This window comes from Pteronotus mesoamericanus, unplaced genomic scaffold (assembly GCF_021234165.1).
Source record: "Pteronotus mesoamericanus isolate MK-2021 breed Mesoamerican mustached bat unplaced genomic scaffold, CSHL_Meso_final contig_27, whole genome shotgun sequence".
Taxonomy (NCBI): domain Eukaryota; kingdom Metazoa; phylum Chordata; class Mammalia; order Chiroptera; family Mormoopidae; genus Pteronotus; species Pteronotus mesoamericanus.
In genome coordinates, this window is record NW_026555115.1 from 26,021,504 (window position 1) to 26,133,268 (window position 111,765).

Sequence of the window (111,765 nt, forward strand, 5' to 3'; positions counted from 1 at the left end):
GCTCCTTACCAATGCCATACATGTGCCAGTTTCCTAACAGATTTTCCTGCCTGATTTACACACCACTCTCCCCACCAAACCATCTTCTGCATGACTGCCCCTTAAAACAGAGCTCTTTCAAAATCTTGGCTAGGGGGCCCTGGCTTCCTTTTTATCCCAACTTGAATGCTTATTATTTTATGTTTTATTTAGTAAGAACAGAGCTCTCTGCTACCTTGATAGAGAAGTACATATTTTTGAATGTCTGGACAAAGGGGAGTAAGGAAGGTCTCAGAAAGCTGGTTTTGGCCTCAGACAGTAAAGATGGAAAAGTCCTGTGGGCATAAGGTGATTGCACAAATCTTCTCTGTCTCTTGGTTGAAATGCTGGGAGAGAGACTTCTTCAAGGGATGCTGACATGGGAGGAGTTGTAGGAGAATTTCCGGCTTTCAGCAGGGTATGGGAGGAGTTCTGTGCTGAATGGCATGAAAATCCACCCCCATCCTATTATTCCATGATGGTTTCCTATTCCCATTCTCCCACTACTAATGCTCCCTCATCACCCGCAACCCCACTCTACTACAAGCTTCACAACTGCATGTCTGCTGGGGTCCCTCTCCTCTCTTCTCCTCTCCTCTCCTGTCTTTTCCTGCCTCTCCTCTCCTCAGCTGTATAATCCTCAAATCCTCTGGATTGTCCTTCATCTCATGAGGTATATCTGTATTATTAATCTTCTTTATACAAAAGGAAATGTAGCATCAGAGAGATTAAGTAATTTGTCTTAAGGTCACGTGCTAACTATAGCAGTATCAGGTCTATCTGATCCAAGCTGCATGCTCTTGCTGAATTACACTCTGCTGATGCCCACTTCCCAGCTCTTCCAGCCAATGAAGAACAGAGGGGCATAGTCAGGTAGAAAGCACCTTGGTCTGAAGATTAGGAATCCAACTTCTGCTCATGGCTCTCTGACGTTTGGTGAATGCCTCTTCTCTTTGCTCTTGTTTGTCACTTAAAATGGATGTTTTCTACACTCTTTCCATTTCTAACAGACTGTTAGGACAACTTAGTGACTTTTTACTCTGTACTCTATATTTAGCAAATTTATGAGTTCATAATATTAATTTCAGAAATAATGATAAACACTCAGATTTTGGGAAGAGAAGCTACTTTGCCACATGCTATGAGTAGCATTGAGCTGGCACCACTGTCAGGATAGACAGCTACTTTCTGAAATAAGTTCATGTGTATTTTAAAAAGCTATTTTTTCATAGTAAAAACACTTAAAAGTACTTAGCACTCTAAGTTTTATGTTACACTTGTTTTATTAAATACTTTATTGTTCTTGTGTGTATATGAACAGGGAACAGTATAACTGGTGCTAAGATGAGGAAGGCTAGGGTACTTTATAAGCAGACTTGACCCAAGACACAGCATCTATGGTTTCCCCAACTCTGTCATTCTGATTTAGACTCTTCAGGTATAGGGTCCTTCAAATACCAAGATGTATTTCCCTTTCCTTGTCCACTAAAAAATGTATTAATCACTGCAGTCAAAAGTGTAGATTAATGGCAAATAATTTGAGAAGTGGGAAATCTTATTTGAAAACTACTGATTCTGATCTCTTTTCTGCTTCCTTCATTTGTCTTTAATACTTGTACACAGGGGAACAGTAAGAAATGTATAAAAAACAGACAGAGATAACTGCCTACATGACGACCAAAAGCATTTTGTTAGATGCAGGCAAACTTAAAGTGCAGCAAGGTTCAGAAAATTTCCCATAAATGGGCACTTTTCCTTTTCTGTTCTACTTAAAACATGCCACCACTCCACCACCTCTGAGTGAATCTTCACTTTCTGTTTCCCTTCTCTCCAGACCCTGCTTCCCAATTCCTGTGGTACCCAACCTCCATCAGTCCCCCATGGGGGACCAGAACTGTTTGGCTTCTTTTAAGCTCTAAAGTTATATTATTTCACAAAATGAGTGGTTTCACTTTAGTTAATAAGGATGTCTACTAAAACTGAGGGGTAGAAACAGGCATATCGCTACCTCCTGCGTAGAATTATGTATTCTGTTATGATCCTGCTTCCTATTGGCTGGGAAGAGCTGGTCTGGTACAAAAGCTCTCAAATAATGGGTTCTGGAGGCTGAGATGGGTTGGGGAATGATTATTCTGGGTGGCCAGAGACAGCTATTTAAGAGAATGAATCCAAATCATGCTTAGAGCGAGAAACTAACATTAAAACCTGAGAGAAGCAGCTGATTGTCAGGTTTAAATAGTGTAACAAGGATAAGAGTCAGTTCAGTGGTTGAAAGCCAGATGGTTGGGAAGAAAATGGCACGCAGAACATGAGGCTGTTCCAACCAAGGGGTTTAGAACCAAGACTATGTACAATAGGAGAACACTTGCTTATTCAGTAGCTTAAAGTTCTTCTTGGGAAACCTGGAGCTGCTCTATAAATTGGCCAATGGCCAGAGTCATGGTGCTTGGTGGGGAAGGAAAGTATTGGAACAAGAATGAATTATTACTGGAAAGGGTGTTCTTGAATCACAAGGATATGGTGCCAACTGTGTGCAGCCTAGATAATAATGAAGCGTGTGGAGCTACAAAGATAGTTGTTTTTGAGCCAGGCTTTAATGATGTAAAGGAGTCCAATAAGCAAAGGGAGATTGAGAAAAAATATTCCAGAATAGCTAAGTGAAAAAAAGATAATACAAGCTATATTTCAAAAATTATTAGTAGCTAAATCTTGCAGGATCGTGGTTTTCCAATATGAGAAGAGGGGAAAATGAGGTTGGTAAAGAGTTGAGTTAATTTTGAGTCACATTGTTGATGACTTTTGGTTTTAGGCTGAAGGCAGTCAATGGTAAAAGTTCTTGAAAATTTTGAGTAGTGGAGTTCCAGGTAAGATGGTTGATTAAATATACAAATCTAATTCCATTAACTCCTGAAATTCCATTAAAACTAAGGAAAAAATTATTTTAAAACTTAAATGGAAAAATTTAACAAGTACAAGAATAGGGAAGGAGACAACAGTTTGGAATTTGAGTAGTAGATGGATTAGTGGTAAATAACTAGTAAATCAGAATAGCCAAATCTTATTTGTTAGTTGGGAAATCCAAGAAACAACCCAATTTATACCCCACAATCATCAAAAACCTCAGGAACGGGCATGAATGATCACCAATTGAAGGTGAAGTTTGGGAAAAAAGAAGATTGGGTAAAAGTTGTTTGAGAAGCAGCTAGAGCTGAGCTTTTCTTTTTCACTCCACACCACTGAGCAACTTTCTTCTCCCACACCGGCAGAAGTCTGGAGTCTTGTTCTCTGGAGAGGGTAAAGAAAAAAGTGCTTGAATCCAAAGACATCTCACACATTTGAGGATGGAGTTACCATACTGATAACACATGGATTAGATGCACACTGAGTAAAGACAGCTAAGATCCATCACTCACACATCTCTCTCATGCGCGTGCGCGCGCGCGCACACACACACACACACACACCTCTCACTTGGCTCCCAAAGTGCTGACAGCCAGTCTTCTACCTTCCAAGCAAAATACTGCAAAACTACCAGTCTAAGAGAAAAGACCTAAAGAGAGTTTCCCAACAAAGGCACCCAGATTCCTTTACAGTAAAGCTAAAGTTAATAAGCCAATCCATTGACTCAGATCCTCCAAGCAGATTTTTAGTTTCTGACTCTTATCATGAACAGTCAAGGATGATCAGACATCTGAGGAAGCCTCCAACCTAGATGCTATAGAGCAAAGCAAAAAAACAGAAAAAAAAACCTTTGAGGATACAGAGACTATATAGGAAAAATAAAACATCAATATCTTCAGAGAGTTAAGAGATAATATTGCAACCATCAGGAACATACTCCTTGGAGAAAGACACGTTCAGAGAACAAAAAGGAGCTCTTAGAAATTAAAATATGATAGCAGAAATTTAAAAATACAACAGACAGTTTGGGAAATAAAGTTATGTAAATCTTTAAGAAAGAAAACAAAAATAAAAAAGAAGAGGACAGAAAGATAAGAAAAGAGGAAGATCAGCCTACAGAATCCAACATTGAAATCCAATATCCTATAATGAAAGATTAGAGAAATAAAGGGAAAAAATAATCAATGAAATAATTCAGAAAAATTTCCCTAGAATAAAAGATATGTTTTCAGATAGAAAAGGTCAATTTAGTGCAAATCACAGTGGTTAATAGGCATTTCATTACAAAATTGAAGAACAATAAAGATAGGAAGATCCTACAAGTGTCCATATAAAAAGGTAAAGAGTCCTATGTTCCTAGCCATGTTATTTACAAACCGAATGCTGGAAACAGCCTAAGTGCCCACCAGTAAATGAGTGGATCAAAAAACTGTGGTACATTTATACAATGGAATACTAAGCAACAGAAAGAAAGAACTACTACCCTTCACAACTGAATGGATGAAACTGGAGAGTATTATGCTAAGTGAAATAAGCCAGGCAGCGAAAGACAAATACCATATGATTTCATCTATAAGAGGAACCTAATGAACAAAACAAACAAACAAGCAAAATAGAATGAGAGGCATGGAAACAAGGAACAGACTGATAGTGACCAGAGGGGAGGGGGTAGGGAGCTAAGGGGGGAAAGGAGAGGAAAGGTCAAGTCAAGGAACATGTGTAAATAACCCATGGACATGTACAACAGGGTGGGGATTGACTGTGAGAATGGGGGGTGGGCAGGGGAGGAGAGAGCAATGGGGGAAAAATTGGGATAACTGTAATAGAACAACAGCAAAAAAGGTAAGGAGTCAGAATATCTATAGATATCTCAAGAGCAACACTGGAAGCTGGAGACAACAGAAACAGATTATAACTCCAAATTCTTTATCAAGACCAATGATTAACTTAGTAGGAGAGCAGGATAAAGACATTTTCAGATACACTAAATCTCATTCAATTTACTTCTCACATATCCTTTTTCAGAAAGCTACTGATGGATATGTACAACAAAAGTGAGGGAGTAAGTCAAAAAAGACAAATATATGAAATGCAGGAAAAAGGAGATCCAGTTCAGAGTGACTGTTTATCCACCAGACCTAGGATATAATTTGTTCAGATTGGTGCAGGTTCAAAACTGTGTGCCCAATGACAGTGCAGGACTTTGTACCTGTTTGTATTTTTCCTCCTCGAGTGTACAGGTAGAGATGAAACCTTTTATTATAAGATCAACAAGAATTCTGGTGTGTGGGTGAGATGAAAACTGATACAATAAAGAAGTATAGTTGTAATACGAAGGATTGCAACTAAAGACTGATGATGTGTCTCTTAATCATCTTAAAAAGAACCTTATGTTTAGGCTGTTTAGGTTGCTTAGCTATAGAATGAAACCAAATCTGACCAAACAAGGGGAATATATAAGGTCTGTTCAGAAAATATCCAGCCATGTACTATGAAAAATAGAAACATTTATTGAAGAAGATACAAGATACAAGAAATATTGTACATAGGATAACGATGCCTCAGTCCCCTTCAAAGTAGGCACCTTGGGACTTCACACAGTTCTCCCAATCACCATCAGCTGCCCTGTCGTATTTTCCTGAATCTCATTGATGGTCAACAGTTTGAAATCTCTTCTCATTCAAAGGTGATTTTAGTTTGGGGAAGAACCAGAAGTTACAGGGCGCCAAACCTGGGCTATAAGGGGGACTGAGTCACCTGGGTGATTTGATGTTCTGCCAAAAGACTCTGTATGAGATGTGATGTATGAGCAGGTGCATTGTCATAATGAAGCTGCCAATCACCAGTTGCCCACAGCTGTGGCCTTCTGAATCACCTCAATAGTTTCTGTGGAGGAATGCTCAAGTTCACCACAAAATTTGATGCAGATTCCTTGCTCTACTTGCTCAGTCATTTTGAATGCAACGGCCACACAGTACACATGTTCACTCAATGGTGTCTACCATCCCTACTGACTAGTACAGTGAAGTCATCAATGTTCACACAGGCTGATACCAGTCCACTCTCCTTGGCTGCCAGATTACATCGACATCACAAAAACTGTTCTCATTATATTAGCAATGGTTGGATTTTTTCCAGACAAACCTTGTACATATATGGAATATATATGAAATATATACATACATGTGTGTGCATGCATGTATATATGTGTATACATGTGTGTATATATGTATATACATCCTTACATATGCATGATATATATAGGCACAGTGTGTCTGTGGAAAGATATATAAGCTGGAGGTTGGAGTTGCCTCTGTATGGCCAGGAAAAAGGAATGTGAGAGAGACCTGTTTTTCACTATTTACCTCCTTGTTCCTTTTGATGTTTTGGACTGAATGCAGGGTAAGAAAGATAATGGGTAAGGGGGTCAGGTGCGTGGTGATTGTTCTGTTCTTGGGAATAAGGGCATGACTGAGAAAAGAAGGGGTGGATGCTAAAGCTGGAGGGATCTTTGCCTGGCCTGGTGATGATCCAATGTGGCAATATGGCAGAGGTGGGCAGTGGGTGTAGAGGGAAAGGTCGGAGGGCAGTAGTCAGAAATGACTCTGCGCTTTCTAGCTTGGGCCAGCACATGTGAGAGCACTGAATGGATGAAACTGGCTTCAGAATGGCAGAGGGAAGATAATGAATTGCAAAAGAATAATAAGTAGCAGAGATAGAGGGGGAGGATTTGGAGGCAGCAATTGTAGTTCACATTTCCTCTGACCAAAAACCCATTTTCACTGGTCACATTATGTGCCTTATCATCCATAGCTTCTGGCCTTATAAGATGATGGAATGGCTTCCAGAAGAGTCAGTTGCTCAGTCCTCTGGAGACACCCCCTTGGAGGGCTGAGCTACTGTAATGCAAAGTGTGGTGTAGGCACCCAACATGCAACCAACCAAAATGCGGTCTCTTCTGTGGCCAGAAGACATGGGGCTGGGAAATAAAGGGTTGGAGGGTTGGCGCTTTCTAAAATTTTCCCCAGCTCTGCCATTTACTAAGTTAGAGACCTTGGATAAGATGATTTGACCTCTCTGTGCCTTGGTTTACTAATCAGAAAAATGGGCATCATATTCCAATACTGACATCACAGGGCCATTATGAGGATTAAGTGGGATAATAAATTTAAAGATTTTAGGAGAATCCCTAGTACAAGGCCAACACCAGTGATGTTAGTACCGTCATTAAACCTAGTGCCTCTTTTAACCTTTCTTGGCTTTCCTTTCCCCAGACTTGGAATACAGAAGGTCTAGAGAATTTAATATACTGAGGAGGAATGTTTTTATAAGAGGACAGATTAATGTTTTATTCAACATTTAAAAAGTAGTTTTGAGGTACTAACTTAGGTGCCTGGGATCCACTGGTGAAGAAGTTAGACACATCCCTGCCCTTGCATCCTAGAGAGTTTTCCCCCAGAATTTCACTGCATTTATATATTTTAATTGAGACATAATTGACATATAACATATTAGTTTTAGGTTTACAACATAATGATTTGATATATGTATACACTGTGACATGATTACCAGAATAAATTTAGTTAACATTCATCACCACAGATAGTTACAAATTATTTTTTCTTGTGACGAGAACTTTTGAAATGTACTCTCTCAGCAACTTTCAAGCATACAGTACAGTTATATGAATTCGTTTTATAATAATGTATTTTCAAGGAGTACATTTACATTAGCCTTTGTTTAGTGTATATACAAGCATATAAGTTTTAAAATTATATAGTTTAAAAGGTTACAAACTGAATAGCAAGTATCCCTTCCTTAACTCCAAACTTCTCAGTTGTCTTCAGAAACAACCTGTCTTACCTAATATTTTATGTCTTATTACTGAGATTAACATTTAGAATTGTTTTAGCCCTTCTGTTTCATACAACAGTTAGGAAAAAGGAAAGAAGAGAGTTTTGGATGAGTCAGAGGCTTCTGGCTAGGGTGGCTGGAGAATGGGGCTACCATAGGGAGGTCAAGAGGAAAAAGTACCTTAGGAAACCAGAGGGAGTAACATCAGACTCCAAGGGTTGGGTGGTACTGCTGAGGTAGAAGCAAAACACATAGACTTTTAAATCAATTTAATAAAAATTTACTGAGAATTACTCTGTACAAAACATAGTAGGAACCAGCAAGATGCTTAGAGTCTAAAGAAGGCAGGGGCAGGGCAGTGCCTATGAATGATAATACTACAAAACTGAATGCACTAGCACAGCTGTCTACAAATCTCTAGAGTCTACAGAACTATTTTTGTAGCTTGGGCCTCCCAGAGTTCTCTTCAGGTTTGAACCCAAACTACTCCATACCTTAGTAATGTTGCCTTAGAGCCAGGGTCTCCTGACTTACTTCTGTTGGGCTAGTATATTCCTCTCCTGTACCCAGTTTTCTTGTTAAAAAATGATGCTTAGAAGCAGTCCTTAGATACAAGTTCACTAGCACTGCTTTGGACCAGCCAATATGTTCTTAGGGCATCTGTGGGCTACATTAACATCAGGATGAATTGCATCCTGGTCTGCCAAACTTTATTCCAGCCTTTTGTCTCTCCGCCATTAATTGGGAGAGTTCTAAGCCTCCTTCCATTTATCTCATGATAGCTCTCTCACCCAAGCTCTGCTACCAGCAGGTGAAATATCAAAACAGCCTGAGTATAATCAAAACACCTCACTGACCACCCAGGAAACTACTGCCTGTCTTAAGTCCACTTGGACAGGCTGTCCACCGGGGTCTCTGTCCATCTGCTGCTCATCCCAAGGCTTGTCCAAGGGCTAGACAGACTGAATATTTATGTGCATCTCTGTTGATCAAGATCTTTCTTTTTTTTTTCCTCCTTTGAGTACTGTGATCTCTCTATTGGCTCATACACAGATGCCTCACATCACCTCAGTTAGTTTTTCCAAGAAGAGAAGTAGGGTTCATGATGCACAGCATTCTTCTGCTTTATCCAGTGCTCTCTGCTAAGGCTTATCAAGAGCTTGTTGGGCACGTGGATCCTCCTCAATATTAGCAACGGCCTATACAGAAATGGCTCCAGGATCCAGAGCTGGTTCCTTCTTTGTCTCTCCTAGTCTCCCAAATTTTGAGTTTGTCTGCTTATTGTTGTCAGCACACCAGGCCACCACTTTCCTTTCTGATCCTCACAGAAGAACAAGATCTCCTCAGCAGAGGGTGGACATTTCTCAAGGCATCATAATTACATTATTATAATACATATTTCTTTATATTTCAAAATGTTAATATTAACACTATAAAGCCATAAATATATACCTCCCACTCCGGCTGAAGAGGTAGGTGTTCAGTCACAGGTATACAAGATAGATTGAGGCACTATCTTAGAATCCAGAGTGGGTAGAAGTCACTATTCCAGGAAATGGGAATTCGACAGAAAACATAATTTGTAAAATTAAGAAGAGAGGCCAAATCTGAAACAGGAGGCATTAGTCCTCAACATTAGCCAGAAGCCAATCAGTGTGCTCTAAAAAGAAAAGCAGCAGATAAAATCTGCTCCTGGCATAGGGAACAGAGCTGGCATTACAGGGAGGCTATTTCATTTAGAGGGAGTCCTAGAGCCCCCACTGTTATTAATGTACTATTTTATTGCCTTCTGGGAAGGCTCAGAGAGACAGTAAAAAGGTCAGCCAAAAACTTGAAAAGGAGAGCATATGATCTTATTGTCCAATGTCACCCCAAAAAGTTTAATTTAAAAAAGAAAAAAATAGACGAACCAATCCACATGTGATGAAAAAATGGACAAACGGACTTTACTCTTTAATTAAAAGTGTGTAGTACTTTTGTCACCTGAGGCCATCTTCAAAATGTTAACACACTGGGCTTCATCAGATCTTTCAGGTACATGATTTTCTACTCTGGAAAAATAGAAAAAAAGAATTGGGTAAGATTTCCTAGTAGAGCCATTTCCTTTTTCTAGATTTCGATGACAGGGCCAAATATAGGTGGCACTGCAATAGCAATGAGGAGAAACAAACTATTGAAGAGAGAGGTGGAAAAGTGTCACCCACAGTTCCTTCAGTAGCTACCTTTCATTTTTGTCTGGGCCTGTCCCTGCCCTATGCTGAGTCCCTGCTGCCTTCCCTCTGTAGGCTCTTCCAGACCATTTCTGAACTGAGTCTTACAGGGCAGGCAAGATCTCAGCACCCTGGCTCATCACCAGGATCCCTGGACTCACAGTGGCTGGTGTATCCAGATAAGTGCTGGGCACTCTGGGTCCCATGCACCCTAGCATCATAACTATGTCTTTGTGATCAGGTTTTTTGCTGAGGGTTGCTTTGACTCCACAAAGATGCATCCAGAGAGAGCCTCGTTATTCTTAAAAAGCTCCGTTCCTCAAGGGGGGATGGAAGCATGGACAATCTGGTTACATCACATTGTGAAAGGACTGATCACCAGGAATCTTCATTCATTCCTTCATGCATACATTCAATCTTTCGACACATATTTATTGAGCACCCACCTATGCCAGGCACTGTGTTGGATGCTGGCAGCACAATGATAAGCTTAACTGATGATTTCTGCCCTTTATATAGTTTAGTTTAGTTCAATTTATAGTTTAATAAGACAATTACACATATTTTTTGTTAGTATACTTGGTGTTATAAAGAAAAAGGACAAGAATCCACATGACATTATAATAGGCTGACATAATCTAGTTTGGGAAGGGTTTCTAAGAAAGTGTTGCTTGAACCAAGATCTAAAAAATGAAGTAAAGAAGTGGCAGAAGAATATTCCAAACAGAGGGCACAGCAGATCCAAAGGCACAGAAGCTAAATGGAACATATTATCATTCCTCACTTACTCATGTATTCACACAGGTAGGTAACCCACTAGTCCAGGTACCTTCCTAGGTACTGGGGTTACCACTGTGAATAAGTTGCAGCCCATGCTCACCACATCAAACCCCTTTGTACTGAGAGTTTACTTGGCCATGACTGAGCATTGTGTATTAGATAACTGCCATCCATTTACAACTAGGACATTTTCCCCCAGGTCCTACTCGTCTCAATCTCCTTTCCCTCTCCATTAGTTCATGTTTGCTGGTAGTCTTAGCATGCCTCAGATTTAAGCCTATTCAAGTTATAGACCCTCTGGGAACCAGACCTCTTTCAACAATGTTGTAGGGTGAGGACTCACCTCGTCTTGGTCTGTTTACTCTCTTCCCCTTCCATTTTGATGGCTTCTGAAAGAGAGTAAACAACCTCAGAAAATGCATTGCCCATTGATACTAAAAGATGGAAAGTTTGGACAGGCTCCAAAGTCCTAGGACTCAGAGAAAAATCATTGTAGCCTTACATGTGAAATTGATGGTTACTTTATGTAATTCCAGGGGGACGGAGAGGGAGCTCCTTGCATCCAAAAAATAAATGCCTTCATTTGCTCACTGTACCTTAAGATCTAATGCTGGAAATAGGATTTTCACTTATAACTTTACCCTTTGCTAAAGTAAAAATATTAGTGGTAAGGGTAACACATTTCATTTTAGCAATCATTTAGTGATCAGAAGAGTTTCCAATCTTTTTCTGAATGTGAGATTTGAGAGGAAAAGGAAATCTTGAAGATGATGATGCCGAAATGGGTTAGCCAGCTTGCACGGTGGTAGTGGCCCAGGTGGGAAAGCTCTATCTCCTGGACCTCCCAAAGCCTGAGTTGCTACTGGTATGGAGTTGCTACTGGTATGGCCTTACTACTGGTGCACTGTGGGGTGAATGTCCTGACAGTGCTGTTGTTCCACTCAGAACCTTACAGCAGGGGCTGTTAACCTGGGTGTCTATGGAGGAATTTAGGGATGACAGGAATCTTTTCAACAGCTCCCCTGATGGTTTTGAACACTTCCTATCATTGACAGATCTTGTGTGTGTGTGCGTGCGCACATGTGCATGCGTGCACACCGGGTTGAACAATAACCAGTGTTACTGAGGTATATACAGTAAAATCCAATCACTTTTCATACAGATTTTGGTGAGTTTACAATATGCATGCAGTCATGTAGCTACCACCATAACCAAGATATAGAATGTTTGTATAAGCCCCCAAAGTTCCCTCTTGCCCCTTTCCCCTACACCTCATCCCCTGGTAACTACTGTTCTGCTTAATGTCACAAGAGTTTTGTTTTTTCTAGAATTTCCTATAAGGAAGATCATATAATACGTAGTCTTTTTCTGTCTGGAGGCTTTCACTCAGCATACATAATACTTTTGACATTCCTCCATTTTGTGGTATGTTACCAGTAGTCCATTCCTTTCCATAGTTTGGCACTATTTCATTGTATGACTATACCACCATTTGGAGCCACAGTTGAATATGATCTTTGTGCCCTATGGAAGCTCTTCAGATATTTGTAGGCAGTACTTGTGTCATCGCTAAGGTTTTTTATTCTTTTTTTTTTTTTTCTGACTAAGCACCTTTGGTTACTTGAGCTATTGTTTGTTTGACTGAGTTGCAGACACAAAAAATCTGGTTAGGTTCCAATTTTGCCGAAGTTCCTCTGAAAAATAATGGTGCTTATACCTGAATACAGTATTTCAGATATCTTAGACCGATACAAAATAATTAAATTATCCTTTTATACCCATGATAAAATCATTACCATTGGAAAAAAAAAACACTTCTATTTTAAAGCAAAAGCAGACAATAAAAACAGACTTTTAACCTTTTGGATTTGATTATAAATTTAGCACTTTTAAGGGCAGATGTGATGATATCATCAACTTTCAGTTTTTAAGCCTTTTTAAGCTCTGTGAAGGTTTCTATTTAAATGGTGATTAAAATGATTTATTTTGGAAAATACACTTGCCCTTTAAAAAATCATTTCTGAAAAAGCTGAGACTTATTAAGGTTTGGTGGATGAAGGCAAACTGAAATAAAAACTGTTGATTGCTAGGCCACTATTACATACAGATTTCAGTTGCACAAAATCCAAATGAGGAAGCAAAACTTCAGAAGGAGCTATTTTAGTCTTTCTCCCCAGTGGGTAAGCTGGCAGGGTAGCTTTTGATTGGGAAAAGGCAGTAATTCAAAATGAGAATTTCTCATACCTTAGGTGCCTTATTTGACAAAATATCAGAGAGACAGAGGGGGAGGGGGAGAGGGAGGGGAGGAGGAGGGAGAGGGGGAGGAGAAGGAAAGAGATTAGAAACCAACTAGAATAACCATGGCATTTCCCTTTTATTAACTTACGCTAAACAGGGTAAATATATGTGGTTGAGGGAAAAAGCACTATAATTAGGAACAAACACTGGAAAGGACTTTTGATGCCACGTTAGTTTGAGGGCTGTCTCCTCTGAGGAAAGGATAATATTGAATTAGGAGGAAGCTCCACTCTTGGGGAAATTCCTACACGTTATCAGTAAGCTTGTGGATGAATCATGACTGCTTTGATGCCTGTCTGTTGGAAAACTTAGTTCCTTGTGGATGTAGGACAGAAGTCTCCATTCCTTTGCTGGCTCTCAGCTGAGGATCATTCCCAGCTTCTAGAGGTTGCCTACATTTCTTGGCTCATGGCTCCTTCCACCATCTTCAAAGCCAGCAATGATGAGTTGAGCCTGTTTTAAGCTTTGGATCTCTCCTCCTTCCATCTCATTTTTCTAACCATGCTGGGGAAGGTTCTCTGACTCATGTGATTAGATTGGGTCTACCTGAATAATCCAGGATAATTTAATCATCTTAAGGTCAGTATCTTAATCACATATGAAAAGTCCCCTTTGCCACATAAGAAAATATTCTAAATTCTGGGGTATAAGAGGTAGACACCTTGTTATTCTGTTTATCATATAGCCAATGTTAGAGATATCCAAAAAGCAAGTGCAGACATTGCTGAAGCCAAATTTACAAATACCTTATATCTACATGTCGTAGTTGTTTGGTACATCTCCCTTCCTCCAGAGATATCAAGCTCTTCTCTTTCATCAAACTTGCTGGCACAGGTGACTAACCAAACAACATTTCCCTACCAGTGCTTTTTATCACATTCTTGGAGGGGTCATATATGTGCTGTGCTCTTTTGTTGTCTTCTGCCTTTTACCATTCATAGCTCAATTTGACCATCTCACATGTACTCATATGTATACACACATGCTCTATATAGATAACTACCATATCTACTCTCCTAAGTTTTCCTGATTGTCTCTTGAGGGGAGAAACATTCTTATTCTCTTTTTTCCTATTCCTTCTTCTTTGTTTCACTTGTAAGCTAATTATTCCAATGTGAAAGCAAATTTAGGAGACAGCTTATTCCCAAACTGAAGGTTGCTTCTGTACAGTTAGCCAATGATAAAGCCAATGAAATTAAATGAAAGAGAAGCTCAAAACTCTCACCTTGAAAAGTCAAAGCCTGGGCAAGCACAATATATCCAAACATCTGATCCTGTGCACTGAATTTTACACCTCTATATCATAGTAATCTTTCAGTGCACCCCCTACTTTAGCAGTTTGAATTGTTTTGCCATATGCTTTGTGTTAATTTATTGAAATTGGATAATCACTTCCCAATTTCCTGTTTTTAAAATACAGTAAGATGCACTGACTGGTGTGGTTCAGTTGGTTGAGCATCATCCCATAAAGGGAAAGGTCACTGGTTCAATTCCTGGTTGGGGCACATGCCTGGGTTGCAAGCCAGGTCTGGTTGGAGCATGTGCCAGAGTTAACCAATCAATGTTTCCCTCATACATCGATGTTTCTCTCCCTCTCTTACTCCCTCCTTCCCCTCTCTCTAAAAATAATAAACACATAAATACATAAATAAAGTCTTTACAAAATAGCAAGATGAAATGAATGACTATTGATGTCATTTATCTATTTTCTAGATAGATCTTAAAATCAGTACACTGGAATCTTAAATAAGATACTGACCAGAAGCATTATTCTTTTTACCATAAGTGAGTAAAGTTATCTTAGTTATTAACACTAACCAAACTTCTACTAGAGGCAACTACTGAGATAAAGCCCAACTTTACCTTACAACTTTGCCCAAACCAGCCCACACCACATACAGGGATTATTCTAAAGTCCGGAATCACCTTTTCCCAATGAACATAGGCCACTTTCAAAACAGATATGGGGAGGCTGCTGAATGCAGTGCAGTTTACCATAGCAAAAAGTGTGGGAACAACCCAAGTGTCTAACAATATGGAGTTGGTTAAATAAAACAAGGTATATCCACATAATGGACTACCTTGCAGCCATTTAATAACATTGAATATTTTCTTTCTACTTTTAGTACAAAAAAGTTCAAAACCATGTGGGGTTATCCTAATTGTAAAAAAAACAGTCCTTATAATATTAACCCACTTCTGGAAAATAACATAGATTTACACTAAAATGTTGTAGAGATAATAATATTTTTCTTACTTATGGAACTACAGGTGATCTTTTCCAGTATAGTTAGTAATGCATAGGTAATGCTTGGTAATGAATAAAAGTTAATATTTTTAAAATTCAGTGGGGAACAACTCATCTGACCTCTCAGGAAACCTATTTTAGAGATGAGAAAACAAATCTGATGGTTATCTAATGCTCCTCTACTCCCACAAAACATCTCTGCTTGAACACCACCACCAGGTCTATAACCACTAACATTTAGAAGTGTTTTCACCATTTCACTTCATTGAATTCTGACAGTAACCCTATGAAGGGAGGTGAGTAAAGCAAGAAATAATCTGCTTTTTCTGGAAACCAGAAGTACATAGTAAACCTGAGGCTAGAAATGTTGCCTTTTCTAGAAATCCATAGCAACACTATCAGTTGTTGAGTCCCATCTACATGGGTTCCAAATCCTGAGGGGAAACCTTTTCCTCCAACCACCTGCTGGCATTTTGCCTTTCTGTGCTCAGCCGAGGAGCTCCAGGAGGCGGCAGAAAGAGAAGTAGCTGCTAAGTGCCACTCTGCAGAGAGGACACACACTGACTCACCACATTCGTGAGAGGGGCCAGGCTGCTTCTTCTTCCTTCTCTTTAGTATTAGATGGAGCACCGGCACACACAAACAGATGCATGATACAAGTACAGCTACAATCACGATGGCATAGTTTGTGACAGCCGGGGGTGGTGGCTTTGCATCTAAAAATGACCATAAGTTTTCGATGAGCCAGGAAAGTTGATTACAAAAGGTTTAGTCATGGACACGGGCAACAGTGTGGTGACCGTGAGAGGGCAGGGGAGGAGGGGTGGAAGTCGGAGAGGGTATAAGGGGGAGAAGTGGCGATGGAAAAAACACAATAAAAAGTAAACTATTGAAATGTATATACAATAAAAAATTTAAAAAGAAAAGATTTATAATTACTGCTCTTTTCTTATTTACATGCTAGCTTCTCCCCAGGGCTCTACTGCCAGAGGAGCTAGAAATATGCAATATGAGGCAATATATGCAATATGCAGTCTCCAGGCCTTCAACAGCTAACTAAGAACGAAGCCAGCAACTCTGGCCAAATGCCTGGACTGAGCTCCCTTACTTCCTGGTGGCTAGGATGACAGTGACTATGACTAGAAGAGGTCAACCTGGACCTTGGTTCTGGAATCTGGGTAAGTTACTTGTGCCAAGATTCTGAATGTACAGTCATCTATGTGATGCTCTGCTTCCTCAGCCCCATGTATAGTCGGGCCCCAGGCCTTGAAGTTTCCTTTGCAACAATACCTCCATCCACTATCATCTCTATATCAGGCTCTAGACACCTCTCATCTGGACAAATATTACAACCTCCTCACAGACCTCCCACATCCAGTTTTGTTTGTTTGTTTTTCACGTTGAGGTCACAATAGATTTCTCCAGACACAGCTGTCAGCATGCTTCACCCACTAGAAAAACTTTCTCTTCATGCCCTAAGGAATCGGGGCCAGAATCAGCTCCTGGGAGGTTAAGACTTACTTTCTTGCACAGAAACTCACAAGTTCTTAGGATGTTGAAACATAGGCTTTAGGGGAAAATTTTAGAACTGAGTAGCCCACTTTATAAACATTTATGGAAATAGTTCTGGTAGTTAATTCTAAATTACAGGAAAATACAGCGAGCTGACCTCCCATTAGCTTAGCTGCAATTTGTGGACCCATGGCCTTCTCCTGGACCCATAAAAAAGAGGAGTTATTGCAAGCCTTATTCAACACTTTTTGAGTCTGTCCCAGTTCATCCCACTTGATGCCTGTTTGGCATTTCCAGTAAAGGGGGGGTCATACTTGTTAATGTGGAGACTGCTACCTTTTAACACCCAAAATGTTCCTTGACTTAGAGTCTAACCTATCTCTGATCAACCATAGAAAGGGACACAGAGAGGCAAGCCCCATCTTCCTGACGCTGCTAGAACTGAAACACTTCTAAAGCAGTAGCTGAAAAGCAGCAGAAAGGTGAGTCATGTTGAGGTTATAGTTGTGGCAAGGCCCTATTCAACTGTTGACTGTGGAAACCATGGCAGAGGGCCCAAGGCATGCCATGTGTGGTGATGTTTGTGGCTCCAAGAAGGCACTGATCTTGGGATCGCTTGGGAGAGGTCTCTATCAGGCTACAGTAGAAGCAACCCGGATGGGCTGGGTAGCCTCCCCATTTACTGGATTCTCAGAGGCAACAGTGTTTGAGTGGAGGAAATCAGTACAGGGAGAAAGAATAGGCCCACTGGTAAAGTTGGCTGGTAGGAACTGGTCTCAGGGACTGCCCATAAGAACGTGTCCACAGGTCAAATATGTTTTAACAATGGGACATCAAGAGAGAAAAGGCAGCAAAGCCTGAGGATGAAGCAAGGAGTTGGAAGGATCACTTAGAAGGGGACAAAGCAAGGGGCCAGAACTGGAGAAGGGGCCAAGACAAGCAGAAGGCAGATAGATGGAGGGGGGCAGTGTGGTAAGGATCAGAACAAGCAGTGATGGAGAGAGTCTGGGAGAAGAGCTTCTTTACTACAGGAAAGAATCTTGCAGTTACTGCTCCTCAAAAGTGGGGTTTCAAATACAGATGCATTCCCTCAGGGGCAAAGATGTGACTTTAAAATAGCAGGTTCCTATTAGTGGACCCTTTGCTCCAGCTGGACTGGTCTCCACACAAAAGTGTCAATATGCCACAAAAATTACTGCTTCTGAATCTTTTCTTAACACATGTGCTGAGGTCCACCATTATCATTTGTGCCAACATTGGAAACTGCTAATCAATCACAGTCCTCTCACTTTCTAAGCCTGAATGCTGTCTCGGAACTTTTCCTGTTCAAGAAGCCACCATCATTACCTCACCACACTCACTAAGTCCAATTATTTATTTTATTATAAGATTCCACTTCCTTTAGAAAGACTTCCCTCGCCTTCAAGAACTTGCCTATGTCTGATTGCCTATAAACCTAATTAGAGTCACTCTTGTTTTTAAATTTATAGTTTATTTCCATGGAATATAATTTAGATTCCAATCCAATCTTTTCAAAATCCAGATTTTCATGTGTGGGCATCACATGACAATCTAATTCTATTTGAAGGTCCTTAAGGGCAGAGAGCATGTCTTATACCTTTGTTTTCATCCCTGCAACCAACAATGTCTAGAATGGTTCTATACTCATAACAAATGCTATATGGATGTAGCATGCAGGGGTATGTGTTTGTGTGTTTTAATGAATGGTAGAGTTCTAGCCTGGTGGAATCCTGCATTTTCTGACCTAAACTTCAGAATGGTCTATCCAAAATTGTCCAAAAGAGCGGGTCAGTTTTAAGGCTTAAGTGCATGCTTCCTCAAATGCAGCACAAGGTTATAGCCTCCTGACCCTGCAGCACTCAGATGAAGCAGGAGCCCGCTGAGTATAAAAGAGCTCAGACGGAGGTTTCCTGGCAAGCAAGGGACATTGGATGGTCTGCCATAACCATTTGTGTATCATACCCGATAAAAGAAATAGTCTTGGGAAGGCACTTTACCTATTTTGTATGGTAGGGAGAGAAGCTGTGTCTGTGTTGGCTCAGGTTGCAGGAGACAAAAGATGCTCACATTCATTCCAGGAGATATTGGAAAGGACAAGCTGATAGAAACACTGTATAATCCTGTGATATCATTTTGAAATATACTCATGGCAGCATCATACTCAGTAGTTGAATTCACGGTTGTTAGCTGAAAAAACATCTTCTTAGGTTCTGGGTAGCCTTGTGAAGATGAGCAGGTCAAATTTATGATGTCAGAATTTTCTGTTCTGTTAGAAGTTAGCATTATTTCAGGTTGACTGAAGTTAGCTGAAAGCAAGTAGAGATACAAAAAAGAGAGAACAGTCAGTCTAAATTGCATTTGGAAAAAAATAGCAAATGACTAGGAACTCTGATCTGGGAACTCTAGGGGCATACCTGATCTGGGAACTCTGAGGGCATACCTGGGAGACTCAGGGTGTCTAAATTGTGGTCCTTAGCCCATGGTGAGAGCCACATTATTGCCTTACATTTATTTTTTTAAGAATGGAATCCAGGGCCATGCTTAATTCCTGCTTACCGAAATCAAGGGGATGCTGTCTGAGTGATAGGAGGGCTGAATTTTAGTTATCAAAGATTTATAATGAGGCCACTTCTCTAAGAAATAAAGTCTGGAAGGAGAAGCGGTCTGACTTTAGGACTCAAGTGTCCCATGTGGTACATTCCAGGTGGCCAGACCAAGAGGACAGAAAGGGACTGAGGCTAAAGTTCCCCCAGGAACCAACAGATTTCATATTATGGGCATGCTCTAGGTCTTATCTTCTAGAAACCCTCACAGGATGCCAGTATGTGAGTAGATGGGGATTTTGGTTTTAGATATTCAGAATACTGGTTTGGGGCATGACAGAGCTCCTGTTGCCTTGTTTGCCATTCAGAATTTTATGGCTGTTGAGGAGCACTGGCATCTAGTTCCTTTGCTAGCCAAACACCTTAGTCTCCTCCCAGAGTTACTAGGTCATTTTCAGGTTCTACATACTAATGTATAATTTAGTATATTGCTTTGGAAACTTGAGTGGTTTGCATGCCACATGAATAAGTTTTGCTATATCAACACACTACTTAAACATTCTGCTTGTAATCTTCTGTGGTCTGTAGGTGGATTGCCATGGTAGTAACTACTGTAGCCTTATTAGCAATATCTGTGAAATCACAGGTTCTATAAGTTAATTATAGTTTTTCTAATACATATTAAAGTAAATATAGAATCAAGATGGTGGAGGCCTGAATGAAAGTCACTCTGACCTCTTCCTAGAACCAGTCTGGAATTACAACTAAATTGTGGAGAAATCACCTGGAACAAACAACTGCACAATAGCAAGAAATGAGCTGTATAACCTCGGACAGACAGAAGAATCAGCTGTAGCACAACCTAACTGGTAAGGAGGACAATAGAGACTCAAGAAGACGGGTGGGGTGCCCACAGGCAGCAACACCAGAAGGATATAGAAATGGCCATTTGGATATCCCTGAGAAGAGTGGGGTCTAAACCAAAAGTGGGGATCTCCAGCCCACAGCACCAGAGACCAAAAAGTATACAGATAACAACCAGCTGTGAAAAGCAGAAGGGTTGCTCTCTGCCAGAGACAGGCAGCTGGGGACACAAAGAGTCTTTTAAAGGGCCAAGACATAAATTTTTATTTGCAGCCACTTACCCTGGTCTCCAGCAAAGGTGGGGACAGAGTGGGCTAGATGCCTACGGAGAGACTGGGGAAGAAGGCTTTGGGGAGAGAACTGAGAGAGTAGCCAGCGAGATCCCGAGGCTGACTCATCTCCCATACAGCAGCAGCCATCTTGCTCAGGCAGACCACTCCCCTGAGTGGCAGCAGTGTGAGAGGACCCAGAAACCCCACCTCTAGGAGAAACTCTGCTCAGCCCTGTGCTGCCGAAGCCTGACTCCTGAGTGCACAGTGACTAGATTAACAGCTGAAAAAGACAGCCACAGACAGTAGATTGCTGGAAGTCTTGAACAGACTACCTAAGGCTAAACAGGGTCAACACCTGACCTCCTCAGAGGCAGATCCAGAAAGAAAAAACAGTTGTCTCCTACCAAGACATTCACACCACAAAGTCAGGAAATCAAGACAGATCAATTTAAGAAGCAGAAGCAAAAAAGAATTTTCACAAATAATGGGAAGAAAACAAAACAACTCTCAGTCAAAGGCAAAGGAGGAATCCCCAGAAGGAGAACTAAATGAAATAGAGGCAAGTCAAATATCAGTTACTGAGCTCAAAACAATGGTTCTAAGGAAGCTCAATGAGCTCAGTGAGCTCAGAGAGAATTACAAAAAACTACAGGGAAACTATGAGGAAATTACTGCAAACTATAGCAACATGAAAAAGGACATAGAAACTCTCAGTAAGAGGCAAGAAGAAATGAAGAATACAATTTCTGAATTGAAGAAGACAGTAGAAGGAATCAAGAGCCGGCTAGATAAAGCCAAGGATCGAATCAGAGAGCTGGAGGATAAGGTAGGAAAAAGCTCCCAGAAAGAGCAATAAAATGAAAAAAGACTCAAAAAGAATGAAGAGGCATTGAGGGAAATGCAGGACAACCTGAAACACAATAATGTTTGTATAATAGGGATACAAGAAGAAGAAGAGGAGGAAGGGATAGAGAACCTGTTTGAAAAAGTAATGATGGAAAACTTCCCTAATTGGAGGAGAGAAAAAGTCACACAAGTCCAGGAAGCACAGAGGGTCCCATTCAAGAGGAACCCAATGAGGCCCACTCCAAGACACATCATCATTAAAATGGCAAATATCAAAGACAAACAGAGAATCCTAAAGGCAGAAAGGGAGAAACAGGTCGTAACATACAAGCCAGCCCCGATACAGATACGGCTGACTTCTCAACAGAAACACTACAAGCCAGAAGGGAAAGGCAAGAAGTATTCCGAGTCAAGAAAAGCAAAGGCCTGCAACCAAGACTGTTCTACCCAGCTCTCAATTAAAATGGAAGGTGAAATAAGGAGTTTCCCGGACAAAAGAAGGCTAAAAGAATTCACCTCCACCAAACCAGCACTGCAAGATATGCTAAAGGGACTTGCTTTAAGAAGATGAAGAAAAAGTCTATGAATACCTAGTTCCTTTCACAGTCACCAATACTTGATATTACCAATATTTTTAATACTTTTTAATCTGATTGTGACAACGATGTGTTATTTTGTTTATTATTTGTTGAAACTAAGCCTGTTTTAGTATATTTCTTGTGTATTTCTATTATTTTTAAAATGCTTTAAGTGACTTTTTAGTATTCTTTATCAATTTTTTGATTAAATGTAGAATTTTTTCCCTGAAAAAAACTATTAATCCTCTTTTAGATGTGTGGCAAATTCTTTCCTATTCTATTACTTGTCCTTTAACTTCTTTTATATGTATATTACTATATAGTCTTAAATGTTTAATATAGTTGTATTGTCATTTTTTTTACTTTATAGCCTCTGGATTTGAGTAATTTACTTCAGGGTAAGAAAAATATTATTTTGTATTTTCTCCTAAAACTACTTAGATTTTACATATTGATTTTTAACTCACCTGAATATTTTTTTGTATAATGTGTGAAATACGGCTCTATATTTCTTTTTTTTCAAGTAATAGTGGTCCATGTACTTTATTTGTTGAATAAGTCTTATTTTTCCCATTGATTTGAAATATCAGTTTAATCATATATTACATTGTTAAACAGATACATACGTTTGTTTCTAGAAGCTCATTTTATTTCATTGATCTACTTGATTATTTCTGTGCTGGTGTCATGTTGTTTTAATTGCTAAGATTTTGTAATGGATTTAAGTTTTTTAATATTTGATCATGGATTTTGACATTTAAAAAATAAAATCAATCTGCATTTTAGAAAACGAAAAAGAAAGAAGGAACTCCTACCTTTTGTGACATCCTGGATAGAACTGGAGAATACTATTTTCAGTGAAATAAGCCAGTAGGTGAAAAGCAAATGCCACATGATTTCACCTATGAGTCAAATCTATTCAACAAAATAAACTAACGAACAAAATAAACCATAGGCATGGAAACATGGAGCAGACTGAAAGTGACCAGAGGGGATGGGGAAGGAGGACAATGATGGAAAGAAGGGGAAGAAAAAGAACATGTATGAATGACCCATGGACATGGATAGCAGTATGGGAATTGACTGTGTGAGCAGGGGTTGGGGGTAGTGGGATGGGTGGAGGAGGGCAAAGGGAGAAAAAATTGAGACAACTGTAACAGAATTAACATGATTTAAGAAAAAGTAAATATAAAACCACTAAAAATTTTTAAAACTGATTGTCTATGTCCTACCTGAAACACACCACATTTTTCTACAGTACCTTGCTGCACTTTGAAAACATTTATTTAGCACTTTGTTAAATGCTCCCAAAGCCCTGCGTCAGCTTTGAATCACACAGGGCTTAAAGGGAGCAACTTCCTATTCTATTTCTATTTTTACATCTGTTTCACTCTTTGGTTTCAGAATTGGTGTTTATCTGCCTTTTCTAAGTTCATCAAAAATTAACCTGTATCTAGTAATGCCATACCTGGGTAGCTCTCCTAGAGAAATGAAAACTTATATTCACACACAGACTTGTACATGAATGTTTAGAGTAGCTCTACTCATAACATCTCCAAATTGGAAACCACCCAATGTCTTTTCATGGCTTGAATGGGTATAAATAATAGAATGCTACTCAGTGATCAGAAGAAATAGACTTTTGGTGCATGTAATGACTTGAAAATCTGAGAGACATTATATTGAATAAAAGAAGCAAGTCTTAAAATACACACACACACACACACACACACACACACACACACACACACAATGGCTCCATTTACACAATGTTCTTAAAAGCACATGTCTATAGGATGCAAAACAGGAGTTACGGATATGGTAGGGGCATGATTATAAAGGGATAGGATGAGGAAATGTTTTTAGGGTGATGGAAATGTTTTATATCCTTTTTAGAGTAGTGGTTACAAAATTTATACATAAAGTTAATAGGACTGTATACCAAAGATAAAATAATTAATTTTACTGTATTATAATTATTAGAAATCCATTGTAACATTTAGGCTTTTCAAGGCCTGGAGAAACAAAGGAGTTGGTTTGCCAGTTTTTAGACTATGTGCATTAGGTTATTTCCCTTCTGTCTACCAGGCTCATGGTTGGGCAGCAAACAACTCATAAGCAACCTCCGGAAGGCTGAAGGGAAAACCCAAATTAGTTAGCCATGACCCTCATTAGGGACTCCAGGCAAAGATTCTGTGGGTGAGAAATCTTGGACCAAAGGAGAAAATGAACATATAAGAGATCTGAGGCCAATATGGTTATATAAACTTAGTAATGGCCAAATCACCCACGGTTTTTACTTAGCCACATTACCATTGTCAGTTAGCTCTGTTTTGTCCCCAAAGCAGATATTTATTGATCCTTCAGAAGCAAACTATAAAAAGTACAAAGGACTTCTGGTTTCCTGCTCTCAAACCCTGCATTACCTTCAAATAGACTTTCCAGAAATGGCTGTCCCGTGCCTTCTCTCTACAGGTCACCCCCCTGTTCCCCACCAATGTTTCTCTGCTCACTACAGTCTCATCTAGAAGTTCAGGTATCAGAATATGCTGTTGACAACATACCAATAACTGACAGGTCAGTACTCATTTGGTGGATGGGAACCATTCCTCCGGTCCCTTTGCGATGGACGAAACACTGATACAAGCCCTGGTCTTTGATCTGAACATTGTGGAGTCTCAGTGTCCAATTATCCTGGTCCAAGCTTGTACGGCCCTTGTAATTGGGATCAACATTCTCAGGGTTTTCTTTGCCTCTGAAGAGCTCATACAGAACCAACTTATCCTGGTTCTGCCAAAATACTACCAGCTCGCCCAGGCTTATGTTTTGAGGGTTTGTAAAGTGGCATGGGAGATCTCCAGTCTCGTTGAAATATGCTTGATTCTTCATGGAAGCAGCACCTAAAAAAGAAAAGGTGCAGATTGGGGAAGAAGAAGCAAGAGGGAGGGGAGAACAAGAACAACTACTCCATTTCTCTTTATACAATACTCAGATGCTATCTTGTTAGTAATAAGATCAAAGATCTAGATATTGAACTCTGGAGCTATGCATACACATTGGCATCTGGAAGTTAGGACTTCTTACTCTGCTGATAACTAAATGGGTGTGGCCTTGTGTAAACTGCAACTGCTATGAGGCTCAGTTTCCTTGCCTGTTTAATGAAAGGGTGAACCAAATGTTCTAAGGATCTTCCCAGTACTATGGGTCTGTAAATTTAAATCCCAGAACAAAGAAAACCAGTAGTTGGACAACTCATTCACCTATCTTGTTACCTTCTTATAACCTGAACATTGATTCTCTGCAGCTGCTACAGGCTCCATTACTTCTAGATCATCACCAAAAGCTCTCCCTTTCCTACCCCATCCCCTTATTCCTTAGCCTGCTATAGTGACAAGATTTCTGATAATGGTAACAATTTGATACCCCCACTTCATTATGCCTCAATAGCTGGAGGTCACATTGAGTAGCAGCCTTCAGATTCAAATAGTTCCCTCTACAGAGCTTCACTCATGACTGCAGTTTCCATAGCCAACTTTCTCAAGGATATGGCCCAGTGCCAAGACCCAGTGACCACTCTAAGCTCTTTCAGGGATCAGAAAGAGAACTGGGCTAATATCACGGTTATTAGGGCATTGTGGTGGTCAGAGACCATTTTAGGTACATGAATGAAATGCTGGAAATGAATCAGAGATTGGAAGGTGAACATGTGCTCTTGGAGTATTTGGGAAATCCCAATCACCATAAACTTGCTCTTGCCTGTATACATTGCCCTGGGAATTTTTACAACCCCTGGAGAACAGGCTGGGAGAGTTCAAAGGAAGGCTTTCATCTCCAAGGACATATTGAAGTTTGTGGAAGGGATTTTGGCTACTTAACTCCTTAAATGCAATTAATTATACAAGGGGGGACCCCAAAATACCCTGGAATTTATATAAATTTTATTTATAAAAAATGCATTTATTTGTATGTTTATACTTCAGTCACCTTCAAAGTACTCTCCATTTGATGCAATACACCTATTAAGACGTTTTTTCCACTGCTCAAAACAGTTTTTTGAACTCATTGATTTCGATGCCTTTTAGTGCTTCTGCTGTTTTTTGTTTCACTTCTTCCACAACGGCAAAACATTTCCCTTTGAGGACTTTTTTTCATCCAGGGGTACAAAAAAAGTTGCTGGTGGTGAAATGGGGTGACTGGAAAGGTGTGGCATGGGAGTAATGTTGTTTTTGGTCAAAAAGTGCTCAATGCTTAGCCCAGTGGGGGCAGGTGTGCTTGTAAATTACCCATCATGAAATGGACAAACACATTGAAAGAGTCTTCAAAAAAAATTCACTGAAGCTGAATCCAGACTCTCACAACAACAGCTGCTGGTACACTGATAGAGACTGATTCCTAGAACATTCACCTAGTCAGGGGAGCCTGTACTGCAAGGGGCCTACTCTCCAGAAGATAATTCAGGTTTTTTTGGGTCCCACCTCATATATTGTAATAACTACGTATGGTGCCAGGGGGATATCTGAAATATCAGGAAAACATTGTAAAGTATATTATCATCTGACCACAATGCTATAGACTTGAAACTAATACAAAATAACATTGAATATAAACAGTAATTAAAAAATAAAAATTTTAAAAAATGTCATCACTTATAGGGTTTTCGTAGGACTCATTCTGGGTCACAGAATTACTTGAGACTTGGCCAAAATATTAGTGGTCGGTGAGAAGTGTATGGTTGGGGGGAAATGCTGTTTCTTAGTTAATACCAAGTTAGATGCCACCTTGGGGAGAAAGTTAGGAAGGGTTCTAAATGAATCTTCATCATTCAAAACTTCATTAAGGAGGAAAGGGGGGTAGGTTGGTGAGAGATGAGAGGAGTTTCATTTGACATGTTCAGTGAGGGGTAGTAGGAGAAGTTAAATTGATCTTATCAATGGGTTTTTCTTCTAAGAGAAAGTAGAAGGACAAGTAACAATGACACGCACTTGGAAAAATTAAACTGTGCAGATTGCCCCAGTGGGAACAAATAATCAAGAGGGTTGGAGGTGGACTTGAATTTGAGGACTCTGGGCACCAGCAAGACCTGGCATAAATTTGAATCACTGCCTATTACATTCTGCTCACTAGAACCCTGTGAACCACTTGAAAGTATAAAAATGCAGCATCTCTACAGGATATAGCCCCACATTGGAGGGAAGTGGAAAAATCTACCTGGGTACCTGAAACAGTGATGGGGGACATAAGGAAGATGTCCTGAGGCTCCTGTTCTTCCTTTGCTAAACTCTGAACAATAAGATAAGAGTGCCACCTACTGTAAAAGCTTCTAGCAGCTATCTCTGGGGTAACTGATTATGGCTGTATTAGTAACTTGCCATACAATATGGGGCAAATGACGTTATGGAGAGAGCAAACACAGTTGGAAATTCTGCCAGTTAGCAGCCAACATTATGTTATTGCTCAGTAGTCAGCTGTGCCCTCTGGGCCTGGGAATGACTCAGCCTTAGGCTTCGGCTTTCTTGATTTATGGTGGTTTCTCTGCTGAGCCTCACCATACCTTCTCTCCTTCCCACTCACTCTTTCCACTTAGACTGGTCCAACTTCTCTGACCCAAAGATTAAAAGGGCTTTTTCTCCCACCCATCTAACTGCTCCCTCTTCACCTACCAACCAAACGTGTGGTCTGTGTCCTAAAGGCATCGGCATTGTGGAAGCCTGCTCAGAAATGCAGAAGCTCTGGCTCCACCCATGCCTACTGAGTCAGAATCTGCATTTTAACAAAAGTTCCAGTTTGAGAAGCTGCAATAGAAGTCCTCGACCTCTGTCTTAAGAGAGAAGCAGAGGAGATAATGACAGGAACACTTGGTTTCCCTCTAAACCCTCTCTTCTACTCTGGGGTGGAAATCACTCTGAAGCCCATTCTGGGTGGAACTGAAAGTCTTTCACAATTTGTACTCCATAGTTCCTCACCACTGCTGGCTTCCGTGACATCATTAGAGCTATGTGTGCTAATCCCCTGACAATATGGGAAAGATTTACTCAAGGTCTCTTTTCCCTAAGAGGCTTCAGGCCCCCACCCCCAACCCGTTATGACACCAGACCCTAGACCACCCAGCTACTAGACTAACTGGGGCTCCATTGGTGGGTAAGCACTGAGATGCTCTCCTTCCCCAGCACTTTGGTACTAGATATGTGGTCTGGGTCTAGTTATAACTGGCTGCTATGATGCAATCAGGAGCTAGGCACTCAAGAATCCATCCGGAAACCTTCCTAAACAGCTAAAGGAGTTTCTTTCAAAGGACACTTGAGAACTTCTTGAGCAATATACTATTTGACTGCCACACAAAAACAATGGTCTTCTAACCTTGTGGGGTATCTGACCCCATCTGGGACTCCATTCTTCCCTGGCTACTACCACAAATGCATGTCTTATATAGTCAAGGATCATCTCTCACTAGTGTTACTATACTTAACTGTACTCATGAATTTTCCTTTTTTTACTAACCTTCCTTCAGTGTTGTACAGGGTGTGGCAAAAGTAGGTTGACAGTTGTTTGTATAGAAAATAATACAATAATTAATAAATAATAATACAAGAATAATCTGTGTTTTATGGGCTCACAACTGTAAGCCTACTTTTGCCCCATGCTTTACCCTCTGGAAGCTTCATTCCATTGTAATAAACTACATCTTCCACCTCTTCATCAAATGTTTCCCCCAAAGTTATGCCTTCATTAAAATCTGGCCCCACCCAAAGGATGCCACTTGCCCCAGCCACTGCTTGTTTCATTTTACTTCACAGAGACCTTGAGCAACGCCCTTCCCTTCAAGGGGTTTCTGTCTCTCACTGCTGCTAGGCACTAACAGCAATGTTATTACTTCCTTGCTCACTGAGCATTTTGGCACTGGATTCAAAGTTTTTTCAGTCAATTATTACTATGATTTTGGGTGACATCAGCAAGGATGAGTTCACCAACAAACTTGCCTGAAAATACTTTGAACTTTTCCACTTTGAAGATCTTCATACACAAACTGTTAGCAGCTCCTCTCTTATGACATAACCCTGAACCTTATCTCCAAGAACGGCTCTGCTCCAGGAATCTTATAACTCAATGTACCTCTGTCCACAACATATCTTCCTCTAAGATTTGCTCAATTACTTCACCTGTATCTGTTTTTTACTTCATCTATCCAGTCTAGACCCTATAGTTCAGTACTTTTCAAAAGACCCCTGCAGCAATGGAAATGCTCTGTATCTCTGCTGACCAATATGGAAGTCAATAGCCACTACCATGAGCTATTGAGCACTTGATGTGTAGCTAGTGACTGAAAACTGAATATTTAATCTTATTTAATGTTAACTAATTTAAATAGCCACATAAAGCTAGTGGCTATCATATTGGACAGCATAGTGATAGTATATCTTTTCAATCATTCTCTTGCCAGCAACTTAAATAAGTTTACTTCTTTGTGTGAAATTCATTCCAAAAACACTCTACTTTTGATCTACATATCTGAAGGAAATTCTTCAATTATTCAAACTGGTGACATTACAAATCTTCAGTCCCTTGCCTGCTCAACTTGGCCTCTGAGCTGCTCACCATGCTTACCACCCACTCCCTCCTTCACAGCATTTCCCTCTGCTGCTGCTTTTAGTTTCTCTTTCTTTTCTAGTCAAACTCCCTGAAAGAGTAAGGCAGCCTCTGTCTCCCACCTCTCTGCTGAAACTTCCCTGGCAAAGATTGTCAGTGACTTCTCATCACTGCCAAATTCAGAGCTCTTTTCAGACCCCATTTTATTTGACCACTCTATTGAATGTTTACCACTCTGTTGGCTATTGCTCCTTGAAACTCATTCTTTCCCAATCTCTGACCTCCTGGTCAATTTTCTCCGATCACTCCTTAAATACTGATTATCTTGAGTGCCTGCTCTTGATCTTCTTACTGCCCACATACTCTCTGGATTTTCTACTTTAGTAAAAGAAGGAAAAATCACAAGGACTACTAAGCATGGATTTGACTGCCAAATATATAAATTAATAATTCACAGATGCTTTTCTCCAGTCAGTAATGATTACTATAATCCCAGATATCCATATCCAACTGCCTGCTGGACACTGCTGTTTAGATAGCAATAGATATTCTGTCCCTCCCCTTTAAACTTTCCTGTCCTCTATCTCAGTGAGTTATTTCCCCACTTGCTGCTGTCAGTAACCATTTGAATCATCTATAGAAAACATTCAAAGAGGGTCTGCACAAGTGTGGCTGAGGAGATCCAGAGCCACTATAGCCAGAGCTGAACTCATGGCCAGGCTGGTGAGTCAGGAGCAGCGTGCATCCTGTTGTGGCCAAACAGCAGGCTCAGTTCACCCTCCCTGTCTTCTCCACCCCAGGATGTGTGTGTAAGATGGCTTCCCTCTCAATGTTGAGTGGGGTAAATGAGCAGCAGGAAGAAGCAGGACAGGAGAAACTAAAGGCACCCAGTCACAGGATGTGTGGCAGGAGGAACCTCTACCAATCCATTAACAGATGAAGAAAATGACTCAGAGAGGAGCTGCAAGCAGGGAAGATCCAGGTTCTATGAGGCCTGACACTTTTAAAATTCTTTTATTTTCTTTTGGGGAGGGGGTGCTCTTTAAGAAAAGAAATGCAGAATTCAAAAACCAAATGCCCATGCCCATTATAGTACCACCCAACCAGAGGAGGATGCAACAGTGAGAAAAGTTGCAGTAAAAAGAGGTAGTGGCCTCAACCTGTTGTGGTTAAAATATCTGACTGTTGAAAATTTTACCAAAGCATAAGACACATGACCATGCTGCTGGGACCCCTCATGGAATCTTGGAGGGGCTTGTGTAAGTGAGAAGCCCTGCAGCTTAGCTTCATGAACTTCATAGTAAATAGCTGATGCAATCAGCCAAAGGTCACTGAAGTAGATAGTAGCAGGGCTGGGATTTTTTGATCCTCCCAGTAAGCAATGGCAACTTCAATCTATGGGTGTGGGCATGTGGGGACATAGAGGAGGGTGAGAGGGAAGGTAGGGAATGAGAAAAGCAGTGCTCCCTAATGAAAGGAGGTTTTTAGAAGCCCATTAGCTGTTTCCTAAAAGCCTGAGAATGCCAGAAATGGGAACAAAGAAGAACAGAAACGGATATATATGGAACAAAAGAGTTAAGCCTCAGGGAGTCAGAGCAGAGACCTTCTTGCTCAATGGGTGCCACTGGACAGGCCAGTCTACCCTACTTTGTGAGACGGCAGAGGAGAAGGATGCACAGACGGGATAGGGCTCCCTCCCAGGCCAGGCCTGTCAGCAGCCAAGATACCTGTTCTCAATCATGATGTTTCCTTCTCTACGAAAGTCTTTTTTCTTTCTTTCTTTCTTTCTTTCTTTCTTTCTTTCTTTCTTTCTTTCTTTCTTTCTTTCTTTCTTTCTTTCTTTCTTTCTTTCTTTCTTCCTTCCTTCCTTCCTTCCTTCCTTCCTTCCTTCCTTCCTTCCTTCCTTCCTTCCTTCCTTCCTTCCTTCCTTTCTTCTTTTTTTTTTTAATGTGATAGTGTTCGACGCTAGATAGAAAATGAGTAAAACTCACCAAGTTTCAGGCCTGGGCTTACAGTGGTCTGACTCATTGGGGGACAGTAGAAGGATTCTAGGACTTTTAAAAAGCCAAAGATGCTTACCAGAGAGCAGGAGAGCCATCACATAGACAGTGGTACTCAGTCCCATAGTGCTAGGGTTAGAAAAGAAAAGATAAAACATTGTTAGAAAATTAAACTGAAAACCAAATATGACAAGTGAAGTTTGAGATTCACTTAGGTCCCTGGGTATGGTAGAGACTATGCTATGTGTTCACCAAAGCTATCTCCTCTTCCTCCTATCCCACAGATAGGCCCTATTTCCCAGCCTTCCCTTTAGTTAAGAGGATCATGTCATTAGGTTCTTGCCAATGAAATTGTGGGCAGAAAAACTGGGTGTTGCTTTCAGACCTGCCACTTTATCTTTTCTCTTTCCTTCCTCCCTGGCTTCTTGAATGCAGAACATCCAGAGGAGTCTAAGAGTGTAGAGGATGGCAAAGATTCGTTGTGAAAGGAAGCTGGTTTGCAGAACAAATTAACAAGAGAGCTCTCTCCACCCTATGGTGATTCATACTGGACTGTGACATGAGCAAAAAATAAACTTTTCTTGCATTAAGCTATGAAATTTTTGGCATTGTTTATTGCTCATCTTCGCCAACACAGTGGGTATGATGGAGCAAACAGAAAGTACATGTTCATGAATCAATGTTCCTCTGGTTTCCCTGTGGTTCTCAAACTTTAATGTGCATAAAAATCATCCGGGAGAGTATGTTAAAGCAGATATGGTTGCAATTTAGTAGGCTGGGTGAAATCCATGTCTAACAAACTCGCAGGTGATGCTGATGCTCTTGGTGTGAGGACCCCACTTTGGGAACAGTGGCACTATTCACTTAATCTACATGATAAAGCCAATGAAGATGACAGGAATTGCTCTAAAACCTCCATCTTCTCTTTCTTCCTCTTTCTGCACTCACCTAGTTACCCCAGCTGAGACCAAAAAGGCTACAGAGTGGCTTACAGGGAAGCATAGAATAAGGAAAGATAACAACACAATAAAGAGGTGAAGAGCAAACCAAATGCAGGAATATAAAATGGAGCCAAGTATAAGGCCAATGCTAAATGCTTACCATAGAAATCTGCCCACCCTGCATGGTGCAGGTCACAGGTTTGGCTTATAGTTTTTAACAGCCAAAGTGAAAGGAAAACCTAATTGGTGAATTCATTAATAGATCTGTTTAGAAAATACAAACAAACCAAGACTTAGGAAAAGATACACAACTATTTCTGATCCAATAGCAGAAATTTCTTCCTTGGGGTGGATCATCCAGAAGCCATCCCTGATCCCTTTGGGCTATGTTAGATCCCCTTCCTCTGTTCCCCACAGCACTCAGCACAGTGCTTTGGGCTAAAAGTGTCTATTTGTTTTCTCCCTTCTAGGTTATAACCTCTCTTTTTTAATTAAAAATTTTTGAATACATCATACCTGCGTATGGTACTAAATTGCTTACCATCCTCTCCCTTCTTCACAGTAGTTCCTTCTGCTACTGCTTTCAGTTTCTTTTTTTTATAGTCAAATTCCCTGAAAGAGTAAACAAGTCTCTGTCCCAACCCTGTCCCCTAGCTGCCTAGTTTTCCCTGTAGACATAACTGGAATGATCACTGTTACCTGTTCACAGTTTCTTGCTTCTACGTGCAGTTATTTTAGACAAAACAAAATAAAAACATAGGCCCATATTTTTTTCATTTTATTTTTAAACAGCTGGTAGCACAGTACACATACTTTTACTAACTTACCACCCTACCTTGGAGAATGTTCTGTATCACCCCATACTGAGTATCCTAATTCTAACAGTTGTTTATTATTTGGTTGTATTCTATTGGATAGTAATAATTTATTTTGCTAGGCTCCATCAAGGGACATTTAGGTTGTTTCCCATCTTTTGTTGCAATGAAAAACCTTGATCATATGTCAAATCACACATGTGGAAGTAAGCTATCTTCCTAGAGTCAGAGGGTAACTGCAACTTTAATCTTCACAGACATTGAAAAATTGTTCTCCCCTAAGATTATATGTTTATGTCCAATCAACAAAACATGACAGTGCTTATTTTCACATCACTTTTGCCAATACAGTATGTTTTTTAATTTGTGATCTTTATCAATAAAGTTAAAATGACATCTCATTGTAGTTTTAAAAATTATTTTTCATTGTAGTACAATATACATAACATGAAATTTATCATCTTACTACTTTTTAAGTGTACAGTGGTATTAAATACATTCACATTGTTGTGCAACTATCATCTCCACCATTCATTCCAGAGTTCTTTTCACCTTGCAAAAGTTAAACTCTATACCCAGTAAACAATAACTCCCTTCTCCTCTCCCCCAGCCACTGAAAACCACTATTCTACCTTCTGTCTCCATAAATTTGACTACTGTAAGTACCTCACATAGAGTGGAATCATACAGTAGTTGTCTTTTTGTTATTGTCTTGCTTCGCTTAGCATAATGTATTCACAGTTCATCCATGTTATAGCATGTGCCAAAATTTCCTTTCTTTTAAAGGCTGAATATTTTATATATGTGTGTGTGTATGTGTGTGTGTGTATGTATATATTTATACATACACATATGTAAAATATGTCTATATATATATATCACTTTGTTTATCCTTTCATTGGTTGATAGACATTTGTGTTGCTGCTACCTTTTGGCTATTGTGAATAATGCTGTCATGAACATGGGTGTACAAATACTTCATTTCTTTTGGGCATATACTCAGACGTGGAAGTACTGAATCACATGGTAATTCTATTGTAATGTTTTTTGAGGACTTGCCATCCTGTTTACCATAGCAGCTGCGCTATTCCCATTAGCAGGACACAAAAGTTCATCATATCCTTGCCAACATTTATCTTTGTGTGTGTGTGTGTGTGTGTGTGTCATCTCAATGGGTGTGAGGTAGTTCTCACCGTGATTTTTAAATGAATTTTTTTTTATTACAAGTAGCATCTTTTCAAATGTATAAGAGATTATATTTCCTATGCTATACATTTCTCTTGCCTACTTTTAATTTGGGTCTTTGGCCCTTTCCTTATTTTTCTTATTGATTTGTAGGATCTGTTTTGTATTTAACAATTAGTGCTAATTAGTGACTAAATAGAAAGTAATTAGTGCATTGTAACAATGAGTTGCAAATATATTCAGTAGTTAAAGCACACAGTAGGTGTTCAACACACAAACTTCACACTGCTCCTGATTGCTCTCTTCCCCTACTTCTAGTGATTTCAGTGGGTTTCAGAGGTTGGCTTTATCTGTTGGGCCACAGCTGACACCACTCAATGGCAGACCCTGAAAACAAAGTTTTCTATTTGATTCTTGTGCACTTCCTCATATTAAACCACTCTCAGCATCATATTTAACATAGAATCCAAGGACTGGGAGACCTTTGAATCTGAACTCCCACCTAACATAGGAATCTCCCATTGTTTTCAAACAAATAATCAGTATGCTAAACCTAATCAAAGATTCTGCTCCCTGCCCCCACATGATGTATTGAAAAAAGGCACAAAATAAAATTATATTTTGCTATAAATTTAACAAATCACTTTGAATTCAAATAATTACCAAAAATTACTGGCCCTGGGAAATCCTGGATAAATGCTCCATCACTGCAAGTCATATAGTGGGAAGGAACGCTGGGTCTGACAAGGAAGTCAGCACCATTTTTGACTTCTCTGTTTGGAAACTCTCCTCTCCTGAGTGAGAATCTGCCTCCTGTTAACTTCCTCTCATTGATACTTGTCTTCCTCTGGAACTGCCCAGAGTAAGCCTAACATACTTTGCCAAAGCCCTTCAATGATTTGGGGACACTGATCACACCCCTCTTCAAAATCCTGGCCCAGCTGGGACAGTCCTAGTAAACTTCACTAACATTAATTTGGAGCATGCATTTTGGACACCAGTTTGTCAGAGACCCAAGTAAAATATGATGCTAAAACACTCAAGGTGGCCATCATTCTGTTTTATAAAGTATAAATGCCCATGTGAAGAATTTCAACTCTAGCCAGTGTGTGTGTGTGTGTGTGTGTGTGTGTGTGTGTGTGTGTGTGTGTGTGTGTTTGGCAGAGGAGAGGGGAGTAGAGCTAGTAAGCCAGTTTCTTAAATGTTGTTGGCTCTGAAAAAGAACAGAAATGCCACTGTTCTCTCAGGAATAAGGTCTCACGCACAACCTCAAGTCATTTCCAGAGGGCCTGCAAAGTAGAAAATCTTGCTTTTGGAGGGAGAGAGCAGAAATGGTAATGGGGAAGGAAAGAACCTAAGAATTTACAGGGGAGAGTCTCTGAGAGATTTCCGTCAGCTAGGAGCAGAATAAGGTCTGTAGGTACATGAACTGGTCACAAACCTGAAATGAGTAGGCTCCATGTAGTTGGAGATTCACTTCAGAAACCAAAGAAGAGCAACCACAGTACAACACTTTCCCTTACTTTACATGCCTGGCCCATCATAGAATGTAAGTGAGCTTCAGCTGAGTGGCTATACTATTAGTTCTCACAATAAGATGGGATTATTTGCCTCCATGTTACAGATGAAGAAATGGAGCCAAGAGAAGTTAAAAAACTTGCCCTAGCCACCAGGCTGGTAAATGACAAGAGTTAAGATTTTAAACCCATGCAACCTCACTGTGTTCTTTTCTAAACACCAGTGTAGTCCTTTTAAAAGTTCCAGCCAGTTTCAGCTGCTGCAGGAAAAGGATTCTGCAAGTGGAAAGGATTCTGATTCTGCCCACTCTCAGAATAACACAGGATTGCACATCCCCAGGGCCAGGTATGATGGTGGCTCCTGGAATCAGAGTGTGCTACTCAGGGAAACATGCTGGGCAGGTGGTGGGAGGGGACCAGAAGTATCCCTTTGTATCAGGAGAATTTCTATCCTGAGCTCCTATTCATTCCAAAAATATTGCTTCAGCACCCACTAAGTGCCAGGCGGAGAATCCTCCGCTTCCCTCCGGCCCTGGGACAGGTAATCACTTTCCTGTGATAGGTTTAGCTCCAGGCACATGTAACTGTGTTCCAGCTAAGCCTCACCCAGAAGAGCTCTGGGCAAATGTATTTGGAAATATTCACGTTTCCAAATGGAAAAGGAGGAAATACAGAAGGGATCTTTGGCGTCTCAGGTCTGAAGCACACTGTTAAGGTGTATTTCAGGCAAAAGGCATCGTGAAGGGATGTGCACGGGTGCTGGCCAGCAATTGGGTGGGACAGGGACGTACAGAAAGGATGACAGGGGAGGTGAGGGAAGGATTCCAAGGCAGAAGTTGGGGAATAACAAACAAAAATGTTCCCTATTTCACAACTTTGTGCAGAGTATTAGTGGTGATCAGGGTACTAGGAAAAAATGCTGATAAATTTGCTGCTGTCTTAGGAAGGTTGTTCACTGAGATCAGCTCTCATGCAAACATTTACTGAATTTACTCAGTGTCAGGCTTGTTTTAGAGGTTTTGGGGGGAATACAAAGGTGTGTATATAGGCCTTTGTCACTCACCCAGTTCTAAAAAAACAGGCAGGGTCCACAAATAAATATAATTCAAGCTCCAGGACAAGTGTGGGAGGTGGCAACATTTATCTCCACCCAGCAAATACAAGAGTCCTTGTTCCAAGCAAAACAGGACACCACAGTCCTTGTGGAGGGAAGATTAGGTTGGCCTCAGCCCAGGACTCAGGGCCTGACTCTTTGCCTTCGCCAGCTGATACCATGACTGGACAAAGGTAGGCTCATGGACTGGCGCTGTCAGCAAGGTGAGAGGAGAGTGACACACAGGAGGAGCACAATTTTCGCGGGGCCTTCATGTCCCCCCATAGGAGAAGTGGCTCTCCTATGGGGGGACATGCTGCGTGGATTACTTCTCAGAGCACCAGAACCTGAAGCTATCATCTGTACCTTTAGAGCAGCTAGTACTACCTTTGAGGTACTAGGAAGAATAAGGTAGGCTTACTTCTTTTTAAAATAAAGTTTCTTAACTGCAAATTAGGAAGAGTTCTGGGAATTGAATGTACCTGAATTTTCATGAGGCTATGACAGGGTGTCTTATGATATGCTTAAGAGCAGTATGGGGAAATATGGGGTTGATATTAGCACATTTACATGGCTGAAAAGCTGTGCCCTAATATTGTTGAGCATGCTGAGAATGGAATGATGAAGAAAAGCAGAAACAGCTCCCTTCATGGGGTTGCTTACAGTTAAGAAGAAGAGCAAGATAATGATCAAATATTCACACGAGTAAATGTAAAATTATAATGATGACAAGTGCTACAAAGGAGAGGTCCATGATATTTTGAGAGCCTATAACATGAGCAATCTGAACTGAAATTTGAGGAACAATGTGGTAGATTAAAAGTGGACACACTTTTTGCGACTCCTCCCATGATGATGTGGGATCTCAGATCTCCATGAAGCTGGGCTAGTTTCAGAGACTTGTTTGATCAATAGAATGTGCAGAAGAGAGGTTTGGGACTTCTGAGGCTAGATGAAAAGAAGCTTGCAGCTTTTCTCTTTCCTGGAATACACTTTCTGGGGCTCTGAGACACTACCCTGAGACCACTGTGCCAGAGAGGCTACATGTAGGTGTTTGGGTCAATAGTCCCAACTGAGTCCTGCTTTCCAGCCATCTCTGCCCATCTGCCAGGGATGTGGCTTAAATTCTCTACATCAGAGGTCATCAAACTGCAGCCTACAGACCAAATCTAGCCACCGGCTATAGTTATAAATAAAGTTTTGTTAGCACGCAAGCATATCCATTTATTTAATTATTGTCTCTGGCTGCTTTTGCACTTCAATGGTAGGGTTGGGTAGCTGTGATAGAAGCTATATGGCCACAAAGCTGAAAATACTTTCTGTCTGGCCTTTTATAGAAAAAAAAACAGCTCCCTTGCTCTAAATCAGCCCTGTCCAATAAAAATATAGGGCAAGACACATAATTTGAAAATGTTTAGTAGCCACACTAAAAAAAATTAAAAGGAAATACGTAAAATTAATTTTAATAGTATATTTTATTCCATCCAATATATGTAAAATATTATTATCTCAACATGAAATCAATATAAATATTATTAATGGAAATTTTACATTCTTTTTCTGTATGAAATCTTCAAAATTTTGTGGGTATTTTACACTTACAGCACATCTTGATTAAGACAAGCTACATTTCAGGTGATCAGTAGCCACATGCAGCTAGTGACTACCAAACTAGACAGTGAAGCTCTAGATAAGTCCATTCATTAGCTTAATAACACCAAGTGACCTTAGTTGATGTCATCAGAAACAGGAAAGTCACCTAGAAGCTTGAGCAAATTTCTAACCCACAACATTGAAAGAGAGAGAGAGTAAAATATTCATTGTGTTAAGCTGCTAAAATTGGGGGCAATTTGTAATGCACCAATAGGTAAACAGAATGGGCTGAATAGGTGCTAAGTAGGTGAAAGGTTGGGCAATGGTTTGGAAATATTCTTAGGCAAAGGAAACAGCATATGCAAAGGCACCAAGGTTGATGTGCTAAAGTGATAAGAGAGGCAGGAGACAAGCCTGGAGAGGTCAGCGGGGCCACATCATGCTTACTTTATGGGTCAGTTAAGGATTTGGTCTTTATTCTGAGAGCAATGTAAAACACTGAAGAAATTAAAGCAGAGGAGTGACATAATCAGGTCTGCATTTTGAAAAGATGACTCTGGTTACTGTGTAGCAAATGGACAGTAGGGAAGCTAGAATAGATGCCAGGAGACCAATTAGTTGGCAGTCAGTTAAGTGAAAGAAGGTGGTTGTTTGGTCTAGGGTGGAAGGGGCAGAAGGATAAAGAAGTAGATAGGTTCAGGCAATACTTAGGATTATAATCAACAGGATATGGTGACAGATTAAATATGGGGGATGAGGACCAGGTATTGATTGGTTCACTCATTTATTCAAGTGCCAGGAATCATTCTTGTTTAATAGACTATATCAAAGTGGTATTTTACTTTTTCACTTTCACTTATTTATTAAAACTATGAATGAAAGCACAAAAATCATGCTTCTTCTTTCAAGTTTGCAGATGACACAAAACGGAGCCAGAGTTACTGGGTCAGTTCATCAGCTGAATAAATAATACTCATAAATCCCTAAAAGAGAGTCTGATACTAACATGATGAGTCTCATGAGGATCTCACTTAAGTTTTAAAATAACAGCTGTGAGGTTGACTAAATGGTCAATAGAGAAGTAGCTTACCCACATTAAATGTAAAAATCACATACATGTTAGTGTGGCATGGCTAACCAAAAATTCTAATCTTAGTGCAGTATTTGGCCACTATATTCTGTACTTATCAGACCACATTACTTGTGGTATCATGTTCAGTGAGGTTGATTATACTTAAATGACAATGAAAAATTAGAGCTTATCAAGAGAAGGATCAGCACAATTCATTAGAGAATAATTTGAAAGTGTGTCAAATGAGGAACAGTTAAAAGAATTGGGGGCAATAAACTTGAAGAAGTACATGACAGCTGTCTGTAAATACTTAAAGGCCCTCCTGTGGGACAATACACACAATGTTGCTGGAGGGCAAGTAGTTCTAATAATTGAAAGTTACAGGGATCCAGATTTTGATTTCAGATAATGAAGAACTTTGAATAGAGTGCTACACCCAAAAAGACTGGATGTTCTTGTGAAATAATGAGCTCCTTCATCACCAGAATCACTCAACCATTTTAGGAGGGATTCTTGATTTGTGTGGGTGGTTGAACTCTACAATTTTTTAAGTTTCCCTTAAGATTCTCATTACATTCCAAGAAATGAGGAAAAATAAAGTAGATGACCTGAACACACCACCTTTCCCTGTCCCTCATCCTGAGTCCATTTCTCTAACTTTTAGTATGGCATGGTATGGTATGGCACATTTGGAGAATCCCCCTGTTTGGAGGATCTGCTGAGCTGACTATAAGTGGTCCAGGGCTTCAGAAGAGAGCAATCCTATAGTCCAAAATGGGAGGTGAAGGTTTAAAAGCAGGTCAGACTTGGTCTCAGGACTGTACCCTGATAACAGAACATGGTGAGCTAGGCAGGGTGTGTTTGCAGGAGAGCTCATTTCTGTTAGAGCAGATGATGCTTTTACTTAGTGTTGGCTCCAACTAAGCCTACTCATTCTGATACTTTCACTCCTGAGCATTGCCACTACATTGCTTAACAGAACTTTCTCAGAGAATTGCTGTTTTCCTTTTACATTAGTAATTGTTGATTGCCTAGAACTCAGCGTGGTGGCCTTCTGCCTCTGTCCTTAAAAGGCTTTGTAAACTGCCAAAATTCTCCTCAATAGAGCCTTTCAAACAGATTCTTGAAGAAGTACAACCCTCCATCTTAGGCATCCAGCTGATGTCTCCAAAAACTACTATCTCCGAATGAACCACTTTTAAATGTTGGGTTGAGTTCAAAAGGATAAATATTTCACTCATATTCCTGATACATACGTGCACATGCACACGTACAAGAACAGAGGCATAACCCTATGTTTAATGCTTCTTATTGGTATAAGAAGCATTGGTAAATTTCTAAGCCACAGTAAAATATAATAGTCTAAAAGGACACATGAAAATGGGAGAATGATCATGCCTCTTTGTGGGATAATAAGAAAAGCTGACTAGACTAGAAAAGAGGTAGACTTTGGACAAATAATGAGAAATTAGTTCTATAACTAGGATAGGATAGTTTAATGGGGCCTAGAAACTCAGATAAGTTTATATTTGATTTGATAGAGAATTAGGAGCTTGAGATTAATAGTTTGGGAGGAGAAAAATCATATAATGAAAGTTTAAAGAAAATAAGCCTATCAGTAGCCTGAGGAAAGAGGTGAGAGCTGATATCAGAGTAATCAAAAAAGCCAGTATTAAAGGTTCATGGACCTGGGATGAAGAGGCTGAACAAGCATGACAAAGAAGCTATGTGTGTCAATGATGCCTTGATGAAAACATGAACACTTTCCGGTGTCTGGTAGACACACGAGATCCTTGGCTATGGATACATGTCACCATCCTGAGCTCTGCTTTCCTTGAGCTCCCCCACCAGCCACATCTTCTTCCAGCTCAGGCTGTATCATATATCTGACTTGGTTTCTAATTTCTTCTTGGAGCAAATCCCCTCGGACCCCCATTTTTGGAGGATTTTTCTATTTTTTTCCCTCACCCATTCCCTTTCTATGTCAAGGATCATGCCTTTTTCAAGTTGTCAATGGCTTTGGAAACCACTTCTTCCATTTTGCCAAAAAGTGCCTATGGGTAAGCATCATGGAAAGTTTCATAGGTGCCTTAAGGCAGCCATGACAATCCTGGCCACCTAAGGGAGCCAGCCCTTCCTGTTCTCTCGGAACCAGAATCATGGTCAAAGAGAGAAAGTCAATGTTTCAGAGGCACAGTTTGAGAGGTGTCCCCTTCTCCTCATTTTGAGTACCATCCCTACCCTGGAATTTCCAAATTACTCATTCCTTGGGTTAAGGCATTTTTGAAAGCCCCTGTTAAAATACAAGTGCAAGCTGGAAGAAATGTGTGTTGTTGTTGTTGTTGCTGTTGTTGTTTTTAGGCATTAAAAGTTAAGTTCAAGTTAATTTATCTAAGTAGGAAATGGAACTCAGAAAGGAACCATACTCACAAAAGGAGAACAGGGAATGGGACATTTCCCATCTTGACGGGGAGATGAGAAGTACAGAAGATGCTTTTCTTCCTCAACACATATTCAAAATGGCATCTATTTTCCAAACCTCAGCCTGAGTACATGCAGATGCACAGTTAGAAACCAGTTTCTATAGTGGGTTTGAGATGAAGATAAGGGTCCAATAAAGGTTGTGTGCCCAGCCTAAGGCTCTATCCTTCCTGCCTGCCTCCCAAATACTCTTATCTGCCTCACCACAAAAGACGAGTTGTCAACACTGGCTTGGACTCTGGATAACCACCCACTAATCTCCCCAGCACCCTCCTTGCCTGTTTCAGACATGTTTTGCTTTAGCTCTGTCTCCTCACAGCTTCACTCTCCTGGCCCAGAAACCCCTAAACTCACTCCCACCTCTATCTGGTATTTGAAACATGGAATTTGAGCCTTGATTTTCTCCTAAAGAATCTGTCCCTGCTCACCTTTTCACGTTTCATGTTCTCCCCTCCCCTCCCTGCCCCCAACCCTACCTCATCTTCATAAAAACCAATCCTCACCTCCATCAGAAAGGGACATCTAACATCCAGGGATATCAGAGTTACCAAAATATCAAACTCAATGACATAGTTATTAAACAGTGAGCACAATCACAAAGAACTATTTCCTTCCCTTCAAAGGACTGTCGCTATACAGTCATTTTTAGTGTGACTATTTTCCCTTCAAGCTAGAAGCTTCAAGAGTATTGAGACTATGTCTTTTATGTTCCCTGTTGCAACCCAGTACCTGGGACATAGTAAGCACTCAATAAATATATTTAAAGCACACGAATGAACAGAGATTTATAAAATCTTTCATTATGTACAGGATAGCTCTTGTAAATAGCATTAGCGGCACATACAACAACAAACAGAAGACATAATATAGAACTGTGAACCTGTGCACATAATTAAATAGGTTTACTTTAGTTCAGAGTCTTTGTCCCCAAATTGAGGTTGCATGTCAGAGAAAGAGATCTTCTCCTTAGGTATAAAAATTTGAGAGTAGTGGGAAGTTCCCTTGACCCCAAATTATGTTCACCTGTCTCTCCAGAACCTTAAATAATTAGTGGAGGCATTATTTTAAGCCTACTTGCAAATGCAAATATGTTCATGGTATACAGAACACAGTAAACCACGGCCTGGGCTCTTTTTTTTGCCCAGACTATTTCTTTCCAAATGAGCTATTGGGGTCTCTGGTGTCAAGAGGGGCCAATATTGGGATGGGGCACTTGGATGGGAAGAATAAATGGGGAAAGACTTCTGGATGAGAGAAGGGAAAGACCAAAGAAGAAAGCAGAGGTCACTGCAGAGGCTGTGGGTTTTGTTCTTGCCCTCTCCCCGGACTTCCCACTGGCACAAATGGCTCAGGCATGGCCAGTATCCTTGGATAGCTTCTCCTAGAGCAGAGCTACTTGGAGCCCCCAGTACTCAAAGGCCAAGAGTGGCTGTCGGTTAAGTGGCCCCTTCTATTTCCTGCCTGTCCTGTCACTAAGCTCACCAAAGCAGAGAAAGGAATTTGGCTGAAAAACGGTTTTGTAATGCCCCACCTCGAATGTAGCCAGTCTGAGAATCAAGCCTTAAGGTCAAAGGTATTAAGCATGTATTCCACACCTTTCTTACCCACTCCCTTACTGGCCATCAGCCCCACCTCTGAACATCTACCACAGACGCAGCTTTATCCCACACCATGCTCCCCAGGCACACAAGCTTCATAAGAACATACCTGTCACAACTGCCCATCCACGGCAGCTCCCAGAGACCAGATGTGTAAGCCCAGTGGCATTCCCGAGGAACACAGAAGCAAGGTATCAAGAATAAATGAAGAGGAGACTTTGTGAGCTACCCATTTTTCCTAACACTCCTTGTAGAGATAAAACATGTTAGAACTGAGGCCAGAGCGCAAATGCAGAAAGGGGAACTGACTAGAGAGAAATAACACCACAGAAAGGGCCGGGCTCTTGTTCCAGATAAGATTGGCAGGTGGGCTTTTCCACTGATCATAATGACTATGAATGCACTCTCAGAGAGTGAGTGTAAAGCCCTGAGGAAACCCCCCAAAGACAGCCCCAGCCACAAACATGAAAAAGACATTCCCTAACAGATGGACAAATCCAGGGGTGCAGCCTTGAGGCCCATGGGTAAAGATTCAACTCTGTTTAACCACCGTTTTACTGGGTGGCCATATGCCAGGCACTGGGTTTGGCTTGGGAGGACTGCAAGACACAGTCCTCGACCAGAGAGAACAGGGAGACCAGGTGTCTCACCTGCTGCCTTCCTCCCCAAATCATTCATTGAGTGCCTACCTCTCCACAGGTCCTGCTAGCAGCCAATTAATATACACAGCCCCTATTTCCATATTATCTCAATCTATTCCTAGATGCTCTACTATAGAATGTTTCTATTACCTCAGTCTGCTATTCCTGGAAGTGAGTGGTACTCTTGAGAGTGGGAACAAGTCAAAGCAGAAGTGTAAAATGTGTGTGAATGTCCAGTGGATTTTTCCTAGCCTAGTGCTTCAAGCAGGGACAGGCTTTACATATATAATCCTGTCCCCTCACCCATCACTTCTTTTTCTGACAGGATCAGGCTCTGCAAAGCCCTCTGCTCAATGTGGCAGACATTTATGTGCCTCCAAGTCTGCAGCATTTGAGCTCGGGAGAGAGGCAACCCTCTTCAAAGCAGGCCTCCCCCTCTCTCTTGGAGGCTAGCTGTGTCCTGCATGGCTGGAGAAATTAAGCGACAAAGTGAAAGCTGCTATTGCTGTATGGGCTGAGGAAGCCCACTCAAGCGAAGATGTGTGCCTCAGGGGAGGCAGGCAGGTTTGGAACAGTTGCACCAAGATTAAATAAATCCTGGCTTGAATCCTGGACCTTGGGCAAGTTACCTAGCATCTTCCAGCTTCATTCTTCTATTCTATGAAATGTAATAACTTCCTTGCTATATTGTTGTGAAAAATAAATGATATCTTGCATGTAAATCACTGGGCACAGAGCATGGCATGCAGCTCTTTAGCCTTCATTACTACTTTCTTATTTTCCTTTAGGACTTTCCAATTTTAACTGAACTTTCAACAACGATCTTCCTTCTATCACTGGAAAGGTTATATGATTTTTCCCAAAACAGGTCTGTAAACCCCACCACCTTCCCCCCAGGGCCCCTCAAACCCACTGGACTCCAGTGTGGGTCCTGGGCCCTGACTCACAGGGTCATCACTTCCCCTCAGCCATTGTACATGCATACCTTGGAAACTTCATCCTTTATTCGAATAGGCTCCACCTGGGGTTTTCCTCTGGATTTTACAATCATAACTTTTTTTTATTTGCAAGGTCCATTTGGTTTCCTTATTGTAACACATGAAATTACCTACCCGTCAGAGCACAGGAAAATTAATTCACCTTCAACATTCAACTTAGTCTTTAAGTTTCTTTCCTTTCCTTGTACTCAGTGCTCAAAATATAAGATAGGGTAAATTGGGAAGTCCTGCTATCAAAATATTTGGAGTAGTATTTCCCAAACTTCACTCTTTCTAGTACAAGAACCACTTCATATCCATGTAAAGTCAATATTATTTGTTATACAGTGTTTTTTTCTCTTAATTTTAAGGAAATTTATTTTACACAGAATCTTTATGTTTCATGCTAAAACTCTTTCAAAGCAGTATTATTTGTGGTAAATAAAGGATGGGTAAAAATAACATGTCACACTGGGCTTAACAATCAGAGACCTGTGTTCAAATCATAGCTCCACTAGCTAATGCCTGTGTGTTCTTGGGGAAGTTATTTAACTTCTTTGGGCCTTAGCTTCCTCCTAGAAGTAATGTTAAATATCTCGTGAGTTTGTTGTGAGGTAGGATAACATATATATGGTGTCTAGCACAGATTCTGGCATATAGCAGGTTCTCTTTTTGAAAAACAAAAAGGTTGTTTTATTGTTTTCTCTTTTCCATATCCCTTCCTCATCTACTCATTTCAGTTTCCTCTTAGAGCAGCCTCCCTCAATGTCATGAGCCAGGCCCCAGAAATAAAAGATGATATGGTGTTGTCATGGGATTCTCTTATCCTATGACTTAGAGTTGCAAGGTTATTTAAGGGATCTCAGGAGTCATTCCAGTCTCTCGCTCAAGCAAGGACCTTGATGATGTTATCTCCAATAGATGGATATATCCAGTCTTTGCTTTCTCATTTATGTTAGATAAACTTACTAGTTGATAAGACAGTTATAAGGGTCTTATTTAATAATAATCCTAAATCTCCCACCCTTTACTCCCCAGCCCCATAAGTATCATCAAGTGGGCCCTGTCCTGTTTTCTGCAACTACAAGAACATATATTAATTTTCAGCTTTATGTAAAACCCTTGAAATACTTGAGAGCAGATTTTATAAATTTATTGAATAGTCTCTTTTCTCAACTAAATATAATCAATGTCCTCAATTGTTCCTCCTATGATTTGGTCTCTAGACCTAATCAACTTGGTGGATCCCCCTCTGCCATCCGTCTCCCTGAATTTGTCAACATACCTCTTTGAAGAGAGGGCTCACAGGATGGTATGGGCAATAATATCTCTTTTGTTAATGAGTCAGAGATCAAATTAACCTATAAGCAGTTGCATTGGGGGGTTGGCTGACCATAATTTTTTAAAACATTTTAAAAGGATTTTAATTATTTATATTTAGAGAGAGGGAAGAGATGAAAAAAGAGAGGGAGGGAAACATCAGCATAAGAGAGAAGCACTGACTGGTTGCCTCTCATATGCACTCCTACTGCGGACCGAAACTGCAACTCAGGCACGTGCCCTGACGGGATAGAACCAGAGACCTTTCACTTTGCGGGATGATGCCTGACCGACTGAGCCGCACTGGTCAGGGCTCACCATGACCAGTAAGATGTTTCTTACATGTCAAGTCAGATCACCACCTGCTGTCCCCATCTTGTTTGTGTGTCAGTGTTTGGGGCCAATGAAAATTACTCTGAGTCCCATACATTCCATCCATTGTATTAGTTATCCCTCTAGCCTTGTGCCACTCAAAAATCTGATACGGAGGCCTTACCCAAGGGTTATAAGAGCCAAGGACAGAGGAGTTTCAACAGCAATGGTAGTGAAATGGTGGTCAAAATCATCAAATGCTGAGGCGGTGGAGTAGAATGAAGATCAGTTCCTTGTGTTTAGGGAGAAGGAAGTTGCTGGTAACCTCAGAAAGCTGCTTTCTGTGTGGGGCTGCTTCCTCCAGTCCTCACTCCCGGATGTTCTCAGGGCTGAGGACGCAGATGCTACAAGGAAAAGCAGTAGGAAGGGAGTGGCTACAGATGGCAGCTGGGTGGGAGAAACAGATACATTCCTGATGCTCTTGCTCAACACTGCTCAGGAGATACTTCCCTGGGACCACATCAGATCAACTCTGGGAGGCAAAACTGGAAATCTGTAGACATTTGGAAACATCTAAAGAACACTTAGCTGAATGTTTCAATTTCAGGCATATATTTGTTGCTATTTATAAATGGCTTCCTGTGGCCAGAGGGTCAAGAGGCAGTCTAAAGGTATTCTAGGTGTTGGTGCCAGTATAGGAAAAAATAGTTTCCACCAATAATTGTAGCAGCATTATTTATTGAAATGTTAATTAGTGTTTGTTCTCTGAGTTTTCTTGACAGTGATTTTTGCAGGGGAAGGAGTAGAAGAAACATATAGTCAAAGGCACTTCTGGACTCTTGTTGAAGCCCCTGGAAGACACAATACAGTACCCTAGAACGTGAGAGCAAAGAGTCAGAGTGCTTTTGAGATGCAAGAGGAAGGGAAGGAAGGGAAGAGGTGTGTGGATACTGTTAACCAAGTGGAACCAAGCACCCACTCTCGCTGCCCCCAAGGGATAAAAAACTCAGGCGTGACAGATGTCTTATGCCTACAGAGGAGGTGCCTTTGGCTCAGGGGTCCGAGCCTCAGCAGATAATGTCAATCCTCACTGCGACATGGGGGCAGAGAGCTGCCCAACTTCACAGACTACCATGGGCTAGAAAGTGAAGCTGCCAATGGCTACAGGGACGGATTAGGGATTAGAGGCCCTTTCACCACTTTCTAGGCTCTGGGTAAGCTTTCTGATTTCTTCCTGGGCTGCGGGAGAGGAAGGGAACCCTGTATGATCAAAACAGAGTCTCCTGCCCAACTAGTAGAATGGGGGCTCAGAGGTGGTATTAGGTTGAATTAAAGGAAGTTAAAAAGTGATAATCTCCTACATACTTGGATTCATGGACAGAAATTCATACCCTGTGCATGCAGGAGGGGCCTAGGATTGGACTGTAAACATTTCCCAAATTGTTCTTAATTTAGAAGTGAAGCAGCTCAGGGTTAGGTTCTGTTCTCCTTCCCGGCCCTGCTGCACAACCTCCAGTAACGTTGAATAGTCAGTCACGGCCTCCAGGCTCTGACTCTCCCCTTTTAATGAAACTGCCAGGTTCACAGATGAGGTTCCCTGACACAACCTGAGAGAGAATATAAAACATTTGCTATAAAGTTTTCCTTTTGCTGCTATTGTAACACTGTATTTTTAGATCCCTTTCTCCTTAAAGTATAAATATTCTAACTGCTAAGAGAATGAAAAGACAAGCCACACAGACTGGGAGAAAATATTTGTAAAATATTTGATACAGGACCGGTATCCAAAATGCACCAAGAACTCTTAAAACTCAAAGGTGAGAAAACAAACAACTCAATTTAAAAATGAGCAAAAGAATAAACAACCAAAATAGAAACAGACTCATAGATACAGAGATCAGTCTGATGGTTGGTTGCCAGAGAGGAGGAGGGTTAGAGGCGTGGGTAAAAAAGGTGAAGAAATTATGAAAAAAAAAAGTGGGGGGGAGAAATTATGAAATGAAAATTGAAGAGGAAAAACCCATAAACACAGATAGTAATGTGGTGATTGCCAGGGGAGGTGGGGTGGAGGGAGATGGAGGAGAGTGTAGGGGGGATAAATGGTGATGCACAGAGACTGGGCTTGGGGTGGTGAACACACAACACAGCGTACAGATGTGTTGTAAAATCTTGCACCCAAAACCTGTATACAGTTTTGTTAACCAATGTCACCCTAATAAATTCAGTGAAAAGAAAAAAAAAGAGCAAGTTGGTAGCCACAAAATAGTCACACAGATATAAAGTATAGCATAGAGAATATAGTCAATAATATCGTCATAGCTAGGTACAGTGCCAGGTGGGTACTTGAAATATCGGGGGGGACCATGATGTAAGGCACATGATTGTCTAACTGCTATGCTATACATCTAATGCAAAACAATATTGAATGTAAAATATAATTAAAAAATAATTTAAATGGGCAAAAGATCTTATCATACACCTTGCCAAAGAAGATATACCCGTGGCAATCAGTATGTGAAAAGATGCTCAGTATCATATGTCATTAAGGAATTGCTAAGTAAAACAACGAGCTACTACTACACACCTACCTATTCAAATGGCTAAAATCCAAAAAACAATGACAATACTAAATGTTGACAAAAATGTGGATCAACAGGAACTCTCATTCATTGCTGGCAGGAGTGAAAAACTGATACAGGCACTTGGGAACACATTTTGGCAGTTTCTTATAAAGCTTAATTAAGATAAATCTACCATATGATCCAGCAATCATGCTCATTGAAACTTACATCTATACAGGACCTTGCATATAAATATTTATAGCAACTTTATTCATAACTTCCAAGAACTGGAAGCAACTAAGATGCCCTTCAATAGGTGAATGGATAAACAAGCTATGATGCATCCATACAATGGAATATAATTCAATGCTAAAATGAAATGCACTATGAAGCCACAAAAAGACATAGAGGAACTTTAAATGTATTCTGTCTAGTGAAAAAAGCCAGCCTGAAAAGGCTACATACTGTATGATTCCAACTGAATGACATTCTGGAAAAGACAAAACCATGGAGATAGTAGAAAGATCAGCAGTTGCCAGGGAATGTGAGAAGGGATAAATAGGTGGAGTACAGGGATTTTCAGGGCAGTCAAACTATTCTTTATGACACTGTAATGGTGGATGTATATTATTATAAATTTGTCAAAATCCATTGAACTATGGAACACAGAGAAACTTAATATAAAGTATAGACTTTAGTTATTAACAATGTATCAAAAATCAACTTTTTAATTGTGACAAGTGTACCACACTAATGAAAGATGGTTAAAATAGGGGAAACTGTGCAGGGAAGGGGGGTATATGGGAATTCTCTGTACTATTTGCTTAATTTTTCTGTAAATCTAAAACTGTTCTAAAAATAAAGTCTATTCATTAAAAAAATACACACACTAACCACATGCACTGATTCCTGGTAAAGTAACTAAATTAACAATGTGACATTTTAGAGGGCTTCAAGACTAGTGGGTAAGAAAATTAGCATCAATTTCACAGTCCAAAAGTTCACTTCTCCATGTTGCACACATGTAATCAAATGCGATACACAGTATGCTGCTGTGAAAAATCTCCAGTTTTGTATTTCTGCCCTCTATTTTGACATTTTCTGCACATTTCTGGTGCAGGGACCATAGATTTTTATGTCAATTCCTTAGGTAAATTAAAGAAAAAGCCCCATTGTTTTCTAAGGGCCAGATCAATAGAAAAAAAAGCTTTCAGTTCCATGTTTCTAGAGGAACATTCTTAGAAATGTAATAAGTTGTTTTTTTCTTGAGGTGGTAATACAGCCTTGACCTACAATTAAAAGCAAATTTTATACAGTTAAGCATTAAAGATTGAGTCTTTTTCTCTGCCTGAGCCCAATTTTGCCCCCTCAATATTTATGTCCTACAACTGAGTTGCCGAGGTTGGGAGAGACCTTCAATCTTATAACCTCTACCACAGGCCCTACCGTCTTGTCCTAGGTTGGTTGGTTTGGTATCTCTAACTGCCCTGGGGTGCCTTCTTTTATTTACTTTCTCTTGATGCAAATTAACAACCATCATTCATGCATGCTAAAGAATAAGGTTAAGTGAATTTTTTCTTAACTTGTATTCAGTCAACTCCTGAACACAGACACTGGGACCTAGTGACATACTTTTGTCTAGATGTCCTTGAAGAACTCAGAAAGGCAAGACAGTTATTTGTAAGGTTCTACCAAGTGAATGCAAAGGTTCTTTTCTACACTTTCTCTGAAAATCAAACAATGGGTTAATAAAAGACGCCCAACTTCTGCAGCAAAATACATTTATTTGGATTGAAAGTTACATTAGCATATATTATAAAAGGAGGTTAAGAAAAAATGTCAAAAGAGTAAGCATTGCGATGTGTGTAGTTTAGAAAAAGGAGTACAGTTGTACCAGGCATAGGCGTGGCATTCAGATGGGCTGTGAATTTAGCAGTTTGGCAAGTGGGCAAGTTGAGGAAGGTGGGGTTGGGTAGAGCTCAGGCTAGGGAGACCAACCCCAGCAAGGGAGGAGCCCACCTTTCCATCCCCAGGGTCTGAGAGGGGTTAGTGGTCTGGACACATGGTAGAATGGGGTGGGGTTGTGCTGTGGCACCCCCAGAATCAGGAGTTTCAGCGAAGTGTAATATCTAGAGTGTGCTGGGTGGAGATACCTCATCATTTCTCCCTGTGGGACAAGGCCCATCACTGGGGGACTGGCCCCAGGGGCCAGTGAGGAACTGTATCACAGGTCGGGAAACAAGCCTAAGCCAGAGGACTGCAGCTTGTGAAACTGAAGGCCTCACAACGTACCCCACAGACACTAGCGATCAGGATCATAACAGCAAGAACACACCAGAGAAGCAATCCCCCCTTGCTTGCCTGCCCGTGTACAAACACCTCATGAAATGGGGTGGGCAGAGCTTCAGGAGTGCCAGGTGTCCATCAGAACGGGTAGTAATTATAGACTCTAGTGACACACAAATTCACACATTTTCATGCTTTACATTTGTTCCTACCCATCATTTTATCTCAGTAATATTTCTTATTTTCTAATAACACTTCAACATCCACAGATGTAATTGCACCATTTTGAATTTTTATTTTTTAAGTTTGTCTTCATTTATTCAACAAATACTTAACCAGCCCAGATTGCATGCAGGCCCTGGGCTGGTCCTGGGATCCAGGGTGAGCAAAAGCAGAGGGCCCTTGCCTTCCCAGAGACTGCAGGTGAGTGTAAGAGACAGACACCAACCTAACAACATCAAGGTCCTTGCCACCAACGTCAAGGTACAAAGCAATTTTCAACTTCAGTTAAGTATGATGTCTTAATGATAAACACCATGTTAAGAGAGTGAGGTAGATTTATTAGGACATGTAGGTCACAATTAAGAAAAAATTCCCCAGGCCCTCCATCTCAGGAATAGGCTTCTCCAAGAGATATCAGTTCTCCTTCACTTCATATTTTAAGTGGTCATAGTGTCTGCGTGACCATTATGGGTGGCATAAGGGAGAGAACTCACTCAAGGGTAGGATGGACTAAATGATCTTTAGCTTCTATATTCTAGCTAATCAGTAAGATTTATAATAAAACACACAAAAGATGTGTTAACAAATAACAAAACTAAGTAAAGTATTTCCAAGATGAATGAAACACATTCAGCAGCAAGTTTAAAAGTTGATACCAATAAACTACCAACATCGGGGGATGGCACTTTTCCAAATTTAACGAAGTAAATATCTGATTCCAAACCCATTATCCTTTCAATCTTCAGTGTTACCTGGGAATGTTAAACCCAAATTCAGAAGATTGTGGCCTCTGAATTTAAAGTGCCCCGTTTGCTTAAGGATATGTACTTACACATTCTGAGAAACTGTCATTTCTTTCACAAAACATCTGACACCTGCCATTTCCTTTATAACCTCAGAAGGAATAAAATGATATTCTAATATTCTAAATAATATTCTAAATGTAAATGTTGCTTAAAGAGTTAAGTCCACATTTTTTTTTCCTATGTGTGTAGAGGAGGGATATAGTACATAACAAAACTAACACATTTTAACAAATGGCAGCATATTTCAAATTTAGGGAAGCATGAAGATCTGTGAAAACACCTTCTTATGCAAAAATATTTATATAAGAGTATAAGTAAAATATGCACTACAAACTAAAATAAAATAGATTACAGCATACAGAACACAGCCAATATGACTAAGCTTGTATTTAAAAAAGAAAAAACTGGATTTTTTAAAGCTTCCATTTCACAACAGGGTCAAGGGCAGGGCATTGCACCCCCAAATGCTCACTTCCCTGTGTCATCTTAGTAACACATAAGACTTCTGAGAACCCTTATGATATGCAGTTACAACGTGGACTTGCAATTTTCAAGTTGGTGGTGCAGAACCATAGAGGTGCAATATCTACAGCTCTCTTTGCACATCTTTATCTGGAAGATTGCAAAGGTCCACCACAACACAGTGGCGTTGCTACTTGAGAGAAATTCTCCAGGAAAACAAGATTTTGCTTCTACTCTTCAGTGACTTAAGTAAGGGATGGCCTCTTTTGAAAAGAGCCTTAAATAGTTTTCATCAAATCTGGTTTAAGATGGAAAACAATCACACATAAATCTTGTACTGGTTGGCTACCATTTTAATGAAAGAAGTTAGAATGTTTAAGAAGGACAACGTTGGTAAACCAATTCAATTTTTGCATTTTGTGAGTTGGAGACAAAATACTGTACTCCTCATTTCACTTTGAGTTGCATTTTCACTGTGCATGACCTATTTGCATACAAACAAAAGAGATCAGTTTTAAAAGAGGTTTACTTTGTTTTTGTTTTGGTCCTTTGGGATGACTGTGGTAAGCAAGACAGGACTAAACAATTTTCATACCTTGGATTTCACTACTGTATTGCTGTCACCCTTCACTTTCTCTTTCTCACCTCCTACTTCCAATTCATTGGCAGCTGGTTGGGGAGGTCTATGTCACCTCTCGTGTGAACTATTGTAATAGCCTCCTGGTTGGTTCCCTCTCACTATTATTTACCCTATTATCTTTCATTTAAAAAAAAAACCTGATTATAAAATGTCCTTGCTTGAAAGACTTGCTCTCTGTTCCTCATGGGCTAGTGGTCATACCTCTTAGCAAGGCACACAAGGCCCTTCAAAGCGTGAATCAAATTTTTCTTATTTGCTTCTATCAGTCAGCTCATATAGCTTACCCTCTAGCCACACTTGAAATGTTCACTATTTCCTGATCCTCCCAGACTTTTTAGACATTTTGCCTTCTTTGCTTTTGCACAAGCTGCTCCTTCTGCCTGGAATGCCTTTCCTGCCTTGTCTGTTTGCAAAACTCTACTTTTCCTTTGAGATTCAGATTACTCCACAGTTTACAGTTGAAACCGTCCCAGCCATCCTTCCCTCCGTATCTGTATCTGTATCACCATATCTGTGTCTTACTCTCTCCCAAATCACATTATTTATTCTTCTGTTATAACAGTTTCCTCAATGTTAAAATTTCACTGCTCATATGGATGTCTGGCCTGAGTTCCACAAGGACAGGGAACACATTTCATCCCCCTTAGCATTCCTGGTACAGTAACAGTTCTATTAAATGTTACTGGAGTTAATATCTGTTAGCTGATTGCTCACAAAGAACTTTAACTGTATTACTTCATTTAATCTATACAATATAAACATACAAAGTTTTACAAATGAGGAAACTGAGTTGCAGAAAGGTTAGGCCACTTGCCCGGTGACACAACTGGTAACCTCAAAATTTTAGCAGGATATAGAACTGAATCTGTTTGAATTTCCAGCCAATAATGTTATATGACTATCTTAGACTGTCAGACAGATACCAGCATACTTTTTTGGGGGGGGGGCATAGTTTGGCACTTTTTGAGTAAGTCTCTCCTCTCTGGCCCTTACTAATTGTGTGACCTTGAGTAAATTACTAAACCTCTCTAAACCTCAATTTCCTCATTTTATTGTTGAATGGAGAAAATAACACCTTGTTCACACGGTCACTGTAAGGATTAAGGGATAACACCTCAGTAAGGTTCCTAGCCCCACTCCTGCTCATCACAGCAATCAATCATTTAGTCCTTCCTACTCTGAGCCACGCACTTCATATATCTCCAGTCACCCACTTAATCCTTACCCTCTAAAAATTTGAGACTATTAAAACTTCTGACAGCTAAAGAAACTGAGGCTTAGAGAAGTAAGCAACATGTCCAAAGTTCCTTTAATCTAAGGAAATGTTTTTCCTAAGGTTCCCAGAACTGATTTGGAACCTCAGGTCGGCACCTAAGTAATGTGCAAAGGAATCACTCTGCCTCTATGTGTGAAAATATAACTAGAGGCATTTAGGAGACTGGGTTAGGATTTTTTTTTGTTTGTTTTTCTTTTTTCTAACTAGTTTTCCTGGCAATCATGAACACTTAGCAAGCTAGAGAATTCTCTTGGAAACAGAATCTTGACTGAGCCACTGAATGGTCACATTAACTTTTTATTCCCCATGGTCTAAATTCTCCATGTCCCTCAAATTTCCACCTTCTCCATTGGGCCCTCAATCAATCTTCTTTCCCCACGCCCACCCAATCCACTTCTTTCCAATCCCCAGCTGAAGATCTTGGGACCATGTCCAACCTAGCCAGAAGAGGATAAGATAAATGGCCTCTGCCTTAGGATCTGGCATCCTCAGAAAGTGTCGTTCTGGGTCCATACTTTCAAACACTCTTACCTTCTGTACTCACAGCTTTCGTCTGCGTTGTTCAATTTGGTTATCCCTTCTCACACATTGATGTTTCACTTTCTAGACCAAGGTTTTAAAAAAGACTCAAGTACCTTAAGATTCCTGGCTGGAACTTAAATGAGCAAAGTAGGCCATGTGGAAAGAGGAGAGCTTTTACCCTATTGGAAGTTGAGCATCCTCTGTCAGATTCACTAGTTGTTACTGTAAGGGAGCGATATTCAAACAGTGTGCCGCAGCACACTGGTGTGCTGCAAGAATTTTAAACCATGCAAACCTGACTATTTAGTCAGCTACTCAGCTACACTGACCTACTTTTCCTTAGACTGTCAAAAAAAAAAAAAAAAAAAAGACAACAACCAACACAACAGTAGCCATTCAGTGAGAATGAATAAAAATTATACCTATTTGTTGTCCGATCAGCAAAATATATACATATATATTCTTGGTGTGCCACAGAATTTTATTATGTGTGCCATGAGATGAAAAAGGTTGAAAATTGCTGCCATAAGTGACTGTGGTCTCACTGTTACTAAGTATTCTGATTTCCCAGAGGAGCTGGACATTCAAATTTATGTGACTTTCTCTTGATTTTTAAAGTATTGACAACTAATAATGAAGTTCTTTTTAAAAATTATTTTTAAAGACTATTGTTTGTCTGTGTACTATTTTTGGTTTACCAGCATTTAGTTTTCAACCTCTGTCCCCAGACGAATGGATCCCTAGCTCTTACCTTTATCAATTGGCTGCCAGAGCCTGTTTTAGACCCTTACACAACACAGCTCTCTCTGACCGCACATCTTTCCATCCACAAATCTTTCTTGCTACTAAGAGTAATCTATATCTCCCCTGATTTCCCATAATATATAACATGCTTGTTTAGAGCTTTGGTCTAGAATCAGATGGAAGTCTGGAATCCTGGCTCTGTTATCAGCCACATGACTTGGGCAAGTTACTTAACATCTCCAAGATTCGGCCCTGGCTGGTATGGCTCAGTGGGTTGAGCACCGACTTGATTCCCAGTCAGGGCACATACCTGGGTTGTGGGCTGCGTCCCCAGTGGGGGGCACATGAGAGGCAACCACATATTGATGTTTCCCTCTCTTTCTCCCTCCCTTCCCCTCTGTCTAAAATAAATAAATAAAATCTTTTAAAAAAATCCCCAAGATTCAAATTTCACTTGTGAAAGATGGGGGACAATGATAGTACCTACCCCTAGGAGTTGTGAGGATTACATAAAATAATATATGATAGAATATGGTATACCATAATGCCTGCTATATGGTAAGAAAAGTTAGCTAGGGGGAAACCTCTTTCCTTACTAGCTTCTAAAGAGGATCTCTATATGATTGATCTTCATTTTCTCAACATTAAATAAAACTTTATTAAGTTAATAAACAAGGAGTCCCAGCCCTCTTCCCTTCTAGCTCTGATTCTTTACAGCCTGGAATATAATATATTCCTAATCCACTTCGTTCACAATGATCTTCCTCTCCTCTAAAACTCTCTTGCATAACACATGTCAGATATAAAAATTGGTGGCCTGGGCCCAACAAACCCATCCAGCCACTGGGGCATTACATATGTAAAAATCAGGAGATTCCACCTCTAAGTCTACCTTTCTGATGTCCCTTGAAAAATAAGACTGAGTTGTGCCAGACCACACTCCTGCACACAGGACAACAGAGTGGTGACCAGCAGCATTGCTCGAAGTGGTGCTCATCTGCTGGTGTCACGCAGCTTCTGCAATTAATACATCATGAAGGCATGATAACCACAGGCCAGCATCACTCACTTGTTATCTGAGGGTCTCCAGGGGCATTCTAGGTTTGCCACTCCTGATTTAGAGTCTGTGCCTCACCACTAGATTGCTTATTAACTAGATTTCATTCTGCTTAGCCAAGCAATGTAAATTCACTGTAGATTTAGCAATTTCAGTCAAAGGAAAAAAAACCCTGTTTCTGTAATCTTACCAATCTAGAGTTAACCACTATGACTATTTTGACATACTCGCTTGCTATCTTGTTTCTATGCATTCTTATGCATTATTTTCTTTATTATTTCATAGCCTTATGTTTTATTCTGTTATTTCAAAGTCATTATCAATTTCATTTCTAATTTACTTCACCATTCATCTATTATGAAAAATTTAGCTTCTTATTTACTATATTAAATAATGCTGTAATAAACATTTTTGTACATACATCTGTTTCCATATCTATTATTATTATTTTTTAAAAGATTTTATTTCATTTTAGCAAGAGGGGAAAGGAGGGAGAAAGACAGGGAGAGAAACATCAATGTGTGGTTGCCTCTCAAGTGCCCCCTACTGGGGACCTGGCCTGCAACCTGGGTATGTGCCCTGACTGGAAATCGAACCAGCAACCCTTTGGTTCACAGACCAGTGGTCAGTCCACTGAGCCACACCAGTCAGGGCTCTATTATTATTTTATTATCTAAATCCCTAAATATAAAATTATTAGAGCAAGAGGATGAACGTTTTTTAAGAAAAAATGGTACATATTTTACATATATTCTAGAAGTAGAAATGTGGCTTGAATATTCTACCCATGATGACTAATGAGCAAGAATGTCTTTATAAATTAAAAGCAGATATCACAGGCATAAATTATTTGAAGTTCAGAAGGTTAAAAATGGGGAGTTTATAGATAGCTTCATGAAGACATTCACATGATTACAAATTACAGGGCATGATTTTATTTTAGTATTTTTGGTATCCTACCCATACATGAAATATATTTTAGGTGGTTTTTACCTTATTCACCTTCATTGAACCTGCACTTCTTATTTCTATAATTAGGAGTTACACTACAGCAACTTCCGGGTACAGGGAAACATCTATTTACTAGAAATGAATCAGGAAAGGCAGTGCAAAGGAAAACTGAACCTTAACTTAAAACATAGGAATCTTCAAACAAGACATGTTGGCAAGGATGTGGAGGATATGGAACACTTGTGAACTTTCAGTAGAAATGCTAACTGGTACAGCCACTATAGAAAACAGTATGGGTCCTCAAAAAGGTTCTTAAAAAATTATAAATTGGACTGCTTTATGACACAGTCATTCCACTTCTGGGTATATGAGCATATCCAAAGAAACCCAAAACACTAACTCAAAAGAATATATGCACCCCTATGTTCATTGCAATATTATTTACAATTGCCAAGGTATAGAAGTAGCCCCAGTTCCCATCAATAGACAAGAGAATAAAAAGTTGTGGTGTATATATATACAATGGAACATTAATTGGCCACAAAAAAAAAGGGATGAAATCTTAATATTTGTGACAGGGTAGATGGACCTGAAAAGTATTATGCTAAGTGAAATAAGTCAGTCAGAGAAAGACAAATACCATATGATTTCACTTATATGTGAAATCTAAACAAATTAATGAACAAACAAAATAGAAACAAACTCATAGACAAAGAGAGAAGACTAATGGTTGCCAGAGGGGAGGAGAGTTGGGGGACTGGTTGAAAAGGCAAAGAAATTAAGAAGTACAAATTGGTAGTTACAAAAGAGTCACAGGATGTAAAGTAGAGCATAGGAAATATAGTCAATGATATTGTAATAACAATGTATGGTGCCAGGTGGGTACTGTAAATATTGGGGCCAACACTTTGTAAAGTAAATGATTATCTAATCACTATGCTGGGACTAATATATACTATACCTGGGACTAATATAAAATAATATTGAATGTAAACTTTAATTGAAAAATAAAATTAAAAAAAGAAATAATAGATCTCAAAAGAAAACAATGTAAAGCCTAAAATGTTTTATTTCTACAAGATTTTACATCCATTATAAATTCTTAAATCCTTTATGGCATTGGTAAGTGCTAATAGCTGCATTTTATAGATGGGAGCACTGATGTTTAGGGAGGTGGACAGCTTCCCCAAGATGATACTGCTAATATGTATAAAACTACTTATTAACTATTTATTACTTGACATCATCCTGACTGACTTAAAACTCTGGCACTTACTCAAGACACAATATTGCCTACAGACAAAAGGAAAACAGCCACCTTTGTGCTCCTGTGGAACTTCACATACTTCACTGCTATTTAAAAAATCATCACTTTTAATATATTTACCACTAACCTGAGCTCCTTGAGAACACAAAGCATATTTACTCCTCTTTGATATAATTCTAATGTGTTACACATGCTTGAAACAAAGGTGCTGAATAAACTGAAAAAACTACTAGAACATAGAGAAACAGGCAGTGTTTACTTGTACAGATGCTTCTCAACTTATTATGGAGTTATGTTCTTATTTTTTTATTTTAGCCATTCTGATAGGTGTGCAGTGATATCTCACTGTGGTTTTAATTCCCATAATGGCTAATGACATTGTATATCTTTTCATGTACTTATTTGTCATCTGTAATTACATAACCTCTTTGAGAAAATGACTTTTTATATCTTTTGCCCATTTTTAAAATTAGATCATTCTTTTATTTACTGTTTCATTTAACAAGTGAAAATATTTAATTAGTGTTTGAATTGGTGTTTCTTTAATATCTAATGAGAATACGTTTGTCATTTATATTTTTTTTTTTTAAATCACAATTATTGAGATCCAAGATGGCAGAGGAGTAAGTGAAAGAAGCTACACTAACTTTCTCCCAGGACCAATCTGGAATTACAACAAAACTGTAGACAAATCATCCTGAATAATCAGCTTAACATTGGCTGCAGAGAAGCTTTATAACCAAGGACAGACAAAAGAAACCACTTCATCATAACAAGACTGGTAGGGAGTGTGGAGGAGACATGAGAGGGGTGGGGCTGGGCTCCAACAGCTCCAAAGTTCTGGAGGGATATTTCAGCAGCCAGGGGGTTCCCCTTGAGAAGTGTGGGGTCTAAAACCCAAGCTGGGCCATAAAGGAGCCCAGATGACATCCAGCTATGAAAAGCAGCAGGGTTTCTGTATACCAGGGAGAGACAGTTGGAGATGCAGAGAATCTCTTAAAGGGCCAGTGCATAAAATTTTGTTTTCAGCCACTTACCCTGGGCTCTGGCAGAGAGAGGGCAGAGTAGACTAGAAATATTTGAGGAGAGTCTGGGGTTGGTGGATTTGGGAAGAAAACTGAAGGAACACCTGCCATGATCCCTGTGCTGAGTCATTCCCCATGCTACAGAAGCCATCTTTCTCAGGCAGAGCACTCCTCTCAAAGTGGTATCAGCCTGAAGGGAAGCAATAGCCTCACCCACATGAATTACTCCTCCCTACATTTTGGTGCTTCAGCTGGGCTGCTGATTACAGCTTATGGCTATATCACTGATCAGTTTAACAATTAAGGCAGAAAATACAAGGGAGCAGCCAAAATGGGAAGACAAAAAAACAGACCCCAAATGAAAGAACAAGAGATTTCTCCAGAAGAAGAACTAGATGAAATGGAGGCAAGCAATTTATGATAGTTTAGAGGAATGATTATAAGGATACTCAACAGCATGAAAAGAAACCATAAAAAAGGACCAGTCAGAAATAAAAAATGCAGTATCTGAAATAAATAATAAACTGGAAGGAATAAACAGTAGGTTGGATGAAGCAGAGGATCAATCAGTGATTTGGAAAAAAAGTTAGAAAAAATACACCCAGGCAGAGCAGCAAAAAGAAAAATGAACTTTTTAAAAATGAGGCAAGCTTAAGAAACTTTTTTTCTTCTTCTTCTTTTTTTTTTAGGAAACAGATTTTAATTTTTGTAATTAGCCATAGTGGTCAAATTAGCCATATCACATCAAAGATTATTTATTTACCAACATTTTATAAGTATCAGGTACCACTTTCATTGAGATACGCACATTATAAGGCAGAGTAGCTTCCAGGGGCTATTAGAAGAACATTTAATCAACAAAATGAGAATATATTAAATGACACTGTGGAAACCCAAGCATGTTAGTGTCTACCTATAGGAAATAAGCACTTTGTCCATGAGGCTTAGGCTGACCAGTGTATAAGGTTTTGTTTGTGTTTCTTAAATCACTTTTATAGAGGCCAAGTGAATTGTACTAGAGATTGTTTTCTAGCATGGTCACCTGAGTATATAAGTAAAACTATAAATATACTATTGAGAGCATAGAAAAAATTTCTTTGGGACTAGTATAAGAAATCTATCATTTGACTTGCATTCAAAATAATGGCAAGAAACAATTTGTCCACATGAGTTTTGTATCTAATATTACATTCAAATTGCCTGGCCTGTAAGGTTTCTATATGGCTAACTATTGACCAAAAGCAAAGGGAGAAAACCTCATTATATACTGAGCTGTATTTATTTATTTATTTTTTGGGGGGGAAAATGAGGGTTTTATTATTTTATAGTGTGCATGTATTCTTTTTTTGCATTTCTTTTCTTTTTATTTATTTTTTATTGTTGTTTGAGTACAGTTGTCCCTATTTTCCCACCACCACTTTCTCCTGCCCCACCCACTCTCACCTCCCACCCTCAATCCTATACCCCTTTGGCTTTGTTCATGGGTCCTTTGTACATGTTCCTTGATGACCCTTCTCCTTCTTTCCCCCATAATTCCCCTCCCCCCTCCTTTCTGTTTGTTCTTTATTTCAATATCTCTGGTTATATTTTACTTGTTTGTATTGTTGATTAGGTTCCACTTATAGGTGAGATCATATGGTATTTGTCTTCCACCACCTGGCTTATTTAACTTTGCATAATGCTCTCCAGTTCCATCCATGCTGTCACAAAGGGCAGGAGCTCCTTCTTTCTTTCTGCTGCGTAGTATTCCATTGTGTAAATGTACCATAGTTTCTTGATCCACTCATTTACTGATGGGCACTTAGGTTGCTTCCAACACTTGGCTATTGTAAATTGTGCTGCTAAGAACATTGGGGTGCACAAATTCTTTTGAATTGGTGTTTCAGGATTCTTAGGATGTAGTCCCAGAAATGGAATCATGGGGTCAGAAAGCAGTTCCATTTTTAGTTTTTTGAGGAAATTTAACAATGTTTTCCACAGGGACTGCACCAGTCTACATCCCAAACAACAGTGTATTATGGTTCCCTTTTCTCCACAACCTCACCAGCACTTGTATATTGATTTGTTTATGATGGTCATTCTGATCAGTGTGAAGTGGTATCTCATTGTGGTTTTAATCTGTACCTCTCTGATGGCTAGTGATACTGAGTATCCTTTCATATGTCTCTGAGCCCTGTGTATGTCCTCCTTGGAGAAGTGTCTGTTCAGGTCCTTCACCCATTTTTTAATTGGATTGTTTGTCTTCCTGGAGTGGAGTTGTGTGAGTTCTTTATATATTATGGAGATCAGACCTTGTCCAACGTATCACTGGCAAGTATGTTTTCCCATATGGTTGGTTCTCTTTTCATTTTACTGTTGTTTTCTTTAACCATGCAGAAGCTTCTTATTTTGATGAAGTCCCATTTGTTTATTCTTTCCTTTATGCCCCTTTCTCTGGTAGACATATCAGTGAAAATATTGCTGCATAGAATATCTGAGATTCTCCTGCCTATGTTCTCCTCTAGGACTTTTATGGTGTCACGACTTGTATTTAAGTCTTTTATCCATATTGAGTTTATTTTTGTGCATGGTGTAAGCTGGTGGTCGTGTTTCACTTTTTTGCACATAGCTGTCCAGTTCTCCCAACACCGTTTTTTTTGAAGAGGCTGTTTTTATTCCATGTTATGCTTCTGCTCCCTTTGTCAAGCACTAATTGACCATAGAGACATGGATATATTTCTGGGCTCTCTGTTTTTTTTTCTGCTATCTTTAATTTAATCTTTATTGTATTTTTTCCATTATCATTTAGTCCCCTTATACCTCCCTCCCCACTGCAATCACCACATCATTGTCCACGTCTGGGAGTCCTCTTCCTTTTTGCTCAATCCCTCACCCCTAAACTCCCCCCACCACTAGTTGTCACCTGCTCTCCATCTATAAATCCATCCTCATTTTTCTTGTTAGTTCACTTTCTTCATTAGATTCCACATATGAGTGAAATCATATGGTATTTGTCTTTTTCTGACTGGCTTATTTCACTTAGCATAATGTTCTCCAGGTCCATTCATACTGTCACAAAGGGTAAAATTTCCTCTTTTTTACAGCCTAATAGTATTCCATTGTTTTAATGTCCCATAGTTGTTTTATCCACTCATCTACTGAAGGGCACTTGGATTGCTTGCATATTTTGGCGATTGTAAATAATGCTGCAATGAACATAGTGGTGTTTAAGTTCTTTAAAATTAGTGTTTTGGGTTCCTTTGGATATATTCCCAGAAGTGGGACTGCTTGGTCAACAGGCAGATCCGTTTTTAATTTTTTGAGGTGTCTCCATACTGCTTTCCACAGTGGCTGCACCAACCTGCATTCCCACCAACAGTGCAGAAGGGTTCCCCTTTCTTTACAACCTCACCAGCACTTGTGTATTGATTTATCAATGATAGCCATTCTGACATGTGTGAGATGATAACTCTTTATGGTTTTAATTTGAATTTCTCTTTTGATTGGTGATGTTAAGAATATTTTCATATATCTATTAGCCATCTGTATGTCCTCTTTGGAGAATTGTCTATTCAGGTCTCTTGCTCATTTTTTAATTGGGTTTTTTGTTTTATTGGTGTTGAGTTTTTAAGTACTTTTCAAATTTTGGTTATTAGCCCCTTATAAGATACATCAGCAAATATGTTCTCTCATTCAATGGGTTGTCTTTTTATTCTGTTAATGATTTCTTTTGTTGTGCAAAAACTTTATTTTGATGTAGTCTGTTTGTTTATTGTTTCTCATTTCCTTTGCCTGGGGAGATATATCCAATAAAATATTGCTTCAAGCAATGTCCAAGACTTTGCTGCCTATGTTTTCTTCTAAGATTTTTATGGTTTTTGGGTCTAACATCTAAGTCTTTGATCGATATTGAATTTATTATTGTGTGTGGTATAAGAAGGTGGTCTAATTTCACTTTTCTGCACATATCACCTAATTTTCCCAACACCATTTATTGAATAGACTATCTTTAGTCCATTGTATGAGCTTGCTTCCTTTGTCAAATATTAAATGACTATAAAGATGTGTTTATTTTTGGATGCTGTATTCTATTCCATTGATCTATGTGTTTCTGTTTTTCTAATTTTTAAATTATGTTTATTCTATTACAGTTGTCTCATTTCCCTCTCCCCTTACCCTCCTCCACCAAGTCCACCCCCACCCCCTGCTCCCACAGTCAATTCCCACTCTGTTGTTCATGTCCAGGGGTCATTCATACATGTTCTTTCTCTAGTTCTTTCCCCTTTTTTTCACCATTGTCCTTCCCCATCCCCTCTGGTCACTTTCAGACTGCTCCATGTTTCCATGCCTGTGGTTTACTTTGTTCGTTAGTTTATTTTGTTGAATAGATTCCACTTATAGATGAGATCATATGGTATTTGTCTTTCACTGACTGGCTTATTTCACTTAGCTTAATATTCTCCAGTTCCATCCATGTTGTTGCAAAAGATAAAATTTCTTTCTTTGTTTCTCTCTTTTGTTTCTTCCTTCCTTTATTTTTAAAATGTAGATAGATTTTTATTTTTTTAAATGTCAAAATCCATGATAAAATATTAAAAAATTTAAATCCATTATGAAGTCTCAGCAATTAAAACAACATGACACAAGCACAGAAATAATCAAGTAGAACAATGAAATTAAATGAGCATCCTAGAAACAAACATATATATTTGTCTAACAATGTAATATATGATTAAACTGATATTTAAATCGATGGGTAAAATAAGGCTTATTCAACAAATAAGGTGCATGGACCACTATTACTTGAAATAAAACAAATATAGAGCCCTATTTCACACATTATACAAGAAATATTCAGGTGAGTTAAAAATCAATATGTAGAATCTAAGGAGTTTTAGAAGAAAATAGAACTAATATTTTTCATGACCTGAAGTAAAATATTCAAACCCAGAAGCTGTAAAGTAAAATACTGACATTATGATTTAAATGTCAGTATATTAAACACTTAAGACTATACAGTAATATAAAAAAACTTAAAGTACAAGTGATAGAATAGGAAAGTATTTGCCACGCATCTAAAAAAGGGTTAACAGGTTTTTTTAGGGAAAAAACTCTACAAACCTTTCATCAAAAAATGGATAAAGAATACAAAAAGTAATTGAAAGCTTTTAAAAAATAATAGAAATAAGCAAGAAATATACTAAAACAGGTTTAGTTTCAACAAATAATAAAGTAACACTTAAAATAAAACATCATTGTCAAAATCAGATGAAAAAGTATTAAAAATATTGGTAATATCAAGTATTGGCCACTCTGAAAGGAATTGGGTAATCATAGACTTTTTTTCTTCATCTTCTTTTTTTTTTTTTTTTGAGTTTTATTCTTTTTTTTCTCTTTCTTTCTTTCTTTATTTTTAAATACATTTGTCTCTGCCTCCCCCCCACCACTTTCCATTGCCCCCTCCTTCCTTCCCTCCCTCAGCTCTTCCCCTTTGGTTTTGTCCATGAGTTCTTTCTACATGTTCCTTGACTTTCCCCTTCCCTTCCGTTTCCCTGCCCGCCCCTCCCTCCCTCCCTCTTGTCTCTGTTGATTTCTTTTCCTTTCAGTGTTGCTGGTCATATTTTCCTTGCATCTTTGTATTGTTGGTTAGGTTCCGCTTATAGGTGAGGTGATATGGTATAAGGGAATCAATTAACTCTTCATCTTCTTAAAGCAGTCCCTTTAGCATGTCTTGCAGTGCTGGTTTGGTGGATGTGTATTCCTTTAGCCTTCTTTTGTCTAGGAAACTCCTTATTTCACCTTCCATTTTAATTGAGAGCCTTGCTGGGTAGAACAGTCATGGTTGCAGGCCTTTGCTTTTCATAACTTGGAATATTTCATGCCATTCCTTCTGGCTTGTAGTGTTTCTGTTGAGAAGTCAGCTGCTAGCTGTATCAGGGCTCCTTTGTATGTTGTTACCTGTTTCTCCCTTGTTCCCTTTAGGATTCTCTGTTTGTCTTTGTTATTTGCCATTTTAATGATGATGTGTCTTAGAGTGGGCCTCATTGGGTTCCTCTTGAATGGGACCCTCTGTGCTTCCTGGACTTGTGTGACTTTTTCTCTCCTCAAATTAGGGAAGTTTTCCATCGTTACTTTTTCAAACAGGTTCTCCATCCCCTCCTCATCCTCTTCGCCTTCTTGTATCCCTATTATATGGATATTTTTATGTTTCAGGTTGTCCTGCATTTCCCTCAATGCCTTTTCATTCTTTTTGAGTCTTTCCCTTTTCTTGCTCTTCCTGGGAGCTTCTTTCTACCTCCAGCTTGCTGATTCAATCCTCTGCCTCATCTAGCCTGCTTTTGATTCCTTCTCCTGTGTTCTTCAATTCAGAAATTATACTCTTCATTTCCTCTTGTCTCTTGTTGATAGTTTCTATGTCCTTTTTCATGCTGACATAGTTTGAAGTAAGTTCCTTGTAGTTTCCCTGTAGTTTTTTGTAGTTCTCTCTGAGCTCACTGAGCTCATTGAGCTTCCTTAGAACTACTGTTTTGAGCTCAGTATCTGACAGTTGACTTGCCTCTATTTCATTTAGTTCTCTTTCTGGGAATTCCGCCTTTCCCTTCGACTGGTGGTTGCTTCTTTTTCTTCCCATTATTTATGAGACTCTTCTCTTTTGCTTCTGCTTCTTAAATTGATCTGTCTTGATTTCCTGACTTTGTGGTGTGAACTTCTATGGTAGGAGACCACTATTTTTTGTTTCTGGATCAGCCTCTGTTGACCCCATCTGACTTTAGGTAGTCTGTTCGAGACTTCCAGGAACCTATTGTTTGTGGTTGTCTCCTTCAGCTGTTAATCTAGTCACTCTGCACTCAGCAGGCCAGCTTAGACAGCACCGGGCAGGGGCAGAGTCCCTCCTGGAGATAGGGTTATTGGGTCCTCTCACACTGCTGCTGCTCAGGGGAATGGTCAGCCCGAGCCAGATGACTGCTGCCATATAGAGGACGAGTCAGCATGGGGATCCCACCAGCTACTCTCTCCGTTCTCTCCCCCAAGCCTCCATCTCCAGTCTCTCCTTAAGTGTCTCTGGACCACTCTGCATCCCCCTTAGCTAGGCATCTACCATCTGTGGCTGCCACTGTGCACCCAGCTGTGAGGATTTAGCACCACCAGGCCAGGGCTGAGTCCTTCCTTGGGGCAGGGCCACTGTGTCCTCGCACACTGTTGCCACCCAGGGGAGTGATCTGCCTGAGCAAGATGGCTACTGCCACATGGATGATGAGTCAGCACTGAGATCCCACTGGCTACTCCTTTCAGTTCTCTCCCTAAAGCCTCCTTCCCCAGTCTCTCATCAGGTGTCTCTAGCCCACTCTGCCCCCGCCTTTGCCAGAGACCAGAGTAAGTGGCTGCAAATAAAAATGTATCTGTTGGCCCTTTAAATGGCTCTTTGAGTCTCCAGCAGCCTGTCTCTGGCAGAGAGCAACTGTGCCGCTTTTTGCAGCTGGATTTTATCTGTGTACTTTTTGGGTGCTGGTGCTATAGACTGGAGATCCCCACTTATGATTTAGACCCCATTCTTCTCAGGGGGATCCAACTGGCCATTTCAATATCCTTCTGGTGCTACTGCCTGTGGGTGCCCTGCCTGCCTTCTCAAGTCTCTACCACACTCCTTATCAGTTAGGTTGTGCTAAAGTTGATTCTTCTGTCTGTCTGAGGTTATAAGGCAGACCTCTCTCTATTGTTCAGTTGTTTGTTCCAGGTGATTTCTTCACAATTTAGTTGTAATTCCAGATTGGTCCTGGGAGGAGGTTAATGTGACTTCCACTCACTCCTCTGCCATCTTGATTCTCTCTGGACTCTCTGTTATGTTCCACTGATCTATGTGTCAGTTCTCATGACAGTACCAGACTATTTTGATTACAATAGAATTGTAATATAGTTTGATATCAGGTATTGTGATCCTTCCTTTCTCAAAATTGCTACAGTTATTCAGGGTCACTTATGGTTCCGTATAAATTTTTGAAATGTTTGTTCTATTTCTGTGAAATATGTTGTTGGTATTTTAATAGGGACTGCATTGAACCTATATATTGCTTTTAATAGTATGGACATTTGGATGATGTTAATTCTTCCAATCCATGAGCACAGTATATGCTTCCATTTTTTGTGTCTTCCTTAATTTCTTTCTTCAGTGTTGTGTAGTTTTCTGAGTACAGGTCTTTTACTTCTTTGGTTAGGTTTATTCCTAGGTACTTTATTTTTCTTGTTACTATAGCAGAAGGGAATTTTTCCTGATTTCTCTTTCTGATATTTTATTATTGGTGTACAAAAATACCTTCAATTTCTGAATATTGACTTTGTATCTCACTGTTTTGCCAAATTCACTTATCAGGTCACGTAGTTTTTTGGCATATTCTATAGGGTTTTCTATGTACACTGTCATGTCATCTGCAAACAACGGTAGTTTTACTTTCTCTCTTTCAATCTGGATGCCTTTTATTTCTTCTTGTCTAGAACTTCCAGTACTATGCTGAACAGAAGTGGTGAAAGTCGATATCCTCATCTTGTTCCTGATCTTAGTGGGAAAGCTTTTAGTTATTGCCTGTTGAGTGTGATGTTGGCTGTGCGTTTCTCATATATGGCCTTTATTATGATGAGGTATGCTCCCTCTACTCTCACTTTGCTCAGTGTTTTTATCATAATTTGGTGCTGTACCTTATTGAATGCTTTTTCTGCATTTATTGATGCGATCATGTGAGTTTTGTTTTTTCCTTTTGTTTATGTGATGTATTATATTTATTGATTTGCGAGTATTGTACCATCCTTACATCCCTGGGATGAATCCCACTTGATGATGGTGAATGATCTTTTTAATGTATTGCTGGATGCGATTTTCCAATATGTTGTTAAAGATTTTAGCATCTATGTTCATCAGCGATACTGGCCTACAGTTTTCTTCCCTTGTTGTGTCTTTACTGGTTTTGGGATTAGATTAATGCTGGCCTCATAAAAAGAGTTTGGGAGTCTTCCCTCCTCTAGGATTTTTTTGGAGTAGTCTGAGAAGGTTAAGGGTTAGCTGTTCCTTAAATGTTTTATAAAATTCTCCTGTGAAATGGTCCAGTCCAGGGCTTTTGTGTGCCAGGAGTTTTTTGATTACTGCTCCAATTTCACTTGCTGTTATCAATCTGTACAGGTTTCCTCCTTCTTCTTGATTCAGTTTTGGAAAGTTATATTTTTCTAGAAATTTGTCCATTTCACCCAGGTTTTCAAATGTCTTAGCATATAGTTGTTCATCGTAATTTCTTACAATCTTTTGTATATCTGTGTTATAACTTGTAATTTCTCCTCTTTCATGAAAAATGATGGGTTTTAAATTGAAAATTATTTTTTTTATTTACTGTTGTTCTATTATAGTTTTCCCAATTTTCCCCCCAATGCTCTGACCAGTTCCATCTACCACCCACTCCCACAGTCAATTCCCACCCTGTTGTCTATGTCCATACATTTAACAAACATTTTGGACACCATTAAGTGTAACAACATCTGTATAACGGGAATACCAGAAGAAGAAGAGAGCAAGCAAAGGTTTGAGAACCTATTTGAAGAAATAATGACCAAAAACTTCCCTAATCTGATAAAGGAAAAAGACACACAAGTCCAGGAAGCTCAGAGATTCTCAAACAAGTTGGACCAAAAGAGGCCTACACCAAGACACATCATAATTAAAATGATAAGGCTTAAAGAAAGGAAGAAAGGAGAGAATCCTAAAAGGTGCAAGAAAAAAGCAGGTAGTTACCCACAATGGGGCACAAATTAGATCATCATCTGATTTCTACAAGAAACATTTCAGGCCAGAAGGAAGTGGTGTGAAAAGTTCAAGGTGATGAAAAACAAGGACCTACAACCAATGCTACCTTACCTGGCAAGGTAACATTTAAAATCAATGGAGAAATAAGGAGCTTCCCAGACAAGAAAAAGTTAAAGGACTTTGTTAACACTAAACCAGTATGGCAACAAATGTTAAAGGGCTTGCATTAAGAAGAAGATGAAAAAGAGAAAGAAAAAAAACAGAGGAAAATAGTTTAACAATAAAATGGCACTAAATATATATCTATACATAATCACATTAAATGCAAATGGCTTAAATGCTCCAATCAAAAGACACAGGGTATCTGAATGGATAAGAAGACCCATATATATATGTCCTCCAAGACACTCATCTTAATTGAAAAACATATACAGACTAACACTAAAAGAATGGAAACAGATATTTCATGGAAATGGAAAGGAAAAAAAATGAAGTAGCAGTACATATATCCAAAAAATAGAATTTATGAAGCAGTAATCAAGAAACTCTCAACACACAAAAGCCCAGGGCTGGACGGTTTCATAGGAGAATTTTACAAAACATTTAAGGAAGAGCTAACCTCTGTCCTTCTCAGACTATTCCAAAAAATCCAAGAGGAGGGAAGACTCCCAGACTCTTTTTATGAGGCCAGCATCATCCTAATCCCAAAACCAGATAAAGACCCTACAAAGAAAGAAAACTGCAGGCCAATTTTGCTGATGAACATAGATGCTAAAATTCTCAACAAAATATTGGCTAACCACATCCAGCAATACATTCAAAAGATTATCCACCACGATCAAGTGGGATTCATCCCAGGGATGCAGGGATGGTTCAATATACACAGGTCAATAAACATAATACATCACATAAATAAAAGAAAAGACAAAAACCACATGATCATCTCGATAGATGCAGAAAAAGCATTTGACAAGGTACAGCACCCATTTATGATCAAAACACTCAGCAAAATGGGAATAAATGGGGCATTCCTCAACGTAATAAAGGCCATATATGAAAAACTTAAAGCCAACATCATACCCAATGGGCAAAAACTAAAAGCTTTCCCATAAGATTGGGAACATGACTAGGATGTCTGCTTTCACCGCTTCTTTTCAACATCGTATTGGAAGTCCTAGCCACAGCGGTCAGACAAGAAAAAGAAATAAAAGGCATCCAAATAGGAAAGGGGGAAGTAAAACTATCATTGTTTGCAGATGACACGATAGTGTACATAGAAAACCCTTTAGACTCTACCAAAAAACTCCACAACCTAATAAGTGAATTTGGCAAAACAGCAGGATACAAAGTCAACATTCAGAAATCAAAGGCATTTTTGTACACTAGCAATGAAAGAGAAGAAGAAGAAATCAGAAAAAAATACCATTTGATATAGCAACAAGAAAAATAAAGTACCTAGGAATAAATTTAACCAAAGACGTAAAACACCTGTATGCAGAAAACTATACAACATTGAAGAAAGAAATTAAGGAAGACACAAATAAATGGAAGCATATACCGTGCTCATGGATTGAAAGAATTAATATCATCAAAATGTCCATACTACCCAAAGGAATTTATAGATTCAACGCAATCCATATTAAGATACCAATGACGTATTTCACAGAAACAGAACAGACATTTCAAAAATTTATATGGAACCATAAACAACCCTGAACAGCTGCAGCAATTTTGAGAAAGAAAACAAAGTAGGAGGGATCACAATACCGGACATCAAACTCTACTACAAAGCCACCATACTCAAAACAATCTGGTACTGGCACAAGAACAGACCCATAGACCAGTGGAACAGAATAGAAAGCCCAGAAATAAGCACAGGTCTCTATGGACATCTAATATTTGACAAAGGGGGCAGAAGCATAAAATGGAGCAATAACAGCCTCTTCAACAAATGGTGTTGGGAGAGCTGGATGGCTACATGCAAAAAATTGAAATTGGATCATCAGCTGACACCATACACAAAAATAAACTCAAGATGGATAAAAGACTTAAATATAAGTCACAACACTATCAAAGTCCTAGAGGAGAACATTGGCAGGAAACTCTCAGATATCCCATGCAGCAATTTTTTCACCAATATGTCTCCTAAAGCAAGGGACATAAAGGAAAGAATAAACAAGTTGGACCTCATCAAAATAAGGAGCTTCTGCACGGCTAAAGGAAACATCAGCAAAATGAAAAGGGAGCCAACCATATGGGAAAATATATTCGCTAATGATACATCAGATAGAAGTTTGATCTCCAAAATATATAAAGAACTCACTCAACTCCACTCCAAGAAGACAAACGATCCAATCAAAAAATGGGCATAGGACCTGGGCAGACGCTTTTCCAAGGAGGAGATACAGAGGGCCCAGAGGCATTTGAAAGGATGCTCAGCATCACTAGCCATCAGAGAAATGAAGATCAAAATCACCATGAGGTACCACCTCACACCGGTCAGAATGGCCATCATAAACAGATCAACAAACAACAGGTGCTGACGAGGCTGTGGAGAAAAGGGAACCCTAGTCCACTGTTGGTGGGAATGCAGACTGGTGCAGCCACTGTGGAAAGCAGTGTGGAATTTCCTCAAAAAGCTGAAAATGCAACTGCCTTTTGATCCAGTGATTCCCCTGCTGGGACTATACCCTAAGAATACCAAAACGCCAATACGAAAGAACCTATGCACCCCAATGTTCATAGCAGCACAATTTACAATAGCCAAGTGTTGGAAGCAACCTAAATTCCCATCAGTAGATGATTGGATCAAAAAATTATGGTACATTTATGCAATGGAATACTACGCAGCAGAAAGAAAAAAAGAACTACTAAACTTTGTGACAGCATGAATGGAACTAGAGAGCATTATGCTAAGCGAAATAAGCCAGGGGGTGAAAAACAAAAACCATATGATTTCACCTATAAGTGGAACCTAACCAACAATACAAAGATGCAAGGAAAATATGACCAGCAACACTGAAAGGAAAAGGAACCAACAGAGACAAGAGGGAAGGAGGGAGGGGGACGGGGGAAAAGGAAGGGAAGGGGTAAATCAAGGAACATATAGCAAGGACTCATGGACAAAACCAAAGGGGAAGAGTTGAGGGAGGGAGGGAGGAGGGGGCAAGGGAAAGTGGTAGTGGGAAGGCAGACACAAATGTATTTGAAAAAATAAATAAAAAGAAAAAATATTATAAAGAACTTTAAAATAGACCTGAATAAATAGAATATTACAGCATGTTCATAAAAGAGAAGGTACATTTCAAAAAACAAATAGAATTTAAAACCAAGCCTATAATAAGAGACAAAGAAAGAATCAAGATGGTTGAGCAGTGAGTGGAAGTCACAATGACATCCTCCCAGAACCAACCTGGAATTACAATTAAATTGCGGAGAAATTACCTGGAACAAACAACTGAATAACAGCGAGAGAGAAGCCTTGTAACCTCGGAGACAGAAGAATCAGCTTTAACACAACCTAACTGGGAAGGAGTGTGGTACAGACCTGAGAAGGCGGGCGGGGTGCCCACGGGCGTCAGCACCAGAAGGATATTGAAACGGCCAGTTGGATCCCCTTGAGAAGAGCAGGGTCTAAACCCAAAGCAGAGACCTCTAGCCCACATCATCAGCGCCCCCAAAATACACAGAAAACAGCCAGCTTCGAAAAGCAACAGGGTTGCTCCTTGCCAGACAGGCAGCCAGAGATGCAAAGAGCTGTTTAAAGGGCCAGCACATAAAATTTTATTTGCAGCCACTTACCCTGGTCTCTGACAAAGTCGGGGGGCAGGGTGGGCTAGAGATGCCTGAGGAAAGACTGGGGAAGGAGGCTTTGGGGAGAGAACTAAGAGAGTAGCCAGCGGGATCTTGGTGCTGACTCATCCCCCATGCGGCACCAGCCATCTTGCTCAAGCAGAGACCACTCACCCTGAGCGGCACCAGCATCAAAGGACCCAATAGCCCCATCTCCAGGTGGGATTCCACCCTGCCCTATGCTGTCTAAGGCAGCCTACTGAGTGCAGAGTGACTAGATTAACAGCTGACTGAGAAAGCCTCAAAGAATAGATTACTGGAAGTCTCAAACAGACCGCCTCAGGTCAGACAGGGACAACATCTGGTATCATCAGAGGCAGATCCAGAAAATAAAAACAGTGGTCTCCAACCATAGAAGTTCATACCACAAAGTCAGGAGATCAAGACAGATTAACTTAAGAATCAGAAGCAAAAGAGAAGAGTCTCATAAATAATGGGAAGATTAAGAAATATGCCCCACTTGAAGGGAAAGGAGGAATCCCCAGAAAGAGAACTAAATGAAATAGAGGCAAGTCAACTATCAGATATTGAGCTCCAAACAATGGTTCTAAGGAAGCTCAATGAGCTCAGTGAGCTCAGAGAGAATTACAAAAAACTACAGGGAAACTATGAGGAACTTACTACAAACTGTATCAACATGAAAAAAGGACATAGGAACTATCAATAAGAGACAAGAGGAAATGAAGAATATAATTTCTGAATTGAAGAACACAGGAGAAGGGATAAAAAACAGGCTAGATGATGCAGAGGATTGAATCAGCAAGCTGGAGGTAGAAGGAAGCTCCCAGGAAGAGCAAGAAAAGGGAAAGACCCAAAAAGAATGAAGAAGCATTGAGGGAAATGCAGGACAACCTGAAACATAAAAATATCCATATAATAGGGATACAAGAAGGCGAAGAGGATGAAGAAGGGATAGAGAATCTGTTTGAAAAAGTAATGATGGAAAACTTCCCTAATTTGAGGAGAGAAAAAGTCACACAATCCAGGAAGCACAGAGGGTCCCATTCAAGAGGAACCCAATGAGGCCCACTCTAAGACGCATCATCATTAAAATGGCAAATAACAGACAAACAGAGAATCCTAAAGGGAACAAGGGAGAAACAGGTAACAACATACAAAGGAGCCCTGATACAGCTAGCAGCTGACTTCTCAACAGAAACACTACAAGCCAGAAGGAATGGCATGAAATATTCCAAGTTATGAAAAGCAAAGGCCTGCAACCATGACTGTTCTACCCAGCAAGGCTCTCAATTAAAATGGAAGGTGAAATAAGGAGTTTCCTAGACAAAAGAAGGCTGAAATAATACACCTCCACCAAATCAGAACTGCAAAATATGAAAAAGGGACTGCTTAAAGAAGATGAAGAAAAAGAGTCTATGATTACCTAGTTCCTTTCAGAGTTGACAATATTTGATATTACCAATATTTTTAATACTCATTAATCTGATTGTGACAATGATGTTATTTTAATTGTTCCTTTACTATTTGTTGAAACTAAACCTGTTTTTGTATATTTCTTGCTTATTTCTATTATTTGTTAAAAAGCTTTAAATGAGTTTTGTTATTCTTTTTCTCTTTATTGATTAAAATTTTGTAGAACTTATTTCCCTAAAAAGAGAACAAAACAAACAAACAAAACCTATTAACCATGTTTTAGATGTGTTGCAAATATTTTTCTATTCTATTACTTGTCCTTTAACTTTTTTATGTGTATTACTATATAGTTAAATATTTAATATAGTCATATTGTCAATATTTATAGCTTCTGGGTTTGCATATTTTACTTCAGGTCATGAAAAATATTAGTTCTATTTTCTTCTAAAATTCCTTAGATTCTACATATTGATTTTTAAGTCACCTGAATATATCTTGTATAATGTGTGAAATAGGGCTCTATAAGTTTTATGTCAAGTAATAGTGGTCCATGCACCTTATTTGTTGAATAAGCCTTATTTTACCCATTGATTTGAAATATCAACTTAATCATATATTGTTAGATATATACATTTGTCCCTAGAATGCTCATTATATTTCATTGGTCTACTTGATTATTTCTGTGCTGGTGTCATGTTGGTTTAATTGCTGAGACTTTATAACGGCTTTAAATTTTTTTAGTATTTTATGATTAACTTTGACATTTAAAAAATTAAATAAAATCAATCTGCATTTAAGAAAGAAAGAGAGAGATGGAACTCCTACCTTTTGTGACAACATGGATGAAACTGGAGAATATTAAGCTAAGTGAAATAAGCCAGTTGATGAAAGACAAATACCATATGATCTCACCTAAAACTGGACTCTATTCAACAAAATAAACTAACAAACGAAATAAACCACAGGCACCAAAACATGGAGCAGACTGAAAGTGACCAGGGAGGTTGGGGAAAGAGGACAATGGTGTAAAGAGGGGAAGGGACTAGACAAAGAACATGGACAACAGAGTGAGAATTGACTGTGGAAGTGAGGGTGGAGGTGGGATGGCTAGAGTGTGGTAAAGGGGTAAAAACTGAGACAAGTGTAATAGAATAAACATGATTTATAAATTTAAAAAAAGAAAAAAATAAGTGACAGAGAAAGACTACATAAGATAAAGGGAGTAGTCCAAGAAGAGTATATAACTCTAGTAAACATTTGCACACCCAACATAGGAGCACCGAAATACATGAAGCAAATCTTGATGGACATAAAGGGAGAGACTGACAGAAATACAGTCATAGTTGGGGATTTTAACACTCCACTGACTTCAATGGATAGATCTTCCAGGCAGAAAAATCAACAAGAAGATAGCAGCCTTAAATGACACATTAGATCAAATGGATATAATTGATATCTTCAGAGAATTTTGCCCCAAATCAGCAGAATATACATACTTTTCAAGTGCACATAGAATATTTTCTAGGATAGACCACATGCTAGGACAAAAAACAAGTCTTAATAGATTTAAGAAGATTGAAATCATATCAAGCATCTTCTCTGACCACAGTGCTATGAAAGTAGAAGTCAATCCCAAGAAGAACACTGAAAAACATACAAAGACATGGAAGCTAACTAACATGTTATTAAATAATGAATGGGTTTACACAAGATCAAGAAGAAATCAAAAAATACCTTGAAACAAAGGAAGATGATACCACAACCACCCAAAATCCATGAGATGCAGGAATAGCAGTCGTCAGAGGGAAATTCATAGCATTACAGGCCTATTCTCCCACCCCCCCAAAAAAAGAAAAGAAAAAGAAAAGGCTCAAGTAAGCAATCTGACTTTACACTTAAAGGAATGTGAAAAAGAAAAATAAACAAAGCCCAAAGTGAGTAGTTGGAAGGAAATAATAAAAATCAGAGCAGAAAGGACTGAAATAGAGTCTAAAAATATGATACAAAAGACCAATGAATCCAAGAGTTGGTTCTTTGAAAAGATAAACAAAATTGACAACCTTTTAACCAGACTCATCAAGAGAAAAAGGTAAAGGAACCAAATAAATAAAATCAGAAATGAAAGAGGAGAAATAACAACTTACACCAATGATATACAAAGGATTGTAAGAAAATGTGATAAACAACTACATTCCAACAAACTGATCACCCTGGGAAAAATAGATAAATAGCTAGAAACACAATCTTCCAAACTAAATCAGGAAGAATCAGAGAATCTGAATTGACAGAATACATCTAGTGAAATTGAAGCAGTAATCAAAAAACTCCCTACAAAAAAAAGGCCCTGGACCAGATGAATTCATAGGTGGATTATACCAAACATTCCAAGAAGAGCTAACACTACTCCTTCTCAAACTATTTTTAAAAATTCAAGAAGAGGAAAGCCTTCCAAACTCATTTTATCAAGCCAGCCTTATCCTAATTCCAAAACCAGATAAAGACACTACAAAGAAAGAAAATTATAGGCCAATATCTCTGATGAACATAGATGCTAAAGTCCTCAATATAATATTAGCAAACTGAATACAGCAATATATCAAAGTGATCATACACCATGATCAAATGGGGTTTATTCTGGGAATGCAAGTTAGGTACAACATTCACAAATCAATAAATGAGATACAACATATAAACAAAATGAAGGACAAAAACCACATCATCATATCAATAGATGCAGAAAAAGAATTTGATACAACCCAGCACCCACTTATGGTAAACACTCCTAGCAAAGTGGGATTAGTGGGAACATACCTAAACATAATAAAGGCCATATATGATGAATCCACTGCCAGCCTCATATTCAACTTGTGAAAACTACAAGTATTCTCCTTAAAATTTGGAACAAGGTCAGGAAGTCCACTTTTGCCTCTCTTATTCAACACAGTACTGGAAGTCCTAGCCACAGCAATTAGACAAGAAGAAGATATAAAAGGCATCCAAATTGGACACCAAGAAGTAAAACTGTCTTTATTTGCAGATAGCATGATACATAGAGAACCCCAAAGATTCTACCAAGAAACTACTAGAACTGATAAATAAATTCAGAAAAGTAGCAGGATACAAAATTAATATCCAGAAATCAGCTGCATTTTTATATGTCAATAACAAACTAACAGAAAGGGAAATTAAGAAAACCACACCATACACAATTGCTTCAAAAAAGACTAAAGTACCTAGGAATAAACTTAACCAAGGATGTAAGAGACTCGTACTCAGAAAATTTATAGATACTGAAGAAAGAAACTGAAGACGATACAAATAAGTGGAAGTGCATACCATGTTCATGGATAGGAAGAATTAACATCATTAAAATGTCCATACTACCCAAAGCAATCTATAGGTTCAATGGAGTTCCTATCAAGATTGCAATGATTTATTCCCAGAACTAGAACAAATATTTCAAAAATTTATATGGATCCACAAATGCCCTGAATAGCAACAGAGAACCTGAGAAAAAAGAGCAAATTTAGAGAAATCATGCTATCTAATATCAAACTATACCATAAGGCCATAGTAATCAAAACAGCATGGTACTTGAATAAGAACTGACACATAGTTCAGTGGAATAGAATAGAAAGCCTAGATGTAAACCTACATTGTTATAATCAATTAATATTTGACAGAGGAAACAAGTACATATAATGGGCTAAAGATTATTTATTCAGTAAATGGTGCTGGAAAAACTGGACAGACATATGCAGAAAAATGAAACTAGACCATCTTCTTACACCACACACACAAGAATAAATTCAAAATGGATCAAAGACTTACATGTTAGACTGGAAACCATAAAAACTGTAGAATAGAACATAGGCAGCAAAATTCTGGACATTGCTTGTAGCAATATTTTATCTGACATAACTTCCCAGGCAAGAGAAACAAAGCAAAAAATAAACAAATGGGAGTATATCAAAGTAAAAAGTTTTTGCACAGCAAAGAAAACCATCAACATAATAAAAAGACAATCCACTGATTGGGAGAACGTATTCACCAATACATCTGATAAGGCGTTAATATCCAAAATTTATAAAGAACTTATAAAACTCAATGCCAAAAAACAAACGACCCAGTGAAAAAATGGGCAAAGGATCTGAATAGACATTTCTGCAAAAAGGACATACAGAGGGCCAATACACCTTTGAAAAGATGCTCAATATCACTAATCATCAGAGAAATGCAAATTAAAATCACAGTGAGATGCCACCTCACACCTGTCAGAATGGCTATCATCAATAAACCAACAAACAACAAGTGCTGGAGAGGATGTGGAGAAAGGGGAACCCTTCTGCACTGTTGGTGGGAATGCAGATTGGTGCAGCTACTGTGGAAAGCTTATGGAGACACCTCAAACAACTGCTTCCCACTTCTGGGAATATATATGAAGGAACCCAAACACTAATTTGAAAGAACTTAAGCACTCATATGTTCATTGCAGCACTACTTACAATTGCTAAGATAAGGAAGCAGCCCATGTGTCCATCAGTAGATGAGTGGATAAAACAACTATCGGACATTTACACATGGAATACTACTGGGCCATAAAAAAGAAGAAAGTTTTACCCTTTGCAACAGTATGTATGGACCTGGAGAAAATTATGTTAAGTGAAATAAGCCTGTCAGAGAAAGACAAATACCATAAGATTTCACTCACACATGGAACCTAATGAACAAACTGGACTAACAAAGAAAATGGGGACAGACTCATAGATGGAGAGCAGGAGCTAGTGGTGGTGTGAGGGAGGTTAGGAGGTATAGGAAGTGAGGGAAAAGGACTCATGGGAATGGACTATAGTGTGGTGATTGCTAGGGGAAGGTGTATATAATGGGGGTATAAATGATAATGGAAAAAATACAATAAAGTTAAAAAATCACAATTATTAACTGCTTGGGTTGCTTTTGTAATTTATAGTTGTTTTCTATTCCTAATTAGACTCTTAAAACTACATGTTCGCTATTTCTTCTGTATTGTTTTAGTGTATTCTTTAAGTTTATTCTTAAAACTATCAGGCTCTTGATAAATATTTATTGCTTGTTGGTTGAAAATAGTTGTAAGATTGGGGTGATGATCTAGGTTTACCTTTGGGTAGTTATTTACTTCAGGTTTTATGCCATAGTTAGTTTCTGGCTAGTAGTGACTAATTGGTTTACTTAACTAAATGCTCATTCTTTTTATTTTTATTAGGTCTTTTCTTAGATCTTTTAACAAAATCTGATTAATTTGATCCCCTAATATAGAACTGTGACATTTGGATTATTTTGCCAATAATATCCCTGAGACTGCAGAAAGGAAATTTTAGGCCCTCATTTTCAGTTCAAAGCTTTCTAAGAAAATGCTTTAGTACTATTCCAATTCTATGTTTTTCCTGCTTATTTACATAAACTATAGCTGATACCTAAAATTTCACTCAAACTTGTTGTCTTCTTTACATCACGAGATTCACCATGGGTTTCCTCTGAGAAGTACTGAATAACAACTTTCTTATGACGTAATGAAACAAAATGGAATCTATGTTCATACCAAAATCCTAGTATGTAAAATGACAACTGCAAAAATCCTTTTCTTCCTGAAATCCTTCCCTAAGCACTTTTGGGTGGAATAAGAAGTATTGACTCCTCTCTCCTGTTTTTGGTTATTAAGTTGGGGGAAACTCTGGGTCTGGCTAACTCAACTCTAAGTTGTTTCCATGTAGCTCTTCATGGACAGCGGGGGTGAGTTTGGTCTAGTGAAGAGGTCTCCTTTCATCACCAAAGTTTTGCAGCAGTGGTCTATCTGCTGTCCCCATATACTCAGCTCTCTGAGATCTGTTCCTACTTAACTGGGAATGTTCTACAAAGGTCAGTGAAGGCCTGGAGACTGACATTTTTAGTCATTCTTCTACTTCACCTTTCTGTAGAATGTGACCTTGTGACTACCCTCTGCTTTGTGAAACATCTTTCTCCTCTTAGATTAGGTAACCTAATACTTTTAGGACATTTCCCCTCCCATGTCTGAGACATTTGTTTAGTTTCTTTCTCTGGCTATATGCACTCTTACAAAGGTATTGTGAACATTCACCAAGTATATTCGTTTGCTAGGGATTGTGGATGAAAAAGAGCACTGTAATAAATCTAACTGAAAGTAACCTCAGAAGGTGATCTGATCAAAAATCCTAACTGGGCAGGTCCCAGGCATATAACTTCTTTAGTAAAAGTTTTATCTTTGCCTTAAGCAAGCCTTATCCATTGGTTTTGTACATCTAGGTTAACCCATTGTTGAAATGCCACCTATTCAGACCCCTCAGAAGAGTAACCACTCCTAAAAGAGCACATAATCTTATTAACTATCCTGTAATCGAATCCCTGCCTTGCTTTTTTTCACCTTCATGTAACCTTCCTTATGTTCCCTCCTTAATTCCAAATGCATAAAAGAAACTGAAAAACTGTTACTCTTCAGAGTATTTGAGATCTTGCTTCCCAGCAATTGTCATCAGTTTGGCTCAAATAAACTCTTATAAAAATCCTCCTCAGGTTTGGACATTTTTATATTGATAGGATGTAGTAACAAAGTACCACAAACTGACTGGCTTTAACAACAAAAATTATTGTCTCACAGTTCTGGAAGCCCGAGATCCAAAATGAAGATATCAGCAGTGCTGATTCCTTCCAAGGGCCGTGAGGGAAGCATTTTTTCCAGGCCTCTTTCCTTGGCAGGTAGATGGCCATTGTCTCCAAGGTTGTTCACATCATCTTCCCTCTGTGTGTGTTTCTGTACCCAAATTTCCTCTGCTTTATAAGCACATCAGTCATCTTAGATTAGGGCCCACCCTAATGATTTCACTTTAACTTGATTATCTCCAAACATGATTACATACTGAGGTATGGGGTTAAGACTTCAGCATATAAATTTGTGAGGACACAGTTCAACTCTTAACACTGAGTCCCTAGAGTCATTTTTCCTGTTGTATCTCATGTGCTCGGTGTAGAAGTCTGGTAAATGTACTCTGTCTTTCCATGGACACATCCTCCTCTTTCCTGCATCTCTCTTCTGCTTTGCTCTAATCTCTGTAGGCCCACTTTGGTGTTTGCTTTGGACTCCTCATCCTCTTCTACCTCCTTAAATATCAAAGTTTTACAGGTTTTGTCCTTGGCTTCTTCTCACCCCACGATCTTTCTCTACTGATCTCACCCACAACAGGAATTTCAACAATCAGCTGTACTTTTGCTGAAGACTTTTAATGTCTATTGCAGCCCGTAACTCTTTCTTGAGCTTTGTGCCTGTATATTTACTTGTCTACTTGCACATCTCCATTCAGCTGCTCCAAAGGATCTCAAATTCAGCATGTAAAAAATTAATTCAACTTCTTCCCCCAGCCCAAACCCAATACACTTCCTATATATCCCCCATTTTGTGAAGGACACCACTATGTACTTAGATCTCTCCTTCCAAGCTCCACATTTACCAAAACCCAAATCCTATCAATTCTATTCTTAAAATTTTCCTAAATGCATCCTTTCCTCTCTGACCCCACCATAACTGTCCAGGTTTCATGTCCTTAACACCTCTTCTTGAATTATTACAATAGTTTTCTAAATTATCTCCTTGTCACCCCAAATCACTTCTGCACTCTGAGGCAAGAGGAATTTTTAAAGCAAATTTTATCATTATCTTTGCTTGTTTACGACTCTTCAAACTTAGGCTGTGACTTTAGGATAACCACAGCTGGGTGCCTAGGCTCTGGAGGCTCCTTGTCCTGGTCCCTCCCAGTTTCTACCTCATCCTGTTTTATTACTATCTGTCAGGCATCTTCTTGGACCTATAGTTGCAATTCTCCCATTCACCCTATTTGTCTATTTAACCACCCAGACCTTGGGTCTTTAAACCTTGTTGACCCATCATGAAGCCCACAGCTGGTGGTCTAGAAAAGTATCTGAGTCATCTCTTCTCTCCTGCACTACCCTTTTCTCCAGGCTTTTTCTCTGTGCCTAACCTGGCTCTTAGCTTCCTTAGCCTCACCCTCCTCTCCAGCACTTGGTTTCCCACTGTGATCAGAAGTGTCTGGCCTTCTCAGAGAAAGACAAATAACATATGACTTCACTCATACCTGGGATCTAATGAACAAACTGAACTAACAAAGAAAATGGGAACAGACTCATACATAGAGAGCAGGATGACAGCTAGCTGGGGAGTCTTAGGGGGTAGAGGGATTAAGCAAAAAGGAAAAAGGACTCCGGGACATGGACAACAGTGTGGTGATTGCTGGAGGTAAGAGGGTATAAGGGGAATAAAAGGTAATATAAAAAATATACAAGATTGAATTTAAAAAACAAAAAGTGGCAGATCTTGTACTTGGGCTCTGCCTATTTCAGGTCAGAGCCTCCCTTGGAGCCCAGTCTGGGGTTGTCCTGACAGTCTCAGAGAGTATTAAATACCTGCTTGATGAAAAACATTCCTGAATTCTAGTCCTAGTATTGCCATCAAGTAGTTGTGTAATCTTGGACAAATCACGTTTCCTCTATTTCTTAATCCTGACAGTAAGAGTAGTAAAAACAACTAATAATAATTACTTCACAGTTATCAGAACAAGGTTCTAAGCACTTTACATGGATTAACTCATTAAAACCTCACAACCACCTTATGACAAGTCACAACTATCCTCATTATACAGATAACTGAGGATTACAATTGTCAAGCAACTTGGCCAAGGTCACACAGCTAAAAGGTGGGAGAAGCTGGGATTTAAACCTCAGCACTCATATTCCAAAGTATACTCGCTTAACCACTATACTATTTTTCCTCCCAACATGTCACTCACTCTAGGGCCATGCCATTATATCTGTAAAATAAGGAAATGAGAGCTCTGGTCTCTTTCACATAGACATTCTATGAAAACAAGCCTATTAAGAGCTAGTGAATTATGGGTAAGGTAGGTATATTTGAAGAGGCATCAAGAGACAAAAAGTTAAACACAAATTACCAAAGCCCTAACAATGAAATTTCACAAATTATGAGTTATTGGTTTCTTTTTTTAGATATCTAATTTTCTTTTTGTGCCTTCAGATGTAATCCAAGTTTCAAAGCACAAAGTAGAGAAGAGAAATCACATCACCTATATATCTCATTAACATTGTGTATATACAGGTATCATGTATAAAAGTAATAGAACTGTATGCTCTGCTCTTTTTTTGTTCTTAAGCTAAACACATCAAAAATTGCTCTACAATAGAATTTTTTAATGATTGTGTGGCACACCATTATGAATGTTCCCTAATTAACCAGTTACCTATGTCTAGAAACTTAAGTTGTTTCCAAGATTTTCCCTGTTACAAACAAGGGCAAGAAAAATATTCACATCACTAAAACTTTACAAACATGTATGATATGTCCTCATAATAAATTCCTAAAAGTTGAACTGCTTGATTCAAGGAAATGAACATTTTAAGGGCTTTTGATATGTGTCACCAGATTATTGTGAAGACCATATTACTATCCTCTGGTAATAAGGGTATAAGTGTTCTTCTCTCCTTAGAAACACATAGGAGTTTTGCTTGCTTCCTTTTTAAACAAAATATTTGCCACTTTGATAATAGAAAAATAACATTTCACTGTTTTAATTTACATTTCTTTATTTTAGATAAGATTAAACATTATTTACTGGCTATTTATATTGTAAAATTCCTGCTCATAATCTCTTTGAAACAAAGAGAGTCTATAATCTACAGAATATTCACATATGTGTAACTTTTTCATACATGTGCAGTATTTCAGAATTCCACTGGAGGGAAAAGAAATCTTTACTTGGAATTTAAATTCTAACCTTCTGAAATAAAAGCGGCAAAGCTGTTTCCCAAACCAATAAGCAATGGGTAGACAAGACTTACTTAGATTTTCAAAGAACAGTAATAAATAATGACCCTAGCTGCCAGTATCCAAGAGAAGGATGGCTGTGAGTCCTTTCCGTAAGTCACTGCCATAGGAGCCTGCCGGGGCATGGAGAAACCTTGTGGTGTGGAACCGAGTGACAATAAAGTTTTAGCTCTACTCGTTAAGAGCAGTATGACCTTTAGCCTCTTCAGTCACAGTTACCTCATTCATAAAACATAGTGATGATATTATCTGCCTGAGAGTCATTGCAAAGATTAAAATTCAGTGAAACAACAGTAGTAAAATACACAGCACACCAAGCATGTTCAATATCCAGTAGCTAATTGAATTACTCTACTTTTTTCCACCATCTCATCCTACTCAGAATCTACCATGGTCGATTTGTGACTCATTATCTGGGTTCTGTATTTTCTTTTTATGCTTCTTCTTCCTCTTCCTTTTCCTTGGCCCGTCTCTTTCTACCTTCTCTATGTTTTTACCCCATTCCCAGGCCAAACTGACCTTGGTATACACAAAATTTGCTCCCTATTATTTGGTATCCTAATGCAGATATTTTAAAATTTCATGACTCTTAAAATCAACAACTGTAACATTGAAATATTTGAAAAAAATTACAAAATTAAAATTAATCACTTAAAAAAAACAGCAAGCAATAAAATTTTGGTCAGCTCAATAATTCTCTCCTTCAAGTGGCAGTCAAATGTCTTTCACAGAAATTTTTTCAAAAGCTTCCCTGCCTTGGAGTTGTGTAATCAACCTACAGTAGATGTTCCAAGAAGGGAAGAATGGCTTTGGGACTTCAGCTACTGCTTTCTAGCATAGACCATTCTTTCTCCCCAGTGTTTGTACTTTTGGCTTCTGTGTAAATATGTTCTTATAACATATTAGCATTCTTGGGCAGGAAGGACAGAAAACAGTACCCATCTTAAACCTCAGCCTGCTGCTGAGGTCACTTAATTGAAAATTGCCTTTCAAAGAATAATAAGAATATTCACTCACCATCTGAGATCCATCCTGGCTGTGTCCACTGTTGGGCTTATGTCTAGGAATAACCCTGCTTGTTTCTGTCTGCGCTAGTCTGAGTTACAGTGGAATGAGGAGAAATCCCTTCCACCCTGTGAAAGCCTTCCTTCCCAATGACTGAATACTCTGTAATTTTCGTTAACAAAAGCTGTTCCTCTTTTCTCTTTTGTCAGAGATAGCTGACGCTTGTGGAAGAAATTTAACCTTTTCCTTGCATTTGAATTCATTGACCTAGGTCTACTTATATGTTTAAAAAGTAATTCAGTGGTTTGAGTTCCAGGTACAACATTAAGATGAGGCATACTAAAAATGCTCCCTCTTGAAATTCCCTCAAAAAAACCTAGAAAATAAGATAGCTAAAAGGGGAGCGGGGGGTGGAATATCTCTGTGTCTATAAGATACAATAAAACAACATTATACAGATTTGGGTAAGACAATAAAAAGTGTGATTTATTACATGTGTAGGTTGGGAGTAAGTAGCTTTCCCCTGCTCATTTCCACCACCAAGTTGATAGAAGATTTTAATGAATTTTAGGGACACTAGGGTGTCCTCCTGTGAGAGCTGCACAATCAAGGATGGCAAACAAAAGCTACTGCTTTACTACTTCATTCCCACTATAAACGGATATTAAATTGGTCAAAGAGATGATTCCTCAAGTAGAAGCCTGGGGGAAAAAAGCAGTGTCCTAAAAGTAAGAGGTATGTTTGTGAAAGAAACATAAAAGTAATGAAGCAAACTATTACCAGAAAAAAATCTCCACACATAAACTAAAATGGGCACTATTAGGGAACTCAAAGAGTTCAGATTGTCAAAAAATTTGAGAAGGTGAATTTTTATTCAGGTAAGTATTGCAAACATTTTAAATTCCAAAGACAAAAAGGCTAAAAATAAAATTTAAAAGTAGAATGACTGTAAAGAAAGATAAACCAGCCTGGCCTCTTATTCAACCCTAAATAACAAAAGACCACAAAACAATATCTATAGTTTTGAGGAAGCATTCTCTACCCAGATAAGATTCCAGTTAAGTGTATAGTCAATACAATTTAGTTCACAACAAATACTTTTAATATCCATAAGGCTTTCGCTTTTCTTTAATTTTTTCCCAAAATTTTCAAAAGTCATAGTTATTGTTCTTTCCACTTAAATTCTGGAGTAATTTTGTTATATTTAAAAATAAGTCCATCTTTAAGCATTTTAAAAACTTGTCAGTGAATTTTATAATTGTACTTTTTCACTATTTTACTTTTACCCATACTATATGAAAATATATTATTTTGCTTTAAATAGTTATCTTTTAATGAGCACATTTAAATCTAAAAAATGGATTTTACTTTTTTTATTTATTCCATTTAAATTTTTGGATATATCTAATTTTCCTACCTATTTCATATTCTTTCTGCCTGAAGTTTTTCATTTTTGTTTGTACATTTCTTGCAAAGTATGTATACTGGCAGTGAATTTCATAAGTATTTGTCTGAAAAAGGATTTTATTATTATCTGTGAAGAATATTTTTGCTGAGCACAGGATATAGGTTGACAGGTTTCTTTCTTTCAGCACTATTTAAGTGCTGATTGTCTTCTTTCTTGCATGGTTTCTGGGGGCTGGGAAGTCTGCTGTAATTCATACTCTTGTCTTTCTGTAGGTGATTTTTTCCTCTGTGTATTTTCCTTTTTAAAAAATTAATTACTTTTTTTTATTGTTCAAATATATTTGACTCCATTTACCTGCCACCATTTTCCTGTGCCCCCCCTACCCCCCTCAATCCTTACCCACCTTGGCTTCGTCCATGTGTCCTGCATACCTGTTCCTTGATCTGACCCTTCCCCTTCTCCTCACGCTAACCTCTCCCTCCCTCCCTCCTGTCCCACGTTGGTTTCTTCTTTCTTTCAATGTTGGTGGTCATATTTTCCTTGCCTGCTTTCTTTGCTGATTAGGTTCCACTTATAGGTGAGATCATATGGTATTTGTCTTTCAACCCCTGGCTTATTCCACTTAACATAATGCTCTCCAGTTCCATCCATGCTGTTGCGAAGGGTAGCTCACTCTGTTTTTCTTTCTGCTACATAGAATTCCAATGTGTTAATGTACCATAGTTTTTTGATCCACTCATTTACTGATGGGCACTTAGGTTGCTTCCAGCACTTGGCTATTGTAAATTGTGCTGCTATGAACATTGGGGTACACAGGTTCTTTTGAATTGGTGTTTCAGGATTCTTAGGGTTTAATCCCACCAGTGGAATCACTGGGTGAAAAGGCAGTTCCATTTTTAGCTTTTTGAGGAAATTCCAAACTGTTTTCCACAGTGGTTGCACCAGTCTGCATTCCAACCAACAATGTACTAGAGTCCCCTTTTCTCCACAACCTAACCAGCACCTGTTGTTTGTTGATTTATTTATGATGGCCATTCTGATCACTGTGAAGTGGTGTCTCATTGTGGTTTGAATTTGTATTTCTCTGATGGCTAGAGATGATGAGCATTCTTTCATATGTCTCTGAGACCTGTATATGTCCTCCTTGGAGAAGTATCTCTTCAGGTCCTTTGCCCATTACTTAATTGGATTGTTTGTCTTCCTAGAGTTGGAGATGTGTGAGTTCTTTATATATTTTGGAGATCAAAAGCCTGTCTGAGGTATCATTGGCAAATATATTTTCTCATACCATTGTTTCCCTTTTCATTTTGCTGATGTTTCCTTTAACCATACAGAAGCTTCTTGTTTTGATAAAGTCCCAATTGTTTATTTTTTCTTTTATGTCCCTTGTTCTAGGGGACATATTGGTGAAAATATTGCTGAGTGGGATATCTGAGAGTTTCCTGACTATGTTGTCCTCTAGGACTTTTATGGTGTCGTGACTTACATTTAAGTCTTTTATCCATCTTGAGTTTATTTTTGTGTATGTTGTAAGATGGTGATTGAATTTCAATTTTTTGCATGTAGCTGTCTAGGTCTTCCAACACCATTTGTTGAAGAGGTTATTTTTACTCCATTTTATGCTTCTTCCCTCTTTGCCAAATATTAATTGACTAGAGAGATGTGGGTTTATTTCTGGGCTCTCTATTCTGTTCCACTGATCTATGTGTCTGTTCTTATGCCAGTACCAGGTTATTTTGATTACAGTGCCCTTGTAATATAGTTTGATGTCAGGTATTGTGATCCCTCCTACTTCGTTTTTCTTTCTCAAAATTGCTGTGGCTATTTGGGGTCATTTAAGGTTCCATAAAAATTTTTGAAGTGTTAGTTCTATGTCTGAGAAATACATCATTGGTATTTTAGTAGGGATTGCATGAAATCTATAAGTTGCTTTGGGTAGTATGAACATTTAGATGATGTTAATTCTTCCAATCCATGAATCCATGAAATAAATGGTCTATGCTTCCATTTATTTGTGTCTTCATTAATTTCTTCCTTCAGTGTTATATAGTTTTCTGTGTACAGGTCTTTTACCTTCTTGGTTAAGTTTATCCCTAGGTACTTTATTTTCCTTGTTGCTATAGCAAATGAATTTTTTCCCCTGATTTCTGCTTCTGCTATTTCATTTTCAGTGTACAAAAACACCTCCGATTTCTGAATATTGACTTTGTATCCCGCTGTTTTGCCCAATTCACTTATTAGATAGAGTAGTTTTTTAGTGGAGTCTATGGGGTTTTCTATGTACACTATCATGTCATCTGCAAACAATGACAGTCTTACTTCCTCCTTTCCAATTTGGATGACTTTTATTTCTTTTTCTTGTCTGATCGCTGTGGCTAGGACTTCCAATACTATGTTGAATAGAAGTGGTGAAAGTGGATATCTTTGTCCTGTTCCTGATCTTAGTGGGAAAGCTTTTAGTTTTTGCACATTGAATATAAGGTTGGCTGTAGGTTTTTCGTATATGGCCCTTATATGTTGAGGTATGTCCCCTTTATTCCCACTTTGCTGAGTGTATTTATCATAAATGGGTGCTGTACCATATCAAGTGCTTTTTATGCATCTATTGATATGATCATGTGATTTTGTTTATGTGATGTATTATGTTTATTGATTTGCAAATATTGAATGATCCTTGGATCCCTAGGATGAATCCCACTTGATCATGGTGGATGATCTTTTTAATGTATTGCTGGATGCAGTTTGCCAATATTTTGTTGAGGACTTTAGTGTCTATGTTCATCAGCGATATTGGCCTGTAGTGTTCTTTCTTTGTTGTGTCTTTATCTGGTTTTGGGATTAGGATGGTGCTGGCCTCATAAAACGAGCTTGGGAGTCTTCCTTTTTCTTGGATTTTTTCGAATAGTTTGAGAAAGACAGGGGTTAGCTCCTCATTAAATGTTTTCTAAAATTCACCTGTGAAAATGTCTGATCCAGGGCTTTACTGTGCTGGGAATTTTTTGATAACTGCTTCAATTTCACCAGCTGTTATTGGTATGTTCAGGCTTTCTGATTCTTCTTCATTCGGTGTTGGAAGGTTATATTTTTCTAGAAATTTGTCCATTTCATCAAGGTTTTCAAATTTCTTGGCAAATGGTTGTTCATAGTAGTTTCTTACAATCCTTTGTATTTCTATGTTATCAGTTGTTATTTCTCCTCTTTCATTTTTGATATTATTTATTTGGGTCCTCTCCCTTTTTTTCTTGATGAGTCTGCTTAAAGGCTTGTTGATTTTGTTTGTCTTTTCAAAGAACCAGCTCTTGGATTACTTGATCTTTGAATTGTTCTTTTAGTCTCTATGTCATTCAATTCTGCTCTGATCTTGATTATTTCCTTTCTTTTACTTGCTCTGGGCTTTGTTGTTGTCTCTCCAGTTCTTGAAGCTGTAGGGTTAGGTCATATATTTGAAATGTTTCTGTCTTTTTTAGCTGGCCTGTATTGCTATGAACTTCCCTCTCAGGACTGCCTTCGCTGTGCCACATAGGTTTTGGTCTGTTGTGTGCTCATTTTCATTTGTTTCCAGAAACTTTTTTATTTCTTCTTTGATCTCATTATTGACCCATTCATTATTTAATAGCATGCTATTCAGTCTCCATTAGTTTTAATGTTCTTGAGATTTTTCCTTGAGGTTGGTTTCTAGTTTCAAGCCCTTGTGGTCCAAGAAAAGTCTTGTTATGATTCCAATTTTCTTGAATTTATTGAGGCTTGTTTTATGTCCTATCATGTGGTCTATCAATTAAAATTTTCCGTGTGCATTTGAAAAGAATGTGTATTTTGCTGCTTTGGGATGAAAGGTTCCATGTATGTCTGTTAAGTCCCTTTGATCTAATGCATCATTCAGTTTCACAGTATTCTTGTTGATGTTTTATTTGGAAGATCTATCCATTTTTGACAGTGTGGTGTTAAAATCCCCTACTATCAGTGCGTTACTTTCTCTATCTTTCTTGAAGTCCTCCAAGATTTTCCTTATATATTTGGGTGCTCCTATGTTGGGTGTATATAGGTTTACAATGTTTATGTCTTCATGATAGATTCTTCCTTTGAATATTATAAAGTGTCCTTTTGGGTCTCTTTTTATGGCCTTTGTTTTGAAATCTATTTTCTCTGATATAAGTATTGCTACCTCTGCTTTTTTTTCCTGTCCATTTGCTTGAAATATTTGTTTCCATCACTTTACTTTCAGTCTGTGGAGGTCCTTTGTTCTAAGGTGGGTCTCTTGGAGGCAGTGTATGTGTGGTTCATGTTTTCTTATCCATTCAACTATACTATGTCTTTTGATTTGGGCATTTAATCCATTTATATTTAAAGTTATTATTGATAGGTACTTATTCATTTTCCCCCTCTGTACCTGTGATCCTCTCTTTCTCACTCTTTTTCTTCATCTTCTTAAAGCAGTCCCTTTAGCATATCTTGAAGTGCTTGTTTGGTGGAGGTGTATTTTCTTAGCCTTTGTTTGTCTGGGAAACTCCTTATTTTGTCTTCCATTTTAATTGAGAGCCAAGCTGGGCAGAGGAATCTTGGCTGCTGGCCCTTGCATTTCCTGACTTGGAATATTTCTTGCCATTCTCTTCTGGCTTGTAGTGTTTCCGTTGAGAAGTCAGGTGCTAGCCCTGTCGGGGCTCCCTTATATGTTACTACCTCTTTCTCCCTTGCTGCCTTAAGGATTCTGTTTGTCTTTGATATTTGCTATTTTAATGATGATGTATCTTGGAATGGGCCTCATTGGAGTCCTCTGGAATGGGACCCTCTGTGCTTCCTGGACTTGTGAGATTTTTTTCTCTCCTCCAATTAGGGAAGTTTTCCATCATTCCTTTCTCCAACAGGTTCTCTATCACTTGCTCCTCTTCTTTTCCTTCTGGTACCCCTATTATATGGATATTATTGCGTTTCAGGTTGTCTTGCATTTCCCTAAATGCCTCTTCATTCTTTTTTAGTGTTTTTTTCATTTTCTTGCTTTTTCTGGGAGCTCTTTTCTATCTTGTCCTCCAGATCACTCATTCAGTCCTCTGCATTATCTAGCCTCCTTTTGATTCCTTCTACTGTGTTTTTGAATTCAGAAATTGTATTCTTAATTTCCTCTTGCCTCTTACTGATAGTTTCTATTCTTTTTTCATGTCGATATAGTTTGCAATAATTTCCTCATAGTTTCTCTGTAGTTTTCGTAATTCTCTTTGAGCTCACTGAGCTTCCTTAGAACCATTGTTTTGAACTCAGTATCTGATAGTTTACTTGCATCTATTTTATTTAGTTCTCTTTGTGGGGATTCCTCTTTTCCCTTTGATTGGTGAGTGTTTCTTTTTCTTCCCATCATTTGTGCGACTCTTCTTTTTTGCTTCTGCTTCTTAAATTGATCAGTCTTATCCTGACTTTGTGGTGTGAACTCTCTGATAGATCACTTCTTTTCCTTCCTTCCTTCCTTCCTTCCTTCCTTCCTTCCTTCCTTCCTTCCTTCCTTCCTTCCTTCCTTTCTTTTTCTTTCTTTCTTTCTTCTTTCTGGATCTGCCTCTGGTAATGTTAACTGTTGACCCCATCTGACCTTAGGCAGTCTTTAAGAGACTTCCAGGAATCTACTATCTGTGTCTGTCTCCTCCAGTTGTTAAACTAGTTACTCTTCCCTCAGAAGTCAGATTAAGAACCACAGGACAGGGCAGAATCCCTCCTGTGGGCAGGGTTATTGGGTCCTCTCACACTGCTCCTGCTCAGGGGAGTGGTCTGCCTGAGCAAGATAACTGTTGCCGTTTGGGGAGGAATCAGCACCGGGATCCCCCTGGCTACTCCCTGTGTTCTCTCTCCAATGCTTCTGTCTCCAGACTCTCCTCAAGGAACTCCAGACCATTCTGTGTCCCCTTTACCCAGTTATCCACTTTCTGAGACTGCCGATCTGCACTCAGTAGTCAGGCCTGCTCACTACCCAGATTGGGGCTGAGCCTCTTGAGGGTGTGGCTATCGTGTCCTTTCATGCTGCTGCCGCTCGGGGGAGTGGTCTGCCTGAGCAAGATGGCAGCTGCAGATTGGGGGGTGAGTCAGCACCAGGACCCCACCTTCTATTTTCTCAGTTCTTTCCCCAAAGCCTCCTTCCCCAGTCTCTCCTCAGGTGGCTCCAGCCTACTCTGCCCCCACCTGTGCTGGAGCCCAAAGTAAGCAGCTGCCACTACAAATTTTTTGCATTGGCACTTTAAATGGCTCTTTGTGTCTCTAGCCACCTGTCTCTGGCAGATAGTACCCCTATGCTTTTCGCATCTGGCTGCTGTCTATGTGCTCTTTGGACTCTGGTGCTACAGACTAGAGATCCCTACTTATGGTTTAACCCATCTCTTCTCAGGGGGATCCAACTGGCCGTTTCAATATCCCTCTGGTGCTGCTGCCCGTGGGCACCTAGCCCACCTCTCAAGCTTCTACCGTGCTCCTTACCACTTGGGTTGTGCTAAGCAGATTCCTCTGTCTGTCTGAGGTTTTACGGTTCCTCTCTTGCTGTTGTTCAGTTGTTTTTCAGGTTATTCCTCCACAATTTATTTGTAATTCCAGATTGGTCCTGGGAGGAGGTCACTGTGATTTCCACTCACTCCTCTGCCATTTTGAAGTCCCTCCTTTTTCTCTGTGTATTTTCAAAATTTTCTCTCTGTTGTTTTTTTGTTTTGAGTTTTTAAACAATTTATTTGAGCTTCCAACTAATCTATTTTATTTACATCAGAATCAGGATTTCTTACGGGACTGTTAAGCAAATATTTTAAATTAAATTTATTGGGGTGACATTGGGTAATAAGATCATATAGGTTTCGAGTGTACATTTCTTTCTTGTTTTTAGCAGTTTGAATATTGGTATGTACTGAATTATGTTTCCCCAAAATTCATATGTTGATGTCCTAATCCCAAGTAACTCAGAATGTGACTGAATTTGTAGATATAGTCTTTGAAGAGGTGATTAAATTATAATAAGGTTGTTAGGTTGGCCCCTAATCTGATATGACTGGTACCCTTATAAGAAGAGAAAGAGACATCATGAATGGCATCCATGGATAGACATCAACATTTCCTTCTGCTAGGCCTTTAATAACCCTGGGTATTTGTGTTAATTTTTTCTGGAGTTCAGTCGGATTTGAAGTTTATTGTTGCTATAGTTAACCTTAATGCACCAAAGCTTCAGCTTTCTTCAGCAGTACCTTGAATAGACTATTTGTCAAAGGGTTTCTCCCAATATCTTCTCTGCACTTGGCTTCATGTCTCTCTGCTTTGTTTTGAGACTTTCCTTTGAACTTCTCCCCAGGAAAAAATCTGTCTTTTACAGGTTTCCTAGCTGTATTCTATTCTTATTTTACCTTGATGTTTATTAGAGTGAGAGTGAGGGTGAGAAAGTCATAGTTCTCTGATGTTCTAATTGTTTCAGCTTTAGTCAGACATTGTCAGCCTGCTTCTTGTGGGTCTTCACTACTGTTCCTGCCCTTCCTCCAGATCTAGTGCTAAGCCAGAATCTATCCCCAGGGGTAAATTTTTTTTCTTGTTTTCTTCCCCCAGTGTCAGTGGACTCACACCAATGCCCAAGGATACAGTTTTTGTTTTCATTATCCTTGCAGATTAAGCTTTTTGTTCCATAAGGGAGACAGAATAGATGGGTTTGGGTAGAGCTTTAGTAGCAATTTCTTGTCCCCCTCATCCAGCCATCCCTTGTGAGGAAAATTTCCACAGGATTATTTCTAATTTTTCTTGTGAGCTCCTGGTGAGGTTCTCACAGAAAATCCCTGCAAAAAGGTGCAAAACCCCAGGGTCTTCACTGTATAACACTAGTTCACACTCAGCCTTTAGCAATTAATTACAATTTTCCAGTTGATTTTTGTTACTGGATTATACAGCATCTGGAAACATCTGTATCAGGTAATCAAATGCTCTTACCTTGTTTTGCCATGTATGATCTTGTCTCTCCCTAAATTTGGGGTTACAAATGTTTGTCTTGTGACAGAAGTTCTGTTAAGGAGTCAAGAATCTATATTAGTTAGAAGTTTGTCCCTAATTTTCTTATTATAAGGGTGGGAATAACGCTCTCTTATAGCTCTCTATATCTCTGAGGTGAAACCTGAATTGGTCTTAATAATTTTTCATATGCAATTTTTGGGATTTAACAAAAACAACCAGACACCAAGTTTCCTGAAAACAAAGTCAACATACAATTAAACTGAATGTCTATATACCAGCCACAAACAATAATATTTTAAAATGATACAATTTACCATGAAACTATATTGTTACATAAAAAGAAACCCCATCAAGATGTGTAGAATTTTTACCAAAAAAAATTAAATAAACACATTGAGAGAAAGCAAATAATATAAAAATACATGGATATATGTATTACGTTCAAAAATTGGAAGACTCAGTAATATAAAAATGGCAATGCCCCCCGCAAAATTGATCTAAGGCACCCTAATTCAGAGCCTACCAGATTTTTGTTTAGCAAGCTGTTTATAAAATGTGTGTGGAAGAACTTACTCTAGTAGATATCAAGATTTGTTATAAAATTATAATAATTAAAAGACTGTGGTATTGGCAGAAGAGTCGGGATAGAATAGAAAATCAAAAATCAGATATATACATGTATATACACTTGAATTTTGGAAAAACTGACACTGCTGAGTAGGGAAAGGAATCTGGATATCCCTATGAAAAAAGTGAAACTTAATTCCCTACTGCACACCTGAGTTTTATGTGGATTATAGATCTAAATGTAAAATGCGAAATATTATGTTTCTAGGAGACAACAGAGGAGACTATCTTAACAACCCTAGAGAAGGCAAGTGTTTCTTAACTAAAACACTAAGATCTTAAGGATATTAAATAAAAAGATTAATAAATTATCTTAATTGATATAAATAATGAAAACATCTATTTATCAAACAATATTATTAAGAGAGCAAAAAGGCAAACCACAAATTAGGAGAAGATGTTTTTAACTTATATAATCACAAAAATATTCTAGATATGTATTCTAGGTATAGAAATACATATTTAGAATACTATTAAGAAACTCCTACAAATCAGTAGGAAAAGAATAGAAAACTGAATAAATAAGCAAAAGATTCCATCAAAGCCAACAAAAGGATATTCAGAAGTCCAAATAACATATGAAAATGTGCTCAATTTCATTAGTCATCAGAAAAATGGAAAATAAACCACAGTGCAATACCATAAAACACCCACCAGTAAAGCTATATAATTTAAAAGACTGCTGATCACCTGGAGTGGAGGATGAAGAACATGACTAGATATCTGGTCATGACTAGAGGGTCAGAGAGTGAAGATGGCTAAACTGACTTAGCAGGATTTTCACTCAAATTGGACAATGTAGAGTTGAACACGGAAGTCAAAAGTTGAGGCCTAGTTGAGAAAAAGCTCAGAAGAGCCTCAGTAGAGTTTCATCAGAAAAAACTCTTTGTCAGCACCTGTATTTAAAAGAGAGTTGTAAGGAAAATTCAAGATGGCAGTGGAGTAGGTGGAAACTACATTGACCTCCTCCCAGGATCAAACTGGAATTATAAATTATAGAAAAATCATCCTGAACAAACAACTGAACACTAGTTGGACAGAAACCTAATAACCATGGACTTAACAGAAGAAACCACATCACCAAGGAAGTGCAGAGGCACAAGATGGCTGGCTGGGCTCCCACAGAGGGCAACTAAAGTTCTTGGGGGACTCCCCCTGAGAACTGCGGGATTTAAACCCCAAGTGGGGTTCCCCATCCTAGAGCACCAAAACTGGGAAAAGAACCCAAATAACACCAGGCTGTGAAAAGCCTGCTTTTCACAGCAGAATAGACTATTCTATTAGTCTATTCTAGGGACTAATGCCAGGGAAAGATGACTAGAGATGCAGGGAGCCTCTTAAAAGGCCAATGCACAAAATATCATCTATAGCCACTCACCCTGGGCTCTGGAAGTGGAAGGACAGAGCACACTAGAGTGACATGAGGAAATTCTGGGATTGGTGCCTCGGAGAGAGAGCTAAGGGTCAGCTGCCAGGATCCCTGTGCAGAGTCATTCCCCATAGTGCAGAAGCCATCTTTCCTGAGCAAAGCACTCCCTCCATGGGAGGAAGCAATTACCCCACTCAAAGGAACCCTTATTGCACCATCCAATGGAGCTTAAGCCAGCCTGCTGAGGAGTACAGCTGAAGGCTATTTCAGTGAATAAACCTAAAAGAAAGCCTGCAGGCAAAGGCAGAGCTCTGAGAGTGGTAAGACTTTAGCTGGCCCCAGACCCGATATTGCTAAAAGCCAGACTTGCTACACAGCTTGGTTATTTCAGCACACACCCAGACCCAATAGGGAGTCACAAGCTCTAGACTGATAGCTCCAAACAGGTTGCCCAGAACCAGTCACAGGCAGTGTGTGACATAGGTCTGAACTAGAGTCTTTGCAAATCAACCGAATACACAGAAACAAAATAAAGAGGTAGCCAAAATGGGAAGAAAATGAAATAAGCCACAAATGAAAGAACAAAGGAATTCTCCAGAAGAAGAACTAAATGAAACAGAGGCAAGCAATATATCAGATATAGAGTTTAGAATAAATATTATAGAGGTACTCCACAGTATGAAAAAAGACACAGAAATCATAAAAAAGGAGAAGTCCAAAATAAAGGCTTCGATATCTGAAATAAATAATACACCAGAAGAAATAAACAGGTAAGATGAAGCAGAGGATCAAATCAGCAATATGGAAGATGAAGTAGGAAAAAAATACCCAAGACATGGTAGGAAAAAATACCCAAGGAGGGTATCAAAAAGAAAACAATTCTGAAAAACGAGGACAGTTTAAGAAACCTTTCAGACAACATGAAACATAATAACATTTGCATCACAGGAATACCAGAGGGAGACAAGAGTAAGCAAGGGATCAAGAACCTATTTGAAAAAATAATGACCAAAAACTTCCCTAATCTGGTGAAAGAAAAAGACACACAAGTCCAGGAAGTGCAGAGAGTCCCAAACAAGATGGATTCAAAAAGACCCAAACCAAGATATATCATAATTAAAATGGCCAGGCTTAAAGACAAGGAGAGAATCTTAAAAGCCAAAAGAGAAAGGCAATTAGTTACCTGCAAGGGAACTCCTAGAAGAAGGTCATCTGATTTCTTAATCTGGCCAGAAGTGATAGGCATAAAGTATTCAAGGTGATGAAAAGCAAAGACCTACAACCAAGGCTACTTTACTCAGCAAAGCTATCATTTAAAATTAAAGGAGAAATAAAGAGCTTCTCAGACAAGAAAAAACTAAACAAGTTTGTTACCACCAAGCCAGTTTTGCAATAAAAGTTAAAGGGCTAGAAGAAGAGAGATGAGGAGGAGGAGGAGGAGGAGAAAAAGGGTGAAAGAAAGTTAAAAAATAAAATAGCAATAAATACATATCTATCAATAATCACATTAAATGTAAATAGTTTAAGTGCTCCAGTCAAAAGACATAGGGTAGCTGAATGGATAAGAAAACAGGACCATATATGTGTTGACTCCAAGGGACATACCTCAGAATGAAAGATACACATAGACAAAAATAAAGGAATAGAAAAAGATATATCATGCAAATGGAAAGGGAAATAAAAAGCTGAGGTAGCAATACTTATATCCAGCAACAAAGACTTTAAAAGCAAGTTTATAGTAAGAGACAAAGAAGGACACTACATAATGAAAAAGGTAACAACCCATCAGAGGATATAACCCTAGGAAACATTTATGCACCCATGATAGGGGCACCTAATATGTAAAGTAAATCTTGATGGACATTAAAGAGAGGATCAACAGAAATACAATCATAGTTGGGGGTTTACCACCACATTGACTTCAATGGATACATCTTCCAGAAAGAAAATCACAGGGAGACAGTGGCCCTAAATGGCATACTAAATCAAATGGATTTAATTGATATATTCAGATTGTTTCATCCCAAAGCAGCAGAATGTACATACTTTTCTAGTGCACTTGGAACGTTTTCTAGGATAGACCACGTGTTAGGACACAAAACAAATCTCAATTCATTTAAGAAGACTGAAATCATATCAAGCATCTTCTCTAATGAAAATGCTATGAAACTAGAAATCAGTCACAGGAAGAAAACTGAAATATACACAAAGACATGGAAGCTAAATATAATGATATTGAACAATGAATGGGTCAACAAGATCAAGGGAGAAATCAAAAGATACCTTGAAACAAATGAAAATGAGAACACAACAACCCAAAATCTGCAGAACAAATGAATAGCAGTCCTAAGAGGGAAATTCATAGCATTACAGGCCTAACTAAAATAATAATAATAATAATAATAATAATAATAGTAAATAAAAGAAGAAAGAGCTAAAAAACACCCCAATCTAACTTTACACTTAAAGGAACTTGAAAAAGAACAAACAACAAAGCCCAAAGTGAGTAGAGGAAAGAAAATAATGCTCAGAGCAGGAATAAATGAAACTGGGGTCTAAAAAAAATGATACAAAAGGTCAATGACTCCAAGAGCTGGTTCTTTGAAAAGATAAACAAAACTGAGAAGCCTTTAACCACACTGATCAAGGGAAAAAGAGAGAGAGGACTCAAATAAATAAAATCTGAAATGAAAGAGGAGAAATAACAACTGACACCAAAGAAATACAAAGGACAGTATATGTATTATGAACAACTATATAGCAACTAACTGGACAACCTGAACAAAATAGATAAATAGCTAGAAACATACAATCTTCCAAAACTAAATTAGGAAAAATCAGAGAAGCTGAATAAACAGATTACATCTAGTGAAATTGAAGTATTAATCAAAAAACTCCCAAAAAAACAAAAGCCAGGGACCAGATGGCTTCACAGGTGAACTTTACCAAACATTCCGAGAAGAACTAATACCTCTCCTCAAACTTTTCTGAAAAATTCAAGAGGAGGGAAATCTCCCAAGCTCATTTTATGAGGCCAGCATTATCCTAATTCCAAAACCAGATAAAGACACTACAAAGAAAGAAAATTATAGGCCAATATCTCTGATGAACACAGATGCTAAAATTCTCAACAAAAATTAGCTAACCAAATATAGCAATACATCGAAAAGATCATATACCATGATCAACTGAGATTTATTCTCGGAATGCAAGGCCGATACAACACTCACAAGTCAATGATTGTGATACACCACATAAACAAAATGAAGGATTAAAAACCACATGAGTATATCTATAGATGCAGAAAAAACATTTGATAAAATCCAGTACCAATTCAGGATAACAACTCTCAACAGAGTGGAAATAGAGAGGATATATCTGAACATAATTAAGGTCATACATGACAAATCCACTGCCAGCATCATACTCAACAGGAAACAACTACAAGTGTTCCCCTTAAGACTGGGAACAAGACAAGGATGTCTGCTTTACCTCTCTTATTCAACATAATACTGGAAGTCCTAGCCATAACAATCAGACAAGAGGAAGAAATTAAAGGGCATCTAAATTGGAAAGGAAGAAATAAAACTGTCATTATTTGCAGATGACATGATACTATACATAGAGAATCCTAATGATTCCTCCATGAAACTACTAGATCTGATCAATGAATTCAGTAAAGTAGCAGGATACAAAATTGAATCCAGAAATCAGTAGTATTTTTACATGCCAATAATGAATTATCAGAGAAAGAAATTAAGAAAACAATACCATTCACAATTGCTTCAAAAAGAATAAAACACCTAGGAATAAACCTAACCAAGGATGTAAAAGATGTGCTCGGAAAATTAATAGACAATGAAGAAAGAAATTGAAGAAGATCCAAATGCGTACTGTGGAAATGCATATTGTATTCATAGATAGGAAGAATTAACATCATTAAAATGTCCATTATACCTAAAGCAATCTATAGATTCAATGCAATTCCTATCAAGATTCCAATGATGTATTTCCCAGAACTAGAACAAATATTTTAAAAATTTGTATGAAACCACAAAATGCCCCAAATAGCAATAATGATCTTGAGAAAGAAGAACAAAGTTGGAGGAATTCACTATCTAATATCAAACCATACGATAAGGTCATAGTAATCAGAACAGCCTGTAACGGCATTAAAACAAACACATAGATCAACGGAATGGATCAATAGAGAGCCTAATAATAAAGCCACACCTTTATAGTCAATATTTGACAGAGGAAGAAAGCACATACAATGGGCTAAAGATAGTTTATTCAATAAATGGGGTTGGGAAAATTGGACAGATACATGCAGAAAAATGAAACTAGACCACCTACTTATACTACACACAAGAATAAATTCAAAATGGGTTAAAGACTTAAATGTTAGACTCGAAAAAACCATTAAAATCCTAATGGAAACATATTCAGTAAAATCTTGGATATTGCCCATAGCAATATTTTTTTTTTCTGGTATTATCTCCTCTGGGAAGGAATACAAAAGATGAAATAAACAAATGGGACATCAAAGTAAAAAGTTTTTGCACTGCAAGGGAAACCAAAATAAAAAGACAACTACTGAATGGGAGAACATATTCACCAATACATCTGATAAGGGGTTAATATTCAAAATTTATTAAGAACTTATGAAACTCAACACCAAAAAACCCAATTAAAAGATGGGTAAAGGACATGAATAGACACTTCTCCAAAGATGACATACGGATGGCCAATAGACATTTGTAAAGGTTCTCAACATCACTAATTATCAGAGAAATGCAAATTAAAACCACAATGAGGTTCTAACTCACACCCATTAGAATGGCTATCATCAATAAATCAAGAAACAAGTGCTGGTGAGGATGTGGAGAAAGGAGAACACTTTTGCACTGTTGGTGGGAATGCAGAGTGGTGCAGCCACTGTGGAAAGCAGTATGGAGATAACTCAAAAAATTAAAAATGGAACTGTCTTATGACTCAGAAATTCTATTTTTGGGAATTTATATGAAGAAACCTAGAACACTAATTTGAAAGAACATAAGCATCCATATGTTCATTGCAGCGTTATTTACAATTGCCAAGATTTGGAAGCAGCCTAAGTGTCCATCAGTAGATGAGTGGATAAAACAACTATCAGATATTTACACAATGGAATACTACTCAGCCATAAAAAAGAAAATTTTCCCCTTTGAGACAGCATTGATGGACCTGGATAACATTCCACTAAGTGAAATGAGCCAGTCAGAGAAAGACAAATAGCATGTGATTTTCACTCATATGTGGACTCTAATGAACAAATTGAACTAACAAGTAAAATAAAGAGATTTATTGACAGAGACCAGGCTGACATCTCTGTGGGAAAGGATTAGGGGGTGGAGTGATTGAGCAAAAAGAGGAAACCACTCAGGGACATGTACAACAGTGTGGTGATTGTAGGGGACAGGGGGTATAAGTAGGTAAACAGTAATGGAAAAAATACAATAAAAAATAAATTTAAAAAAGAAAAGACTGCTAATTTCAAATATTGCTAAGGACATGGAGCAATGAAAACTTTCATACATTGGTGGTATGTAAGTAAATTTGGAAATCTGTTTGGTATTTTCTACTAAGGTTGAACATATAATTACTATACTAGCAATCTATTGCTGCATAACAGCAGCATTGTTGTAGTAGGTTGAAACAGCAAACATATATTCTCTCACACTGTGCATCCAGAATTTGACAGTAGCTTATTCATATGGTTTTTGTCTCAGGTTCTCTTATGAGTTTACAGTCAAGATGTCAGCAACTCTGAAGCTTGACTCAGATAGAAAATTTCTTCTCAAGATGGCTCGTTCATATGACTATTAGCAGGAGGACTTAGTTCCTTACCATGTGGACCTCTCCGTAAGATTGAGTGTCCTCATGAGATTGCAGCTGGCTTCCCCAGAGCGGGCAAGGAAGAAGCTATAATGCCTTTTATGACCTAGTCTTGGAGGTAACACAGTGTCACTTCTGCTATTCTATATATTATAAGTGAGTCACTAAATCCAGCCTACACTTGAGGGTCATGGATTGGGGTTCCCCCTTTTGAAGGGAGGAGGACAAAAAATTTATGGACATATATTAAAATTACCACACATACCCTATGACCAATCAATTTGACCCTGAGCTATAGCAGCAAAAATGAATGAATACACCCCTCTCAAACATCTGCAAAGATGTTTATAGCATCATTATTTATAATAGCCAAATATTAGAAACAAATCAAATGTTTATCAATGGTAAAAAGGATTAATAAATTGTGGTACATTCTAAGAATGGAATACTATTCAGAAATAAAAATTAGACTACAGATACATGCAAAAGCATAGATGAATCTCACTAATATAATATTGAGCATAAGAGACAAACTCCAAAATTATATGCTACATTGTTTCTTTTATATAATGTTAAAAGAGGTAAAATAAGTCTATAATTCTAAGAAGTCAGGATGATGGTTACTTTTGGAGAGGAGAAAGAAGGGAATGATTAAGAGAGATTATGAGGGGGAGCTTCTGAAATAGCAATACTGTTATATAACTTGCCCAGAGTAGTAATTGCAAAGGTGTGTTTACATCGTGGTAGTTCATTGAACCATATACCTCTAATTTGTATAGATTTCAGAATTGTCTTATACTTCAAATTTGGGAAGTTTAGAAAAGATACCAAGGAAAGAAAAAGTATTCAGCAGCCAAAAACAAAACATGTCTGTCTGTGTGCTACATTTGTCTTGCAAGTAGACAGTTTGTAATATCTATTATAGACCACATTTGGTAAATATGGTCTTTGGTAGACCTCCAAGCATATGAGTTATGATAGACTTTGGTGGTAACACAAATCTGTTCCTGTAGAATTTAGAATTGTCTAATGTTGGTTCTGGAAAAGATCTTCTGGATCATCTAGTCCATTGATTTTTCAAACTCAGCTTTCTGACAGAGGCAACCCCTTAGGCATGCCACAGTATGCCACAGCTTCTCAGTCATAGTATGACCACTGATCTAACTTCCTTGTGTTACAAATAAAGAAAGCGAGACTTAGAGTGTTACCTGTCCTTCACAGCTACTTGGTGGTAATATCCTGAAATTCAGTTCCATCTGATGCTACCATGGGTATGTTATACTGTCCTGGTGAAGAAGCCAGAAAAGGGTAGTTACACATCTCTGGACCCTGGGCTTTGTGTATAAACTCTCCTATTCTGTCACTCAAGGTAGTGGCTAAGTAAAGTTACTGAAGAGAAGCTCAGATAGGAAATGTATTGGAGAATGTTCCATTTAGGGACTACCCTAGGGAATGCCCTATTTGGTAACAAACCCTTTAACTATCTTTTCAACTCTGGGTATACTTTAGAACCCCCCTGGGAACTTTTAAAAAATACTGCTTCCTGCACCACCCCATAGACTAATTGAATCAGGCCCTCTGTAGCGGGCTGGAAAGAACTGGATATTCTGACCTTTATTGAGCTTTACTGAGATGTGCATGGACTGAGCTCATTATCTCAGAGCAGTCTAAACAGCAAACTGGGTAGTGCCAGAAGAGAAAGAAACATCAGAGAGAAAAATATATACCTCTGGTGGAAGCAGAAGTTCAGGCTCCCTATCTTTGTTTCTATGACCTCTTCCCTATGGCTCCACCCTCAGGAAAGCAGCCTCCCATTTGTCCCTGGTTTCTCTCCTTACAATGAACTATTGAGAGAACCAGCTTCTTAGGCCTCACATGACAAGTGTAATTAAAGTACCTTGGTTTCATGCATGACTTTAGCAGAACATAGAATCTCATCCAGTTTCCCATTTGACAGATAAAAAGTTTCTCAGTCCAAAGACATTTATATATCATCACACTGGATGCCAGCAGAAATGTCCTGGCAGAAACACACTTGGTCTGATTCCACACCTACTGCTCATTCTTGTTTGTCTTAAAAGTATTTTTAATCACAAAATATGCCAAAGATACAGAAAAAAAGCACATAAAACAGTATAATCAGCACCACTTATACCACTTAAATTTAACTGATTCCATATTTTTAGTGTATTTGTTTTAGGTATTTAAAAAAATAAATGGTACAGATTCAGCTAAAGTCCCTACCAACCCATTCCTCTCCTCTTTCCTCTCAGGAATAATGACACTGTAGAACTGGTGAACCCCATTTCTCTGAATGTTTTTATACTTTGTTCTGCATATATATGTATCTTCTGTAATACTATGTAAGGCTGTTTTTTTTTGTCATAACATTTGACAGATTCCTGTAAATAGTATCTTTTAACTTTATTCAATATATGTTTAATACTCATCCATGGTATAAACCTAGTTAATCTATTTTAATGGTGGCATATTATCTCATTCCTCTGATAGGCCCCGTGTTAGTTATTTATTCTTTTTTTTTTAATTTTTTTTTATTTACTTTTTAAATACATTTGTCTCTGCCTCCCCCCGCCACCTCTTTCCCTTGCCCCCTCCCACCTTCCCTCCCTCAGCTCTTCCCCTTTGGTTTTGTCCATGAGTCCTTGCTATATGTTCCTTGACTTTCCCCTTCCCTTCCCCTTCCCTGCCCCCCCCTTCTCTCTTGTCTCTGTTGATTTCTTTTCCTTTCAATGTTGCTGGTCATATTTTCCCTGCATCTTTGCATTGTTGGTTAGGTTCCGCTTATAGGTGAGATCATATGGTATTTGTCTTTTGCCCCCTGGCTTATTTTGCTTAGCATGATGCTCTCCAGTTCCATCCATGCTGTTGCAAAGTTTAGTACTTCTTTTTTTCTTTCTGCTGCGTAGTACTCCATTGTGTATATGTACCATAATTTTTTGATCCAATCATCTACTAATGGGCATTTAGGTTGCTTCCAAGACTTGGCTATTGTAAATTGTGCTGCTATGAACATTGGGGTGCATAGGTTCTTTTGTATTGGCATTTTGGTGTTCTCAGGGTATAGTCCCAGCAGGGGAATCGCTGGATCAAAAGGCAGTTCCATTTTCAGCTTTCTGAGGAAATTCCACACTGCTTTCCATAGTGGCTATTCTTCTTGATGGAAAGTTGTTTCCTAGTTTTGAATAAATTGTTCTGCAGCAAACATCCTTGCACATGTATCTCTTGACACAGGATAATAATTTGTATAGAGTGAAGACCTAGAAAGAAAATCAAAAGGTTCTAAGATAAGTGCACCTTCAATTTTATGAGGTTTTGTCAAATTGTTCTCCAAAGTAGTTGAGCCAATTTACCCTTCTCACATCTTTACCAACACTTGGTGGGCTCAGACTTTTACATCTTAACCAATTTGCCAAATGTGAAATAGCACTTATTGTTTTAAATTTATGATTTCTGATTAAAAGTCAGTTTGGGCATCTTTTAATATGCTTAATAGTGAATCAGATTTTCTGCTATGTAAATTTTTTGTTCATCTCCCTTTCCATTGCGTTGTCTCCCACTTACTTTTAAAGAGATTTTTAAAAAATATATATTGGTTATAACTTTTTGCTTTTTAAATACACAGCAAATACCTTTTTCTAGTCTATAGCTTGTTTTTTTATTTTGTATATGTTATATTTTGTTTATAGAACTTTTAAGTTTAATATTGTCTACATATGTCTTCCTTAATAAATTATTCTTTGTTTTTGTTTAAGAATTAACTCTTTTTCTTTAAGGTCTTATGCGTATTCTACCATATAGTTTCTAAGAGCTTGATATTTTTGCTTCTAATATTTAGATTTTAATCAGTTTGGAATTTTGTTTGTGGTATAAAGATACAGGCATACCTCCTTTTATTGTGCTTCACAGATGTTGTGTTTTTTACAAATTGAAGGCAAGATTCACCACCAGGAAAAAGATTGTGACTCACTTTATTGTAATACTTGCTTTACTGCGGTGGTCTGGAGCAAAGCTTACAAAGTTTCTGAGGTATACCTGTATATCTTACCTTTCTACATAACAATTGTCTTGGCATCACTTATTGAATAGTTTATGGCTGTCCCACTGAATTGTAATACCACCTCTGTTATATATCAAGTTCCCACTGATATGCATACCTAGTTCTAGAATCTCTTTTATGCTCCCCTTGTTTCTTTGTCTATCTACGAGGTCTGTCTGGAAAAAGTCCAACCATTGTTAATATAACAAGAATGGTCTGTGTGACACCAATGTAACCTGGCAGCCAAGGACAGTGGACTATAATGTGTGTGCATGAACAATGACAACCTCACTGTACTAGTCAGTGGCGGCAGTAGACACCATTGAGTGAGCATGTGTACTGTGTAGTAGTCACATTCAAAATGACTGAGTAAGAAGAGCAATGGATCTGCATCAAATTTTGCCTTAAGCTTGAACATTCCTCCACAGAAACTATTGGGATGATTTAAAAGGCTACAGCTATGGGCAACTGGTGAATGGCAGCTTCATCATGACAATGTGCCTGTTCATGCATCAAGTCTCATGCAGTTGTTTTTTTTTTTTTTTTTTTTTGTGAAACATCAAATCACCCAGGTGACCCAGTCCCCCTACAGTCCATACTTGGCACCCTGTGACTTTTGGCTTTTCCCAAAACTAAAATCAACTTTGAAAGGGAAGAGATTTCAGACAGTGGATGAAATTCAGGAAAATATAATGCAGCAGCTAATGGTGACTGGAAGAATTGTGAGGTCCCAAGGTACCTACTTTGAAGGGGACTGAGGTGTCATTGTCCTACGTACAATGTTGCTTGTATCCTGTATCTTCTTCTTTAAATATCTCTGTTTTCAATATTACATGGATACTTTATGCATAGACCCGGTATATGTGAATGCCACATTGTTTTAATTCTTCTAGCGTTATCATTTTAAGAGGTAAATTTCTCTTCCTTCTTATTTCTCTTCAATGTTAGCTTGGCTATTTACCACCCTATAATTTCCATTCAACTTTAGAAACTGCTTATGAAGTTCTGAGAAGTTTTTTTTATATTTTTGTTAGAAAAATATAGGATTTATTATTAAATATATAAAATAACCATCCTTAGTAATACTGAATGTTCTTATCCATGAACATGGTACATCTTTGCATTTATTTGTCTTTAAAAAATGTTCTCTGTAACTTTCAAGAATTTTCTACATAAAACTATTCCACAAGTATTGTTAGGTTTATTTCTAGTTATTTTATAGATTTATTGCTATTGCAGATGTATATTTTAAAGTCATATCTTCCCAATGGATGTTGCTGGTATATATAAATGTCAGTGACATTAATATATTGTCCTTGTTTCCAGCAACCCTCTCTTGTTGGTCCTTATACATAAGATTCTCAATATTTTGTGTAATCATAATACTGAGAATAACATCTTTATTCTTCATTTTTAGCCTTTTTATTTTCTTATTGTGCTAGTTATAATAGCCAGTAAAATATTAAATAGGGGTGGTAATAATGAACGTATTTGCTTCCAGACTTCTTTTACTAGATTCCTCCTCTTCTTGCTTTTAGCTTTACTCCATGATTAACTATCTTATTATATCCTACTAACTAAGAAGCAGGTCACCAAGGACCCTACTGAACCAGGCTTCCCTATTTAGATATGCAGGGCCTACCAACCTCATTCAATCAATTGCATTTATTGAAGTATTCCAATCATTTATAGGAATTTCATTTGGATAGTCCACTATTCTTTCAGGTACAATGTACCTGAAGTGATTAAAAAACCTTTCTACATATCTATGTTCTGTAAATGCAATACCATCCACTGCAGCTCAATAGTCAGAAACTTATATTTTTATTTCAATTTCCACATCTAATTTATCAGGCTAAGTATTCTCTCCTCTCCTTTCCCAACACCAGTGATTGGCTTGAGCCCTCAGTGTCTATCACTTTGACTATAGTAACAAGTTTCCTGTTTTTCCTGCCTTTCATTTCATTTTTGTCTACCATTCTTCTCACTGCTGCCAAGTTTATTTTTCTAAAATACAAGTTTGATCATGTTTGCCAGGCTTAAAACCCTTCACTGGCTTCCCACTGTGTACTGTATAAAGTCTTATTTCTCCAGCTGGTTATGCAAGCCCTTTATTTACCCTGGCTAACTCTCTAACATACTTTCCTACTGATTCCCACCCCTGTGCTATAGTCTAGCAAATCTTAAATTCTTATAGTTCAGCTATGGTATTTCCTGGTGCCACAATATTTTTCACGTGCTGTTCTCTCTGCTTGGCTTGCAAAGTCTTATTCATTTTGAACCCCACTCACAGCTCACCTCCTTCAGGAACTATGGATAAAGAGCTGAATAAATATTTATTGAGCAGTATCTATATGCCAGGTATATGCTAGATGCTAGACATACAAGGATGAATAATACATACAGTTGTACCTCAGGGGGGTTTGTTCCAGAACTCCACATGGATACCGGTATTTGTGGATGCTCAGTTCCCTTTGTTGGCTATCTGCATTTGCTAGATTACATTGGCTGAACCCTGGGATATGGAATCTTGGGTACAGATGGCCAACTATATTAAAATGTTGCAGTATTAGTACTTTCATTTCATGTCTCCCTTTAACTTTAACTGCCTGGGGATGTTTTTATTTACATGTTTATTTCCTTTCTGACATTTCTTTTCTAGATTCTTGATAAATATACACTTGCAGATGAACAAATATCACATTATTCTCAAATACAGAGGCATATGTGCATATAGATGCAGTATTCAGAATTTATGGACACAATTTCAACCAGCAAGTATGATTGTAAACAATAAGATCATAAACTCAGTACTTTGTGGTTAGACCCTGGACCAGGTGACACAAAGAAGCACAGTATGGCTAGGGTAGTGATTAAGGGTGTATGCTTTGAAGGCAGGTGGCCTGAGTTTGTATCTCAGCTCTGCTACTTACAAGCTGGGTGACCCTGAGTAAGTAACTGAACTTCTGTGCCTTAAGTTTTTGAGCTGTAAAATGAGGACAATGATGGTCGTTGTCCCACAGTGTTGTTGCAAGAATTATTCAATTTAATACAAAAATGTGCTTAGAATAACACCTACCACAGTATGTAATAAATTATAGTTATTATTACTTTGCATATGAGTACACTTTGGTCTCAGTCACTAGCAGCAGGTCAAGTGATTTTTACTTTTATATCTAGCAATGAAAGAACTGTTTTTGTTCTGAGTTAAATGTGTACTCTTATCTAATTTTTAATGAACCAATGGCATATGTTGGCACAGTGAATGGCTGAGGAAAGCTCATGGCAGTGGAATGGAATTTTCTTTATGTAAAGCTAAATGACATCTATGGAAAGAAACTGTATTAACACACACTGATAGAGGCAATAGCTATTAATACAGATGGAGACATAGCTATGTGAGAATGTATGGTGTAATAGCTAAAAGCATAAGGCCTGGAATCAGACTACCTCTCTTAGAATCATAACTCTACCACTTACTAGCTTTGTTACCTTGGGCAAATTACTTCCTTGTACCTCAGCTTTCACATCTGTAAAATGTGATTGATAATAACTTATTTTATACAGCTATTGTGGGGATTTAATGATATAATGCATGTAAAGTACATAGAACATAGGTGCATAATATATAAATGGTGAAGAAAAAAAGTTGCACGTAGTAGCCTGAGAAGCATATAAAGTTAACCATA

General features: G+C 38.6%; 1 protein-coding gene across 1 annotated transcript; it reads right to left on the reverse strand.

Moving 5' to 3' along the window:
- Positions 1 to 9,730: 9,730 nt before the first annotated feature.
- CD86 (CD86 molecule) lies at positions 9,731 to 86,935 on the reverse strand. The gene is made up of 7 exons (XM_054574973.1): positions 86,804 to 86,935; positions 31,609 to 31,658; positions 24,510 to 24,845; positions 18,840 to 19,148; positions 15,879 to 16,025; positions 11,107 to 11,152; positions 9,731 to 9,824 (listed from the first exon to the last, which is right to left on the reverse strand). Exons 1-7 carry the CDS (start codon positions 86,815 to 86,817, stop codon positions 9,731 to 9,733), a joined length of 996 nt encoding a protein of 331 aa, XP_054430948.1. The 5' UTR covers positions 86,818 to 86,935.
- Positions 86,936 to 111,765: the final 24,830 nt, after the last annotated feature.

Coding starts and splice junctions, on each gene's coding strand:
- CD86 (XM_054574973.1), bottom strand. Junction 11,153..15,878: donor TGGCCCCTCTCACGAATGTG/GTGAGTCAGTGT, acceptor ACTCTCTTTCAG/AAGCCATCAAAATGGAAGGG. Junction 9,825..11,106: donor AGTAAACAGACCAAGACGAG/GTGAGTCCTCAC, acceptor CTATTTTTCCAG/AGTAGAAAATCATGTACCTG.